The sequence below is a fragment of the Heteronotia binoei genome, chromosome 2 (genome assembly GCF_032191835.1).
Source record: "Heteronotia binoei isolate CCM8104 ecotype False Entrance Well chromosome 2, APGP_CSIRO_Hbin_v1, whole genome shotgun sequence".
Lineage (NCBI taxonomy): Eukaryota > Metazoa > Chordata > Lepidosauria > Squamata > Gekkonidae > Heteronotia > Heteronotia binoei.
The window spans coordinates 185,723,458-185,849,991 of NC_083224.1; the positions used below are offsets into that span (position 1 = coordinate 185,723,458).

The 126,534-nt window shown below is 46.1% G+C and overlaps 1 protein-coding gene across 2 annotated transcripts; it reads right to left on the reverse strand.

The window, feature by feature from the left end:
• Window positions 1-69,166: 69,166 nt before the first annotated feature.
• LOC132567049 (monoacylglycerol/Diacylglycerol O-acyltransferase-like) lies at window positions 69,167-120,846 on the reverse strand. 2 transcript variants are annotated; one of them, XM_060232643.1, is made up of 7 exons: window positions 120,635-120,846; window positions 119,520-119,850; window positions 89,017-89,181; window positions 88,388-88,581; window positions 74,518-74,578; window positions 73,406-73,545; window positions 69,167-70,516 (listed from the first exon to the last, which is right to left on the reverse strand). In XM_060232643.1, exons 2-7 carry the CDS (start codon window positions 119,845-119,847, stop codon window positions 70,412-70,414), a joined length of 993 nt encoding a protein of 330 aa, XP_060088626.1. In that variant the 5' UTR covers window positions 119,848-119,850; window positions 120,635-120,846; the 3' UTR covers window positions 69,167-70,411. The 2 variants fall into 2 exon arrangements, with proteins under 2 accessions (XP_060088626.1, XP_060088628.1); XM_060232645.1 differs by lacking the exon at window positions 120,635-120,846 and adding an exon at window positions 119,978-120,013.
• Between the last annotated feature and the right edge of the window lie 5,688 nt (window positions 120,847-126,534).

Genomic DNA, 126,534 nt, shown 5'->3' on the forward strand with positions numbered 1-126,534 from the left:
GCCACCTCTGAGCTAGAATAATACGCAGGAGGAAACTGATTATTAGTTTTTGAACTGTAAAAATCTAAAATTTAATATATAATATTTAAGCATAACATGTTGGTATTATTGTATGCTGACTTTATTTTATATTCAATGATTGGAAGCCACCCTGAACCTGGCTTGCGGGAAAAGGAGCTGGATGTAAGTCAGAGAAATAAGTTTGCCGTCAAAAGCAGATAATGAGACAGCTTTTACCAGGTACTAACATGTTAGCAACATCAGCACCAGGGTAATTTGTTTCAGAAGAGGGGGCAGTACCACCTCAGCATAGGCCTTATCTCTGGAAGTCTCCCACCTAATTTCTAACAGTAGGAGGTATCAAGACCTCCAGTGAAGATCTCCTCAGATGGGAGATCTGTAAGAAGAGCCCTGTAAGCTCTTGGAGGATTGGCTACACCAAGGGTGTGTGGTCTAATATGAAAAGGAGTTCCTGCTACAAAAAAAGCCCTGGACACAGTCCATGTATTTATTATGTGTGTACAGCCTTGGCATGTGTGAACACAAACTGTGGGGGGGAAACCCAGTAGTTGGTTCACAGCTGACGCTTGTACATGCATGGTAAATACAAACATTGTCCCCATTTACAAAACGTGATGACTGTACATATACAGGGGATGTTTAGTAGCACATACTCTTCTTACGAGTGGTTGGTGGGCTCCAAGAACACAAGACCGTAATATCAAGGAAAGGGCTTATATTTTTGGAGCATCCAAAGCACTTCATACAAAATATCCTTACCCTATGAGGTAGGCCACTGTCAATCATCATCCCCATATTTACAGATTAGAGGTGCTGAGGCCACAAAAAAAGCTGACGTCTCACTCTGTGCATTGATTTGAGCTGGAGTCAGGCTCTTGGCTGCCAGAGCACACTGGCTGTATCCAGGTCCTTTTTCGCTGGGATCAGAAATCCTTTTGGGGGATCCTCTGGGACCGTGAGCATCCCTCTCTGGATCCTATTCTAGAAACATTGCAATGTGTGTTTGCATCGCTTGTTTTTAATATTTGTGCACTCAGCATGGTTAACATTGCATGAAAACATGGAACAGACACCGGTCTTCGTGCAGGGACGGAGGAGGAAATTCACTTTACCCTTCATCTGCAATATTTTCCAGTGTCAGAAGGAACACTTGTTATGTGCAGCAGCACACTTCTGCCCAAAACTATGTGTTGTATCCATTTACTCTGCAAAACGTTTCCCCCTGCTGACTCCTTAGAGAATGTGTGCTACTTAGAGGACAAACTTTTTGAAAACTGCTGTGAATATTAAACCATTTACAGCAACGTTCCCTCTAAACTGCAGCCTTGTGAGTAAAAATTCTACTTCGTGAGCTACTGGCTTTAAAGTTGTGAGCTACTGCATAAATTATTGTGTTCTGGAGCCATTTTTCCTGAGCTAAGACAAAAAGGTGTGAGTTGGAGGCTAAAAAATCTGTGAGCTAGCTCACGCTAACTCAGCTTAGAGAGAACACTGATAGGGAGTGTAAATTGAAGCTCAATCCAGCGAAGAAAGAGGTCCTTTGCTTGAGTCGTGGCGGTCTGGGAAGGGAAATTCCCCTACCAGCATTTGACGGTGCGCCACTGGCAATGGCGCACAAGGTCAAGAGCTTGGGGGTGCTACTGGAGATAGCCGCCACTGCTAAATCCGCATTTTTCCATCTTAGGCGGGCAAGGCAGTTGGTCCCCTTCTTGGAGCACAGCAACCTGGCAACAGTGATCCATGCAACAGTCACCTCGAGACTGGACTACTGTAATGCCCTCTACATGGAGCTGCCCTTGTGCTGAACCTGGAAGCTGCAGAACACAGCTGCCCGGCTGTTATTGGGACTCCCCAGGTGGGAGCACATTCAGCCGGGACTGCGGGAACTGCACTGGCTGCCAATAGTATACCGGATTCGTTACAAGGTGCTGGTTATTACCTTTAAAGCCCTATATGGCCTAGGACCTGCCTACCTTAGGGACCGTCTCTCCTCACATGTTCCCCAGAGAGTACTTAGATCGGGATCACAAAATCTATTAGTAATCCCCGGGCCAAAGGAGGCCTGATTGAAATCAACTAGAGACAGGGCCTTCTCAATTGTAGCCCCCTGCTGGTGGAACCAACTGCCAGATGAAGCGAGGGCCTTGCGGAACCTTGTGCAGTTCCGCAGGGCCTGCAAGACTGTCCTCTTCCAGCTGGCATTCAATTGACTTGGCACCGGTATTTAAGAGAAGTGGAAGAAGGCTGTCGCCACCAGAATAGCACCAACTCAATATTCTGTTTTATTCTGTTTTAACTGTTTTAATCTATTTTATTATTGAATGTGCAATTTTAATACTCATTAATTGTTTGTGGGATTTTATGTTGTGAGCCGCCCTGAGCCTGCTTCGGCGGGGAGGGCGGGATAGAAATCAAATAAATAAATAAATTAGTAGCAAATTAATGTTTGTTTTAGGAGCCTATGTAATTTTATTTAAATTTAATTTTTTTTAAAAAAAAACGGAGATAAAATGGCTGGCATCCCGAAAACGTGATTTTTAAAAGAACTAGACCCTTCTGGTTCTGACTTGGATGGCTCAGACTAGTTGGGTCTCATCAGTTTTCAGAAGCTAAGCGGGGCTGACCCTGGTAAGTATTTGGATGGGAACCCAACAAGGGACACTGCGGCGCTACTGGATGTAAAAGAAAAAAGACCCTTATTGGACACTCTTGTCAAGAGAAGAATGATAGACAATTGAAAAGACACCCTTGTGGGGGCTACCAGCAGATAAGATTGCGTAGGACTGAATGAGTAAGGCAGGGTGGAAGAGGAGATGGGGAAGGAAATCTGGTCTGGTCCTCTTTAGTATCTCCTGTCCCTTCTTCACTGACAACTAGTGACTGACAGGACAAAGGCAAGGGAGGGACGGTGGCTCAGTGGTAGAGCATCTGCTTGGGAAGCAGAAGGTCCCAGGTTCAATCCCTGGCATCTCCAAAAAAGGGTCCAGGCAAATAGGTGTGAAAAACCTCAGCTTGAGACCCTGGAGAGCCGCTGCCAGTCTGAGAAGACAATACTGACTTTGATGGACCAAGGGTCTGATTCAGTATAAGGCAGCTTCATATGTTCATATGTACAGGTGCATTTAAAGGGGGAGGGACAGTGGCTCAGTGGTAGAGCATCTGCTTGGGAAGCAGAAGGTCCCAGGTTCAATCCCCGGCATTTCCAGCTAAAAAGGGTCCAGGCAAATAGGTGTGAAAAGCCTCAGCTTGAGACCCTGGAGAGCCGCTGCCAGTCTGAGAAGACAATACTGACTTTGATGGACCAAGGGTCTGATTCAGTATAAGGCAGCTTCATATGTTCATATGTTCAATATTTTAAGCACAATGAAACTAGTCTGTGTTTCCACACCTGGACCAAATCTCCAGGAATTTCCCAATGCGGTGTTGTCAAGTAGGGTTCAGGGAGGGCAGGGACTTTGATAGGGTATAAAGCAGCCATTTTCTCTAGGAGAAATAAAACAAATGTTTTAATTAGCGAGCAGAGCCAGCTCTGCCACTAGGCAGACTAGGCGATTACCTAGGGCGCCGGCCTTCTGGGGTCGCCAAATTAGGCATCCCCCCTATGTGACTCTGTGATGTGAGCAGTGCAAGGGGGGCACCAGAAATTAGCCTTGCCTAGGGTGCCAGACAGTCTAGGGCCGGCCTTGGCAGTGAGTTTCACACTTTAATGATGTGCCGTGTCAAGAAGCATGAGACGTCTGACTGTACGGGAAATGTGTAATCCTCAGAAATCTGTGGCAAAAGCAGAGGCTGCCACAATCCTGGATGCCCTTTCCGCATTTGGAAACAAGCCATCCAATACTATCTTTGGCCTCCTCCTCTGTTTCAGCGCCAGAAGAACAGGGCCAGGCGATTAGAGAAGCACTTGAGGGGTGTTTAATACAAGCATGATCAACTTCTCTGCCAGCAGGACTGACTTCTCCGCTCCCTCGTCTACAAGTCCCAGTCTCGTTGCTTTCTGTCCTCGCTGTGGCTTCAGACTTTCATCTGACACAGTCACTTGTGAGGGGTCGACAGAAAAATAGCATATGCCTTAAAACACAACACTCAGCACTGTGTAGTTGTGCGCACAGGGTCGGAGGGAGGGAGTACACAGCAGAGCATCTCAAGGTCTAGAAGATTTAGCAAAAAGGTTCAGTGTTGGCAAGTGATCCAGCGAAGAGGACTGAAAGGGACTTTTGTCCCAGTCTGGTTCCTGGGCTGCAACCCATGGGAATTTGATCTTGTTTAACCCCGTTGTCCTTTCAACAACAGCACTTCCTATTTTGCAAGTTGGGATAAAATTATTGATGGCAGACAGCAGAAGGTATTGACAGCAGAAGGCATTACGGGGAAGGAAGGGATCGTGCAGTTCCTTTTCACTCAAATGAACCCTGGCACTGGTTTTAAGTTCCTTCTCTTACAGCATCCTGTGCCAGAAATTTCCTCCTTTATTCCTTGACTTACTTTTTATACTCATTTATTAAACATTCGTACCCTGCCTTTTCCCACCCCAGCCCACTAAATATTTATCATATTCAGTGCTTTTTTTGAGGAGGAACGCAGTTCCAGCTGGCTTGGTATTGGGGCATGTGGCCTAATATGCAAATGAGTTCCTGCTGGGCTTTTTCTACAAAAAAAGCCCTGATCATATTTAGTCAAAAGGAAGATGACCATGAATGTAAGATGACCTCCCCCCCCCCTAAAATGTTGTATGCGCACACACACACAAACCATTACTAGACATAACTGTAATGTGTATGCCAATGTTCCCTCTAAGCTGTGGAGTCCTGTGAGCAAAAATTTTACTTCATGAGCTACTGGAGTAAAAGTTGTGAGCAAGCAATTTGACTACTGCTTAAATTAGTGTGCTCTGGGGCCATTTTTCCTGAGCTAAGACAAAAATGTGTGAGTCGGAGGCTAAAAAACTGAACTTGCTCACACAAACTCAGCTTAGAGAGAACACTGGTGTATGCAGATGTAAGGTGGCCCCCTCTTTTTTATAGCATATCTGGGAAGAAATCTAGTATTGCATTTGAATAATTAGCTCTTGGAAATCTAGTATTGCATTTGAATAATTTGAATAATTAGCTCTTGGAAGCTAATCAGGGTCAGCCCTGGCTAGTAATTGGATGGGAGACCTCTAAGAAATACCAGGGTCATGACACAGAGACAGCCAATAGCAAGCCAGCTCTGAATGTTTCTTGCCTTGAAAGCCACACCAGGGTCACCATAAGTCAGCTGTGACCTGATAGCACTTCCCACCTGCTAGATTCACTGGTATGTTACAGCCAGGAATCTCTATTAGGGAGCAGAGTGCAGGAGGCTTACACACAGCAGCACCTACTCGACACTGCACTAGCAGAAGTTGCACTGAGCCAATTGTCCATTTCAAACTAATGAGAGTTCTTAATTAGGGAACTCCATTCTAGATAATATCGACCAAGAGACAGAGATAGGATCTATCTAACTAGCTGGATGGATGCGGATGCAGATAATTGTGTCCTGCTTCCATGATGGTGCCGAAGATGGAAAGTGAGCTCCTTCTTGGTGGGTGGATGGGGAAGGAAGGGAGGGAGGGAGGGAGGGAGGGAGGAAGGAAGGAAGGAAGGAAGGAAGGAAGGAAGGAAGGAAGGAAGGAAGGAAGGAAGGAAGGAAGGAAGGAAGGAAGGAAGGAAGGAAGGAAGGAAGGAAGAGTTTTATTCCAAGAAGGAAGCCTTCAGAGGCAGTATCATAGATTTAAAGAAAATGACCGCTTTGGAGGGTGGACTCTAGGGGATTGTACCATCCTTCCCCCAAACTCACGCATCCCACAAAATATCCAAAAATTTCACTACCTGAACCTGGCAACTCTATTAAATTGTTAGAAAAATGGAGTATATCTCTTCAGTCCTGTTGGCTCAGTTTATCTTGCCTTCTTCCCCACCACACATTTTGTTTAATATACCATTATAGGGCATTATTATACCACTTTCAGTGCAGTGCTCTCTAATGTTGTGATCCAGTTCTACTTACTGTCGATTGTATGCTTTATAACAGTGGTCCCTCACACGGTATCTGAGGGTGTGATGGTGATCATCGACGCCTTTCCCAGCACCTGTTATGTTTTTAGACAGTGAATGGGGTCGGGAGCTCAGTTTCTAACTAGCCATTTGAAATTTCATTAGTTGTGCAGATTTTTTTTTTAACAAAACAAGAATAACAATTTAATAGAACACATATGGGGGTTAAAATCCATAACCTACAATATATAATACACAATTCCATACAATGTCCAATATGTAGTTTCAACAATATGGCCCACACTCGAAATTTAGTCGAAAGTCCATCGTCATTAATTCCATGAATGGTGATATATGACAAGACCGTTAACTTTCTCTTCCTGTTTCAATAACTTCCTCAGGCACGGGATTACTAGAACTGTGAACAAAACAGACATCACAGCTGATTACAGACCGGCAGTTTGAGGCAACTCAGAGACGCCTCAGAAACCGACTTGAAAATCCGTCCAAACAAGTACATCTGCCCCCCACCCCCATCCTGTACTCACCCCGTCCTCCGGCATCCTCAGAGCTGCTCAAAAAGCTACCACATTCAAAGTGGTAGCAAATTTCTGAGCCGCACGCCAGTTGCCTCTTCGGCGTCTGGAAGCAGAAGCACGCAAGTGAGGTGCCTTGGCGGTGTGAACCCACCAAGCTGCCCTGAGCCACGAGCTACAGGGGATGGTGCGCAACTGTTGTCTGATTGCGCCAAGTTGCCCTGCGGATGGGATGGGAATGGCTTGCGGGGGAGCATTTGGATGCTTTGGGATGTTTCTTTTTGAGCTGGCCTGATTACGGACGCCTCCCATCTGCTCCAAACTGGCCTTCTGTTATCAGTCCACAAATACCACATCCAGAACAAACACATTTTTTTTTACAGTTTACACACACATACACACAAGTTCACTTACAATTCAAAATGTCAGTGAAGACACAATTTTACTTTATTTTCTGTGGAGTTGTGCAGATTTTTAAAAACATTGCTGCCAGAACATAAGGATCTTCATTGTGTGACTGAAGGTAAGTGGGAGCAGCTATATTGTGGCTGGCTCCAGCCTCCGTGACAGCCATTTTGTGGCTGCCCCCACCACAGTGTGTCAGAATTTTCAAGGTGCCCACAGGCTTGAAATGATTGGGAACCTCTGCTTTATACTGTTCATAGAATCATAGAGTTGGAAGGGACCTCCAGGGTCATCTAGTCCAAACCCCTGCACAATTCAGGAAACCCACAAATACCTACCCCAAATTCACAGAATCTTCATCTCACAGTTCTCACAGAATTATTTATCAATCGGCCAGGATGGGGGGAGACTTACCTGGAGAAACAGAAAAGCCCTGGCCTCATTGATGGCATCACATTGGAAGTGATGTCATCACACCAGTGACACTCTGGTATTTGGTCAAAAACTCTATGGTAAAATTGGCTTCTACCATAGAGGTTTTGCCCAAATACCAGAGTGTCACTTGGATATTGCTGATGTGATTATATCCCTTCCTGTGCAACGCCAAGAACAAAGCCTGGGGCTTTCTGTTTCTCCAGGCAAGTCCCACTCCCACCTAGCTGACTGATTGCTGTGGGCAGGTCTGGCAACAGAGTCGCAGCCCACAAAGCAGACTGTAAGCAAAGCAGATAAATGAGAGCCAGATTGATGTGGTAGTTAAGTGCGCAGACTCTTATCTGGGAGAACTGGGTTTGATTCCTCACTCCTCCACTTGTAGCTGCTGGAATGGCCTTGGGTCAGCCATAGCTCTGGCAGAAGTTGTCCTTGAAAAGGCAGCTGCTGTGAGAGCCCTCTCCAGCCCCACCCACCTCACAGGGTGTCTGTTGTGGGGGAGGGAAGGTAAAGGAGATTGTGACCGCTCTGAGATTCAGGGTACAGAACGGGATATAAATCCAATATCATCACGGCTTTTTTTGAGCAGGAACGGACAGGAACACAGTTCCGGCTGGCTTGGTGTCAGGGGGTGTGGCCTAATATGCAAATGAGTTCCTTCTGGGATTTTTCTACAAAAAAGTCCTGTGTGAAACAATGGTGATGTCAGGGGGCATGGCCTAATATGCAAATGAGCTCCTGCTGGGCTTTTTCTACCAAAAAAGCCCTGATCATCATAAACACTTTTCTCTTTAGGGTTGTCAGGTTCTTCCTGGCAGCCAGCAAGGGGTTCCCAAGTCCTTTCCTGGATCTTCTAGCACATGCACAAAGTGCACATGGCACAATGACATCACTCAGAAGTGACATCATCATATCACCAACGTTGGGGGGGGGGGTGATGGTCCAGTTTTGGGGTGAAACTATGGGTTTTTTGCCTTCAAAACCATAGAATCTGCCCAAAAACTACTGTCATCCCCCCAATGTCAGTGATGCAATGACATCACTACCCGGTAATCTCATCGTGGTAGGGACAGCACACAGCAATGTCCCTGTTTGGAGATGGGGTTTCCCCCAGGGCTTTTTTTGTAGCAGGAACTCCTTTGCCTATTAGGCCACACACCCTATTGATATAGCCAATCCTCCTGGAGCTTACAGTAGGCCCTGTACTAAGAGCCCTATAAGCTCTTGGAGGATTGGCTACTTCAGGGGTGTGTGGCCTAATAGGCAAAAGAGCTACTGCTGCAAAAAAAGCCCTGGGTTTCCCCCACCAGCCAGCTAGCCAGCAGTGGATCGAAACCCTCAACAACAGGAGAACACCTGCTGGGACTTGGGGTCTGGGAACCCTATTTCTATTACAAGATCATAATTCAAATATCTTCTGTGTTGCTCTTTATTAATTGCATGGGACCTGGTTCTTATTTAAGCACTATGACAATAATTAAAGCACAATGTTAATTTTTTTCAACAGCAGAACAGGAAGAGAAAACGAAAATAAATGCTGTAAATAGAAATAATTTTTTTTGCAGAAACAAATCCAAAAGTCTCTTTTTTTATGGACCACCTTTCCTATCAGCTCTGCGGTGCGTGTCACACGGAGAGAGAACTGCTGATGTTATTAATAGTAGGCAGCGGTCTCATTTCCCTCCTTTCCAACTTTGGTTAAAGACTCAGAAAGTTGGCAACTTGCCTAAGGTTTTCTAGTCTCAGCCGGCTCAGCTATGCTCAGCCAAATTGTTGAAGGAGTCAGCGAAGAGAGTGTAACATCCCCATCCCTTGAGATGGCCACCCGGGAGATATGCAGAAGGTCTCAAGACCTCAGATAACCCTGGCTGTGAAAGCAAAGAAAGGCCAGTCTGATGAATGAGAAACACATGCCTCAGAAATCCATGGCAGCAGCTAGCGTGGGGCCTGGTAGGGCTGCCAGGTCTGACTCAGGAAATATCTGAGGACTTTGGGGGTGGAGCCAGGAGGCTTTGAGGGGGTGGAGCCAAGAGCTGGATTGTGACAAGCATGATTGAACTCCAAAGGGTGTTCTGGCCACCACATTTAAAGGGACCACGTTCCTTTTTAAATGCCTTCCTCCCATGGGAATAATGGAGGATGGGGGCACTCTATTTGGGGGGTCATAGAATTGGACCCTCTGGTCCAATCTTTTTGAAACTTGGGGAGTGTTTTGAGGAGAGGCACAAGAAAATTTGGTGGATCTACCTATGTGGAAAATTTGGTGCATCTACCTCAATAAACAGCCCCCCAGAGCCCCAGATACCCATGGATCAATTTTCCATTATACCCTATGGGAATCAGTCTCCATAGGGTATAATGGTGTGCCCAGAAGACATTTCCCTCCCCTCACTCCACTTTCTGAAGTGGGTGGAGGGCCTCCAAACCAGGAGTTTCCCTGCCTCACCTGGGAGTTGGCAACCCAGGAGCATGGAGATCTCCCAGAATTAATCCCAGCATTGCAACCCATCTCCAGATTACAGAGATCAATTCCCCTGGAGAAAATGGCTGCTTTGTGGGGTGAGCTGTACTATTATAAGAAGAAGATATTGGATTTATATCCCGTCCTCCACTCAGAGTCTCAGAGTGGTCACAATCTCCTTTACCTTCCTCCCAAAAGACACCCTGTGAGGTAGGTGAGGCTGAGAGAGCTCTTGCAGCAGCTGCTCTTTCAAGGACAACTCTGCGAGAGCTTTGGCTGACCCAAGGCCATTCCAGCAGCTGCAAGTGAAGGAATGGGGAATCAAACCCGGTTTTATTTTATTTAGTCCGCCCTCTTATTTTATTTATAGTCCGCCCTTTCCCATAAATGGGCTCAGGGCCGATGACAACATTCTAAAAACAGTACAAAACAGTTAAAAATCAAATCGACTAGTACAATGTAACAAATCATAAGGTATAAAAGGCAGCTCAATGGGGCACATATAATATATACTAAGAGTCTCCCAGATAAGAGTTTGCATACTTAACCACTACAGCAAACCAGCTCTCCCTAATAAGGTCCCTCCCCTCCCCAAACCCACCCTCTTCAGGTTCCACCGTCAAATCTCCAAGAATTTCCCAGGTCAGCGTTGGCAACACTGGGGCTGTGTGTTGATTTGGCCCATGATATCAGGCCAGTTCACACATACAAACTGAGGTATGTTGCCTCTGAAGGCAGAGGCTCTATTTTTTAACCACTAAAAACCACCATGCATTTATAACTGACCTATTCTTGGGTTGCAAGCCACAAATCTCCCTTAACTGGGACGTATTGTTCCAAAAATGCAAGTCCCATGCCATCTCCTGGGCAGGAGTGTATAAGCCATTTTATCACAAATCCAATATAACCCTTCAAAAGTCATCCATTGATCAGAGGAATCTGAAGCAGCATTGGAATATTTATTTACGCTGCTAACATTTTCCCATGGCTGAAAATCCTCTCTAACAGTGCCATCTGCCTCTACTCATTTCGGCTTCTCCTTCGTGGAGCTGACTAACAAAGTCCAGTAGCACAAAGAGTGCCCAACATGCTTTCCATTCACCCACAACACAGCCCGGGAAATGCACAGTTCTCCATTCACTACTGTCTGCAATTCCCACATCTTCCTCTCTTCTGACTTTGACTCCGATCTAGGTTTATTCCATCGGACCAAGTCTGAAGGCAAAACGTCCATGCCAACCCAAGGCCATCTTTCACTCATCAGCGGACCTCCGCACACCCAACAGTTTGAAATATTTAGGGAGGAGGCTATCTGTTCATCCAGGGCTATAAAAAGATTACTCCCAGGTTCTGGAATAACAAATTTTTCATCCTGAGCATCATTAAACACAGCCTTATACAGAATTTTCTTAGTCTCCTGGACAGGTGGCTTAGGCTTTGGCTTTTTCACCTTGTAAGACTTTAAATTAAGTGGCCAGCATACTCCCTGTAAAGTCGGGCAGCGGAAACTCCCTCTAAAAGTTATTGCCCTGCTTGATCAATTTTTCCCACGTTCTACACAAACTGAGAGCGTTTTCGCACTAGCGTTTACTCCGGCGTAGCACCCCATTTACCTCCGGATCTTTTCCTGGATTTCGCACCTGTTGCTCCGGCGCTGCGGTTTGCTCCGGCGCTTCAGGGGTTTCACGCCGGAGTATGTTTTTCAACATGCTTCCGGAGTTTTTGAAAACCTCCGGATCCACTCCGTGGAGTTTGCTGTGGGAAATCCATCCACGCCGGATCGACTGCTTTGTGGGCGTCACCCTCTCCCTTTCCGTCCTCCCACCCCATCCACCCCCTTGGCCAATCATCAGCCGTTCGCGGCGCTTCCCAAAAGTGCCCGCACGGCCATTTTTTTTTAAAAACTTCATATTTCTTGCGTAATAGCGATATTTCGAAATTAATAAATTTTCGCTGTTGCGTTATTTCGCAACTACGGAATTGCATTATACATTATACATTTATATACATTATACATTATACATTGTTGGGGGGGGGGAATCTAGTGCCGGCGCGGGCAAAAGCGTTCATGTGTGTGTGTTTTAAAAAGGCAATGCCTCCCTCAGCTGTGCCACCAGCATTTCTGGACCTGCACAAAATCGCCATGTATAAAATGGGAAGTTGGAGTCCTGCATTCTCCTCCCTGGCTACATTCAGCTCGGTTAGAAACTAGACGCGAGCTCGCTCTTCACACGCGCCACAGAAGGGGAAGGAGAGAATGGGGCGGGGGGGGGAGCTCTGGCAGCAGGAGTCGGTCAGGTCCCCGTTGCAGCTGCAAGCGCCAGCCGGGGAGGGGGAAGAGCGCGGAGGAAATCCCAGCTTCGCCACCCGGGAGGGAGCGAGGCTGGGAAAGGAAGAAGCTGCCACACGCACACACACAAACCCCTTGATTTCTCTCTCTTCGTTATTGCGATATTTCGCAACTCCGGAATTTGTGTTGGGGGGGGGGAATATAGTGCTGGGATTCTCCACTGTGAATGCTTCTGTTAATACATAAAGGGCTGTGGAGGATACTACAGCTGCAGCCAATCCATAAGCAGAAGCGGCACACGTGATGCGGTTTCTCCACGAAAAGAAGGGGGAAGAACAGCTGTGACTGTTACGTTGTTACGTAGTTACGCAACCAGACTTGCGCTTAAAAAAAAAAATGATTGACAGGGCATCGAACTCAAGTCGATGCCAGTGCGAAAACGATTTGAGCCGGGGCTTCATGGAAAGTGACTCCACTAAAGAGGCAATGTGCGAAAACGAGGAAAATGATCCGGACATAATTGCGCCGAGGAATAAGGGGAGCAAACGCTAAGTGCGAAAACGACCTGAGTGTTACACTCTATGCAGGCTCCATGCACTTCCCTAGATTGGACACGCAGCATGCGTTGTGAACTTTCTCCTTCCCAACATTTAATACATCTTACAGCTTGAGTACAACATATTGGCACACAGGCAAAGATACAGCAGAAAAGCGTGGCAATAAGAGCACTTGAAGCATGCATGATTTTTTTAGTCTTACAGCAGAAGCTTATAGCAAAATAGCACTTTTGCAATAATACGTTCAATACAGAAGAATAGTAATGGAAAAATCCAAAAAGTTCAGAAAACTAATACAAAGGAATATTTAACTCTGTGTGATTCCAGAAGGCTTCCTCAAAGCTTCGGCCGTGCGTAGACCAGCCAGCCTCCGGGTGTGGCTGGAGCAGGGCTGCTGATGAAGCTCGGGTACGCTGGACCTGCTTTCAAGCAAGTCCTGCCAGCTACAAGCTGTTGACTTTTAACAGTCTTTACTGGATGGCATAAGGCTGAACAGGGTCTTTACAAAATTTCAACGTCAATGGCTTCCATTGAACTGGCTGTGCTTTGCAGTGATCTGCAGCTCTCTTTAAATGAGACCAATGGATCCACGCTGCTACTCCTTGGACCCTGATGGCTGTAGGAGAACTTAAAAGGACAGTAAAGGGGCCCTTCCACTTAAGCTGTAAGGTCTTTGCCCTCCAGCTTTTAACCCACACACTGTCTCCAGGCTGGTAAGCATGGACAGGAGAATAAATTTGATATGGCGGAGTCTCAAACACATACTTATTCACATCTTTTACAGCTTTGTCCAACGCTTGCAATTCCTCACAAGTTATGAGGCTCCCCAACTGTGAGAGGTCACCCCTAACTCCTTGGACTACAGGGGGTGGTCTTTCATAAACAATTTCGAACGGTGACAGTTTAAAACGTTTGTGTGGCAGACAGTGCAACCGGAACAATGCAATTGGCAACATTGTAGTCCATGGCAAATGGGTTTCTTGACAGAGTTTAGACAGGGCGTTCTTCAAAGATCTGTTGGCCCTTTCAACTTTTGCTGAACTCTGCGGGCGATAGACAGCGTGCAATTTCCAAGTGATGCCAAGCAAAGTAGACACTCCTTGTACAGTTTTCTCAATGAACGATGCTCCATTATCACTTTCAATAGTTACAGGTAAACCGAATTTCGGGACAATGTCTTTTAATAAAGCTTTTATAACTTCATTGGTTTTCTCAGTGCGGGTTGGGTAAGCTTCAATCCATCCAGACATCGTAAAAACTAATACAAGCATGTAGCGGTAATGTCCAGCTTTGGGCATCTCAGTGAAATCCACAACTAGGGAGGAGAAAGGTGTTGCTCTCACTGGCTGACTTCCAGGAGGTTGCGTGGGGCCTGACCTTGGATTGTTCTTTGAACATGTAACATACTGCACAGAAGCTTGGGCTGTCAGTGAACTCACATGGTTGATGTATGCCCATTGACTCACAGAGCGTTCAAGAGCAGTCTTCCCATAGTGTGTTCCCTCGTGCAGGGTCTGAATTAATGCCGATGCTACAGCTTCTGGAATATAGATTCTGCCATCGGGAAGAACACACCAGCCATCTCTTCATTTGGTTACTGCCTCTTGAGTTTGAACCCACTGCTCCTCAGCTAGTGAATACCGGGGGCTCCATTTGGTTAAGGAAACTTGAAAAACAGGCAGAATTTCTGCGCTTCCCTGATAAGGCTTAAGGGCTGCTTCCTTTGCCATTAAATCTGCCATGTGATTTCCTCTTTCTACCAGATTTAGGGGCTTTTGATGGCCGTGGCAATGAATAACAGCTATATGCCGGGGGGGGGGGGGGGGAACAGTTTCTAACAGTTCCAGAATTTCTTTCCCATTTTTAATTCCTTCACCACTGGCAGTTATTAAGCCTCTTTCTTTATACAAGGCTCCATGGGCATGCAATGTCATGAAAGCATATTTGGAATCAGTGTATATATTGACTTTTTGTCCTTCTGCTAACCGAAGTGCTCTGATGAGGGCAATTAACTCTGCTTTCTGAGCTGAAGTGGAGACCAGCAGTGCATCAGCCTTGATCACTGCTTCTAGAGTAACGACCGCATATCCTGCTCTCCGCTTCCCATCCTGGACAAAGCTGCTCCCATCAGTAAAATACTCAATATCTGGATCTGAAAATGGGCATCTTTTAGATCGGGCTGGCTGGAATAACTTCTAGGCAGTCATGTTCTAATTCTACACCAGGAGTTGGCAACAGGGAGGCTGGGTTCAGAGTTGACACAGTCACTATTTTCACACGGGGATTTTCATGCATAAGAGCTTGGTATCTGACCATGCAGGCATTAGTGAACCAATAATTCCCTTTGTGTTCAAGAAGCATCTGCATGTAGTGGGGTACTTTTACTTCAAGTTGACTCCCGAAGGTAAACTTGTCTGCTTCCTTCACAAGTTCTGCTATGGCGGCTATTCAACACATACAGGGGGGCCACCCTTTAGCCACAGTATCTAACTGTTTAGACAGATATGCCACTGGTCAGGGCCAAGATCCCAGCAATTGAGTCAAAACATCTGCAGCTACTCCTCCTCGCTCATGTACATAAAGAGTAAAAAGCTTTTCAGCATTTGGTAATCCCAGGGCTGGAGCCTGCATGAGCTGACGCTTCAGGGTTTCAAAGGCATTTTGACATTGCTCTGTCCATTCAGAGGGTGCTTTTTCTCCCCCCTTTGTGGCTTTGTACAAGGGCTTAGCAAAATTGGGGACCGAAATTCCACAAAACCCTGCTGCTCCTAAGAACTTTCTCAGCTGGCGCCTGGTAGTGGGCACAGGAATAGCACACACAGTCTCTTTTCGCTCCCAGCCTAGCTGCTGTCTGCCCTGGGATATATGGAAGCCCAAAAATTTCACTGTCTCTTGGCATAGCTGAGCTTTCTTTCAAGACACTTTATACCCAGCCTCAGGAGCATTAGCAAAGTAGCTGTGGCTTCTTGGCAGGTCTGTAAGTCTTTGGCCCCTATTAGGAGATCCTCAATGTACTGAAGGTACGCAACTTCTCCTGGCACAGTTGGGGACCAGCTCAAGTCTTTGCTGAGGGCATTGCCAAAGAGGATGGGCGAATTTTTGAACCCCTGGGGTAAACGGGTCCATGTATATTGTAGCTTTCTACCAGTCTCTTTCTCTTACCACTGGAAGGCAAATAGTTCCAGGTGCCAGTCTTAGACAAAAGAACGCATCCTTGAGATCCACGACTGAGAAATAAGTGGCTGAGGCAGGTATAAGTCCCAATAAGACATATGGATTGGGGACCACAAGATGCAAAGTCTGTGTGCAAGAATTAATATTGCACAAATCCTGCACCGGTCTGTAATAATTCTGAACTAGCAAAAGGGGGCTATTCCATGGAGACTGACATTCAATAAGAATTCCATAACGGAGGAGCCTGTCTAGGTGTTTCTGGATGCCAGCCACTGCCTTCTTGGGGATTAGGTACTGGTGTTCTCGGACTGGAGCAGCGTTCTTTATTCTAGTCCAGGAAAGCTAAGAAAGCTGCTTTACTCAGACAATAAATACTTGGCAAAAGTTGACTGGGCAGTTAGGCAGACACTCCTCATCAAGCCAAATTGGAAAGGTTATTATTGCTTCTTAGGGAAAAGAAGAATAATTGAAAGGGTTATTATTAGGGAAAAGAAGAATAATTCCTGTCAGTGAATAGGGGTTACTCTGAGGTGAACCTGGGTCTGGAGTTGAGAAAATGCTTTGGACAACCTCAAGAGTTAGTAGAAATGTGTACTATCTGAAGGGAAAAAACAGATTTCTAAGGGGAGAAATCGAGGAACTATAAGCAAGAAGTGGTCTCCAAGAAAACATTATCAAGAACTGTATCACTCCTGAACTATACTAAAAAAAAAAGTACCTCTCAAAGAAAAGGACAGGGAACCTTGAAACTAAACTACACACACACACACTTTTGTTATGATCTAAGCTTTGAAATCTATATACCATATTTTTTGCACCATAAGGCGCTCTGGACGATAGGACGCACCTTCCTCCTGGGGGGGCGATCCGCTGCCTCCGATCCCGGCGCTTCCTCCGTGCCTTTCTGCCTGGCTTCAGCTCTGACTGTGCTTGTAGGCAATACTCCCTCTAAGCTTTGGAGTCTTGTGGGCAAAAATTCTACTTTGTGAGCCACTGGCATTAAAGTTGTGAGCTACTGCATACATTTGTTTGCTCCGGGGCCATTTTTCCTGAGCTAAGACAAAAATGTGTGAGCTTGCTCACACTAACTCAGCTTAGAGGGAACACTGCAAGTTGTAGGTGACTCACTGAAAGTGCATTTCCTACCAGTGGCCCAGCTCAGGAGGCTCACTCTGCCATTCTCTCACACAGCTGGGTGGTTTTTGTCATTTGGGAGGGCATGAGCTTAATGGTGCATCATGTCTCTTGCCAGCATCTGCCACATCACTGGGGAGGATGCATGCTCCTTCTCCTCCCTCACTTTCTCATTGAAGGTGAGAAAGACCACAAGGGGTAAATTTCTTGTGGCAATATTGATGTCTGTAGCTCATATCTCACGCATTTCTTGTGAAGAAATTCGTAATTAGTCCATCCAGATTTGGTAGAATTATTACAGTCCACAAAGAAAGATGCACATTGTAATCATATAAGCTTATCGGCCTTGGTATATGCAAATTGTTGCTCTCAATGAGTTTCTCAGAATGTTTGTTTTATAGTAAAACATGAGATATACAATATGGAAATAACAAATACTTCAACAATATACAGTCTAAAACAACTGGAAAACTACAGCATTCATAACAATAACTGTTGAAAACACACTGAACAACTTGAGCCATTTGCAAATTTTGAAGATGTATACTCTTTGCAAAAAAATAACACTGTAAAAACTAAACCAAAGGTATAACGCCATGGAAACATCATCCAAAGAGAGGGTGGATTCGTCCGTAAAAAAACAGAGGGAGGAGAGAGAAAAGAAGATATTGGATTTATATCTCACCCTATATTCTGAATCTCAGTGTCTCAGAGCAGTCACAATCTCCTTTACCTTCCCCCTCTCCCACAACAGACACCATGTGAGGTAGATGGGGCTGAGAGAGCTCTTAAAGCAGCTGCCCTTTCAAGGACAACTCCTACGAAAGCTGTGGCTGACCTAAGGCCATTCCAGAAGGTGCAGATGGAGGAGTGAGGAATCAAACCCCGTTCTCCCAGATAACCGCTACACTTAACCACTACAACAAACTGGCAATGATTAACATCCCCAAGAGATGATAGAGAGTGATAGCTGTATCTAGTTCAATTACAACTACTGACGGAACTTGGAAAGAAAACTTCTGGCAATTATCTACTTTGGTTATTTAACTCCAAAAAAAGTTAACCAAAGATATCGACTATAAAATATGTTTATTTGAAGTGTGCAACTAGAATCTTTTTAAATCTGCCATATAAAATCACAGATGGCATGACATTAAGCCTAGCTAAAGAAAAAGCTCTGCTTTGTCGCAGCTGCTCTCCCAACCCAATGAAGACACAGGATGCAGAGAGACAAGGGTTTGGGTGTCCATAGCTCCCTCCCTCTTGTTTTTGGAGGTCTAGTGGAGGCGATGTGTGTGTTTTCATTTCCCCTTGCTTCACTTTGCCTTGCCACATTAGCCCTTAGTTCTCCTTGGGCTCTCACATTTGGCACTAGTTCTGTTGGGCTTCTCATGCTTGCACGTGGTTGTATTTGACACTTTGCCCTGGATGAAGCGTGAAAAGCTGTCAATACCTTGGTACTTGGTCAGGGGTCCATAAAATCAGACCTGTTGTCTTCCATTTCCCTTGAAACTTGGGGATTGTTTGGTGGGCAGCCAATACGAAGGTTCCTAAAATTTGGACACCATCTGATTTTAAAAATGGCTAATCCAGCACCCCAAATCGATTCTACCAGAGGAAGTAATAGACCTGAAATTCCAAAACAACAAAAAGTGCCCAAATCCAAATCCTGAACCAGTCCTAAAAATCCAGGAGTCCAAAAAGAATGCCCTCCCCATCATCTGCATCTGATATCAGTATGGGTTTTCCCCCCCCAAGTGTACTGCCCTTGTCAGCTGCATGAGCCAGCCATGCTCCCCAGCCTCACCTCTGGTGGAAAGGAAGCCATCTCCCTTGAATCTTCTGGACTGATAATCATTGGTGTTCAAGAGGTCCACCTCTAAGGTGTTTAAACTGTCCATGATGAAACTCGTCAACTCTCTTGCTTGCTTCATAGAACTTCTTGGGGAGAAAGTACTGGGTGGAAAAATCTAAAGGTGGTTTTCTTCAGATTGAAATTCTGCCATGATGGAACTAAGAATGGTCTTTTTGGCATATTGGATGTAGACTGAAAAGTCTGTCTGAAAAATCCCCATCAGCATCATCAGGCTGCATGCTACCCTGGTTTGTTATGTATTGTAAAGAGGAGGGCAGGGCACGTTTAAAATAAGATGCAGCAAAAAAGAGAATTTGATTTTAAACGCTCTTCGTCAAGTCTTCCCCTAAAGAGGGGGGAGGGACTGGAGCTGAGAAGGGGCACACATGCTTTCCTGGAGGTCAGATTGTCTCTGGACACCAGATTTGTAGCAGCCAAGACATGGTGTCTATTATACTTGAAAGCACCCTATCAAGAACATGCCGCACTATCTCAGCAGTTGCATCATCTGACTGTAGGGAGATCCTGTCTCTGTCGTCCCAAAATAGGAGTGACCAGCATGGAATCCCCTTCACAATGCCCTCCATCTCTTCCTCTGTTCACTGAGTTATCTGACATCCACACTTCCAAATTTTGAAGAGTTCCACTCTTCGGAAAGCCAACCAAAAAGTCTTTCGAAGTTGCTTTTCTGGACCTCCTGTGTCGAATGTTGTTGATTAGATAAGGTCTTGAGAAGATGGCTCAGTTTCCTTAGTGGAGGTGCTTTCTTCAGAAGGACAGGTGTTTCACAAAGAGAATGTCTCTTTGCCCAGGTCTTTCTCAGAGAATTTCAGAAGATCACAGCTCAGAGTTTCCATAGCCAGCCTTAAATGCATTGGGGAGACTCGATTCACTGATTTTGCTCATTTACAGTAATTGCTTATGTAAACCTTTCTAATGCAGGGGGTTCAAATCAATAAATGGCAGCACCCTTATGGTAAACAAATGTAAAAGTGTCAATATGTTGTCGAAGGCTTTCACGACCGGAGTTCATTAGCTGTTGTATATTTTCCAGGCTGTATGGCCATGGTCTTGGCATTGTAGAACCTGACGTTTCGCCAGCAGCTGTGACTGCCATCCTCAGAGGTATAACACTGAAGGCTAGAGTTCTCTCTGTGTCAAAGTGAAAAGAAGATGGTAGGCAGGTAATTTATATCTACTCAAGAAGGTGGGGTAGGGCTGAGTCGTTATCTTGTAGGAGTTTCCCAGGCTGTGACATGCTAATGGAGGCACTTTCCTAAGGAGGTTCTTTTGCATATGGATCAGCTGTTGAAATTCTAATTTATCGGTAGTACTGTTGTAAGATGTAGAGCATTTTGTGTTTTTCAGGACTGGAAACCATGTCCTATTCATTTTCAAACTCTCTTCTTTCCTGTTGAAATTGTATTAATGTTTATGGATTTCAACGGCTCCCTGTGTAATCTGACAGGTAATCAGATGTGTTGTCCAGCATTACGGTGTCTTGGAATAAGATACTGTGTTCCGTTTGAATTAGGCTATGTTCGGCCACTGCTAATTTTTCAGGTTGGCCAAGTCTGCAGTGTCTTTCATGTTTTTTTTATTCTTCTCTGGATGTTACGTTGTGTGGTCCTGATGTAAACCTGTCCATAACTGCAGGGTATGCGATATAGTCCTGCAGAAGCAAGTGGGTCTCTTCTGTCTTTTGCTGATCATAGCATCTGTTGTATTCTCTTGGTGGGTCTGAATACTATTTGTAGGTTGTGTTTTTTCATAAGTTTTCCCTTCTGATCAGTGACTCCTTTGATATACGGCAAAACCACTTTTCCTGTGGGAGACTGTTTTTCCTCAGTTGTTTGCTTCACCTTTGGCTTAATTGCTCCTGATTTCATTCGTGGAGTATCCATTCGCTTGAAGTGCATGGTGAAAGTGCTTCAAAAGTACAGAAATCTGGCAAACAGATTTCAAACATCTAAGCCTGCGGCCTCACTTTGTCCTCTATCACTACTTTCACATGGTTGGTCTTCTTCACACAAGGGCGATAAGCTTTCTCCCTAAGGCAGTCCTTACATTTGGAACAACCCCTTTGAGGGGGATGTTGGCCAAGGTGTATTCTTGGCTCTTGGGGGAGTCGGTAGCTAAGCTAAAGTCTGAAGCAAATATTAATTACAACAGCTTATTTGGTTTTGTGGAATTCATTAGAGTGGGGACTTGTATCTATTTGCTGTTCTTGATGCCCTCTACTCCATAAAAGTCCATGTTCCTCACAGAACAACTCCCAATGTCATTTATCACTTGGGGGGGGGGAGGGGGTGTGCATTTGGCAGGGTAAGAGCTTAAACATAGCTCACTACACAAGCCAAGCCAGCTAAAAGGGGAGACACTGAGGGTGTTCTTTGAAATAATTTGTTGATTCCCAGAAAACAAGTCTTTAATATATATGCTGTTGCTATGACAGCATCATTGCAAGCCTTTCTCCAATCCCACACAATTTTTCACAAAATTTTGTGAATTCTTCCCGGTGTCATCCTCAAAAATGGTAGTGTGTCCTCAGAAAAAGAAGAATTTAGCTATTTGTGTACTAGGTCAGCATGTGCGACAGAGCAACCCACACTATTTGGGCAGGTGATGGGGGAACCACAGGTCCGAAAGCACCTCCCCTTTAACTCTAACAGCTCAGCATTTTTAATGTGCTCCAAATTCGCCTGGATTAAGATCTCCATCTTAGACCAAAGATGGGTTTTTCAGTGCATAGATTTGTCTTCAGGTAGAGTGTCCAGAGTGTGTTTTTCAAGAAATGCCAAATGATTTATGGTTAACAGTGCATGAAACACAAGAACTATTCAGATTTCAGAGATCCAGCTGCAACGTTATTGTGTCTAGCCATTAACCAGTAAGGAACTCAAGCAGTTCCTAGAGACATTTCTGAAGTAAGCATCTCTCCCTCCCTTGTATCTGATTTACAAGTTTGCTCCTTGAAACAGGCGGCCAAACTTACTTTAAGTTTTGGGAGAATATGGGAAGTGTCAACATTTGAAAGTGGGTTTTTATCCCAGTGTCCAACATGTGATGAACAGAATGGGAGTTTGGGATGCCAGCCTCCAGGCAGGACCTGGGTATCTCCTGGGATTACAGCTCATATTCAGACTGCAGAGATCAGTGTCCTGGAATGTGGACACTGTGGCCTTGTACCCCACTGAGGTCCCTGTGCTCCCCAGGCTGTACCCCACAAATCTCCAGGAGTTTCCCAGCCTGAATGTGGCCACCCCACCTCTCATCCCCTGCTGCTGGTGGTGGGGGACATCAGGCAACCCTACTTTATGGGACTGACATATGCCACTCCCCCCCCCCACACACACACACTTTTTTAAGGCAGTTTTTAGGAAGAAGGTATCCCTGTCTTTGAAAAGTCATCCTGCTCCGCCACCTAGTGGCTAAGAATATGCTTGTCATGGGGAAATTGCTATTTTAAACACTTTGAAGAATAGACACAAACTTGGAGGGAGGACTGAAATAATGTGGGAGAAGCACTGTTCTCTTCCCCCAGACGCTCAAATCAAGTGCAGGCAGGGGCATTATCAGCTCCTAAAGGTGTTTCAGTCCACATACTTTCTCCCTGGAAGGGGAAAAATAAATAAATAAAACACTGCCATTTGGTAGTGCCAGACTTGACTTTAAAGGCAGCTTTAGAAACAGCCTATGCCATGGAGTTTGCAAGCCTAAGGGGCACAAAAAACATGCAACTTGAAAGCCAAAGTTTGCCAGTCCTGAGAACACAGTCTTCAGCAGCCTGTCCAAACCCAGAAGCAGGGGGGCCATGCAGTCTGCCCCAACAATATCTGTGCAGAAGCGTTGTTGTCACCACTGCAGAGACACAGCCACAAGAGGTACAGCAAAAACTGATGAATATCCACTATTCGCAATGCAAAGGCCACCCTTTGATCCTATCACTGTTACCACGAAGAGGGGACTGGAAGCCGATCCAAGTGCTTCTGCCACTATTACAAGAGGGAATATTCCAGGAACTAGCCAAAGATAACTGAAGCATCCAGTTGGAGCATCCAACAGCAGTCCTTGGGACAGTCTGGTGGGAAGATTCCAGTTTTGGACTCTGTGAATGTCACCTATGGTATGCAAACCATCAGGCAAGTCCTGGCCAAATCTGGGCTTATGCAGTCATTTGCCAAACCAATCAGAGCCAACAGTAGAAAATAATGAGTCACCGCTGTGAAATAATGGTGTGTTTTTTCCCCTCACTTTGCAAACTTCACACCGCAATAAAGTGGAAAATAACAACTTTATTACTTTCCGGTGATGCTTGCTAAACTCCCACCAAGGTGCCAAGGGGCAAGTTGCCCATACCAATGACACACACACCCTCTCTCTTTTTTAACAGCAAATCAGAGGATGTAAAGGAGACCTTTTTTGAAATTTCCGCATGTCACACATACAACAAGAAAACGCTGCGTTGGGAAGGGTGACAGAAAAGTATGGGCTGTTGGTGTCCAATAGCCGTAGTCAATAGTATGATAATGGTGCCAAAGGCACCCTTCCTGTCAGGCACCCTAGGCAAGGCTAACCTCTGGGGCCCTCCCCCCACCCACCATTAATGTCACCAATACATGCCCAGTTTGGTGCCTCCAGAAGGCCAGCGCCCTAGGCAGTGGCCAAGTTTGCCTAGTGGCAGGGCCGGCCCTGGCCAAAGATATATATGCTATTGATCTAGGGAAAAAATTGCTAGGCATTCTTTGTACCCTGTTCTCCCCACCGCTGGAATCAAATCTGCAGCGGTCAATCAGAAGCCTTGCTGGGCAGAATCCCCACCCACTTTCCAATAACAGTTGATGGGCACCAGGAAAAGTGTTAGTGGACACCACTAGGCACCGTACTGGGGTCCCAGGCACCGTACTGGGGACCCCTGTTCCCAAGCATATGGACATGAGCATGACAAGCTTCCTCTCAGAGGAGCTGCCAGCCTTTAGCGTGGTTCCAAACTTCTGTTAGGAGGCCTACTGCATTTCCCAAATCAAGTCAATCCCATCCCTCCCTGAGTTTTCTGCCAATTAATAAAAGTCTGCGTCCCTTACAGAACCAAGCGCTGATGGACTGCGAAGTTTTTTAGCTAAGCAGCGAGGAATCAAGAGCGCTGCTAGGTCACGTGACTGAGAACCGTCACATCATGGTCAGACTGCTTTGTTTGCATGGCTTTTTTTTAAAAGGCAGATGAATCCACTAAAAGCTGAGTAAGCCAAATAAAATAATATTCAGCAAGGCATTTGCGCTGTCCGTAAGTGGGTCAAGTATGTATTTTGTGGGGGGGGGGGTTGTCAACATCCTTTAGCGGCGCCTGCCTGCTTCTGCCAGATTGTGTCCGCGGCTAGGCCTGAACAAGCGGCCGAGGGCTTTTCTCCGAAGCCGACTTGGAGGAATCCCTGAGGTGCCTTCAAGTGACGGCGGCTTCTCGGCAGTGGTGTGTCAAGAGTCATCTCCTCTGTATTCCTCCTGCCATGTTTTGGACTATAACCAGTTTGCTTATGTAATGTACTGGGGTCGGCGCAGTAAGAGACCAGAGTCGGAGAGTGATTTCAGCAAGCTTTACTTCAGGAACACACACACAGAGACACTGAGCTCTGTTCAAACTTCCCGCTCCTTTATACAATTCTTGCCCCCTTCTGATTGGTCCTTAACTATCTACACAGATTGGCTATTTACAGGGCCCTAAGGGCCTATCAGGGTACAGTATGAGCCTGGATGTTGATTGGCTGCTTATGTTTCAATCCTTCCCCTGATTGGGCACGCTTAGGCCTTCTCTGGAATCCTGGTGTGGAGTTCAAGCTCTGGTTTGTTCGGCTTCCCTCCAAAAGTAACAGTTCCCTCCAAAAGTAACAGTTCTCCCATTTGAGCCTAGGACACAACAGCTTAAGTGCATTCTTGCTTTGCTCATCCTTGCTGCGTGCTTATCTTGGGAACGTATTAAGTAAGCTGTTTCCACCGACTTCAAGGTCAGACGCTGGGGGAAGTGTAGATTAGACACCTGGACTCTAAACTAGGGGTAGACTCCAAAAGAGGGTGGGAGGGGGTCCCTCCAAAACCCTGGTTCCCGCTTTTTGCTTTGCCACGCTTGCAATTGAACTGTAACGGTTGGGGAGAGGGGTTAAAAGGAGACTCCCTGGGCGAAGACGTCAGCCTTAGCAAAGGTGCTGCACTGCCTTACGATGCTTATGGAATAAACTGCTGAGTTATTGGACTGTGTTATTCCTTGACTCGAGGTCCTGACATGGTGGACCTACCACCGCCGCAGCATCCTCCTCTGCTGCCTGCACGCTGGAGGTCCTCTTGGCCTGCAGGCCCATCTGGAGGCCGGCTCTGACAAGTTTCCCAGCAATAATCTTGGACAACCATCGTTATGCGGCATTGTCCTATGGGGAAGGTGCACTTGGGTCCCCTCCAGGGTCCCCTCCAGGCCTGTAGTCACAGGGGGGCCTGTGCATACACTGCCCCTGACTTCCAGGCAGGGCCCCCCAACTCCCAGGGGACCCTCCAGGGTACAGTCTGCTTTTTTTTCTTTTCGCCATGGCTGAGTCAATGAAGCATCATCAGTGGCAGCCAGAGCTGGGCAAGCACTGGAGGGGGGGAGAGGGAGGTGGAAGGAAACCCCACTGCTTGCATGCAAGGTGCATTCCCTTAATTCCAAAGTCTTAGGGTCGGCTGCCTCAACTTGGCCACTTTCAGAGCTTCCAGCTCTTGCCCCTACCCCAGAAAACTTCTGAGAAGCAGTGAGCCCTGCAGTGGATGGGAAAGGGTGCCCCTGACTTTATAAAAAGTCCCTCAACTTTTAAATTCCTGGCTACAGTCCTTGTCTCCTCAGTGGCCTCCTCTTTCTCCTTCTCCTCTGTCGTTAGTGTGCGGATGAGCCTCTACAGACTGTAGCTCATCAAGCTTTCTCTCCAGCTGCTTGGACTGCCCCAATGTCTGAGCAGTCCACACTCAGCGGCAGCTAGGGCGCCTGTCCATTGCTGAATTCGATGAGCCGGCCTTTATAGAGGGATGCTCTCTGTGCCACAGTGCCTGCCCTGGTGATGCCACCACACAGTGAGGGGGTGCAGGGGTGTTCGCCTATTGCTTGCAGCAAAAAGTAGAAATAGGTAGCTCCAGAGCATCACTGCCCCAGACAGAGAGTTCCATCCTATGTCCTTGTTCAGTGGGGATCTGCTGTCCTGATGAATTCTGATTCCTCTGCATCCTGACAACTTTTGACCTCCTACTACAGACTAACAAGGCAACCCCAGGAAAGTGTAATGCTTGTACACATATCAGGTTTGTGTTTAATAACAGCAAGAGTGAGGAGGGTTAGGCTTAGAGATGAAGACTGCCTCAAAGTCAGCCAGAGAGCTTCTTGATCAAGTTGGGGTTGAAGCTGGGTATCCCCATCCTGGTCTGACACTCTGAACAGTACATCACACTTGCTGTCTACTCGGAACACATACAGCCTTCTGAAATCTGTGGGGCATAAAAAGGTAAAGGTGCAAGCAATGGGTCATTACCGACCCATGGGGCAATGTCACATCAGGACGTTTTCTTGGCAGACTTTTACGGGGTAGTTTGCCATTGCCTTCCCCAGTCATCTACGCCTTACCCCCAGCAAGCTCGGTATTCATTTTACCAACCTCAGAAGGATGCGACATATGCATGCTAAGTACAGCTATACACTACAATCCTATATACAGCTATACACCTAAGCCAATTGACTGCAGTGGATTCAGAAGGGCATGGCAGTGAGTGAGCGCCTGTATGGTGTAGTGGTTAAAATGTCAGGCTAGGATTGGGAGACCTAAATCTGAAACCCCGCTCTGCCATGGAAGTTTACCGAGTGACTTTGGGCCAGTCATACACTCTCAGCCTAACCTGCCTCATAGGCAGTGGCGGACTGGCCAGGGTGTCAGCTTGCCCAATGGCAAGTGGGCCCTATTGGCCCTGATGACGTGGGCCCCCTAAAACATTAGACAAATATATTAAGAAGAAGCAGATTTATATCCTGCCCTTCTCCCTGAATCAGAGACTCAGAGCGGCTTACAATCTCCTATGTCTTCTCCCCTCACAACAGACATCCTGTGAGGTGGGTGGGGCTGGAGAGGGCTCTCACAGCAGCTGCCCTTTCAAGGACAGAGTGGCCTACAATCTCCTTTATCTTCCTCCCCCACAACAGACACCCTGTGAGGTGGGTGGGGCTGGAGAGGGCTCTCACAGCAGCTGCCCTTTCAAGGACAGAGTCTCAGAGCGGCTCACAATCTCCTTTCCCTTCCTCCCCCACAACAGACACCCTGTGAGGTGGGTGGGGCTGGAGAGGGCTCTCACAGCAGCTGCCCTTTCAAGGACAACTTCTGCCAGAGCTATGGCTGACCCAAGGCCATTCCAGCAGCTGCAAGTGGAGGAGTGGGGAATCAAACCTGGTTCTCCCAGATAAGAGTCCGCACACTTAACCACTACACCAAACCAAAATTAAAAATTTTAGTAACTTGAAAATATAACAGACATTCCAATATGATTACTGTAATGCCACTAAAATTTCCACTGTATTACTATTTCAATGAAAAAAAAATCAATAAAATAATTTTTTGAAGATACTTTATATTTAAGAATATAATAAATCACTCTGAAAAAATAATTATGATTTGGGTTATGTGAGGCCGATGCATACGTTATATAGGCTTGGGTCTTTACTATTGCGACTGCACAATGAAGCTTAATAAAATACCTTTCTGGTTATCCTTTATGAACTTTATAAAGTCATCTGCACACTATCAGTTACTCAAGTCCAATGTGAGAAGGCATTTTCAGAGCTAAAGATCATAAGGACAAGGCTAAGAAATTCACTGAGGAGAACTTGGAATCATACATGTTGCTATCCATTGAAAAGGAATTAGATGAATCGGATGCAGAAGCAATCATTGACAGATTCACACAATCATCTAGTGCAGGGGTCCTCAAACTTTTTAAATAGGGGGCCAGTTCACTGTCCCTCAGACTGTTGGAGGGCCGGACTGCCGTTACTGTACAAGGCCGCGGGCCGTCAGTTCTCCGTCTCCTGCATCTCTCTCCCTTCCCCACACCACACACCCCGGCCTGAGAATTCACCTCACCTCAGTATCACCTCACACTCTGTCTCCGCCGCCTCAGCCCAGTGCCGGAAGTGTGTGTTGCTAACGCGAGTTTAGGTTGAACGTCACTTCCGGTCTGATTTTGCCATAACCCGGCGGGCCGCATAAACGTCCTCAGCGGGCCACATCTGGCCCGCGGGCCGTAGTTTGAGGACCCCTGATCTAGTGAATTCAAACGATTGCTCTCAATATAATGGACTGCATGAAATGTGCTTTTGAAATACCTGTTAATGTGTAAAATGTTCAGTGCAAGCAAACTATTTTTAAAAAAACCCACCACTTACTTAATTTTTTTTTAAAAAGTTTAAAATTCAATTATAACAATCCGCATTTACATCTCGTATCTACTATATACTTCCAGTAACATGTACACTACAATTACAAATACATACATTTATTTTGCGGAAGTTTTAATTGTACCTTTTTTCACTTATGTATTTTTTGAAATTTTTATTTATTTCTTATAAAAACTAAACAATAGCCTTATAATTGTGGGTGGGCCCCCTTTGTCTCTTGGCAACCAATATTTTTAGACCCAGTCTGCCGCTGCTCATAGAGTTCCTGTGAGGATAAAACAGCGGAGAGGAGAACGATGTAAGCTACTTTGGGGGTTCCCATTGGGGAGAAAGAGGGGAGATAAATAAGGTAAATAAATAAATATCTGGGCTAGTGATTCATACAGAAATGTTTACACACCCTAAAAGAAAGCCCTAGGGATAAGGTCTCTGATTTTTGGTCAGAAAAACATATGGCTCAGCTAGCAGAATTATATATGTATCCTACCCCATCCCCTTTTAGCTTCAAAAAAAGCTGGATTCTGTGATTTGCACCGTCTTAGCCTAATTTTCCAAACTGAAAATACCTGGGAAATACCTGGAGCTTTGGGGGAGGAGGGATTAGGCACTTTGGGAGAGGAGCCTGGGGAGGGTGGGGTTTGTGGAGGGTGGAGACCTCAGTGGGGTACATTCCACCCACTAAAGCATCCTTTTTTTTTTTTTTCAGGGGAACTGATCTCTGAAGTCTGGAGATCAGCTGTAATAGTGGGAGATCTCCAGGTGCCACCTGCAGGTTGGCAGCCCTAGGAAGAGGGATGCTGAGGTAGCCCTACTCTCAGACCTCTGAAATGCCGGCCCAGCTCCCTGCCTTCTGGAAGTTCACCTGGAGTTGCCCTCAAGGCTTTGGAGGAAAATAAAGGAAGTCCACAGCAGAGAGCGCCAGAGTGCTTAGATCTGTGATCAAGGCCAGTTTCTGAACACACAAGGGAGATTGCAGAATGCAATGTGGTGGGGGGGGAGGGGAGGGCCTACTAGCATTGCACAAACTAGAACCGATACTATTAAACCAGGCTTTGATAGGACTGAAAACTGAATCCCACCAGTTGTCAACATGTGGAAGATAGGCAATTGCAGCAATATGCTCTGCTCAATTGAAGATCTGGTTATAATTGTCAGGGAATATAAGAACAAGATGGATTAATTAATGCATGTGTTCCCCCTTTTCGCAGACAAATAATATTTAAAGCCAGTTGCTTTTGTAGTGCCATTTGTGGAATCTTTTGTTGTTCTGATGTGAGATGTATTGTTGGCTAATATTTCAACTGTAGTCTCTGGAGCCTCCATTCAGCTTCACTCAGCCCTCAAAATAACCCAAAATGAGTTAAGGAGGAATAAATTTTGACATATTCTTGAGCTGGTTCTATAATTTGGATCATTCCTAATCCTGGGATTAGATAAAGTCTTTGTTAAATGGATTCCAGGAACAACTGCTGTTCTTGTGTCTGGAGTAAGTGAGCCAGGAGGGCTATGGAAGGAAAAATGGTTCTTGCAACTGGTCTTTGTCTTGGTCAGTCATCATTTGAGATAGAGTGGTCGCAGACTAGAGAGAGAGAGGTTTTAGAACTCTCTACCCCCAGGAAATCCAGCTGGTTCCTCCTCTATGCAAAATTAGAGGCTACATACTTTGCTAACTGTATTTGTATTAATTAACTACCTCTCATCTTCGGATATTTTGATCCATTAAATCATGTCTGAATACAAGAGCCAAAGAAGAGCCCTGCTATATCAGACCAGTGGTCCTTCTAGTCCAGCATCCTATCTCAAATAGTGGCCTCTGTTCCCCTGGAAACCTAACAACAGGGCATAGAGCCTGAGGTCTTTCTCCAATGTTACCTCCTGGCACTTGTATGTTGAGGTTTATTACTCCTAAACATGGAGGTTCCCTTTAGACACCATGGCCAGTAGCCACTGATAGACCTATCCTCAGGGCCAGTGCGTCCATTAGGCAGCCTTAGGCGGCTGCCTGGAGCACAATCTAGGGAGGACTGGAAGCTGGGAGGAGGAGCATCAGCAAAGCTGGGAGGCGGAGCCACACCATGCCACCGAGGAGGGAAGGTGCAGGCATCCTCCTGTCTAATCCTATTTCAAAACTGTCTATGCCTGCGACCCTCATTACATCTTCTGGCAGCAAATTCCGCATTTTAATTACTCACCGTGTAAAGGAGTATTTCCTTTTGTTTGTCTTAAATCTGCTGCCCCTCTGCCGAAGGGATCTTCAATCTTGCTGAGCCTGTGGGCACTTCTGGGATTTTGAGAAAGGACAGTGGGCAGGGCACCAGTATAAAATGTCTGCCATGGAGGGGAGTCACCAAGCATTTTCCTATTAAGGGGCGGTGCAGCTATTTCCAAGTGAGCACTCCTAGACCCAGTGGATTTTTCTGCATCACCTCCTGCTCCAGCAACTTGTAGTTCATCTGTAAGTAAAGTAAAGTAAATTTATTTTTATATCCCGCCCTCCCCTGCCAAGGCGGGCTCAGGGCGGCTCACAGACATGGAATGCCATGATTTAAATAAAATACGATCTAAACAGGCAACTTTAAAATACATTCAGTTACATAGGTTGGTTAAAATAAATAAAACAACTATTATGGAATTAAAATTAGTTAAGGTGCTATAGATCACAATCGTACATAAGATGGCTAGGTAGCTACAATTCAGTTTAGTCAGGTTCTGTCTTAAAAGCAAGCTGAAAGAGAGTGGTTTTGCAAGCCCTGCGGAATTGATTCAGGTCCCGCAGGCTCGTACCATCTCTGGAAGTTGATTCCACCATCGAGGGGCCATTACTGAAAAGGCTTGCTCCCTGGTCACTTTCTACTCTGTCACTTCTACTCTGTCACTTTCTACTCTGTCACTTCCTACTCTGATGATCTCCTTTGACATTTTTACTCTGACTCCTCTAGGTCTTTGAATTCTCGCAAATTTTGTTACGGATGTGTCCTTAGATAAATTCTTATGTTCTCGGAAGCATATTATATAAATTACCCAACACTCTGTGCAAAACAAGAAGTTAAACTTTACTGGAGAACTATTTTACAGAGTGATAACTAATGTACTGCATGGTACAGCATCAAACAGAAGCAGAGAAGCAGTTGGGTGCAAGAGAGAGGGAGAGAGAGAGAGTGTCATGAGGTCAACGCCATAGGGTTTTCAAGGCAAGAGACGAGCTGAGGTGACTTGCATCTGCTTAGCAATCCTGGACCTCTTTGGTGGTCTCCCAAACAAATACTAAGCAGGGCCGATGCTGCTTAGCTTCCAAGATCTGACAAGATCAGGCTAGCCTGGGCCATCTGGGTTAGGGCGACCATTATTGTGCTGAGCTTGCATAATCGGGGCCAGTTTGTATTAGGGTTGCCAGGTCGAATTCAAGAAAAATCTGGGGACTTTGAGGGCGGAGCCAGGAGACTTTGGGGGTGGAGCCAGGAGCAATGTTGTGACAAGCACGATTGAACTCCAAGGGACATTTAAAGGGACTGCATTTAAACGGAGAGCCAGTTTGGTGTAGTGGTTAAGTGTGCGGACTCTCATCTGGGAGAACCGGGTTTGATTCCCCACTCCTCCACTTGCACCTGCTAGCATGGCCTTGGGTCAGCCATAGCTCTGGCAGAGGTTGTCCTTGAAAGGGCAGCTGCTGGGAGAGCCCTCTCCAGCCCCACCCACCTCACAGGGGGTCTGTTGTGGGGGAGGAAGGTAAAGGAGATTGTGAGCCGCTCTGAGACTCTTCGGAGTGGAGGGCGGGATATAAATCCAATATCTTCTTCTTCTTCCCTCCATTGGAAATAACGGAGGATAGCGGCACCTCCTTTTGGGGCTCATATAATTGGACTCCCTACTCCAATCTTTTTGGAACTTGGAGAGTGTTTTGAGGAGAGGCACTTGATGCCATGCTGAAAATATGGTGCTTCTACCTCTACAAAACAGCTCCCCCCAGTGCCCCAGATACCCATGGATCAATTCTCCATTATACCCTATGGGGAACAGTCTCCATATAGAATAATGGAGTTCCCAGCAGACATCCCCCCCCCCGACTTTCTGATGACCCTGATGCGGGGGGGAGGGCCTCCAAACCGGGGGATCCCCTGCCCCCACCTGGGAATTTACAACACACAGAGAGTAACACGGCAAAAGGACAAAAAAATCAAAGGTACATAACCCACCATGAAAACCAGCTTCTATTATTAAATTATACAAGGTCAACAAAAATAAACACAAATTCCACCATCATACATTACAAAACGACCATAACTTTTAGTCCTTAATAGAAAAGGAAGCAATAGCACCAAGAGTCTTTCTTTTCATCCGATGGTAAAACTTCCCATCCCATTCCATGACATCCTGGTGTAGTACTCCAGATGTTTAATGTCTGTCCAAAGATGCAGCCAATAATCCAAGTTTCCAAGGACAAGGTCTGTAAATCAGGCTGCCCAGTTTGTGGGAACTTGACTACAGCACGCCTAGTAGGGTTCCAGCATAAACTTTTGAGGAGAAGGCTGCCAGCTCCAGGTTGGGAAATATCTGGAGATTTTGGTGGCGGAGCCTGACGAGGGCAGGGTTTGGGGAGGGGAGGGACTGCAGTGGGGTATGTTATAGAGTTCATCTTCCAAAACAGCTTTTTCTCCCGGTGAACTGATTTCTCTGGCCTGGAGATTAGTTATAATAGGGGAAGATCTCCAGCCACCACTTGGAGGTTGACAGCCCTATTTGTGAGCCACAGTCATCTTCCTTAGATGCCTCCAGTCCTTAAGGTACCTCGGGTTGCCAGCTGCAGGGGAAGTGGCTGGGAAGGGCAGAGTTTGGGAAGGGGAGGACCTCAGCAGGGTATAATGCCCATAGAGTCCATCCTCCAAAGCTGCCATTTTCTCCAATGGAACTCTGTAGTTCAGAGGTCAATTGCAATTCTGGGAGATCTCCAGGTCCCGTATGAAGGTTGGCCACTGTAAGCTGCTCAAAAAAACATCATCCGTTCTGGCTTATTCAAAGTCAGCTACTAGGCATTCTTTTCCTACCTATTTCCTCCAGTTCCTCATGGATAACAAACTTGATTTCTTCCATGATGCTTACGTAGAAAAATAACCAGTTCTCTCCTTTGACCAACATACGGTGATTAGTTGAAAAGATGGTGATGTGGAACCAGGGGTCGTTTTGTAGAAAAATAAGCGGTGGAGCTCATCCAGGGATCGTTACGCAGCTGCACCTACTGTTCAATGGGCAAGGTAGGAAGGAGGAGGGGGAACCCTCAGAAAGGTTCCGGAGCTGTGCTCCTGTGAGCTCCTACTGAATCCAAGGTCTGTGTCGAACCATCATATGCAAGTCAAGGAACCCTTAAATAGACTGGAGTGGCCAAACTGTGGCTCCTTCACACATATTGTGTGGCTCTCAAAGCCTCCACCTCCCTTTCAGCTGGCTTGGAGAAGGCCTTTCTCTCTTTAATCACTTTGCCAAGCCAACCAGCAGCTTGGAGAATATATTTAGAGTTAAAGTTGCTTTCTTTCCACCTCTCCCTCCCCGCTCTGTTTTCCTTCCTTCCATCTGGCTGTCTGCCTTGTGGCTCTCAAACATCTGACATTCATGTCTTGCAGCTCTCAAACATCTGACATTTATCCTATATGGTTCTTACATTAAGCAAGTTTGGCCACCCTGAAATAGACTATGAGGATTTCCCCAGCTTCTGGGGCTTATGTAAGAGGATCATTTGGTCCCTGTCCTTTCTGAAAAGTGGCATCCCTCACACTGTTTTGCAAATGGCAATCTGTATTTAAATATTAATCCCACTAAGGATGTTTCTTCACTTTTAAAATGAGGTTAAAACTCTAGTGGGTGTTTCTCAGAATGTGCTTTAGTAGGAAGAGATCATCATTACTAATCTGCTGTTATTATTCATTTTCTTTATTATTATTTCACAATTCAGCGAGGTATTGATCTCATTCACATGATTGTGTATGTCACATTCTGTTGTGCTGACCTAGTGAAGGCAATTTCTTGGTTGTATTCAGTGGGCTTCATGATCAAGAGCCAGGGTGGTGTAGTGGTTAAGAGCAGTGGACTGTAATGTGGAGAACTGGCTTTGATCCCCCACTCCTCTACTTGAAGCCTGCTGGGTGACCTTGGGTCAATCACAGTTCTCTCAAAGCTCTCTCGGCCCCACTTACCTCACAAAGTGCCTGTTGAGGGGAGAGGAAGGGGAAGTGATTGTAAGCCACTTTGAGACTCCTTAAAGTAGAGGAAAGCAGAGTATAAAACCAACCCGTCTTCATTTTGGTGTGGCTTTATTTTCAGTACACATAAATCTCCTTTGCAATAGCTACCGTAAGACCACAGTTTATTAAGTTTATTTCATTTGTTAAAACATTTATATCCCACTTTTCCTCTTGGTTAAAGGCAGCTTACAATAACAGTTAAACATACAAACAAAACCCAAAGATAAAATAGCAAGCCCCAAATTTCTCTCCCCTGCCCAGAATCATAGAGTTGGAAGGGACTTCTAGGGCCATCTAGTCCAACCCCCAGCACAATGCAGGAAATTCACAAATACCCTTCATATTCCCAGTAATCCCTGTTCCAAGCCCAGAAGATGACACCCTAAGGCCAGGGATGACCCAAGGGTGCATGGCGCCCCAGGCAGACTCACTGTCTGCCACCCCCGCCCATGCGGGCCCTAGGCGCATTCACATGCACACCCCAAGCCAGGCTGCCCCCTCCCTTCCCACCCCCGGCGCACTCAGAGGAATACTGCTAGAATTGCTCCTACCCTTTTAGATGCGGCTGAGGCATTTCCACTTGAGTGAGTGCTTCGCACCCCCTCACTTCCAGTGGTTTTAGAAGTGAGGGGGGGGGAGATGCCCGAGCCACGTCTAAAAGAGTAGGGGTGATTCTAGCGGTGCTCCTCCGAGCACGCTGGGGGTGCAGTGGAGCGCAGCACTGCAGAAGGGAAGGGGGGAGGGAGGAGGCGGTGGGGCGGCATGGGGGGGGAAGGCAAACTACGCATTTGTCTTGGGGGCAGGGACTGGGGAATTCAACACCCCCCTCCCAGCTCCCTAGGCAAATGTTTAGTTTGCCTAGTGGGCTAACTGGCCCTGCCTGAGACTGATAACAGTTAGGGGCGACTCAGAGATGCCTCAGGAACCAACTTGGAAAACCCATCCGAACGTGCACATCTGCCGCCCATCCTGTATTCACCCCATCCTCCACCGTCCTCAGAGCAGCTCAAAAAGCTAACGCTTTCGAAGTGGTCGTAAATTTCTTTGTAACCAAACTTTTTATTTTGCAATATATTGGAATAAATTCATCTACTCATCTCTCTCTCTCTCGGCTTGGCTTCGCGAACGAAGATTTAAGAAGGGTGCAATAGCCCACGTTTGCTGCAGGCTCGCTGGTGGCTGACAAGACCAATGTGGGACAGGCAGGTCCGGCCACAGCGGCTGCAGGGAAAAGTCTGATTTAGGGTTGGTGCTGTAGCAGTGCGATCTACTCATCTATTCAAATTCAAATATACTTCTCCAATACATTACATATTTCCCTCCCCCCCCCCCCACCACTCTTATTCATGACCTCCGCCGGTACTTAAAACAAATTAAGAGCATATTAAAGGTAAATTCACAATTATAAAATCTTTAGAAAGAAAAAAAAAATTATCATTCACTAACCTTTTCTCTGATGATCACTTAGCACTTATTAAACACAACGCTCATAATTATTAATTCAGTTCCAGAGTTCCCCCTATCTTAGTCTTATCTTAACTCTCATATATATATATATATATATATATATATATATATATATATATATATATATATATATATATATATATATATATATATATATATATATATATATTTATTTATTTATTTACCAAATAGCTATGTTCTACTAATACTTTTATCACAATATCATAATACCTCTTTAACATTAAAAGTTCAATTAATGTTGAACTACTAAATATCTTTTCACCGTTATAAATTTTTTACACAAAGAGTTATCTTTCAGTAGCCCTTTCTCTATAATTCACTTAGTATTTATTAAACACAAAGCTCAAAGTTATAAAGTCAACTCCGGAGTTCCAGCCGTCTTAATCATATCTTAACTCATATATGCATAATTACCATGTAACTATATTCTACTAACTCAATAATCACGATTGTTCATTATCATTTAAAGTTCAATTGATGTTGTCATAAACTACTAAATGACTCTTCACCCTCCATTGTATTTCCACGCAACTCTCTAATACAGTTCATCAGCTTTTTGCATTTTGGGTACTAGTACATCCGCCACGAAGTGGTCGTAAATTTCGGAGCTGCATGCCAGTCGCCTCTTCAGCGTCTGGATGTGGAAGTATGCAAGCGAAGCACTTTGGAATGCAAGCAAAGCACCTTGGCAGTGTGAACCCACCAATCCGCTCTAGGCCAGTTTGGTGTAGTGGTGAAGTGTGCAGACTCTTATCTGGGAGAACCGGCTTTGATTCCCCGCTTCTCCACTTGCACCTGCGGGAATGGCCTTGGGTGTTGCAGGACTTGTCCTTGACAGGGCAGCTGCCGCGAGAGCCCTCTCAGCCCCATCCACCTCAAAGGATGTCTGTTGTGGGGGGGAGAAGACATAGAAGATTGTAAGTTGCTCTGATTCAGGGAGAAGGGCGGGGTATAAATCTGCAATTCTTCTTCTAGGCACTCGTGTGTATTTTTAAAAAAAAAACTGCCCAGAGCACATGTGCTCATGAGCGCATGAACATGCATATGCGCATAACTACTAAAAATGTATGGGAAAAAGAAAAGCAAACCGTGCCAAAGGAATGGTGCACTACAGCCGAGAGAAGAAGAAGATGAAGAAGCTATTGGATTTATATCCTGCCCTCCACTCCGAAGAGTCTCAGAGCGGCTCACAATCTCCTTTACCTTCCTCCCCCACAACAGACACCCTGTGAGGTGGGTGGGTCTGGAGAGGGCTCTCACAGCAGCTGCCCTTTCAAGGACAACCTCTGCCAGAGCTATGGCTGACCCAAGGCCATTCCAACAGGTGCAAGTGGAGGAGTGGGGAATCAAACCTGGTTCTCCCAGATAAGGGTCCACACACTTAACCACTACACCAAACTGGCTCTCTGAGAGAGAGAGAGGGCAATATACTATCAGCAGTATTGCAAGTAGTTACATTGACCTTTGTTGCAGCAATGCAACTAAGGATGTGTCAACAAAAGGCCAAGCAAGTTTATTCCAGCAGCTGTAATGCTCATTGCCAATTTCAATTGCATAAATAAATAAATACATGTCTGCATGAACGCATGTCTACCAGTTACTTCTGTTTCCCTTTTAATGCTGGCAAGCGCAGCGCCCATTATGTTTCTGAATGCTTTACATAGCCGTTCCTTCTGATATTGTAATTGGTGTTCCTATTAAGTAAACATTGTTGACTGCATGCGTAATGTTAAGATCCAATAACGAGTACCAGAAAGAAGTACTTAAATTTTCGTAACGGGAAGTCCGAAATTGTCTGGAATGCATGTGAGTAATGGTTTCCAGATAATTAGAAATAAGTGAGAGGTTTTTCCCCCGGGGGCTGGGGTTGATGCTGAATATTTTCAGTATCATCCATAATTAGGGCAGCCAGGTCTCCCCTGGGGGCACGGCTGCCAAATCCTGGGGGGCGGGGTTGATGCAGGCCACCACAATAGAGTTTAGCAGTATTTATTTATTTGTTTGTTTGTTTGTTTACGCTTCCACCTTAGATCCATACCAGTCCGGCTTCCGTCCGGGCCACGGGACGGAGACAGTGCTGGTTGCCCTCCTGGTTGATCTCCGGCGACATCTGGATCGAGGCGGTTCGGTGGTATTGCTGTTGCTAGACCTATCGGCAGCTTTCGATATGGTCGATCGTCGGCTGCTGACCCGCCGCCTTGCTGACGCAGGGATTCGGGGGCTAGCCTTACAGTGGCTTTCCTCCTTCCTTGAGGGTCGGGAACGAAGGGTGGTGATTGGGGGAGAGCTGTCCCAGAGACCCCTACTTAACTGTGGGGTGCCTCAAGGGGCAGTTCTCTCCCCGATGTTATTTAACATCTTCATGCGCCCCCTTGCCCAGATTGCCCAGAGATATGGGCTGGGTTGCCACCAGTACGCTGATGATACCCAGCTCTATCTATTGATGGACGGCCAGACTGACAATGTCCCTATAAATCTGGACCAGGTGTTGCAAGCCGTGGCAGGCTGGCTTAAGTTGAGTGGGCTGAAACTGAATCCAGCGAAGACAGAGGTCCTTTGCTTAGGTCGCAGCGGGCTGGGAGAGGGGATCTCCCTACCAGCTTTTGACGGTGTGTCACTGATACCAGTGCGTAGGGTCAAGAGCTGGGGAGTGCTACTGGTGCCTTCCCTGACAATGGAGGCCCAGATAGCAGCCACTGCTAAATCCACCTTTTTCCATCTTAGGAGGGCAAGGCAGTTGGCCCCCTTCCTGGAGTGCGGCGACCTGGCAACAGTGATCCATGCAACGGTCACCTCGAGGTTGGACTACTGTAATGCCCTCTGCATGGGGCTGCCCCTGTACCGAACTCGGAAACGGCAGCTAGTGCAGAATGCAGCAGCCAGACTGTTGGTGGGACTACCTCGGTGGGAACATGTACAGCCTAGACAGCGGGAACTGCACTAGCTGCCAACTGTATACCGAGTTCGTTACAAGGTGCTGGTTATCACCTTTAAAGCCCTATATGGCCGAGGACCTGCCTACCTTAGGGACCGTCTCTCTCCATATGTTCCCCAGAGAGCACTGAGATCTAGTTCACAAAATCTTCTGAAAATCCCTGGGCCAAAGGAGGCCAAGCTAAAAACAAGGGAGCAGTCCTTTTCGATAATGGCACCCCAATGGTGGAATCAGCTGCCAGAGGAGGTGCGGGCCTTACGGGATCTTAATCAGTTCCGTAGGGCTTGTAAAACCGCCCTCTTCCAACTTGCCTTCTAAAGTGGAACCTTGGCAATGACATCAAGCCATCTTTATATATGTACTGAAATTGTAGCACCATTAATTTACACCGGTTTTAAATTATTTATTTAACTTAAATTTATGAATTTTATTTTAACTGTATTATTTTATTGTATTAACTATATTTATGTTATATCATGGTATATGTACCATGTCTTGTAAGCCGCCCTGAGCCTGCCTAGGCAGGGAGGGCGGGGTATAGGCTTCCCAAATCCCCCGCCTAAGCAGGGGCCCCCCGATTTGGAGCCTCCTCCCCCCAATTTGGAGCCTCCTCCCCCCGCTTGCCAAAAATCCAGAAAGCGGGGGGGGGGGGAATGGCGGCCCTTCCCACCCAGCCCCAATCCCAGCAGCTTCTCCTTGCCCTTCCCTTCCCACCCAGCCCCAATCGCAGCAGCCTTTCTTCCATTTTCCCAGGCTGCTTCCCGCCCCCAGACAGCTGGCTGGCGGGGGGGGGGGGAGGGGAAACCCCACCCAGCCTGCAAAGGACCATGTGCCTTTGAACCTCCAGAGGCTTGACTTGAAAGGCTTCAATGGTGTGTCTGTGTTGCTGTGAAGAAGCTGGCAGCAACTGGTGAGTAGAGAGGCCAATCCCCTGCTTCAGACTCGCCAGAAACAGGGGGTGGGGAGAGGGAAACGTCTTCATTATTCCCTATGTGGAGATCGATTCTCATAGGGTATAATGAGGAATTGTTCTGGAGGTTTCGGGGGCTCTGGAGGAGCTGTTTTTTGAGGTAGAGGCACCAAATTTTCAATATAGTATCTAGTGCCTCTCCCCAAAGTACCCCCCAAGTTTCAAAACGATTGGACCAGGGGGTCCAATTCTATGAGCCCCAAAAGAAGGTGCCCCTATCCTTCATTATTTCCTATGGAAGGATGACATTTTAAAAGGTGCTGCCCATTTAAATGTGATGGCCAGAACTCTCTTGGAGTTCAATTATGCTTGTCACACCCTTGTTCCTGGCTCCGCCCCCAATGTCTCCTGGCTCCGCCCCCAAAGTCTCCTGGCTCCACCCTCAAAGTCCCCAGATATTTCTTGAATTGGACTCGGCAACCCTAGCGGGGTATAAATAAAAATTTATTATTGTTATTACTTTAAATTTCAATCCTGCCCTCTCCACAAGCAGACTCAGGGCAGCTAACAATATTCATATTTACAAGTTAAAACTAATAAAACATAGTTACAATTTAAAACCATTTCGTGGTGCTGTACCACTGCAATATAAGCGAGTTCTTCTTTTCTGATGATGATCGCATAGAAACTCTATAATGATGTGGGGTGGCAGTTCTCTTCCGGCTAGATATTAAAGGCCTGTTGGAACAATTTGGTCTTACAGGCCCTGCGGAAAGTAGAAAGATCTCACAGGGCCCTTATGGCCTCTAGGAGAGCATTCCAGTACATTCCTGAGGTAAACCTAGAGATATCTGTCATGTCTAGATGGGCCCATGGTTTCGAAAACTTTCATATAAGATATACAGGAGAAAGAATAAGGATTTTTCCACATATTTTAGAGGTTTTTTTTCACGTATCATTTTTACTGCATTTTCTAAAGACTTTGTTTAAAAATTACAAATTGTGTTAATTCACATCAGGGGTCGTTTTGTAGAAAAATAGGTGGTGGAGCTCATCCAGGGATTGTTATGCAGCTGCACCTATTGTTCAATGGACAAGGTGGGGAGGAGGAGGGGGCATCCTCAGAAAGGTTCAGGAGCTGTGCTCCTGTGAGCTCCTGCTGAAACCGAGGCCTGATTCACATGATTATCTGAAAATTCATTCATTCATTCATTCTTCTTCTTCTTCTTGCTTTCTCAAGGGGCCACAGATGGTCTTACTCAGGTATTCAAATCTGCTGCATTGTGCTGAACTGAGGTGATGATGTGAGAAGTGGTTTGCTCTGTGAGCGTGGAGGGCATGGGCGAAAACACTGCCCTCTTTTTTCACAGACTTTGTGTGTAGTAGCGAGAGGACTGAACTTGGATCTAGGAGACCCAGCTTTGAATTTCCATTCGGCCGTGGAAACTTCCTGTGACCTTGGGCCAGTCACAAGGGGGGCCAACCTTCAGATGGCGGCTTCTATGGCATTATATCTCATTGAAGTGCCTCCCCTCCCCAAACCCCACCCTCCTCAGGCTCCACCCACAAAATCTTCAGGTTTCCTAACTCAGAGCTAGCAACCCTAGCAGTCACGCACTCTTAAGTCCACTCTAACCTATCTCACCGAAGCTTGTTATGGATGAAGATGGGTAGCCATGTTAGTCTGTCCGTAGCAGTAGAAAAGAGTAAGAGTCCAGTAGAACCTTAAAGACTAACAAAATATGTGGCAGGGTAGGAACTCTCATGAGTCACAGCTTCCTCCTTCAGATGCAGCTAGAATGTCAGTCCATCTGTCCTAATTATTGGAAAGTGGAGTGATTTCTGATGTCGAATGACATTAGCAGGCAAATGACGATCGGAGGTGAATGACAATAGCAGACATTATTGGATTAGGTGAGATATGCAGAGGAGTAGTAGGCATGGAGAAATCAGCATTGGTAATGAGACAGGAAACCTAGATTTTGATTCAGTCCAGGAGGATGTATCGTCTTGGGCTGAATTATCAGTTGCAATTCAGCAGTCCCTTTGAAATTTCTTTGTAAAAGAACAGCTACTTGTTATGAAGATACAATGGAGAAGAACTATGGAAGCTGCTTTGAGTCCCCATTGGGGAGACAGGCAGTGTATAAATAAAATAACACACTACCTAAGGAGTTCATTTTGAAAGTTAAGGTCATCTACTTTTTTGGCAGAACCTTTTTTTTAGGAGGTCATCTTACATTAAGGTTCTTTTGGGTAAATATGTTTCATAGGAACCTATCCATTTTGCCAGTATTTAAGGTGCACTGGACTCCTGTTATATTTTCCTGCTGCTGCCTAACACGATTATGCATCTGAGATTATAATTTAGATTTGTTCTTATGCAGATTTTGAGCATAAGTAGTGGGAGGTACCCTAAAATTTTCAAATGCTGGCATACGATTATGTATTATTCATACAATAACCACACACAGACTTGGCAAAGATCCAAATAAAGATATACAGTGCACTGTCTCCAATATGTGAATACATAAGGCGTGGTATGCGTGAAGAAGCATGTGTAAACTGCAACCAGCACACTGGCAACTCTCCACCAACATACTGAGGCAGCGCTTCTGTTTGTGGATGAGAGGGGTGGTGATTTCCGCCAAATTCCTCCCTCCTACTGCAGACCCATTTGCCCCTGAGCTCTTCCTGAGGAGGCTATGGGGAGGGATGGTGGTTCAGTGATAGAACATCTGCTTGGTTAGCAGAAGGTCCCAGGTTCAATCCCTGGCATCTCCAACTAAAAAGGGTCCAGGCAAGTCGGCGTGAAAATCCTCAGCTTGAGACCCTGGAGAGCCATTGCCACTCTGAGTAGACAATACTGACTTCGATGGACTGAGGGTCTGATTCAGTAGAAGACAGCTTCATATGTTCATTGGCCCCACCAGAAACATTTGGGGGGGGGGGGGCGGGACTCGTTGAGCTACAACATGAGGGGCAGACTGAGAGGGAAGACCCATTTGGTGAAGTCAGCAGATAACACAGCCCTGTGGGATGCAAAACATTGGGAACCAAAACCGTAACAAAAAAGAGTAGCTGGAAAATTTAAAATTCAGGTGCAGAGGTCATATATAAAAAGGAAATGTGTGATTTGTCAATGTTTTCTGTAACTGGATAAGGCTAAGGTCGCGAGGTCCTCTCTGGCCATGGGCAGAGTTGGAGGGTGGGGGATAGGGTTGCCAGATTCAGGCTGAGACTAGGGTTACCAAGTCCAATTCAAGAAATATCTGGGGACTTTGGGGGTGGAGCCAGGAGACCTTGGGGGTGGAGCCAAGATCAAGGATGTGACAAGCATAATTGAACTCCAAAGGGAATTCTGGCCATCACATTGAAAGGGACCTTTTCAATTCCTTCCTTCCATAGGAAATAATGAAGGATAGGGACACCTTCTTTTGGGGCTCATAGAATTGGACCCCCAATCTTTTTAAAACTTGGGGGGTATTTTTGGGAGAGGCACTAGATGCTATACTGAAAATTTGGTGCATCTATCCCAAAAAACAGCCCCCACAGAGTCCCAGATACCCGCAGATCGATTCTCCATTATTTTTATGGGAATAAATCTCCCTAGGGAATAATAGAATTCCCAGCAGACATTTCCCTCCCCCCCGCTTTCTGATGACCCTGAAGCGGGGGAAAGGCCTCCCAACTGGGGGATCCCCTGCCCCCACCTGGGGATTGGCAACCCTAGCTGAGAAGCTCCCGGAGATTTGGGAACGGAGCCCAAGAAAAAGCAGGGACCTCAGTGGGGTACAAAAGTCCACAGAGTCCACCTTCCAAAGGAGCCATTTTCTCCAGGGGAACTGATCTCTGTAATCTGAAGATCAGCTACAATTCCAGGGGATCCCCAGGTCTCACTTGGAGGCTGGCCTCCCCAGATCAAGCTAACAGGACATACATATTCATGTCGTAGTCCACCTTATCTGCCAATTAAAGACAGTTTAATCCTATGTTCTCAATTAAATCCCCAGGTGTTGATTTATTTTAGAATGAGAGATTTTATTTATATCCTGCCCTTCACTACCTGAAGGAGTCTCAGAGCGGCTTACAGTCTCCTCTCCCTCCCCTCCCCACAACAGACACCCTATGAGATAGGTGGAGCTAAGAAAGCTCTGACAGAAACTGCTCTTGTGCCGGACAGCTCTGTGAAAACTTGCAACTAACTCAAGGTCACATCAGCAGGTGCTAGGGTTGCCAATCCCCAGGTGGGGGCAGGGGATTCCCCGGTTTGGAGGCCCTCCCCTCGCTTCAGGGTCGTCAGAAAGCGGGGGGAGGGGAGGGAAAAGTCTGCTGGGAACTCTGTTATTCCCTGTGGAGATTCGTTCCTATAGAAAATCATGGAGAATTGATCTGCGGGTATCTGGGGCTCTGGGGGGGCTGTTTTTTGGGGTAGAGGCACCAAATTTTCAGTATAGTATCTATTGCCTCTTTCCAAAATACTCCCCAAGTTTCGAAAAGATTGGACTAGGGAGTCCAATTCTATGAGCCTCAAAAGAAGGTGCCCCTATCCTTCATTATTTCCTATGGAAGGAATTGAAAAGGTGTGCTGTCCCTTTCAATGTGATGGCCAGAACTCCCTTTGGAGTTCAATTATGTTTGTTACAGCCTTGATCTTGGCTCCACCCCCAATGTCTCCTAGCTCCACCCCCAAAGTCCCCAGATATTTCTTGAATTGGACTTGGTAACCCTAGCAAGTGCATGTGAAGGAGCGGGGAATCAAATTTGGTTCTCCCAGATAAGAGGCCACACACTTAACCACTAAACCAAACTGGCGGGAAGGGAAGGAAGAGAAGGCAGCATTGTATATCCCAAGCTCATCATCTCTCAAATGCTAAGCAGGCTCAGTACTTGGAAGGGAGATGGCTGAGGAAAACACTGCAGAGGAAGGCAATGGCAAACCACCTCTGTTTCTCACTGACCTTGAAAGCTCTTTGTTGAGGTCCCCACAAGTTGGTGGCAACTTGACAGCACTTTATACCAACAATTAATTTAAAACATTTGTATGCCACCTTTCCACCCACTCACAGTCCACAAGGCAGTGAGCATGAAAGCATTAGATCATTCGAGAAATTAAAAAACTTGTACAATAATTCTGTTAAAACACCTAAACAAACAGCACCAGAAGAAGGGCCATCACTGGGGCTATGCCAGATGAAACAAAAACAGTACCAGGTCCCCCCTGGCCAATGACAGGGGTAGGGGATAAGGTTGCTAGATCCAGATTAGAAAACTAGAGATTTGGGGATGGATCGGGCGGGGGGGGGGAGGGTGGCATGGACCTCAGTACAGTGCAATGCCACTCCACCCTCCAAGGCAGCCATTTTTTCCAGGAGAACTGATCTCTGTAGTCTAGAGATGGGCTGTAATTCCAGGGGATCCCCAGGTCCCACCTGGAAGCTGGCATCCCTAATCCCTGTGGAAGCAGTTCCAAAGTTCTGGTGCCACGACAGAGAAGGCCCTTGCTCAGATTGGCACCCAGCTAGTTTCAGACAGCAGGGGCAATGGAAGCGGGGGGCCTTTGGAGATGACTGGAGTGTACTGGTAGATTCATACGGGAGGAGCTTTACATTTTCTAATAGTCACTGTTTTAGGGTTGCCAAGTCCAATTCAAGAAATATCTGGGGACTTTGGGGGTGGAGCCAGGAGACTTTGGGGGTGGAGCCAGGAGACATTAGGGGTGGAGCCAAGATCAAGGCTGTGACGACCCTGAAGGGGGGGAGGGCCTCCAAACCGGGGGATCCCCTGCCCCCACCTGGGGATTGGCAACCCTACCGGCCAGCAGGGAAGGCGAGGAGGGCCTCTTCCTCCGGCTACCAGCGCAGCCCCCTCCCGCCTTCCGCCAGCCTTCCACATCACCCCCAGCCTTACCCAGTCCTTGGCTTGGAAGGCCAGCGCGCCTCCGCCACAGCCATGCCGCCTCCTCCTCCTGCCACGGCTCAGTTCAGCGCCGCCGCCACCTCCTTCTCCTCCGAGGCCGGCCCAGCATGCCCCTTGTCGCCCGCGCAGCCATAGGCCCAGCAGAGGGGCCGGGCGGAGAAGTGAAGCACGCCCCCCTTGCCCACACAGGCCGCCTTCGCCCCTGCAGGGAGTGGAGGGGCAGGGCGCAAGTCTGGCCTGCTCTCACTCCTCCAGCGTTGCTGCTCGGGATCCTAGAAGGACCCAAATTCGGGGCTCGCCACGCTTCTCCGTAGCTGCTCCTCCGAGATAGGCTCAGGCTGAGCCCATCTCGGAGGAGCAGCTACGGAGAAGAGGTGGCAGCAGCGCAGCCTCCCCCCGCTTCCAGTTTTTTGGGGAGCGGGGGAAGAGGCTGGAAAAACTGGGGTCCCCCGCCAGGGCGGGAGGGTTGGGAAGCCTACACTGTTTACTAATTGCATTCAATCTGCTCGTTCCGTAATGGGAGGGAAGTTCCTGTCCTTTCGATTTGATAATGCAGGCACTGCATCATGATTGCAAACTGGCACACTTATTGATATTTGGTATCATGTCCAGGCAGTCCTTTTTGGGTAATGTCTAATCTCATCCAATGACTTTTGTAACGATCAGTGACAAGGAAATAAATGTCTGAAATTCCTTCCTGACTACAAAAGTGAACAATTAGGGGGGTGGGTGGGAATTAGAGCTAGAATTCCCTTACTCCTTCTTGGATGGGGTTGTCAGGTTTCACTTGTCCACCAGTGGGGGATGGGGTAGAGTTGCCAGATCCAGGCTGAGAAATTCCTGGAGATTTGGGGATGGAACCTGGAGAAGGCAGGGATCTCAGTGGTGTACAGTGCCCACAGAGTCCACCCTCCAAAGCAGCCCTTTTCTCCAGGGAATTGATCTCTGGAGTTTGGAGATGAGCTCTAATTCTGGGGAATCCCCAGGCCCCACCTGGAGACTGGCATCCCTAGGGTTGCCACGTCTGACTCAAGAAATATCTGGTGACTTTGGGGGTGGAGCCAGGAGACTTTGGGGGTGGAGCCAAGAGCAAGGGTGGGACAATCCCCAGTTGGCGGCAGCGGATCTCCTGGTTTGGAGACCCTCAGGGTTATCAAAAAGGGTGGGGATCAGGGTTCCCTCTAAGCTGAATTAGCGTGAGCTAGCTCACAGATTTTAAGCTTCCAGCTCACACCTTTTTGACTTAGCTCAGGAAAAATGGCCCCAAAGCACACTAATTTATGCAGGAGCTCACAACTTTAATGCCAGTAGCTCACAACTTTAATACCAGTAGCTCACAAGGTAGAATTTTTGCTCACAAGACTCTGCAGCTTAGAGGGAACATTGGTGGGGGTGTCTGCTGGGCATTCCATTATGCCCTATGGAGATTGATTCCCATACGGTAAAATGGAGAAATGATCCATGGGTATCTGAGGTTCTCTGAGGGAGCTGTTTTTTTCAGGTAGAGCCACCAAATTTTTAACATAGCATCCAGTGCTTCTCAACACCCCCAAAACGGCAAAAAGACTGGACTGGGGAGTCCAATTCTATCAGCCCCCAAAGAAGGTGCCCCCATCCTTCATTATTCCCAAACGGAGGGAATGCATTTAAAAGGCGTGAGGTCCCTTTAAACGTGATTGCCAGAACTCCCTTTGGAGTTCAATCATGTTTGCCACACCCTTGCTCCGAGCTCCGCCCCCAAAGTCCCCAGATATCTCTTGAGTCGGACCTGGCAACCCTCGTTTACATGCAAACAGTCTGCATCTAGTTGGGCTGCCATTGTGACCTATCGGCAGAGCGTTTTTGTAGAAAAAGCCCACCCAGAGCTCATTTGCATATTAGGCCACACCCCAATGTCACCATTGATTCACACAGGGGTTTTTTTGGTAGAAAAAGCCCAGCAGGAACTTATTAGACCACACTCCCTGACACCAAGTCAGCTGGAACTGCGTTCCTGTGTGTTCCTGCTCAAAAAAAAGCGCCCTGCCTATCGAACAAACCCTGGACCACTGGACCACTTGTTTACAAGTCATTGTTTTACCATCTCATGGACAAGTAACGAGAAGGGCAGCTCAGCCAGTCACTGCCGCTTTCAGAGCACTGCTGGAACAGAGAGAGGTGGCAACCCCATCCATCTGACTTGTTCTCCAATAATGAATGTGGGGGTTGCTTTCCCAACCTTTTAATTGTTAGGAAAACAACACACAGTGGCATGGGCACTTTACGAAACAGACATGCCCATGTGCAACCGGAGACTTGCATGTACGGAACTGTAGGCGGGAATTAGCCCTAAAATGCCGATCAAACTTAAAAAAAAAAAACCAGACATTGATTAGCTTTGGAACCCATTGCTGTCCTCCATTTGAACAATTTAAAAAACAAGCCCTTTCACGTGGACCGTACTTCACTGTGTGGGTGATTACAGGACTAAGTTGTTCAGCCCAAGGACAATGTTCTGCCGTTGCTATGTGTCCATGACATTGTCTTGAAGCAACTGTGTAATTCAATGGATGACTTCTCTTTATTGCTCTGTAGGTTGTTTACCTGATTACCGCTTTGGTTTAATGAGCTTAGCCGGCACAGATGCAATATGGTGACTTTGAAATACTGGGCAGACTGGCAATTATTGCCTTTTAATTCTGGTTCTCCTCGTTCGTGTGAGTGCCTTCTGTCCTTCATGAGTATCGAGTCCAGGTCTTGCAGTTATCATGGCCACCATTGAAGGCTCAGTGAGCCGCTAGTGACCTAGAATGTCTTAGATTTAATGTCTTCAGGAACAACGCAAGTTATGGACAACCGTTCTGGTATGCAAGGCTTTCCATTTTGCATAGCATCCCAATGAGCTGTCTTGAGACTGTTCCCTAATCATCTTGTGAGTCTTTCACATTACTTCTGTTGATGGGCAGGCTTGTGTTGAATCCGGCTAAGCAAACTGAAGGACAAAAAGGAAGGTCTAGTAGTGGCTTTGAGCAGCTGGTCAAGTCTCAGCCGCCTTATGGTGACTCCATGGGGTTTCCGAGAGAAGAGATGAACGAAGGTGGTTTGCCATGGCCTGCCTTTGCATCACAACCCCGGGCTTCCTTGGTGGCCTTCCATAAATTCCATCTGATTATTAACTAGGGCCAATGCTGCTTAGCTTCCAAGATCAGACAATATTAGACTTGCCTGTCAGGGCTTTTGACGGTTACATCCCACCAAACACTCTTATCTTTTCTTTTTTTTTTTTCAAATTAAAAGTTTTATTGAGTTCCAGTTATAGGGAAGGGGAAAGGGAAGCTTTTACAAGGAAATATGGAAAAACAGTTGGAGGAAGAGGACAAGAACCTCTCTTAATTACATTTTCTTTCTCATTACATCTATATCTGATTCAATCATCGTTCCATCTATATATTGTTTACAATTAGTATTTTCTATTTTTTTCTCTTATAACATTTCTGCCTCTCTTATTTTGGCTTACAAATACACATTTCTTATAATTGCATCATCTTATTCAATATATTATACAGTACTCACTCCTTAGCCACCAAATACTGTTATCAAAGACCCTGGGTCCCACCATGATTAGGCTTACCAATCCCCAGGTCCCAGCGGGGGATCTCCTGGTTTTACAGGCTTCCCCCCTCCCCCAGCCAGCTGGCCAGCGGGGGAAGCTCCACCTCCACAGCCATTATGCACCTCCAGGAACGATTCCCATAGGGAATGATGGGGAATTGATCTGCGGGTGTCAGGGGCTCTGGGGGAGCTGTTTTTTGAGGTAGAGGTGCCAATTTTTCCATATAGCATCTAGTGCCTCTCCCCAAAATACCTCCCAAGTTTCAAAAGGATTGGACCAGGGGGTCCAATTCTATGAGCCCCCAAAGAAGGTGCCCCTATCCTTCATTATTTTCTATGGAAGGAAGGCATTCTAAAAGGTGTGCTGTCCCTTTAAATGTGATGGCCAGAACTCCCTTGGAGTTCAATTATGCTTGTCACACCCTTGCTCCTGGCTCTGCCCCCAATGTCTCCTGGCTCCACCCCCAAAGTCCCCAGATATTTCTTGAATTGGACTTGGCAACCCTAACCATGATAGAAACAAAAAGGTCATTCCCAAGGAGGTCATTTATATGTTTTACAGGCGTTCTGTTATTGGGCTGAATCCAGACTAACATTTCCACGTCCACAAGGATTTCCACTCATGGAACACAATTTTCCCACCTTCCCTCTCCTGCGGCAGCCAGAAATCCCCCCTGAAATCTTGTTTTTGTGTGTCCCTTTATATATTTATATTCAGGGCTTTTTTTGTGCATGAACACGCAGGAGTGCAGTTCCAGCTGGTTTGGTGTAAGGGGATGTGGCCTAACATGAAAATGAGTTCCTGCTGGGCTTTCTCTACAAAAAGCCCTGTGAAACAATGGTGATTTCAGGGGGGTGTGGCATAATATGCAAATGAGTTCCTGCTGGGCTTTTTTCTAACAAAAAGGCCCCGTTTATATTTAGATATATATTTATATCTAAATGTATTCATAGGAGCCCCTTGGCGCAGAGTGGTAAGCTGCAGTATTGCAGTCCAAGTTCTCACAACCTGAGTTTGATCCTGGCAGAATCTGGGTTCAGGTAGCTGGCTCAAGGTTGACTCAGCCTTCCATCTGAGGTTGGCAAAATGAGTACCCAGCTTGCTGGGGGGAAAGTGTAGATGACTGGGGAAGGCAATGGCAAACCACCCCGTAAAAAGTCTGCCATGAAAACTTTGTGATGCGACGTCACCCCAGAGTTGCTTCTCTAAGAACTGGATTGGGAGCAAGGGTTTGGGGCTGCTGCAGGAGAAAGGAGGTGGGAAAACCAGTCTGTGAGCTGAAATCCATGCCCCTGTGGAATTGTCTAGTTTGTATCAAAGCCATTATGCTTATTTATTAAGCATTAAGAACATAAAATGTTAAAAGAGCCCAATGGCTAATCCCTGGCAGGTATGGTTAACATGAAGTGGTGTAGCAAAGGCACTTGTTGGTGATTAGGAGAAATACTAAGTGTCCACGGTTTCTACTAGTATGTCCAAAGGTCACAGGCAGATAATCCATGGCTGGTAGGGTCAGCTGAGAGATATGTCACACTTGCAGGTGAACATGGAAACTGTGGGAGATTCTTAGCAATTCTTACTAAACTCCTGTGTCTCACCTAAATTACTCCTTTGTCCCACCAGTGGTATGCTCTACTCCAGGAGTGTCAAACGTCCGGTCCATGGGCCAAAACTGACCCGCCCAGGACTCTAATCAAGCCCACAGGGCTCCGTTCACCCCTTCCCTCCTCCTGTCCTCACCCTTTGAAGCTCCAAGGCTGCCAAACTTCCCTTCCCTTTCTGCCTGGCCTTTGCTGGCTGCAGCAGGAAGCAAAGCTACAAAGAAAATGTGGAATGGACTTTCCATTTGCCAATAAGGTCTCTTGGCACAACTTTTAAAATTGGAAAATCCATTCCATGTTTTCCATGCAACTTTGGCCGTGCTGCAATGTCTTTCAGTGGAGTGGAGCTCAGTTTAACTTCCCAGTGTCCCTATGGCCATCTGAAGCTTCCTGGACTTGTGTCTGCAAATAAAGGGCTGATGCTTTGAGCCAGCTTTGTCTCTGCTAAATGGACCTGAGAACTGGTGCCTGGTGAGTACTCAGACCTGGGAACTTATAGCCAAAACTGGTGCCTGGTGAGTACTCAGACCTGGGAACTTATAGCCAAAAGAGGATGTTACACTAGAGAGACATTGCCAATCTGAGTAGACTGGGGGAGGTAGGGGGAGAGAAGTTTGCAATGCCCAGCCATTTCATGTTTTGCCAGGATTTTTATTTTAAAAATCACATTGCCAAATCCTACTATTTCCCACCTTTCCATTTTAAACCGAGGATCAACTGCTGCTTGGAGATTGCCAGTGAGGGAGAGCTCACTTCCTTGAGTAGCTGATTCCACTGCTGAATAACTCTTACTATAAAAAAGTTTTACCTGATATCTAGATAGTACCTTCCCACCGTTAAATTAGGCCCATTATTGCAAGTCCTCTCCTCTGCTGCCAACAGGAACAGCTCCCTGCCCTCTAAGTGTCAGCTCTTCCAATATTTCAAGAGAGCAATTATATCCACCCTCAACCTCCTCTTTTACAGACTGAAGATTCCCAAGTTCCTCAGCCTCTCCTCAAAAGGCTTGGTCTCCAGGCTCCTGATCATCCTCATTGCTTTCCTCTGCATTCTATCTACCGGCTTTTTGAAGTGAGGCCTCCAGAACTGCACACAATACTCCAGATGCTGCCTGACCAATGCAGTGTACAGCAGGACTATGCCATCTGCAATTTGGATGTTATGCCTCTGTTGATACACCCCCAAGATCACTTTGGGGGGTTTTGTCGCTGCATCAAACTGGCTGCTTTTATTGGTAGAAAAAGCCCAGCAGGAACTAATTTGCATATTAGGCCACACTCCCTGATGTCACCATTGTTTTGAACTGGGCTTTTTTGTGGGAAAAGCCCAGTAACTCATTTGGATAGTAGCCACACCCCCTGATACCAAGCCAGTCGGAACTGCATTCCTGCGCGTTCCTGCTCAAAAAAAGCCCTGCCAGTACCCCAAAATCTTGTTCACATACACTGCTACCCAGAAGTGTATATCCCCTATTTAGTATGTGTGTGCCTCATTTTTATTACCCAAATGAAGAAGTCAGCAATTATGCTTGTTAAATTGCATCTTTTCACTTCCACCCACTTTTCCAGTGTGTTCAGATCACTATCTTCTGGTGTGTTCAGATCTCTATCTTCTGGTGTGTTTGCTGCTCCTCCTAATTTGGTGTCATCTGCAAATTTAATGATTTGCACACTCTCATCCAGATCATTGATAAAAATATTGAAAAGTACCAGGCCCAGAACCAAACCCTGTGGCACCCCACCAGACGCCTTCCTCCAATCAGACAGAGGTGGCCCATCCACTACCAGGGTTGTCAAACTTGCAGCCCTGGGGCTGAATCAGGCCCCTGGAGGGTTCCTATTCAGACCCCCAAGCAACTGGCTGTTATCTGCTTCCTTCTCCCTCTCTCTTGCTTCCTTCTGCATAACAGCTTGTTTCGCAAGGCTTGCTCACACAGAAGCAACAGAGCAACGCCTCTATTTTCTCAATTGGCTAAGGCTCCTCCCTTGGGGAGGAAGGGGGGAAGGCAGAGCTTATTTTCCAGGCTCTCTCAATCGCACAGCAGAGCTACTGAGCCAACTCTTTCTTCTATTAGCTGAGGCGCCTTCCCCCCACTCCCGTGGGGAAGGAAAGAGCCAGAGCTTCCTTTGCCTCATTCCCCGGATCCCATGGGAGAAATACAAAGAAAGCACCTTCAAGACCAATGAGTGCTAACGTTTTAAGCATGTTTTAAGTTTTTTAAAATATATATATTTAATTGTATTTGTTTGTGTCTTTTATAAAGTTATATCTCTGCTACCTAATCTTAAATAGGTATACACATGGTCTGGCCCGGCATGTAGGGTTGCCAAGTCCAATTCAAGAAATATCTGGGGACTTTGGGGGTGGAGCCAAAAGACTTTGGGGGTGGAGCCAAGAGACATTAGGGGTGGAGCCAAAATCAAGGCTGTGACAAGCATCATTGAACTCCAAAGGGAGTTCTGGCCATCACATTTAAAGGGACGGCACACCTTTTCAATTCCTTCCTTCCACAGGAAATAATGAAGGGTATGGGCACCTTCTTTTGGGGCTCATAGAATTGGACCCCCTGGTCCAATCTTTTTGAAACTTGGGGGGTATTTTGGGGAGAGCACTATACTGAAAATTCAGTGCCTCTACCCCAAAAAACAGCCCCCCCAGATCCCCAGATACCTGCGGATCAATTCTCCATAATTTTCTATGGGAATAAATCTCCATAGGAAATAACAGAGTTTCTAGTAGACATTTCCCTCCCCTCCCCCCGCTTTCTGACAACCCTGAAGCGGGGGGAGGGCCTCCAAACTGGGGGATCCCCTGCCCCCACCTGGGAATTGGCAACCCTACCAGCATGGCCTGGGCCAACCTGACTCGGTCCAGCCCAACAAAGTCTCATTTAAGTTTAGGGTTGCCAAGTCCAATCCCAAAAATATCTGGGGACTTTGGGGGTGGAGCCAGGAGACTTTGGGGGTGGAGCCAGGAGACACTGGGGTGGAGCTAGGGGGGAAACGGCACCGGGGAGCGTGGTGAGCTGCCCCGTCTCGGAGCGGGCGACGCCGCTGCGCAGCTGCTGCCTCTTCTCCGCTCGCCATGGCTGCTCCTCCGAGATGGGCTCAGGCTGAGCCCATCTCGGAGGAGCAGCTGCAGTGGGGCGGGGGGGGGGGGCGGCAGCGGCGCGGCGGCCTCGCCGGCTCTGCTCCGCCTCTGGAGTGGAATCGGAGGGGGGGTGGAGGCGGGCCGGGGGCGTGGCGAGCCGCGAGTCCTGGTCCTAGAAGGGCCCGGATTCGCGACTCGCCATGCTCCTGGCCTGCCTCTGCCCTCCCCTTCTCTGGTTTTGCCTGTGCTGCTGCCGCCTCTTGGCTGCTCCTCCGAGATGGGCTCAGCCTGGGCCCATCTCGGAGGAGCAGCTGCGGTGGGCGGGGAGGGGGTGGGGTAGTGGCTGGAGATCTCCCAGTATTGCAACTGATTTCTGAGGAAAAGAGATCAGTTTCCCTGGAGAAAATGGCCGCTTTGGAAGGCGGACTCTATGGTATTATGGTTTGCCATTGCCTTCCCCAGTCATCTACACTTTCCCCCCCAGCAAGCTGGGTACTCATTTTACTGACCTTGGAAGGATGGAAGGCTGAGTCAACCTTGAACCGGCTACCTGAACCCAGCTTCCACTGGGGATCGAACTCAGGTCATGAGCAGAGCTTAGGACTGCAGTACTGCAGCTTTAACACTCTGCTTTAACCATCTGGGAGACTTAGGTTCAAATTCCCACCCCGCCCTAGAAGCTTGCTTCATTGACTTGGGCCAGTCATATACTCTCTGGTAACCTACCACATGGTTTCTTTGTTGGGAGGATAAAATGGAGCAGCTGCTTTGGTTTCTCTTGGGGGAGAATGGTTGGGGGTCGATGAAGGAAATAATAAGACATGTATCCATGTGAATGTGGTCTTACTTTCCTCCCACGGAGTCCCCCAGTCACAAAACTATCCTCAGGTGCCCAATAGGGAAGAACTACCTCTCCGTAACCTTCTCACTCTACTTATGACTGTAGGGCCGATGGGTCTTGGATTTCTATACACCCTATAGCAAAACCTCCTGAAGAATAGTGCTCTTGCCTATGAACACCATTCTGGTGCCTACCAAGTGTTTTAAAAAGTGGGCATTGTCAGTTGGGCTTTTGCCCAGCAAAGCTTCTGATTGGCCACTGGAGATTCAATTGGCCATCCAGATTTTTGAAAATGTTGCTTTGGCAGCAAGTGTCACCACTGCACAACGCTCTTCACCGTGTGACTGAGAGTAAACTGTGGCAGTCATTTTGTGGCAGATTCTGCCTTTTGTGGCAGTCATGTTGTGTCTGTGCTCACTATGCTGTGTCAGAATTCCAAAGGTGCCTACCGGCTCAAAAGGGTTGGGGCCCCCTGAATTAGACCAATAGCCCAAATACTCTCAATAAAGGATATTTTGACTAAGTGCACTCAAAGGGCCTAAAAGAGGGGGTGGGGGTTAAAGGCGGGTGGACTCCAAAGAATCTCTTTTTCTTTTTGAGTGTGGGAACAAAGAGATATAGGTTAAGGCCAGGTTAAGGAGTTTCTGTCTGAGAGGGAGAGTTGGAAGCCAGAAGGGGGCAAAACCAGGCAAAACCTTCCTTCTGTGAAGGAAACTCTCTGAGGGAGATTTTGGCAGCACATCCAGGCAGTCTCCTGTGTACAAACTGAGATCACACAAAAACACAGAAGGGAGGTCTGGATTCTGGTGGTCAGCAGGGTTACCCAAGATTCAGACCAGAAAACTAGCTGGAGCTGAGACACACCAGGAGTGAGGGGCTGGTGTTAGACCTCAGAGGTGTGCGTCATGGAGTGTCGGTGAGGGAGAATTAATCTGGCACCAGCCAGGAGTTCTCTATGTGTGTGTGAAAAGAGTGACTGTCAGTTTGTTATTATTATTAGAATAGCCAAAGTCTAAGGCTATATCAACTGAACTGAAAACATTCCTAGTGCCCAGTAGGCGCTGCCTGCCCATCATAGAGATCAGTAGAATTCTGAAGTCAGCCAGTTTGGTATATTAAAAATCTTCTGCCAAATATATACTGAATATATATTTGATTTTAGCTCAGCCTAATAAATCTCTGGGTTTAGTATTTGATTATTTGCCAACTGTCTGCCTGCCAACTGATTCGTTGCTATTGATTAGTTCTAATCAATATTATTTGTATCCCTCTCCCCTGCCTTTTGTTATCCAATAAATATTTTCTTTGGTTTTTGAATTTAAAACCGTCTGGTGCCTATTTTTTTTTTTTAGAGGTCTGACAGGATTTGTGTGTGTTTCTAAGGGACCGAGGGAAGGTGACTGGGGAGAAATTTATTGCGGTCACCCTCCCAAGCTGACTCTGACTGGTTTCTGATATTTTAGCCTTAAGGAGCACTTTCTCACATATGAATCATCACTCCAGTCATTCTCAGAAATCCTGCTTCTGTTGCCCCCAGTATCTGAGGCTAGACAGGTGGTAGGGTTGCCAATCCCCAGGTGGGGGCAGGGGATCCCCCGGTTTAGAGGACCTCCCCCTGTTTCAGGGTTGTCAGAAAGCGAGGGAGGGAAATGTCTGCTGGGAACTCTATTATTCCCTATGGAAATTTATTCCTATAGAAAATCATGGAGAATTGATCGGTGGGTATCTGGGGCTTTGGGGGGGGCTGTGTTTTGGGGTAGAGGCACCACATTTTCAGTATAGCATCTAGTGCCTATCCACAAAATACCCCCCAAAAGAAGGTGCCCCTATCCTTCATTATTTCCTATGGAAGGAAGGAATTGAAAAGGTGTGCCGTCCCTTTAAATGTGATGGCCAGAACTCCCTTTGGAGTTCAATGATGCTTGTCACAGCCTTGATCTTGGCTCCACTCTAATGTCTCCTGGCTCCAGTCCCAAAGTCTCCTGGCTCCACCCGCAAAGTCCCCAGATATTTCTTAAATTGGACTTGGCAACCCTAACAGGTGGTGACCTAGATCATCTGTCTCCCTCTATCTGTGCCATTCACCAGCAAGTGAAGATGGAGTTACTAACTCTGGGTGGAGAAACACATGGAGATATTGAGATGGAGCTTGAGAAGGGTGCAGTTTGGGGAGGGGAGGGACTTCAGCAGGTTGCAGTGCAGTAGAGTCCACCTTCCAAAGCAGCTGTTTTTCCCAACGGGATTTTGGTCATCTGGAGAACAAATGCTATAGTAGGAGATCGCCAGGTCCCACCTAGAGGTTGGTATCTGAGATGAAGACCTTTTTGTTTTATCTGGCATACCTCCAATAATGGTTATTGGCAGGGCTTTTTTGAGCAGGAACACAGTTCTAGCTGGCTGGGTGTCAGGGGTGTGGCTTAATATGCAAATGAGTGCCTGCTGGGCCTTTTCTTTTAAAAAAGCCACGCGTGAAATAATGCTAATGTCAAGGGGTGTGGCCTAATATGCAAATAAGTTCCTGCTGGACTTTTCCTGCAAAAAAAAATCCCTGGTTATTGGCCCTCCTTCTACTGTTGTTTTGTGTGTTTTTAATTGAATTAAATAATTGTAACTCTATTTTTCATTGTTTAAATCAGGGGTGTCAAACTCATTTGTTATGAGGGCCGAATCTGACATAAATGAGACCTTGTTGGGCTGGGCCAGGCTATGTCAGGCCAGGCCATGTGTGTACCTACTTAATAATAATAATAATAATAACTTTTTATTTGTATCCCGCCCTCCCCGCAAGCAGGCTCAGGGCGGCTCACAATATGTAAATACAGTATACAATAAAACCATGTGCAATCAATTATAAATTCATATACAATTTCAATTATAAAATCATCCTTAAAATTATTAAAATTACATTAGACAAGATTATGGTGCTATAATTAAGATCTTTCATAAAATCCAGTGATTAAAACATAGAACATATCCAACAGGACTTTCTTGGCTCGGTTTTATGTAAAAGCTGTTTTAAAGAGGTGGGTCTTACAGGCCCTGCGGAATTGATCTAAGCATCGCAGGGCCCGTACCTCCTCCGGGAGTTGGTTCCATAGTAGGGGGGCCGCTACAGAGGAGGCCCGATCCCGGGTGGACTTCAATCTGGCCTCCTTTGGCCCAGGGATATTCAGCTGGTTCTTTCCAGCTGACCTCAGCGCTCTCTGGGGTTCATGCAGGAAGAGACGGTCCCTCAAGTAGACAGGTCCTCAGCCATATAGGGCTTTAAAGGTAATAACCAGCACCTTGTAACGAACTTGGTACGCCACCAGCAGCCAGTGCAGTCCGCGCAGCCCCGGCTGTATGTGCTCCCATCTTGGGAGCCCCAACAGCAGCCTAGCCGCTACGTTCTGCACCAGCTGCAGCCGCCGAGTTCGGCACAGGGGCAGCCCCATGTAGAGGGCGTTACAGTAGTCCAGTCTCGAGGTGACCGTAGCATGGATCACCGTTGCTAGGTCCTGGCGCCCAAGGAAGGGGGCCAGCTGCTTCGCCCATCGAAGATGAAAAAACGCGGACTTGGCAGTGGCCGCTATCTGTGCCTCCATTGACAATGAAGGCTCCAGAAGAACCCCCAAGCTCCTGACTCTATGGGCCGCTTTCAGCGGTACACCATCAAAAGCCGGAAGGGGGATTCCCCCCCCCCCAGGGCACCACGGCCCAAGCAAAGGACCTCTGTCTTCGTTGGATTCAACTTCAACCCACTCAGCCTGAGACAACCTGCCACGGCCTGCAATGCTAAGTCCAGGTTCTCCGGGATGCAGCCAGGGTGGCCGTCCATTAGCAGATAGAGCTGGGTGTCGTCTGCATATTGGTGACACCCGAACCCAAACCTCCGGGCAATCTGGGCAAGGGGGCGCATGTAGATGTTAAATAACATCGGGGAAAGAACTGCACCCTGTGGCACCCCACACACTAGTGGGTGCCTCTGGGACAGCTCTCCCCCAATTGCCACCCTTTGTCCCCTCCCATCAAGGAAGGAGGAAAGCCACTGTAAGGCCGACCCCCTAATCCCTGTGTCGGCAAGCCGGCAGGCCAGTAGCCGATGGTTGACCTTGTCGAACGCGGCCAACAGATCTAACAACATCAGCACCGCCACGCCGCCTCGATCCAGATGCCGCTGGAGGTCATCTACCAAAGCGACCAGCACTGTCTCCGTCCCGTAACCCGGACGAAAGCCGGACTGGTGGGAGTCTAAGGCGGAAGTGTCATCCAGAAATCTCTGTAACTGTGCCACCACTGCCCTCTCAATAACTTTACCTAAAAATGGTAAGTTCGAGACCGGTCGATAATTCTCCAATTCGGCCGGGTCTGCTGTACTTTTTTTCAAGAGAGGGTGGACCATGGCCTCTTTCAAAGATGTTGGAAATTGCCCTTCCAAGAGGGATCTATTTATGATATCCCGTACAGGATATCTTAGCTCCCTCTGACAAGATTTAATTAGCCAGGAGGGGCATGGGTCAAGATCACAAGTTGTAGGGTGCACAGTAGAGAGAATCCCGTCGACTTCCCCTAAGCTAAATGCGTCGAAGTGATCCAATCTAACATCAGAAGACAGGCACGGAGCCTCGGGTTCTAATACTGTATCCAACATGGCGGGAAGGTCTTGGTGGAGAGACGAGATTTTGTCTGCAAAAAATTTCGCAAAAGCCTCACAGCCTATTTCCAATTCTCTTGCATTTGGTCTGCCCTGAGGCAGAGTGGTCAAATTCTCAATTATCTTAAATAATTGTGCCGGGCGCAAATTTGCAGATGCAATCCTGGCCGCAAAGTATTCCTTCTTTGCGGTCTTGACTGCCATCTCATAAGACTTCATAAACGTTCTATAGGATGTTCTCGTTGCTTTGTCGTGAGTATGGCGCCACCGCCTCTCTAGTCGTCTAAGTCCCTGTTTCAGCTGCCGTAGCTCCAAGGTATACCATGGAGTCAGCCTGCTACGGGGGCGCAGAGGACGCCGGGGAGTGATCTCATTGATGGCCCTGGATAGCCTGTTGTGCCAAGCCTCTACCAGGTCATCAAGGGAATCTTTAGAGGGCCAGGGATCCCGCAGAGCCATTTGGAACCGTTCCGGGTCCATCAGACTCCGCGGGCGAGCCAAAATAGGCTCGCCACCCATACAGGGTTGGGGCGTCGCACCCACACGAGCCTTGAGGGCTAGGTGATCCAACCATGGCACCGCTTCTACAGTGATATCGTCCACCAAAATCCCCACCAAAATACTTAAGATTAGGTAGCAGAGATATAAACTTTTAAAAGGATACAAATATGACTATTTTTTTAAAAAAAAAAAACCCTTAAAATAAAACATGCTTAAAACATTAGCACTTGTTGGTCTTAAAGGTGCTTCCTTTATATTTCTCCCATGGGATCCAGGGAACTGGGCTAAGGAAGCTCTGACTCTTTCCCTCCCTCCCCAGGGGACCCAAAAGGGGAGGAACCTCAACCAATGGAGAAAATTGAGGTTTTGCTCTGTAGCTCCTGTGCGATTGAGCAAGCCTTGCAAAGCAAGCTGTGCTGCAGAAGGAAGCAAGAGAGAGGGAGAAGGAAGCAGACAAGAGCCAATTGCTCAGAGGCCTGATAGGAGCCCTCCAGGAGCCTGATTCAGCCCCTGGGCCGCATGTTTGACACCCCTGCTTTAAATATTTTAAATAACTATGTTCACTTGTAGACCCTTGATTGGATGGAAAGGTGGCATTAAAAATGTTTTAAATAAATAAATAGGAAACTGAGCTGCCCCAGTAATTGGTATTAGAAAGCCCACTGAATAGTTTCCAACTCTGGGTTGGGAAATTCCTGGAGGTTTGGGGTTGGGGGAGGGGCTTCAGTATAATGCTATGAAATCCATCCTCCAAAGTAGCCATTTTCTCTGGGGGAACTAATCTCTGTAGTCTGGAGATCAATTGTAATTCCAGGTCTCCAGGCCCTACCTGGGGATTGGCAACTCTAGAAGGCAGCCAGGCTGAATGGACACTGTAAGAAGGGAAGCAGAACGGAGGTTGCAGTTCCAAATATGGGCATAGGTGCCTGTATTAGGCAATGGGCACACCGATCGCAACAGAGACTGATGTGGCAAAAAGACTTCTTGATGAGATTAGAAGCCATGGATCTGAATATTGGTTTCTGGGAGTGGCAGCACCTTCCCAGGATCTGCCCAGAAGTCATTGATGAACTCAGCTAAGGATTACTGTGTCAGGCGTGCTCCAGTTTCCTCCCTCAGTGTCTGCCTTTTGTTTTGGGATAGCCAGAGACTTGTTTTCCTGGTTTCAGCACACAGCCTGGAGAAATGCTTCATGACTGAGATGGAGGCAACAAATGAAAGGCTTGCAGTTTTGCCACCACCAGCAGCAGTAGCAGAGTAGAGCCATCTTTACTGGCCTTAAACTAACCTGCAACCTTATCAGGGCTGGATTTATGTGAGGGCTACCAGGTGTGGCCTGGAGCTCTCTCAAAATTACAACTGATCTCCAGACAAGAGAGATCAGTTCCCCTGGAGAAAACGGCTACTTCAGACATGGTCCTCGCTATGACAATTGTACCCTGCTGAAGTCCCTCTCCTCCCCAGATTCCATGATCTAGGTCAAAGGTGGCCAAACTGTGGCTCAGGAGCCACATGTGGCTCATTCGTACATATTGCGTGGCTCTCAAAGCCCTCACTACCCTGTTGGCCAACTTGGAGAAGGCATTTGTTTCTAATCACTTCTCCAGCTGGCAGCTTGGAGAATGCATTTAAAATTAAAGTTGTTTTCTTACCACTTCCCTCTCCCTCACCCATCTGTTTGCCTGCCTACCTGCCTTGCAGCTCTCAAACACCTGACATCCATGTCTTGCAGCTCTCAAAATATGACATTTATTCTATGTGGCTCTTATGTTAAGTGAGTGGCTGGGCCACGGCACGCCGCACGTTCTTGCTTCGAGAATGCGCAGCTTGGCCCACCCCGCCCTGCCCCTCTCCCACTTCAAAGAGAGCCGGCAAGAGGTTGCATCCTTCTTTCTTCACAAAAAAGAATGCAGCCTTTTGCCGGCTCCCTTTGAAGCGGGAGAGGGCCAGGCTGAGTGCTTGCGCGAAGTGCACGCAGACTGATGACATCACTTCTGATTACATCATCGGGCTGCACACGCTTTGCATGTACAAGAAGAGTCCAGAAGGGGGTGGGGCACAGGGCTCGGCCTGGGGCACCAGAACCCCTAACGCTGGGCCTGGGAGGGACCTTAGTGGGGGTCTCATGCCATAGAATATATCCTCCAGAGCAGCCATTTTCTCCAGAGAAAAGAATTTCTGTAATTGTGATTCAGTTGTAATTCAGTAACTCCAGGCCTACCTGGACTCCAGGTTCTGGAGGTTGGCAACTCTACTCAATGGTGTGGAGAAACATGGCATATAAATATTTAAATAAACTCTTAATACTGGAGGGAAAGAAGACAGAAATAATTGTGATTAAGTGCATTCCAAGGGTGAGGTCAGATGTTCATAAAATCCCGCTATGAGCATGAGTGGAGTCCGGAAGCATGTCGGATTTTAAGCAGTTGTCCAAATGTCAGCATCTGCGAATGGTGGTTAGCTCATTCGAGTCCCGCGTTGAGACGACTGGGGCGCGGACTAATTTGATACTGCTTTAAATCAGGAACAAAATCCTTCTGACGGTTCCTGAGCGGAGTTTCTGTTTGAATGCTCCATCGTTGGCGACTCGTCGGAAGCGCACCACCGCTTCCCTCCCAAAGCCCCTGCAAGTGATATCACTGCGCCAGTGAATGAGCGAGCGAATGTTGGCTCGATAAATCATTTACCCGCTCTTATGTCCGGAAACAAAAATCACTTTTGAAAGTAGATGTGAACTAGATGTGAACTGATTTGAATTCCTGGGTTCTTTTCTGCATGCGTAGTGCTCATGCTGGAAAAGTAGTGCCAACGGACTAGCAAAACTTTAGTGATCTGACCCATTAAAAAGCAACGTGCTGCAGATAGCGGGCATCACTGCGCCTGCGCTATTGCAGATTGACGTCTCATGAAACGAGATCCGGTAGAGCAATCTGATCGACCAGCGACGGGACCCACATGGGATAGAACGGGAGCCTGGCTGTTGTCTGATCGGAAAATTGGTTTTGCGGATTATAATACAGGCGCGTTGCAGATGGATTTAATGGTGAGTGTGACCGCACCCCAAGTGTACTATTTCCCCAACCACCACCCAATACAGGCATAAATTATGTATTAGTTTTATATTTTTGTTTATTTTGTTTTTGGACTGAGAAACCATTGGAAAGGATTCATGAACAATTTATTGTGTAAACAGCAGGCACGAAGAAGAAATCGAAGTTATATCCCACCCTCCACTCCGAATCTCAGAGCAGTCACAATCTCCTTTACCGCCCCCTCCACAACAGACACGCTGTGAGGTGGGTGGGGCTGAGAGAGCTCTCCCAGAAGCTGCCCTTTCAAGGACAACCTCTGCCAGAGCTATGCCAGAGACATAAAAGGCATCTCAGATGACTGAGATTTTAGATTAGGGGTGGGGAACCTTTTTTCTGCCAAGGGCCATATGGATATTTATGACATCACTCGCGGACCATAAAAAATTATCAACTTAAAAAACAGTGCTCTGCCGAGGGAGAATGATTCAGGCCAACAAAATTAATGCAAATAATTGTTTTTCTATTTGAAGTCATGTGGGGAGAGCCTAATCTGGCACACGCACACACACACACACAGCCTGCTGCCCTAGGCAAATGCATAGGTCCAGGGCTTTTTTGTAGAAAAAGCCCACCAGGAACTCAGTAGCATATTAGACCACATTAGCATATTAAGTCACACCATCTGGGATAATCAAATGCAAACTGAACTGTGGCAGTAGCTTTTCCAGGCCCTGCAGCAATTCTGGCCGGCCAGCCAGGCCCCAGGGAGGCTGCCACATGGCTCGGTTCTGTCCAGCAATCCCCGAGAGCCACACCAAGTGACCTCAAGGGCTGCATACGGCCCTCGGGATGGAAGTTCCCCACCTCTGTTTTAGATATTCTAATCTTGTATTTGTTCAGAATACCGCTTTTGTGCTACAAGTTTTGTTGTTGTTATCGTCATTCAACACCTTAAGAGATTATTGTCCTGAACATTTGTTAAAGTGGGTTAACATTTATATGAGACTTCTTGTATGGGATGGGCACCTGCCCACAGCTTCTCTATTTGAAGACTCCCGAAAGCTTCTACAAACTCAGTTATCTAAGCTCTTCAAGAAGAAATAAAAGACATAACAGTAACAACAACACAGAAGATCTTTTTTTTAGTTGCCAGCTACCTTTTATTCTGTACAGTTTAAAAATCTAAACTGAACACCATACAAATATACAGAGAATAGACGGGAAATTTGCATAGATGAGAAATGTATTGAATAATCTCCAAAAAGAATAAGTTAAGATCCAGTTACTTCCTTCAACCAAATCTTCCACTGATGGAAGGTGGCGGGGGGGGGGGGGAATGGTGGGATCCACTGGATCCGCCCTGGCAGAAGGGAGCCGTTGATTCCTGCCCAAGGATAGTGCAACTTTTGTTTACATACTCTCCTGTCAATATTTTAAGAAGAAACACAAAGGAATAGGTGGTGATGATAGTATGCTTGGTTCCATCCCACAGGTATGCAGAAGCAAACTTTAACACATATTTATTATTCACTTATTTAAATAATTTATATACCGCCTTGTGGGCTCAAGGCAGCTAACTATTTCCAACATTAAAAGCAGACAAAATACAGTACAACCTTATTTATCCTCCTCTCCAAGAAAATCTTAAACCTCATAAAAGCCCTCAATAAAATGGCCTTACAGCGATACCCAAAAAACTGATAAAATGGCCTTACAGCGCTGATAAACCGATAAAATGGCCTTACAGCGCCACCCAAAAAAACTTCTGAACGTACTTCTCTTCATGCCTCCAATTGGTGAGCAGTTGCATTATTTTTTTAAAAAGATTATCATTAATATGATAGCTCATAAATCAACTAGAATCTACAGACTATGCTTCAATTTTTAAGGGGTATTTAAGAAGAACTGCAGATTTATACCCCGCCCTTCTCTCTGAATCAGAGACTCAGAGCGGCTTACAATCTCCTGTATCTTCTCCCCCCACAACAGACACCCTGTGATGTAGGTGGGGCTGAGAGGGCTCTCACAGCAGCTGCCCTTTTAAGGACAACCCCTGCGAGAGCTATGGCTAACCCAAGGCCATTCCAGCAGCTGCAGGAGTGGGGAATCAAACCCGGTTCTCCCAGATAAGAGTCCACGCACTTAACCACTACACCAAACTGGCTCTCAAATAGGCTTACTGCCAGTTTCAAGTAGACGAAACATACTTATACAGCATGATCCCATCACAACCACAAAACCCTGAAGGAAGGAAGGGAGAAAGATACTTTACTTTCAGGGACACTCCCTTAGACTAAGGGTTCCCTGAAAAGAACCTGGCAACATAGCATTATTACATACAACCCTCAGCACAGGCATATCTATACTGCAGTTCTTGACCTGTTTCATTTTGTTTTTTAAAAGAAAGATTGCTATTAACAGCAAAAATCACACTTCTGTAACAAACGAGCTTCACATAGCCAGGACTAACTCGCTCAGTACCACAAGAATACAGATTGGGCTCGTTTCGCGAAGTTTGTAACCCAGTCGAAGTGCCGTTTCAGGGGGAAAGGGAAAGCACCATTCAGTTATCGAATATATTCCAGATGGCAATTGGGGAAAAAAAGGAGGGGTGCTTTTTAAGCATTTGGGAGAGTTATTTCGACACACCTAATATTAACCGTGCCCTGACCCGGATTCCCCAGGCTAGCCCGAACTTGTCAGATCTTGGAAGCTAAGCAGTGTCGGCCTTGGCTACTATTTGGATGAGAGATGACCAAAGAATCCTGGGGTTGGGAGATGGAGGTAGGAGATGGCAAATCGCCTTTGAATGTCTCTTGCGGTATAGGATGGTATAGAACTCTGGCTACTTTAGCCAATATGTTTCCTGGGTTGAGCCCTAAGTGTTGGCACTGTAAGAAAGAGAAGGGATGGTACACCCACATGTGGTGGGAGTGCCCTGAGGCCAAGAAATTATGGGAAATGGTAGTGGGAATGATAAAGAAATTCTTTCAGGTAGAGCCGAGAATTAACTTTGAATTAATGCAGATGAGTATATTAGGGAATGAGACAATAGGGAAGAATAATCAAGATTTACTAAAAGCATTGATATCAGCGATCAGTAATAAGCTTCAGTCTCCAAAAGGAAACTTGGATGTTTTTATCTGGTTGCTTGTGGTGAGTAACCAGGCAATCAGTTGCAGATATGTGCTTCCTTTTTTGGTAAGCCAAACAGTCGTGTTGATATGAGATTGATAACTAAGAGAGGAGCGTATGGGCAGGTGGAAGGATAAAAGTAAATGGAAGGAAAGAACTTGGCATAACTATCTCTTTGATTTTATCCAGTCAGATATAGCTGCTATAATGTCGCAAGAAGAATCATGGGAGGAAAGAAGATCAAGAATTAAAGAAAAGTGGCGGACCTACCTGAAATGGGCGAAGGAAGAAAGGAGAGTGGACATTCAGTGGAAGCTTCAAGTCCTTTGTCCCTGGCTGGAAGAAGAGGATGTATAGACTAAGGGGGGTGGGTTGGGGGGGAAAATGTAAAATGGATACCAGAAAGCATGTAGAGAAATGGATAATGAATAATAATAATAATAATAAATATATATATATATATATAAAGAATGTCTCTTGAGGTATGTGATCCTGAGGAATAATCAAGGTGTGGGTATGGAATGGGGTGGGAGAAGGGGGATGGGATTCTGCATTGCTGGAGGTAAGACACCGCACAGGAATCTAGCTGGAAATAACTGAAGTGATATACCATCAGTGTTATAATACCATCTCCCTTTCTTGGAGGTTTTTAAACAGAGGCTAGATGGCCATCTGACAGCAATGAATTCACAGCAATCCTGTGAATTTAGGAAGAGGTATTTGTGAGTTTCCTGCATTATGCTGGGGGTTTGACTAGCTGACCCTGGAGGTCCCTTCCAACTCTATGATTCTGTGATTTCCCTGGGGGTGGCCAAACTATGGCTCGGGAGCTACATACGGCTCTTTCACACATATTGTGTGGCTCCTGGAGATCAAGGGAGAACTTAATGCAGGTTTACTCTCGAGTAATTGACCTCAGTCAGCCTCTGATAGCTGATCCATAGGTAGGTGACTATTTCCACCATGTGTGAAGTGGGGAAGCAGGGGGATATAGGCAGGCTTGAAAGCTCTTCTCCACCACCACTGAGGTTGCCTGGAGACCTAGAGCAGAGAAAGAGATTGCAAGAGCTGAGGGAGCCACTGGAAGAAGGGATGGAATTAAAGAGGGCAGTGCAGGGTTTCCCCTTACTTTCATAGCTCTTCTACGAACTTTATTTACTAACCTTGATGTCAAGGCAAAGAGAGATGCATAATAATACAAAAAGTGGTCAGTGATTTATATGGTACGTGTGTGTTTCCTTCTCTTACTGGTGCCAAAAACATCTAATCTTTCCTTATGCAGGTCTTAGGGGGTCTGTTATTCCCAGCTTTTTGAAAAAGTCCCCTTATAGCATGGTTGCCTTGTAAAGTGCATACATATGTATTTTATCTTTTCTGTGCAAAGAATGTATTAAGACTTTTAATTAAAACATATGTGTAATATTTGTGTTTTACAGCTCTCAAACCTGACATTTATTCTGTGTGGCTCTTATATTAAACAAGTTTGGCCACCCCTGCCTTAGACTGACACCTTAGCCTACAGGTCCTTCACTAAAATAACTTCAAATCATGCAGTATGCCATTTGTTTAGGAATCTGGCCAATACTGCAGGACACAAGATAAGCAAAATACGTAAATATGGAGCGTTAAGTGCAAATATACATGGTCGCTGTGTTCTGGAATGTTAAAGAAGAATGTAAATATAGAAAATCACTCCACATTTAGAGCAGTGTATGCATGCCTTCGTTGCACCTTCAACAACAATCAAAATAATTAAAGGTAGCTGTTGAGGGGAAAATCACAGTAGGGAAGCTTCCGTCTCTCAGTGGAGCAAACCTGCTCTTTTCTTGGCAGATAAGTCTCAAGGTTCAAAAAAAACCTCTAAAATTTACAACTATGAAGCAAAGATTGATTGTAGGGGAGCCTTGAATACAAACTCTAGGAAATACTAGTTGACCTGTCAACCAACACTCAAGGCTGCTTGATTGCACAAAAAATGCTTTGGGGCAGGCATAATTCTATGCAGAGAGTCGAATGTGCCATCGGTTGTCCACGTGGTCCTAGTGCACAGGGCACTGCCATATTAGTAACACCCATTTCCGGAAGCAGTCCAAGTTGACATGGAAACCCTCTCCTTGTTGTGGCTCATCCAAGATGGAAAAGAAAGGGAAATAAATGAAACGAACATCTAAAATGTTGAGCAAGATCTTTTTGGAGCTAGTGTACAGCCCAGTTTTCCAACCATGAAGCAGTGGCGATCCAGGAGACTGAGGAAGTTAGGAGCTGGTCACCACCTGGCCTCACTGGAGGAGAGGGAATATCCCCAGGAAAAGGATGCTTTCCTGTCTTCGTGGAAGAATTAGCCATTTCTGTACATGTGCGTGGGGGTGGGGAATGAGCCCCGTGGTGCAGAGTGGTAAAGCAGCAGTACTACAGTCCAAACTCTGCTCACAACCTGAGTTCAATCCCAGCGGAAGCTGGGTTCAGGTAGCAGGCTCAAGGTTGACTCAGCCTTCCATCCTTCTGAGGTCGGTAAAATGAGTACCCAGCTTGCTGGGGGTAAAGCGTAGATGACTGGGGAAGGCAATGGCAAACCACCCCGTAAAAGTCTGCCAAGAAAATGTCCTGATGCGATGTCACCCAGTGAGTTGGTAACGATCTGGTGCTTGCATAGGGAACTACCTTTAAGGGGGTGGGGGGAGAGCAGGGTCCAGACAGAGTAAAGGGAGGCATGCACCAAGAGAGCAAGGTAGAGGGAGGTGTACACACGTGATGGGAATTCATCAGGTTCCAATCACGTGCTTTTGAGGCACTGGCTTTCAAAACAACTGTAACGGAATCGATTTTCAGTTGTTTCCAGGGCAGATGACACAAGATCAATGGTAGGCATACTTAAAATCATTCCCTCAGATATGGTAAAAATCTAGTGTACAACAAGGCCTTTTTGAGGTATGCTTAGTTTAATAGTAGTACCTTAATTTCACATGTAACAAATAACTGGATCGGAGCATTCCTATAGCAGATAACACCAGAAAAGGGAAAATATTCACTTAAATAAAATAATTATGTATTTATTTAGTGCATTTCTATCCTATTTCTACCTTCTTCCGAGGAGCTCGGGGGGGGGCATACTTGATTCTCCCCATCTACTTTTTATCCTCACAACAAACCTGTGCGGTAGGTGTTAGCGATGCTAATCCCCAGTTGGGGGCAGGGGATCCCCTAGCTGGGCAGCCTTCCCCCTTCTTCAGGGTTATCAGAAAGTGGGGGTGGGGGAGGAAATGTTCACTGGGCATTATATCCTATGGGGACTGGTTTCCATAGGCTATAATGGAGAATTGATCCATGGGTACCTGGGGTTCTGGGGAGGGCTGTTTTTTGAGGTAGAATCACCAAATTTTCAGCATTGCATCGAGCACCTCTCCTCAAAAAACCATCCAAGTTTCAAAAAAATTGAACTAGGGGGCCCAATTCTATGAGCCCCAAAAGAAGATGCCCCCATCCTCCATTATTTCCAATGGATGGAAGGCATTTAAAAAGTGTGCGGTCCCTTTAAATGTAATGGCCAGAACTCCCTTTGAAGATCAATCATGCTTGCTATTGGCTCCACCCCCAAAGTCTCCTGGCTCCACCCCCAAAGTCTCCAGATATTTCTTGAGTCAGACCTGGCAACCCTAGAGAATAGAAGGTAGATTTATAAATAAAATCTTTATTTTCCTTTTTTTAAAAAAAAGATATTTTCCAAGAGAGTGCCTGGTCTGAGATCACCGTTTTGCTACAAGTGAAGATTTGAGCCTGGGTCTCCCCGATCCAAATGCAACTCTTTATCTCCTACGTCACAATGACTATCGTTAAATTTAATCCCCCAAATCATTTGCTTTGCAAGTGATAAAGTTAGGGTGGAAATGGTGCCTGTTCCACTCATTCTGACGAAGCCTTTACATAACTTACTACATGAAAAAACTGCACTTTAAGAAAAAATCTATCTGTAAAGCTTAAGCTCCAGATTTAACAGTGATCATCTGTGGAAGTAAGAAACGTCAGCTTCTCTGTAAAACTGTACAAACAGAAAACAAACAATACAGTAAGAAAGAACCTTCTCAAATATCACATTTGAGATGGGTGTTAAAAACATGATTTTAAAATACTTTACAACTATTTATCATTCCCAGATTCCCAGACCGCACTAGTCTTCTTTTTTCTGTATTGTAAACCGTTCCATTAGAGCTCTGAAAACATTCCCAGGCAATTTCTGATGTTTGTTTATTAAAGTCTGGATCCCACTCTTTGCCTGTAAGGATGAAAAAGAAGAGTGGGGGAAGAGAAATTAATATTTAAAGATTTAAAATTCATAGTTCATTGAAAAACATTATAACCACTTTTTTGTCATTTTTAATGTAACATAACTCCAAAGAAAACTAAAACATTAAAGGCTGGATTTCACTATTTCACCACTGCGACGTTACTGCAGATAACAACTATTTTAATTCTGAAGATTCAATGAAGATATTTTAAGACAAAAAGAGTCACTGGAAAAGACAATCATGCTAGGAAAAGTTGAAGGCAGCAGGGAAAGAGATTAATAGACTCGACATGAGATTAATAGACTCAAACGAAGCCACAGCCTTCTGTTTTGCAAGATCTGAGAAAGGCTCTTAACAATCAGTCGTTTGGGAGAACATTAATTTGTAAGGTCGCCATATAAGTTGGAAGCAACCTGACAGCATTTAATTCATAGGGTCGCCATAAGCTGGAAGCAACCTGATGGATGATAAATCGCTAAGAAACAATTTGTGTTTCGCTAAGAGAGCCAGTTTAATGTAATGGTTAAGTGTGCGGGGCTTTTATCTGGAAGAACCGGGTTTGATTCCCCACTCCTCCACTTGCAGCTGCTGGAATGGCCTTGAGTCAGTCATAGCTCTCATAGAGGTTGTCCTTGAAAGGGCAGCTGCTGTGAGACCCCACTCAGCCCCACCCACCTCACAGGGTGTCTGTTGTGGGGGGAGAAGATATAGGAGATTGTGAGCCGCTGTGGGTCTCTGATTCAGAGAGAAGTGCGGGATATAAATCTACAGTTTTCTTCTTCATCATCACATGCTTTTTACCTCATGATGAGGCCCTTTTCTCTCCTCAAACACTGCTGTCTCAACTAGGGGGCTTGGAATACGCATTTCTGGGAGAACATTTTCATGCCAAACATGAATCTAACTTTTGAAATCATGGAGAATGTTGAAACGTTATTTGGCCAATGAGACTGCATGGTATACTAGAGGCAAACAAATGAAACCCCCACAATACCTTTTAACCAATTTTATTTATTTTTTAAATGAAAATAGTATCTCTATTGACCAAAAACATGATGAATTTTGTCTGGTTGCATGTCATGTTTTATATGTAGTGGGATTGTTTTACTAGAAATCACTTATACCCAAATGGAAAATCTGGGTCACAGACTTACACCCCGGTTAACTTGATGCTAAATTTTACTCAGTTTGTCATGAAAAAGTGCCCTGTTTGAATGAAAGAGATTTGTGGGAAAAGGAAGAGAAAGAAGAAGAGGAGGAGGAGGAGTCTGGATTTATACCCTCTCAGAGTCTCCGAACAGCTTAGTCTCCTCCTCTTCCTCTCCCCACAACAGACACCATGTGAGGTAGGTGGGGCCGAGAGAGAACTGCTCTTGAGAGAACTGTGACTGACCCAAGGCTAAGGCAGCTGCATGTGGAGAAGTGAAGAATCAAATCTGGTTCTCCAGATTAGTCTGCCACTCTTAACCACTACACCAACTGTCTCTCAAGTTGTATCATTCATTTACAAGATGATAGCAACACATTTTAGAACTCGCATGGAAGCTTTTCTGAGGAAGGGAGGCGAGGAGATTTGGGTGTAAGTAAAGGATGCCATCAAAAACCATCAAAGGACAAAATACAGTCATTCCTATCGGGTTCAGATTTAGAAACACGGAGAATCACAGCTGAAATTGCATTGTACGAGGTCCAGAGCAACGAGGAATAGAAAAGAATAGAATGACTGTCCGCAGCTAAGGTTGCCAGGTCCTTCCTGCCAACCAGTGAGGGATGGCAGGGATTTATCAAGAGGAAGGCCCAAGCAGCATTGTCAGTGCTGCTTAGGCCTTCAATGTCAATGTTGCTTAGACCTTCCTCCTGATAAATCCCTGCCATGTGCCAACATGGTGACGCTCTGGTATTTGGGCAAAAACTCTCTGATGAAAATGACTTCTACCATAGAGTTTTTTGCCCAAATACCAGAGTGTTGCCTGGATGTCGCCCATGTGAAATGACGTCACTGAGCCTCCCTCTCTCTCCTGGTAAATCTACCCCCCAGTCCAATGATTGGTAGAGGGGGACCCCTGCCTACTCCAGGGGGCCTGGCAACCCTATCTGCAACTACACGATGAGGCCTCTAGTGGAAATCTATGAGGAGGAAATCTCCTTCATGTGGAGAGGAAGAGCATGAATGGGGATGAGGCCAAACTGAAGGCTCTGTTTGGCTGTTAGAATACGGTGTAACACAGGGGAGTGCCACCAATACACAGAGCTGACATTACGAGGGTTCTGCCCTTGGGGTTCGGGGAATATAGAATCAACTGAACATATATTATTACACTGTTAATATTATGAAGATACAGAAAAGACCATCTGTTCGATATTAAAGGTTTCAGGGGTTTTCAGACATGTAAGTAAGCCAGAAATTACTATTTGACCCTAATCCGCAGTTCATATTGAACTGTGCTAAATTTTTAACTCTAGCTCATAAAATTTGCAAAGTTAGTCGAGATGTCATTTAGAAGAAAGAGATTTCTTGAGGTTTAGGCTCCAAACAAGTGGTTTAAGGATTGTGCTTTTAATGTTCTTAATGGAAACACTGCAGATAAGTCAATCAAACTTTTTAAACCTTTGTACTAAGATGGTACCCACAATGCTATAACATAGAGATTGTGCTGGTTGCATACCAATAAACTTGACTGATTTGATTTTGACATTATGAGGAAAGCCAAATGGGGAACCAAGTAAATTCTCGCAAGATTAAGCCCAGCAAAAGCCTGAGAGTGTTCTTGCATTTCTACTGACAGACTTTGGCATGTCACCAAAAAGACAACGAACAAAGGTAGCAGCTGCCATCTTGACAGTACTCTTTAAAGATCAGGAAGATAAAAGCTTACCTGTTCTGCCAGTTCCTCAGCAGTTACTTTGGGCTGATATGGAATAGGTTCCCCAAGAAAGGTACGCAGTTTGACAGGAAAGTTCCCATAAAGCGGGACGAGGGGCAAACGGAGATATTCATACACCAACCTAAAGAATTCTTTGTTTAAAAAAAACAACAGAAAAACAAAAAGGGGAACATTAAGAGGAAAACAAATAGAACAACTTGTACAATGCTCTCTTCCGAGGCTAAGTATTGAAGCCACAAAAGATGTCATGGAAGGAGCACGTGGCTGCTTTCTAAATCGTAGCTTTAAGAAGCAGGAGGTTTTGAAACCAAAGATGGTATCATCAAGAATCAGAAATGGCTTTGTTGACTCTGACTCAGTAACATGTACTAAGCAAAAGATTGGTCAACAGAAGTAATGCCTCTTCTGCAGTGTAATTCTCTGCAGAGTGACTCAAGCAGATATCAGCGGGGTTAGATTGCTTGGAGCAGTGGCACCAGGGCACCACTGACACCTTTCCTGTTGCCCACTTAGTGTTTTTAGAAAGTGGATGGGGACAGGTGGGGCTTTTGCCCAACAAGGCTTCTGACTTGCTGTGAAGATTTTTAAAAGCACTAAAGTGTGTGACTGAAAGTAAGCTGCAGGAGCCCCTGTAGGGCTGGCTCCACCTTCTGTGGCAGCCACTGAGTAGCTACTTCTGCCTCCTGTGGCAGCCATTTTGTGACTGTGCCAAAATTCCAAAGATGCCTGCAGGCCCAACCAGACTGGGGCCTCCGGATTGGACTAGCTTTGCATAGGACTGCACTGTTAGGATTACAATCAGGGAGAAATTAACTACAGCACAGATGGTTTTTGAAATGTTGGGCTTTTAAAATGGTTGTTATTTTTAATGCTTTTTATGCTTTTGAAATAATTTTATCATATGTCCCGTTGTAAGCCAACCTCAAGCAAGTTTTTAGAGAGGTGGCATATAAATTTACTAAATGATTTTCTAATTTTTTCCTGAAAAATATCAAAATAAACAATACCATACCAAAGACTACACAAAAGCTCTCAGACAGAAGCACTAATGTAAAAAAAAAACAATAAAAAAACAATAATATGGAAAAAGTGAAGTTGCTTACTTATTCCACCAAGCGATCGGATTCCTTCCCGAACGTTTTGTGTGAACATTGGAATGATGGGCTGAAAGAGGGAGAACTTCCATTAGGGAAAAAAAATGGCCATTTGTTTAAGGTCAGGTATGAATATTTAAATAAACAGACAGACTTTGCTCAGCAGAGTGTTTGGACGAGTGGCAGGATCCACCCCGATATCTGCAAAACAAATTATATTTGCACATTTGATTTATATTTGTATTTTTAAAAGGAGGTCACAGCAGCTTTTGGTCTTTGCTTGCAAGAGAAGCTGTTGAATTAAGGTAGGTGTTTAACACTGTTCAGGCAGCAGGCAGTGGTGGACTGGCCAGGGTGTCAGCCTGCCCGATGGCAAGTGGGCCCCTTTAAACAGACAATATGTTAAAAATATTAATGACCTTTTAGTAGCTTGAAAATATAACAGAAGTTCCAGTATTATTACTGTAATGCAACTAAAATTTACGTTGTATTGACATCACCTTGTATTAGGGTTGCCAGCCTCCAGGTACGGCCTGGGGATCTCCCGCTTTTACAACTGATCTCCAGCTGGCAGAGATCAGCTCCCCTGGAGAAAATGCAGTCTGTATTGACATTTAGTATCTACTGTATAATGCCAGTAATATGTATGAAGAAGAAGATGATGATATTGGATTTATATCCCGCCCTCCACTCCGAAGAGTCTCAGAGCGGCTCACAATCTCCTTTACCTTCCTCCCCCACAACAGACACCCTGTGAGGTGGGTGGGGCTGGAGAGGGCTCTCACAGCAGCTGCCCTTTCAAGGACAACCTCTGCCAGAGCTATGGCTGACCCAAGGCCATGCTAGCAGGTGCAAGTGGAGAAGTGGGGAATCAAACCCGGTTCTCCCAGATAAGAGTCCGCACACTTAACCACTACACCAAACTGCTATATGTACACTGTAATTACTAAAATAGATACATTTATTTCGCAAAAGCATTAATTGTACCTTTTTTCCACTTATTTTTTTTTAAATTTATTTCTTACAAAAATTAAATGATAGCCTTATAGCTGTGGGTGGGCCCCCTATGTCTCCTGGCAACCAATATTTTTAGACCCAGTCCGCCACTGGCAGTAGGTTACTATCATCACCATCATGGTATTGGTGGTACATTTAACCTCCTTCAAGGATGTTACTTTGCTGCTTCACATTATATGACAAATGACATAATCTTAAGGGGGGGAAGTCAGCATGATCAGGCCCGGTGATCTGGGCCATTCTCATCCAGCACCTTCATATAACACATTTTGCAGCCAGATCAAGATAATTTGTCTGCAGCGGTAGAAAACAGCAAGAGTCCAGAAACACTTCACAGACTAACAAAACTTGTGGCAGGACATGAGTGCTCGTGAGTCACTGCTCACTATCTAAAGAAGGGAGCAGTGACTCACAAACATTTTACCCTGCCACAGGATTTGCTTACTGAAGATCTATCGCAATATTACGTTTTTGTGAAATAGGGCCCACTTCTTCAGATGCAAGAGGCGTATCCTATATTGGTAGCTATATATTTATGTGTGAGTAAACAGAAAATTACAAAATTACACAAATATACAGCAGCAGTTCCTAATCTTTTTGGGTGCGGTGAACCATAACTCCAAAATTACTCGGTGCAGTGGTGACCCAACCACAGCCAGCCCAAGGTTTTTCGACACCCAAGGTGAACTACGGCCATGGAACAGAATTCCATTTTCAACAGTGGCCAACCAGATTCTTTTAAGAAATCAATAAACACTGGACAAAAGACACAGCTGTCCCCACTATGAGTCCCAAGGAAGTGGCAGTTTGAAGTATACATGGAAGTTAACATCGCATCCTTTGGCCACCCTCTCCTCCATTACGCCTTCACCACCACCACCCCAAGACTGTAACAAACTCGTTCTAGTAACCATTAAGATATAGAGTTGCCATCCAGTTCCCAGCAGGGGAACCACAAGTTTTGGGGGCTTCTGTTCTCTGCTGGCCAGCCGGCAGGTGGGGAAACCCCCACCCCCAAACAGCAACGTTGCTGTGTGACATCATCATGTCAGGGACATGTGGTGATGCTCTGGTTTTCTGTGGTTGGATGCCAACTTTGCTATAGAGTTTCCCTCCAAAACCAGAGTATTTGCGATGGCATCACATTGGGGACGTCGCGCAGAGCCCTGCCCCATTCCGGAATACTCCTTTCCCATCCCCTACCAGTGCATCGTCGGCACCTGGCAACTCTGTTAGGCCATGTTTAAATTGGTTCTTAATCAAAATGCATATACGGTAAAGAAAAACTACCAATTACTGTATGGTGTGGAAGATACTGTTTCTAGGGTTGCATCGTGGGTTCCAAAACACAAACTGAAGTTTAACCCTTGCCTCAAACCATGCACTGGAATTAAGTTTTGTAGCAGCCACTTCACACACAGTGGTTTTCCTAGAGAGATAATATTCTGCCTTGGGAAATGTTTGGTGTAGTTGTTAAGTGCGCGGATGGGTTTTGATTCCCCACTCTTCCGCTTGCAGCTGCAGGCAAATCACATTAAAATGGCCAAGCTTTCAACCTCAGTAGAGCACAAAGGGGCTCGGGATGGCGCAAGCTGTGAAAGCCCCCCCTAGTTTCCAACTAAACTTAGAAGACAGACGTGGTTCTTTTAACGCTGGGAGGGTTAACCATGTGTGGGAGGGTAGAGCACAGCTGTTTGAGCAAAGCATGTTGCCAGTGATGGACCACTGGCCCATCAGGGTCCGTACTGTCTACTCAGACTGGCAGCAGCTCTCCAGGGTCTCAGCTAGAGGTGTTTCCTCTCACCTACTGCCAGATCTTGTAAACAGAGATGTTCGGAACTGAGCTTGGAGCCTTCTGCCAACTGAGCAGATGCTGTGCCACTGAGTGACAACCCCTCCCTGTTTGTTCCAAACTGCATAACGCTGAGCATTATACACTATTAACCACCTTCAGAGTGACTGATGTGTAGACGTTCGTATGCGTCTGCACTGTGATTGTCTAAAGCAGAGGTGTCAAACGTGCAGCTCAGGGGCCAAATTAGGCCCCCGGAGGCCTCCTATCAGGCCCCCAAGCAAATGGCTGTCATCTGCTTCCTTCTCCCTCTCTCTCTTGCTTCCTTCTGCATAACAGCTTGCTTTCCCAGACTTGCTCAATCACACAGGAGCTACAGAGGCAAGCCTCTATTTTCTCCATTGGCTGAGCTCTTCCCTTGGGGAGGACAGAGAGGAGGGGGAGCTTGCTTTTCCAGGCTCTCAATCGCACAACAGAGCTACTGAGCCAAGCCTTATTTTCCTTCTATTGGCTCCTCCCCTCCTCATTCCTTGGGGAGGCAGGGAAACAGCCAGAGTGTCCTTTGGCCAGTTCCCTCGATCACACAGGAGATATACAAACTCTTTAATTGCGTTGGTCTGTGTCCTTTATAAAGAACACTACCTGGCATTACAGTTTATGACACACATGGTCCTGCCTGACAAGGTCTCATTTATGTCAGATCTGGCCCTCATAACAAATGAGTTCGACACCCCTGGTCTAAAGGCCAAACTAGGGAATTCCATGCTCCTGACTTGCAGGGGATCTGGTGTCATTTTCGAGCACATTTTCCCACTCTTACCCTCACTGTGAGAGGGGGCCAATCCTGCCAAGCACAGGGAGCTGAGGGGTTCTCTCCCCCCCCCACACACTGTTTCCAAGAGGCCAGGCAGTTTCTTTTGCCTCATTATTGTCACAAACCGAGGTGAGGATATGAGAAGATGGTAAGAAGAAAGAGGAGAAGAGAAAAAAGCAATGCAAAGGGGCAGGAGCAGCCATGAGGCTGGGCGGGCTTGCAATCTGCCTTCAGAGTCTTTGTGACCTACTTTGGGGTCCTGACTCATAGGCTGGGCGACACTGCTATAGAGAAAAACTCTGAAAGCCACAGGCCAAGCAAATTGAGTATGAGGTGGACATTTTTGGTGAGAACAGCCTGCCCTTTGGTGTTCCTTTTTACACAATTACATTGGCTTCTACCATGGGCCTGCCTTTGATCAGTGCGCTGACAATATTCAACAGTAATTTGAATGCTGAACGAGCTGTCCTTCTTCCTGCCCAAAATAGCTGCAGCAGTAGTTGATGATCAAACAGAAGTAACAAGCATCTTTTTCTGGTGAACTGTAGACAACATTAGATTTATAACAAAAGTCACAGCACCCCTTCTTTCTCTTCAATGGGGACCCTAAACAGCTTCCAATATTCTCCTGACCTCCATTTTATCTTCACAATAACTCTGCTGAGGGTGTTCTAACTCCTTCATTATTATTTATTTATTTTGCCATCTTGAGGTCAGTGGCCGGTTTTCAAACACCTAGCATTAACTTCAGACAGGGCTTTCATGCAGAAAAAAGCCCAGCAGGAGCTCATTTGCGTATCAGGCCACACCCCTAAACGCCAAGCCAGCCGGAACTCTGTTCCCATGTGGTTCCAGGTGATGTCACTGCACCGCAGCAGAAGGTCCTGGAGAGAAGCTAGGATCCCCCTTGCCGACTCCCACGTAGGACCTGGCAACCCTAAATCAGGGTCATGGGGGGCAGACGGAATCATTGTCTGGGGGGGCCTACGGTGGCTCTTAGCAGCCCTGCCTCCCAGGCAATCTTGTCCCGCAGCATAAACAATCGAGTCTGCTCAGGGGAGCTAAGAGGAGGCCTCAGCCGTATCAAAGCACAGGGAAACTTCTCACGAATGAAACTGGTGGGGTTTTCTTTTTATAATGACTGGACATCTTTAGGCAAGCGTTGCCAAGTAATGGTGTGTGATAACCAATTAACTAGACTCCATTTAACCAATGAGACCATGATGACCCAATGGGACCACCAGTTCTAGAGACCCCCCCCCCCGGCAAAAAAACAAACAAACCAGAAAGCCTCTTCCAGAAGATGAGCCCTTTATTCCAAATATGATGGGTTAGTAGCTGCAGTTTGAGGAGGAGAAATTGTCAGGGGAGTGGAGATCCAGCTCAGCTAAGGCATAAAAATAAGAGTATTTATATCAAGAGAACTTTGCATGCCATCTCCGACAAGAGCCTGTAGGTCCCTCACTTCCACTTGGACAGAAGCAGCAGCTTTGGACCACTCACTAATTACACTGGTTTGAATCTCTGTCAGCTATCACAATACTTTTCATTAGTTTAATAATCTAGTATGAATGTTCCAATGGGTGAGCTGCCACCTTCATCCACCGCCTCCAATCTGCGATTAACAGTGTAGTTCTGTACAGAGTTACACCATTCTAAATCCATTGTAATTTGTGGGCTTAGAAGGATGTAACTCAGTTTTGGATTAACATTGTAAATTCATGAGGAAAGCACTGCCAATTAGCAAAGAAAGGGATTAGGTAGCCAGAAATGTTTGAGACCTTTGTACGCATACGCACATAGACACACTTATACTCAGGGGTCGTTTTGTAGAAAAACAAATGGCGGAGCTCATTAGCATATGCCGCTCCCCTCCCAGCCAAAAGCAACCTGATGCAAGAAAGGAGAGCCCCGGACGAGCGAGGCCTCCTTGGGCAGGCTAGAGATCCAGCCAGCCCAAGCAGGCCTCACTTGCCTAGGGCTCTCCTGGGCCACCGCCCCCCAGTCAAAAAGCCAGCAAGCCACCCATCGTCTAACATCACATAAGAAGTAGAGAAAGGGTGGCACAGGCTTCTCCAGGGGTTAATGAGGGCCACTGGGGGTGTGGCGAAGCTCCTGGTGGCTGGCTGGCTGGCTGCTCTCCTAATCCAGGGATTGTTATGCAGCTGCACCTGCTATTCAATGGACGAGGCAGGTGGAAAGGAAGAGGGGGAACCCTCAGAAAGGTTCAGGAGCTGTGCTCCTGTGAGCTCCTGCGGAATCAGAGACCTGCTTATACTTAATATTTCCAGGCTAGGAGTTATTCTTCTGGGCTAAAAAAAAAAAAATTCCAAAGTCCGCCAAAGGCACAACACTGACAACAATTAACAAGTTTTCCCAGCACCAATCAATGTGACCAGTCGACTCTCTGATCCATCTGGGCGTACATACAGCCTCATCTGGGAGCTTTTTGGGACTTTTCACCACCTTGGGAGTTATGGTATTGGACTTAAAATTTAGATTACTGCAATGTATTTTAATTAACTGTTTTTATTTGGTTGTAACCTTCCCTGAGCCTGCTTGTGGGAGAAAGCAGGCTAGAAATGTGATTAAATAAATAAATAATCGGGAAAGGGAGCATACGCTTATGCACTTGCCAAAAATCTTTCAAATGAGCCATACTGAATGCACATATGTTGGTCTATAATTTATTCATTTGATTTTATATACATTTGATTTTAGTATACACAGAGAGAGAGAGAGCTTTGGAATTAGAAAGATCAAAATCGTTGGAAGTTTCTACAAGAACCTCTGGACCAGGGGATGCCAAACTTGCTTAACATAACAGCCACAAAGATTAAATGTCAGATGTTTGAGAGCCACAAGGAAGGAAGGAAGATGGGAGAGGTGGAAAGAAAACAACTTTAAGTGCATTCTCCAAGCCACCAGCTGGCTTGGCTTGGAGAAGTGATTTGAAGAGAGGAATTCCTTCTCCAAGGCAGTGGGGACTTTGAGAGCTACACAATATGTGTGAAAGAGCCACAGTTTGGCCACCCCTGCTCTGGACTAACAGCAAGAATCCTTGCATATTTTCAGACCCACAACTGAACTGTGCTCATATGGGGGTGGCTGGGTTTTGGGGGAGTTTTTTGGTATTGCTCACCAACCTATCCAGAGCTATAATTTACAATCTCTGGAGAACCTCATGACAAGTGGATGAAGGCTGCGCTATGTTTGCCAGCAAGAGTTAGTAATAGTTGGAGCAATCAGGTGCAGAGATTTGACTCGGGCAACCAGTTCCACAGAAGATGGAATGTCAAATAAATTCCTGACATGCCTAACTGTTAACTTTCTCTTTCAGGAGCAGGAGAAGGAAGGAAAGAGAGCTCAGCTATCCTGATTCTATCTCTATCCGGTCAATGAGGTGGAACTAGTGGGAACTTGGAGGGAAGTGACTCCATAATGCTGAAACTCTTCATTCTTTATTGGAAAGCTAAAGGTGACCCTAGTCAAACACCTGAACTCCCCCCCCGCCTTTTAAAAACTTAAAGATTTGATAACTAGATATCAACCACAAGTGTCCAAGATGGGAGTTCCTAAAGGCATCATCGTCAACAGCACCAGTGACAAAAGAAGTCTAAATGGCCGGGGGGGGGGGGGGGTTGGTAGCAGGAACTTCTTTGCATATTAGGCCACACCCCCTGATGTAGCCAATCCTCTAACAGCTTACAGGGCTCTTAGTACAGGGCCTACTGGAAGCTCCAGGAGGATTGGCTACATCAGGGGTGTGTGGCCTAATATGCAAAGGAGGTCCTGCTAGAATTCCTTACAGGGCTCTTTGTACAGGGCCTACTGGAAGCTCCAGGAGGATTGGCTACATCAGGGGTGTGTGGCCTAATATGCAAAGGAGGTCCTGCTAGAATTCCTTACAGGGCTCTTAGCACAGGGCCTACTGTAAGCTCCAGGAGGACTGTCTACATCAGGGGTGTGTGGCCTAAGATGCAAAGGAGTTCCTACTACTACTACAAAAAAAAGCCCTGTAAATGGCCACATAAAAAAAGAAAATTAGTGATAAATTTAAAAGTCCAAAAGGACACACAGACATGGAATTATGGGAGAAGGGAACAGTTCAGGATTTTTCTGTACTATGATATTCTGCAACAGACTGAAAAATGGAAGTTTCAAGAAGCAACAATTGCATTCAGGAGCATTAAGATGCTGCCACAACATTTTGACTGATTAGCAAGAGAAGGGAACGGCAATTGTTGGGACACCATCTCAGCTTTGTATCGGTATCCTTCCTGCCAGTAAGGGCTGGGTGTGACCAGAGACACAAGCTCTTTGGCTCCTAGCCTGTGAGCTGCAGTTGGAAGAACTGGCTGTGAAATCCCAGCCAGCCCAAGATCTATTGTAGTTTTAAAGTCTGGTGTGTTTCTTTTGTTGTTGTCACCTGCTTTGGACATCCCTTTTTTTGAAATATTTAACCAAGTACGTCAGGAATGTGGATAAACCTAGAGAACATCCCCCACTCCTCCCCGGTTGGATAGCGCTCAGTCAGCTACTAGGGAAGAGCAGAGGACAACTATCCATGGTGCTATTCTTAACAATGCAACTGGATTAAAGACAACAGGTCACTCCATTGCTGATGTGAGTGAATTCACAACAAAAACTCAAAGCTGCTCAACTTACTAGGGTTGCCAATCCCCAGTTGGGGGCAGGGGATCTTTCAGTTTGGAGGCCCTTCCCTTGCTTCAGGGGTACCAGAAAGCAGGGAGGGAAATCTATCTGGAGCTCTGGGGGAGGCTCTTTTTTGAGCTAGTGGCACCAATTTTTCAGCACAGCATTTAGTGACTCTTCTCAAAGCACCCCCCAAGTTTCAAAAAGATTGGTCCAGAGGGTCCAATTCTATGAGGCCCCAAAGAAGGTGCCCCTATCCTTCATTATTTCCAAACGGAGGGAAGTCATTAAAAAGGCACATAGTACCTTTAAGTGTGATGGCCAGAACTCCCTTTGGAGTTCAATTGTGCTTGTCACACCCTTGCTCCTGGCTCCACCCCCAAAGCCCCCAGATATTTCTTGAGTCAGACCTGGGTTGCCAAGTTCAATTCAAGAACTATCTGGGGACTTTGGGGGTGGAAACAGGAGACATTAGGGGTGGAGCCAGGAACAATGGTGTGACAAGCATAATTGAACTCCAAGGGAGTTCTGGCCATCACATTTAAAGGGACAGCACACCTTTTTAAATGCCTTTCTTCCATAAGAAATAATGAAGGATAGGGGCACCATCTTTTGGGGCTCATAGAATTGGACCCCCTGGTCCAATCGTTTTGAAACTTGGGGGGTATTTTGGGAAGAGGCACTAGATGCTATACTTAAAGTTTGGTACCTCTACCTCAAAAAATAGCCCCCCAGAGCCCCCAATACCCACGGATCAATTCCCTATTATTCCCTATGGGAATCCTTCTCCATAGGGAACAATAGAGTGCCCAGTAGACATTTCCCTCCCCCCACGCTTTCTAAAGTGGGGGGAGGGCCTCCAAACCAGGGAATCCCCTGCCCCCTCCCTCTCTCACACACACAAATACTTACTGGGTCTTGTTCCTGCAGAACTTTACTTCCTCTGAAAACGAAAGCAAAACAAAGGGAGGGGCCCTTCTCCGACGAAACTGTTACTGACCTTTCCAATGAAGTCCTTCCTGTTTCCTGCTCAGCCTTAAAGGCACACGTTTTAAAAAGGGACCTGTTTGCAGGTTTCTAAACCTGCAGGAGCTCTAAAACTATATGATGACTGTGGGGGTGGGGGTTCCCCCCGCCAGCCAGCTGGCTGGGGGAGGGGGGAAGCCTGTAAAAACAGGGGATCCCCCACTGGGACCTGGGGATTGGGAAGCCTAGTCAGACCTGGCAATCCTTACAATAGGAACATGGAACCTGAGAAGTATGAATCAAGATATGCTCTAAATAGTAAACTGAGAAATTGTATTTATTTATTTATTTATTTTATATCCTGCCCTCCCCACCGAAGGCAGGCTCAGGGCGGCTCACAGGTTAGGAAATGGAACATTTCTGGGAGTAAGTGAAGTAACGTGGACTGGATGAGGATATTTTCAGTCAGAAAATTACAAAAGTGTTTTATGCAGGAAAGGACAAACATGGTAGAAACGAGGTCACTTTAATCGTGAGGCAGGATACAGCACAAGCAATTGGGCTACAATGCAAAGTCTGATTGAATAACGTCCATCAGATTTCACGGGAAACCTATCAATCTAACCATTATTCAAGTTTACCCCTTAACTGCAGATGCCAAAGAGAAAGAAATCGAAAGCTTTTATGCTAGCATCCGGGAAGAAACTGATCACACAACTTAAACAAGATGCAATGATAATCGTAGGTGACCGGAACACAAAAGTGGGGATCAAAGTAGAATCAAATATTGACAGAAAATTTGGGCTGGGGACACGAAATGAAGCAGAGGAGTGGCTCATAGCATTCTGTGAAGACCTCAAGTTATTCACTGCAAACACAGGTTTTCAGGCAACTGAACAGACAACTGCATACATAGACATCGCTAGAAGGCCAGTCAAGAAATCAAACAGATTACATAACTGGAAGCAGAAGATGGGGGGGCTCTATTCCAGGGGTCCCCAGAGTGGTGCCCATAGGCACCACAGAGCCCACCAACTCCTTTCCTGACGCCTGCCAAGTGCTGTTAGGAAATGGGTGGGCCCAGGTGGGGCTCTTGCCCAGTAAGGCTTCTGATTGGCTCTGCAGATTTTTTTTTTTAAAAAAATGTTATTTTGGCAGCAGCTGCCAGCCCAGCATAAGGATCTTCACTGTGGGACTGAAGGCTGACCACAGCAGCCATTTTGTGGCAAGCTTCACCTCCTGTGGCAGCCATTTTGTGGATGCACTCACCACACTATGTTAGAATTCCAAAGGTGCCCCCAAAGCTCAAAAAGATTGGGGAACCCTGCTCTATTCTCTCTGCTAAAACAAGACCAGGAGTCAATTTATGACGCAAACCACGGATTGTTAATAGCGAAAATTAGATTACAGATGAGGAAAAACACCAAAACATTCACAGTGCCAAAACACAATCCTGAACCGTTTAAAGACCATGTAAAGAAAAGATCTGCATTACTAAGCTGAAGTGAATAGGAATGGAAAGAACTATGGGCTGAAACCAGAGACATTAAAAGACTGCACAAAGACATGACCTGGATAGCCCAGGCAAACCCGATCGATCTGATCTCAGAAGCTCAGCAGGGTCAACTCTGGCAAATACTTCGATGGGAGACCTCCTTGGAATACCAGCAGTCAGGAGTACAGAGGCAGGCTTTATTCAGGCACCTCCCTGAATATCCTCTAGGCCCCAGTAGGAGTCAGTCACCAGAGGTCACCATGACTTCTAGGGGCACTCACACACAGACAGAGGAGGAAGGGAGGGAGGAAGAAAGAAAGAAAGAAAGAAAGAAAGAAAGAAAGAAAGAAAGAAAGAAAGAAAGAAAGAAAGAAAGAAAGAAAGAAAGAAAGAAAGAAAGAAAGAAAGAAAGAAAGAAAGAAAGAAAGAAAGAAAGAAAGAAAGAAAGAAAGAAAGAAAGAAAGAAAGAAAGAAAGAAAGAAAGAAAGAAAACTATTCCTGTAGCCAAAATAAATGAAAAGCCTCAATGAATGGCTCATGAAACTCTCAGAATTGCTAAAGATAAATGAGAAGCAAAAGTGAAAGGTGACAGAAATAGAATCAAAAGTCCAAATGCAGCATCCTAGCAACTTGCGCAAAGAAGCAAAGATAACTATCACCAGTATGAAGAATCAGAAGAGAACAAAAAACAACAACAAAAGCAAGAGCAAGAGACCTGTTCCACGAGATCCAAGAAATCAAAGGGAAATGTAAAGCAAGGTGAGGCATGCAGAATATCATGGAAACATACTACCTGAACAGGTCAAATAAAGAAAAGATGGGAACAACACACTGAACAACTATGCAGAAGAGATTGAAGGATGACAGATTCCTTCCAAGAAGAACCTTTGGAAGAAGGACTTACAGTTTTAGAAAGTGAAATGAAAGCTGCACCGAAAGGAATTGGAAGCAACAAGTCACCAGGGCTAGATGGGATATCAATAGAGCCATTTCAAGCCTCAGAAATGGAGTCCATCAAAACCTTAACAAGAATATGCCAACAAACATGGAAACAACAAACATTGTCTTCATTCAAATTCTGAAAAAAGAAGACGTCAAAAACTGCAGCTTTGGACCATCTCATTAATTTCTCATGGGAGTAAAACAATGCTCAAATCTTACAACAAAGACAGTTAAAATATGTAGAATGAGAAATTCCAGATGTTTGAACTGGACTCAGAAAGGGAAGACGACACTGGAGATCGTATTGCAAATTTATATCAGTTACTGAAGCATATGAGAGAATTTCAGAAGGAAATCCGAAGATGACAGCAAAACTGTCTGGATCATGAAATGTTATGGCTGATGGGTGTGTCACAACATCTAATTGTTTTGATAAGCAACCTGTATCCTGGGCAAGAGGTTACTGTTAGGACAGAATATGGAGAAAGACATGTTTCAGTTGACCAAGTGTCAGACAAGATTGTTATCTCCCTCTCGTCAATCTATATCCTGGTCCTGGATATATTATAAGGAAAACTGGATTAGACTTCAATGAAGGTGAAGTGAAAATTGGTGGAAAAGAACATTAAAAATTTACACAGATGACACCACATTAGAAAATGATGATGATATTGGATTTATACTCCACCCTTCACTCTGAATCTTAAGAGTCTCAGAGCAGCTTACAATCTCCTTTACCTTTCTCCCCCACAACAAACACCCTGTGAGGGTAGGTGGAGCTGAGAGAGCTCTCCCAGAAGCTGCCCTTTCTAGGACAGAGCCTCAGAGCAGTTCACAATTTCCTTTACCCTCCTCGCCCACAACAGACACCCTGTGAGGTAGGTGGGTCTGAGAGAGCTCTCCCAGAAACTGCCCTTTCAAGGACAGCTCTGCAAGAGCTATGGCTGACCCAAGGCCATTCCAGTAACTGCAAGGTGGAGGAGTGGGGAATCAAACCCGGTTCTCCCTGATAAGAGTCCATGAACTTAACCACTACACCAAACATGCTCTAGCAGATGACTTGAAACAACAACTGATGAAAGCTGAAGCAGAAACTGCCAAAGCACAATTACAACAGGCCATCAAAGAGTGATAACTACAGAGGAATTACACAAGTTTAAAGTTTAATGATTGAGCTGACACTATTGAACCTCAATCACTTTATAAGAAGACAGAATCATTGGAAAAGGCAATCATGCTACGAAAAGTGGAAGGCAGAATGAAAGGGGAAGACCCGATATGAGAAGGATTAACCCAGGTTACAATCACACACACTAAATAATGCACTTTCAATCCACTTTCAATGCACTTTCCAACTGGATTTTCTTATGTGAACTGGCAAAATCCAGTTGGAAAGTGCAATGAAAGTGGAAACTGCATTGAAAGTGCATGATTGCAGCCAATAGCAAGGAAGCCATGGCCCTCAGTTTGCATGATCTGAGCAAAGCCGTAAACAGGACTTTTTGGAGGTCACTAACTCATACGGGTATAGCCTGGAAGTGACTTGATGGCACTTAATACCCCACCCCCACGCACAGAGTTTGGTGTAGTGATTAGGGCACAAACTCTTATCTGGGATAACTGGGTTTGATTCCCCACTCCTCCATTTGCAGCTGCTGGAATGGCCTTGGGTCAGCAATAGACTCTGACAAAGCTGTCCTTGAAAGGGCAACTTCTGTGAGAGTGCTCTCAGCCCCACCTACCTCACAGAGTGTCTGTTGTGGGGGAGGAAGGTAAAGGAGACTGTAAACCGCTCTGAGACTCTGTCCTTGAAAGGGCAGCTTCTGTGGGAGCTCCCTCAGCCCCACCTACTTCACAGGGTGTCTGTTGTGGTGGAGGAAGGTAAAGGAGATTGTGAGCCACTCTTAGATTCAGAGTAAAGGGCAGGATACAAATCCAATATCCTCTCATCTTCTTCTCAAAACAGTATAAGATTCCCTGTTTGCTTCCAAAGAGGGTCTCCAGAAGAACCTTTAATGGCCTCCCTGCTAGTACATATGGAGAAGAGGAAGCAAAGCCAGACAGACCATCCACCTTCCTTGTCTCTCTCACACCTGGGAGGACCTCAGCCATTGCCTGTTGCCTGAAGGAAGTTCATACCATGACCCAAGCACATGACTCTCATGTTAGGATCCAATCACTCTCCAAGAATACTCACCACTTTGGCATCAATTGCCACCTGAGCAAATCCTTTGCGCTTTCCCCATATGATGGAGTAGTTTTCGTTACTGAAGAGGGCTTCCCGAACTCCTCCCGGAGCGATGGCCAGCAAGTCGCCGTTCCTTAGCGCTTTTACACACTCCTCCTGCGATCCATGCTGAACGCTGAACACATCGAGCAAGAGTTTAAAACCTGCAAGTGGTGAGAAACAGGGTCACATATATATGGCAGTAGGGCTTTTTTTGTAGCAGGAACTCCTTTGCATATTAGGCCACACAGCCCTGACGTAGCCAATCCTCCAAGTGCTTACATGGCTCTTCTTACAGAGGGATTTCTCCAGGAGGACTGGCTACATCAGGGCTGTGTGGCAGGTGGGGCTGAGAGAGCTCTCCGAGAACTGCTGTTGAGAGGACAGCTCCGAGAGAACTTTGGTTGACCCAAGGTCACCCGGCTGGCTGCATGTGGAGGAGGCGTGGGGAATCAAACCCAGTTCTCAAAATCAGAGTCCACCATTCTTAACCGCTACACCAAACTGGCTTGTCCAGAATACTAATTTTAAGAGGTACAAAAAAGGTCACTCCTAACCAATCAGTAGATATCATAAACCCCAGTGCAAATGAATTTTACCTGGAATTGAAAAGACAAAGTGGTCGGCCACAATGTGGCACATCCTTTTCTTCTTAATCAGGATGGTGGCCATGAAATAGAAGAAGTCAATCGGAGTCGCTCCATGGTAAAAGACAACAAGTGCTGGGCCATCTGGTATTTTTTCAAGGCCGTGCAGCTCATATCCTGTTGAGAGCAGGAGGTATTTAGAGGTTAACTACAACAGGGATCCAGAAGACAGCTGCGTCCGATGAAGAGATCTGTGTTTCTCAAAAGCTTACGCTACAATAAAATTTGTTAGTCTTAAAGGTGCTACTGGACTCTTTACTATGGTACAGGGAATTTACACAAAAGGAAAGAGATTGCTATAGTTGGCCATTACTGGGAGAGGGATGGCCTCCGCTGAAGAACACTGGAAGAGCTCTGCTGAATCAGACCAGTGATCCATTTGGTCTAGCATCCTGTCTCACACAGTAGCCAACCAGTTCCTCTAGAACAGGGGTGTCAAAAGTGGTCCAAAAGCCAAATCAGGCCCTTGGTGGGCTCCTATCAGGCCCCCAAGCAACTGGCTGTCATCTGCTTCCTTCTCTGTCTTGCTTCCTTCTGCATCACCGCTTGCTTTGCCAGGCTCACTCAATCACACAGGAGGTACAGAATGAAGCCTTATTGTCTCCATTTGCCAAGGCTCCTCCCTTGGAGAGAAGCGGGGGGGGGGGGAGAGCTTGCTTTGCAGGCTCTCTCAATCGCACAGCAGAGTTACTGAGCCAAGCCTCTCTTCCTTCTATTGGTTGAGGCTTCTCCCCCTCCTGATCCCATGGTGAAGGAAGGAAAAAGCCAGATCTTCCTTTGCCCAGTTCCCTGGATCCCACGGCAGTTATGAAGAAAACACCTTTAAGACCAATGAGAGCTAACATTTTAATCATGTTTTAAGTTAAAAAAAAATCATTGCGTTTGCCTGTGTCCTTTATAAAATGTATATCTCTGCGACCTGGCATTACATTTTATGACACACATGGCCCGGCCCGACAAGGTCTCATTTGTGTCAGTCCGGCCCTCGTAACAAATGAGCTCGACACGTCTGCTCTAGAACTTCCCTTTCATGAAGAGAAAGTAATCCAGTTGAGGGTATCATCATAACATCTTACGTAGAGGTTCTGCTCTGGGCTGGCTTCCAAATTGGAGTTATTGGTTTTTTAAAAGCATCCACACAACATCTTATCGTTCTGCTCCCCTGCTTTGATGTTATCTTTACAAAAATTGTTCCGATACAGCCTTTTTGGAAAGTTCATAATCACAGCGGGTTTGGCACAATGTGTGGATGTGAACAGCTATGTTTGGGAGCTCCCAATAGGATTTGGGAATTCTTGGAGATTTGAGGTTGCTGTAGCATTATAACAGCAAATTGCTGCAATCTAATAGGGCCCCTGAATTCCCAGCATTATTATTATTATTTTTAAAGAATACTTTAGCCCAGGGGTGGCCAAACTGTGGCTCAGGAGCCACATATGACTCACACATATTGTGTGGCTCTTGAGGCCCCCACTGCTCAATTGGCCAGCTTGGAGAAGGCATTTGTCTCTTTAAATCACTTCCCCAAGCTAAGCTAGCTGGTGGCTTGGAGAATACATTTAAAGTTAAAGTTGCTTTTTTTCCACCTCTCCCTTCCTCTCCAATCTATTAGCTTTTCCCCACCCTTTCCCCACCCTTCCTGTCTTGCGGATCTTGAACATCTGACATTTATATCTTGTGGCTCTCGAACATCCGACATTTATTCTGCCTGGCTCTTCCGTTAAGCAAGTCTGGCCACCCCTGCTCTAGCCATCTTTGTGGCTTTTAAATCTCCAGCCATGTGTGGCAACATAAGGTACATCTCTACAACAAAAAAGGCTGACTTCTTCATAAGTTAAAGCTGGGAATTCAGTGGCACTAACAGATCGCTGCAATAAATCCCTATAACGTTTTGGAGAATACAGCCTGTGTCCTGTCGTTTTGTTCTGCAAAATCTTAAGCTTTCCTTGGAGACCAAGGCATAAACATAAAATAAAAGTTGGTTTCTTTTTTTCAAATGCAGCTGAAATGCTTTTATCACTTATTTGACTATCCATGTACTTGGTATAGCAATGAACCTTGGCTATAAAACATATGCAAATACAAAACCTTCCCGGAGCTCCTGTGGCAGAACCCGTCCTTGAGTGACTATGTTAGGACTTGCTACAGCTAACTGCAGCTCTGGTTCTGTAGTCCCATAAGCCTTTGCTCTTTTGCTGGCAGCCTAGGAGTAAAAACAAAAGCCTTGCTCTGTCAAACTCAGGGGTGTCGAACTCATTTGCTACAAGAGCCGGATCTGGCATAAATGAGGCTTTGTAGGGCCAGGCCATGTTTGTTTGGGCCGAGCCATTTCGAGCCGGGCCACGTGTGTACCTATTTAAGATTAGGTAGCAGAGATACAAATTTTATAAAGGACACAGAGAAATGCAAACATATATTTTTTTAAAAACTTAAAACATGCTTAAAACGTTACCACTTGTTGGTCTTAAAGATGCTTTCTTTGTATATCTCCCATGGGATCCCGGGAACTGGGCAAAGGAAGCTCTGGCTCTTTCCTTCCTTCCCCAGGGGACTGGGAGGGGGGGCACTCAGCCAATAGAAGGGTTGGCTCAGTAGCTCTGCTGTGCAATTGAGAGAGCCCAGCAAAGTGAGCTATTCCTCCAACCTTCCTCCCCAAGAGAAAAGCCTCAGCCAATGGAGAAAATAGAGGTTTTGCTCTGTAGCTCCTGTGCAATTGAGCAAGCCTTGCAAAACAAACTATTATGAAGGAAGCAAGAGAGAAGGAGAAGGAAGCAGAGGACAGCAAGTTGCATAGATGTACCTTCCCCCCACCCTCCCGTAGATGTACCTTTGCCTGAATTTGTATTTGACATTCCCTGGCTTCCAAGCACCAGGCTCCAAAGCCTGCCTAAATCTTCTTGACTTCACAGTTAAAATATACCTGGGCAAAAGTTCATGCTAGCAAAAGTTCATCAACTTTAGATGGGATGGTATTGGGCAAGCCTGGTACATTTTTAATGGACTCCTCCCTTGATTCCTACTGGCTGAAAAGTGTATAAAACGGAGATTTTGGGCTCTGTTTGAGGCTGTTTAGCGAACACCTCATCTAGGCTTGAGAGAGGTCTCGGTCCACAGTCTGGGAATGTTCCTCATTCTTTCTGAAGCATACATGATATCAGGTATTGGGATTTTCTATATAATATGGCAGGGGTGTCAAACATGCAGCTCGAGGGCCGGATCAGGCCACCAGAAGGCTCCTATCAGGCCCATGAGCAAGTCTGCTTCCTTCTCTCTCGCTTCTTTCTGTGTCACAGATTGCTTTGCTAGGATTTCTCAATTGCTTCTTCCCCCACCCTGGCCCTTTTCTAACAATCATGTATCTAATTCCCAACTGTATGGAGCAAAAAAAAAAAAAATCTGCACAATGGGGTCATGCAAAGATAGGATAGATCAGGGCTCCTGTTTTTGAGCCTGTGGGCAGCAGGGCTGGATCTAGGGAGAGGCAGAGGGGGGTGACTGACCTGGGCGCCAACGGAAGGGGGGTGCCAAATTGGATATGGAGTCCATTCTATCCTATGAGCCCATAAAGTAGAATGGGCCCATAAGGGGGTGCCATTTTTTAATTTTGCCCCCCCCCGCCTCAAAAAAAACATGTAGATCCGGTCCTGCTGGGCAGCTTTGGAATTCTGACATAGGGTGGTAGGTTCAACCACAAAATGGCTGCCACAGGAGGCGGTAGGTTCAACCACAACATGTGGCTGCCACAGGAGGCAGTAGGTTCAACCACAAAATGTGAGGGCATGAGGTTATACAAAATTTTAATAGTAACTCTTCACAACAGAGTCGGAAGCAAGCCCCGTTCTGCCCTGGCCTCCTAGGGGTGGTTCCCAACTCCCTGGAGGCATTTTTCCTTTCACTCTCAAGTAGCTGCCATCACTACCTAAGAACATAAGAGAAGCCATGTTGGAACAGACCAATGGCCCATCCTGTCCGACACTCTGTCACACACAATGGCCAAAAAACCCAGGTGCCATCAGGAGGTCCATCAGTGGGGCCAGGACACTAGAAGTCATCACATATTTCTTACACACCTGGAAGAAACCTCCAAGGTTGCAGAAATATCTGGAAAGCAAAAGAAGAGAAAGAAATATCTCTGCTTTGCTTACCATAAGCCTTGAGGAGTTGAAAGTCAGCAGTTTTAAAACATCTACAATTTCATTCCAGGAATTAGCTGTCCACCTAAACTAGGACTGGCATTCCAGATGGGGAGAAATCCATTTCAGTGTGAAAACCCAAGAACGTCTAAAGAAAGTCAGCTGAGGTGAATGACAAAACAGCCTACAGCGTTTGCACAAACTGGGGTTGTCCCTACAACTTTATTATCTCCTTACTCCTGTTGTTGCTAGCCCCTCCCTGCTGCGAGTGAACAGTTGGAAGCAACTGCTTCCTTTTACTTTTGAGAGCCAGTTTGGAACAGTGGCTAAGTGTGCGGACTCTTATCTGGAAGAACTGGGTTTGATCCCCCACTCCCCTACTTGCAGCTGCTGGAATGACCTTGGGTTAGCCATAGCTATCGCAGAAGTTGTCCTTGAAATGGCAACTTCTGGGAGAGCTCTCTCAGCATGTCATGCACCTCAACTGACTTTCTTTAAACGTTTACAGTGGTTCACACTGAGGAAGATATAGGAGATTGTAAGCTGCTCTGAATCTCTGATTCAGAGAGAAAGGCGAGGTATAAATCTGCAGTTGTCTTCTTCTTCTTACCAAAATGTTTTCTCTCTCAGCTTAATATTAAAAAAAGTAAAGGTAAAGGTAGTCCCCTGTGCAAGCACCAGTCATTTCTGACTCTGGGGTGACGTCACATCACGTTTCATGGCAGACTTTTTACGGGGTGGTTTGCCATTGCCTTGCCCAGTCATCTACACTTTCCCCCCAGCAAGCTGGGTACTCCTTTTACCGACCTCAGAAGGATGGAAGGCTGAGTCAAGCTTGAGCCAGCTACCTGAAACCCAGCTTCCACTGGGATCGAACTCAGGTTATGAGCAGAGAGCTCGGACTGCAGCACTGCAGCTTTACCACTCTGCGCCACGGGCCTGCCTAGCTTAATATTGCTTCACTGTACATAGTTAATAAACAATGTTCATTGTTACTAAAGCAAATACGTACGCAGAATGATAATATTTTGCCCTGGACTGGTCTACAGACTCTGCTGCAGAAGAAGAGGAGGAATATCCTGCGCCTCGTGAGTGAAGGGATACTGCCCCATGAGGAGGATTAGATGGCACATTTAAAGATAAATATATATATACCTCCCTAACAGTCCGTACAACTAGCATTTACACAAACAACTGGGGTTGTCCCTACACCTAGCCCAGTGGCAAGTCAACACTGTCAGTGTTAATCTCTGCCTTTAGGAGAAAATAACACAGGATTGCATTACAAGGCTGCTGTCTGGACCAAGCTGAAGCACACAAACTTTACTGAAAACTTCAAAGGCATCCCTTCACTAAATGAGTACTAAAAAGTGCTTTAAAGTGGCTCATGTGTCTTCATCCTAAGCGACTGAACCACGAACTACAAAGTCCCTGCCATTTTGTGGTTGCGTCCACCACTCTGTGTCAGAATTCCCTGCCAATTTGTGGTTGTGTGTCAGAATTCCCACAGTGCCCACAGAACTCCCTGCACCCCCGCAATGCCTGCTTTGCTTGCTATTACAAGCCATTTTGTCCTTTGCCGGCCATCCAGCTGCACAATTAGGGAATTTATATGGGAGCAATCAGATACGGCATCACTGTTATAATTTTTATAATTGCATCAATTGTTATAATTGTTATTCATTGATGTTTTGTTCTTGTCAATGCTTGAAGTTTTAGAAGCTGGATTACATAACCCAACCTGAGCCTGCTTCACAGAGAGAGAGAGAGAGAGAGAGAGAGAGACTTCTAGCTCTGGGGTGGCCAAAATTGCTCAATGTAAGAGCCACAAAGAATAAACATCAGATGTTTGAGAGCTGCAAGACATGAATATCAGATGTTTGAGAGCCACAAGACAGAAAGGAAGGAAGGAAGATAGGTGGAAAGAAAGCAAATGGATGGAGGGAGGGGGGGAGGGAAGGAGATGTGGAAAGAAAGCAACCATAAACTTTAAATGCATTCACCAAGGCTCTGGCTGGCTTAGCTTGCAGAAGTGATTTAAAGAGACAAATACCTTCTCTAAGCAGGCCAAAGGGGTGTTGGGGACTTCAAGAGCCACACAATGTGTGTGAAAGAGTCCCATGTGGCTCCTGAGCCACAGTTTGGCCACCCCTGCTCTAGCCTCTGCCACAAACACATATGTGTGTATCAACACGTACTACTGACTGCAATCCATTTAGAGGTTGGCCTGTTTACAGCAATCATTAGGTTGAGAAATTCCTGGAGATTTGGGGGGTGGAACCTGGGGAGGGCAAAGTTTGGGAAGGGAAAGGACCTCAGCAGGGGATAACACCACAGCATCTGCTTTTTGACGCTGCCATATCCTCCAGGGGAACTGATCTCTGTAGCCTTAAGAACACCTGTAATTCCAGGAGATCTCCAGGCACCATCTGGAGGTTGACAACCTAGCCACCTTGCAGCTCAAAGGCACAGCAATTAGGGACTAAATCAATACCAGTTGGGTGCATCCACAGTTTAGAAGTCTTAAGAACAGAGAAAGCCCCTCTGGGCATATGCAGAACGCTTTCCCTCCCTGCGGAACAATTAGAATCTCCTCTTCTGCCTCGCCCTTAATTAAGCCACAGGATTTGCAGAGTTATGGTGCAACTTCCATGCAACTGAAACCCAGCAACTTCCATGCAACTGAAACTTCCCTCTTTATTCATACAGCCCTGATCCCACAGAACCAATGGGCTGAAATTAAATCGGAAGAGTTTCCAGCTCTACATTAGGAAGAACTTCTTGACAGTTCGAGCAGTTCCTCAGTGGAACAGGCTTCCTCGGGAGGTGGTGGGCTCTCCTTCCTTGGAGGTTTTTAAATGGAAGCTAGGTGGCCACCTGACAGCAATGCAGATCCTGTGAATTTGGGGGAAGGTATTTGTGAATTTCCTGCATTGTGCAGGGGGTTGGACTAGATGACCCTGGAGGTCCCTTTCGACTCTATGATCTGCTCATTTCCCCTGCACCATGATGAAGAAGTTTCTCCACAATCTGCACCCCCACATTGGTATAAAGCAAGCTCTCCCCACCCATCACGATCTTGTCAGGGCTTAGGCCAAGGTGCCTGTTTTAAAAAATCGTATTCGGGAGGGGGGGGGAGGGATGGGAACAAACATGTACTGAGAATGTGTTCAGTGTCTAGTCTCGGTTCTGTCCCAGGTGCACATGAGTGTAATATGGATTGGGACCATCGTGGGGGAGAGTAGCCTTCAGCCTCCCCACCCCCAAATGCCAATTTGCCCACCTGAAATTCAAGGGGCTTTCAAGGCAAGTGAGAAGCAGAGGTGGTTTGCCATTGCCTTCCTCTGCAGAGTCTTCCTCGGGAGACTCCCTTCCTCATACCAACCCTGCTTAGCTAGGGAGATCTGACAAAATCAGCCTGGACCATCATATGCATTTATTTATATTCACAGAAGAAAGGCGGCAAGAGGTGGGAGAGGGAACAGCTACAAAGAGAGGTCAGTTTTATAATAAGAGCCAGTCAAAAGAGTCATCACTTTGCTCAGAGTGGGTGGTGGCCCCGCCCGATTGTTATTAGGCAGTGTAGGATTAACATAAAACCTAGAGCAGGGGTGTCAAACATGCAGCCCAGGGGCCAAATCAAGCCCTCGGAGGGCTCCTATCAGGCCCCCAAGCAACTGGATGTCATCTGCTTCCTTCTCCCTCTTGCTTTCTTCTGCATCACAGCTTGCTTTGCAAGGCTTGCTCAGTTGCACAGGACTACAGAACAAAGTCTTTATGTTCTCCATTGGCTGAGGTTCCTACCTTGGGGAGGAAGGGGAGAGGGAGTCCTTTACCAGGCTCTCTCAATTGCGCAGCAGAGCTACTAAGCCAAGCCCCTCTTCTTTCTATTGGCTGAGGCTCCTCTCCCTCCTGGCCCCCTAGGAAAGTTAGGAAAGAGCCCTGCCGCCTAGGAAAAAGCTTCCTTTGCCCAGTTCCCTGGATCCCATGGGAGAAATACAAAGAGAGCACCTTTAAGTGCTAATGTTTTAAGCATGTTTTATTTTAAGATGTTTTTTTTAAAAAATCTTTGTGTTTGTCTGTGTCCTTCATAAAGTTTATGTCTCTGCTACCTAATCTTAAATAGGTACACACATGGCCCGGCCCAAGAAGGTCTCATTTATATCAGATCCAACCCTCATAACAAATGAGCTCAACACCCCTGATCTAGAGTAAGATTAAACAAGATAAACCAAAAAAAGACATGGCGGCAGCTGAAATAATTAACACCCACTAGAAAGTACAAAAATATTAGTATCTAAGGTGAGAAATCCTGGGGGGGGGGGAGGGGTGGTTAAACAAATTTTGTAATGGATTCTGATTAAGCGCTGGATTCTCTCTTCAAAGAGAGAATCTTTCTTATGAGAACTGTAACTTTTAGATTAGCAACAGAATGCACCTTGGAAAATTAAAGTATTCCCCAACCAGTTTCTGAATAGTGCTTTCAAACATCCGACAAGTATTTTGCACGCAGACTGATGCATTTGTCCAACACAGAGAGCAAAATGGCATTGTTGACACAGGATGACATTCAAAGTGCAACATGAGCAAGCATTTTTAAAACATTTATTTATGAAATTAGATTTAATATAACAGGGCTCTAGGCAGTGTACAACAGTAAAACAATTTCATATATTAATTCACATCTTTAAAAAAACAAAAACACCAAACTGGACTAATTAGATGACGCAGAAAACTTCCTATTGTGCCACTGCCGGCGGGGTGGGGGGGAGACAGGAAATAGGAGCGTCAGATAAATGGAAACTGTCGCTGTCCTCAACCAAGTGCCTGACAGAACATCTGTCTTGCAGGTCCTGCAGAACTGCATTAAGTCCCACAGGACAGGGATGTCATTCAGCTGAGAGTTCCACCAAGCCGAAGAACACCCTGGTTCTGGTCAAGGACTGCCAGATATCTCTCATGAGCATCTCCGGCAGGTTCTTATTGGCGCAATGCTCTTTTGGAGGTTGTCACGACTCAGGGGGTGTTACCAATTACTGCTACCACTTTGGGTTAAGGATTCCCCTTGAGAACGGGGAAGCCCTTCAGGCCTCCTGTAGCTTAGGCCAAATAATAGGCATGAGGACCAGGCAGAGTGAACAACAGGGAAAAAAAGGTTTATTTAAAAGATCAGCCAGTGCAATATAACAAACAAGGTGCATTGAACAGTAAAAGGGGCAAAGGGAAAAGAAACAAAATGCCCTAAAGCGTCTGGACTTACTGTCCCTGGACTGTCTCAGTCAGACCTAGGCCTACTCACCCTTCCACTAAGGGCAAGGGTCTCTTCCTTGCAGCAGCCTTCCTCAGCCCTGCCGCCTAGGAAAAGAACACACCCTGCCTGGACTTGGCCTTTTTATGTTCTCCTCCCAGGTCCTACCCCTCTCTGGGCCAGTTTCCCTCCAAAACCTTGCCACTGAATCAGAGGGACAGGAGGGATCCTGGGAAATGTAGGCTTTTCCCTGGGGCAAGTGATGCACTGTATTCTTGGTGCTGAGGGGGCACAGTGGGAGGACTTCTAGTGTCCTGGCCCCACTGATGGACCTCCTGATGGCACTTGGTTTTTTTGGCCACTGTGTGACAGAGTGTTGGACTGGATGGGCCATTGGCCTGATCCAACATGGTTTCTCTTATGTTATTAGGCGGAAACAGGGCTGAAGGGGGAATGTTCCCACCTTCTACCAAGGAACCATCCCTGGGCAGAGAGGGAAAGGGGCTATTCATAGTTAATGATTCAATCCTTAGGCGTGTAGGGACTTCCGGAGTTAAAGCTTGGTGAGCTGACCTGCTTCCCTGTGTGGAGCAGACCAGGATCTTTGTTTTTGGACAGAAAAGGCTTTATAAAGCCTACTGCCTACTTTTTCCAGTAAAGGAAATTGTCTACGGCATGCATGTTTATTTCGAGGGGGATTCACTTTGGCTGACGAATGGGTTTTTTTCGGCTTTGAAGATTCCCCCGATGAAGAATTGCATTCTATCGCCTACAAAGACTCCTTGGAGTCATTACATTGACATAAACTCACTAAGGCTTCAACTTCCTATGGACTATAACAACATCTGAGATAAAGTGGATGGTATAATGAGAGAGAATAGACGTCGTTAATAAGGTAAAGATCCTTATCTGCTACTCCGGGTTGAATTTAAGCTTGTTAAAAGGGAAGATCTGGGACCCAGAACTATTTTTCAAAGTGGAAAATCAAGGAGAAGTGGAAGGGGGTAGAAGTGATTTCTTTGGATTCAGAAGAAAGCAGAAAAGTGCAGAAAAATACTTGCTGTTATGAATTCCTGTGGCTTCGGGGAAAAAACCCAGTCATAACAAAGCTTCAGTCTCTCTCCTCAAAACAGGAAGTGACGTTTTCTGCAATCATTGTGAGACTTCAATGCTAGAGAGTCAGGAAGTAAGTGTGGAGTGAAGAGGAGCATCCAAGTATCCAGATACTTGCAAGAGTCAGCAACCATAGAGAAACATTGGAGGCTAATTACAGAAAGGCCAAAATATTTTCACTAAATAACTTGAAAGTGGACTATAAAAGGGTTCAAAATATATATAAACAATCCCCTAAGGGCTAAATAACATGGACTATGTGCTTGAAATTGGAAAACAAGCCCTAGAGGGTAAAAGGAAAACTTTTTGAAAAGAGAGGCTTGGAACTTTAAAAATTAATATCTTGAGATAGGAAGCTTTGAGGACGGCATTTTTAGGCTTGTTGAAAAGGGCATGCTCTGTTCTGTTAAATGCAACTATCAGATTGGGGATTGAAGATACAAATTAAAAACCCATTATTTGTAATGGGCAATCAGTAATATCTGAGTAGAAGTTGGCATCAAGAATTACAAGGTTAAGAGCTGCCTTAGTGAGAGACGGTAAAATGTCTAAACAAGTTCATGAACAACTATACACTATGGAAACAAGAATATTGAAGGCAATGAGTGATTTAATAACTGGTAGTGAGAAGAAATTAACTAAGGAAATAAAATCCAGTGCTGAAGAGGTAAAGAAAGATTTTAAGAAGGAAACTGAGGACCTAAGGAAAGAGTCTCAAGCAATAGCTAAAAAGACTGTTGACACAGAGGTGAAAATTAGAGATCAAGATGCCACCATTAAGAAAATGCAAGAAAAAGCAATACTACAAGACTGTAAATTGATGGAGAATATGATTCGGCTAAGGGGAGTGCCTGAGAATGAGCACGAGGATGTGAAGACTCATATTGTCACAATTACAGCTGAATTTTTGGAAGAAGATCCCAAGGAGATGGAGCGTTTATGTGATTATGCATACAGAGTCAATTCAGAGCTTGCCAGAAAGCGTAAACTACCCAGGGATGTAGTGAAACAATTTTGGAGAATGATTCAGCAGGAGATCTCGAAAATCTTGGGTTATAATATTAGAAGAGCACCAGATGTCTTTCTGGTGGGATTACAAATGGAAAGCTTTCTGAAGCAAGACAGAACATTGTTGTGGTATTTGCTTTCAGCTGCGAGAACACTGTATGCGCAAATGTGGAAGCAAGATAGAATACCTGAAAAATGGGACTGGGCCTTAAAGGTTCTTAACTGGAGTGAAATGGACAAACTTACTAGAATCTTAAATGACAATAATTTGGAGAAGTTTAAAGAAGACTGGAGTAAATTCCAAAGTTACGTGGAAATATAATGGAGGGTGAAGAGTCATTTAGTCATCTATGACAACATTAATTGAACTTTAAATGATAAAGAAGAATTGTGATTATTGAGTTAGCAGGATATAGTTACATGGTAATTATACATATATGAGTTAAGAATAAGATAGCTGGAATTCCGGAGTTGATTTTATAACTATGAGTTTTGTGCGTAAGGAATACCAAGCGAATTATAGAGAAAAGGTTATTGAAAAATTACTCTTTGTATAAAAAATTTATAATGGTGAAAAGATATTTAGGAGTGTTTGACAACATTAATTGAACTTTTAATGATAAAGAGGAATTGCGATATTGTGATAAAAGCATTAGTAGAGCATGGTTATTTGGTAAGTATATGTATATGAGAGTTAAGATAAGACTAAGATAGGGGGAACTCTGGAACTGAATTAATAATTATGAGCGTTGTGTTTAATAAGTGCTAAGTGATTATTAGAAAATAGGTTAGTGCATGATAATTTTTTTTTCTTTCTAAAGATTTTATAAGTGTGAATTTACCTTTAATATGCATTTAATTTGTTTTAAGTACCGGCGGAGGTCATGAATAAGAGTGGGGGGGGGAGGAAAATATGCAATGTATTGGAGAAATATATTTGAATTTGTAGAGATGAATTTATTTCAATATATTGCAAAATAAAAAAGTTTGGTCACAATCCTTAGGCGTGTAGACAGACGAACTGCAAATCAAAATACTGACAGCATGGTGACTTGCCTGCCTGGTGTGAAGGTAGCAGATATTACACATGATCTAAATAGGCTGGTAGACAGTGCAGGGAGGGGGCAGTGGTTGTGATATGTGTTGGGACTAACAATGTAGGGGAATGTAGTCGTGAGGTTCTGAGGAAAAAGTGAGCGACTCAAGGCCAGGACCTCCAAGGTAGCCTTCTCAGAAGAGCTGCCTGTTCCATGCACTGGGCCAGCTAGACAGGCACAAATCAGGAGTCTCAATGTGTGGATAAGATGACTGTGTAGGGAGGAAGGGTTTAAGATGCTAGGATGCTTTTTGGAACAAGCAGGACCTGTATAAAAGAGACGTCCTCCACTTGTCCCGAGAAGGAACCAGGCTGTTAGCATTTAAAATACAAAAAACTACTGAGGAAGAATCAGCATGAACTCTGTAAAGAAAGATCTTGCCTCACTAACCTTTTAGAGTTTTCTGAGAGGGTGAACAAACGTGTGGACAAGGGTGACCCGGTAGATGTTGTTGTGTTCCTAGACTTCTAGGAAGCTTTTGATAAAGTCCCTCATCAAAGGCTCCTAAGTAAACTCAGCAGTCATAGGATAAGAGGACACATCCTCTTTTGGAATAAAAACTAGTTAACAGGAAACAGAGAGAGAGAGTCTAAATGGGCAGTTTTCACAACGGAAGATGGTAAGCGGTGGGATACTGCAGGGCTCAGTACTGGGCCCGGTGCTTTTAAATTTCATTAGTGATTTAAAGTTGGGAGTAAGCAGTGAAGTGGCTATGTTTGCAAAAGGAAGGAAGGAAAGAAAGGTGGAAAGAAAGCAAATAGATGGGGGAGGGAGAGGTGGAAAGAAAGCAACCTTAACTTTAAATGCATTCTCCAAGTCACCTGCTGACTTGGCTTGGAGAAGTGATTTAAAGAGACAGATGACTTCTCCAAGCTGGCCAATGGGGGCAGTGGGGGCTTCAAGAGCCAAACAATGTGTGTGAAAGAGCCACATGTGGCTCCCGAGCCAAAGTCTGGCCACCCCTGCTATGTCCAGTTCTGGCTACCTCAATAAAAGATATTATAGCATTGGAAAAGGTGCAGAAAAGGGAAACTGAAATGATTAAGGGGATGGAGAAGAAAAAAGGTTCCTATGAAGAGAGGTCATAGGGGAGGGCGGCGGGGAGGTCGGGGTATAGTAAATAAAATTTATTATTATTATTATTATTATTATTAAAAGAGAAGGTTCAAGATGTTAAGGTTCCTTAGTTTGGAGAAATGACAACTAAGGGTTTCACAACAGAGACTTTACAAAATTATTCCTAGGATAGAAAAGGTAGAGAAAGAACTACTTTTCTCCCTTTCTCACAATACAAGAACACATGGGCATTCCGTGAAATTAATGTGCAATAGGCTTAGAACAGAGAAAAGGACGTACTTTCACCCAAAGAGTCATTAACAGATGGAATCTACTGCCACAAGAAGTGGTGGCATTTACAAACAGACAGCTTCAAGAGGGAACTGGATAAACATATGGAGCAGAGGTCCATGAGTGGCTATTAGCCACAAGGTATAGATGGAACACTCTGTCTGGGGCAGTGATGCTCTGTCTTCTTGGTGCTTGGGAGGCAAAAGTTTGAGGGCTTCTGGAGTTCTGGCCCTGCTGGTGGACCTCCTGATGGCACCTGTTTTTTTGGACACTGCGTGACACAGATCGTTGGCCGAACCCACCAAGGCTTCTCTTGTATTCTTACACTGAAAAGGAAAGGGCACAAGACAGAACCCACAGGGAAGTCCTCTAGCATGCCGTTCCTTTCACCTCCTGGACAACAATGAGCAAAAACAACCCAGAGGGGCACCTTTAGGAGCAACTGTCTGGTCACATAAAGGACCTATTGCAATCTTGTAACACTGAACTCTACTATTTTTTTCAAAACCGTCGATGGGAAACTGGGCTAAAAAGAGGCACCCCCTCTGTTGGCTTGACGGGCAACGGTCTGAGGCAGCTTCGTGGGTTCCCTGGGACCACTCCTCCACGTGCAGCCAGCTGGGTGACCTCGGGTCAATCACAGCTGTGTGGCTGAGGGTAAACAGGCAGACGCTTAATCTGTACAAGATGCAGGCAACGCTGGTCGGGAAGGCAGAGTGTTTAAGCTGGCATTGATCTACCTGACCTAGATGGGATTAACCTTTCTCCGGGGTTGGAAAGAGCCGTCAACTTGCAGCTAACAAAGCAAGCCTGTAGGTTTTCAAGGCAAGAGACATTCAGAGGTGGTTTGCCGTAGCCTGCCTCTACAGAGCAACTCTGGACTTCCAGGATGGTCACCCATTCAAATACTAACCACGGTTGACCCTGCTTTAACTAGCCTGGGGCTGTCTAGGTCACGGCAACCTTTCTCCAAAAGATCAAATTAAGAGCCTAGGGCAGAGGTGGCCAAACTGCGACTCAGGAACCACATGTGGCTCTTTCACACATATTGGGTGGCTCTCAAAGCCCACATCGCCTCATTGGCCAGCTTGGAGAAGTCAGTTCTCTCTTTGAATCACTCCTCCAAACCAAGCAAGCCGGCAGCTTGGAGAATGCTTTCAAAGTTGTTTTCTTTCCACCTCTCCCTCCCTCCCTCCCTTCTGCCATCTCTTTGCCTACCTTCTTGCCACTCTCAAACATCTGATGTTCATGTCTTGTGGCTCTCAAACATCTGACATTTACTCTATGTGGCTCTTCCATTAAGCAAATTTGGGCACCCCTGGCCTAGGGCTGTTCTTGGGACTCAGCTGTTGTTGATGGACAAGCAGGATGGTGCTGTCGCTAGGAGCACTTCCTTTCAATGAAATCTGGCTCATAAAATGGATGACCTTGTGTCACAAGCAGGAGACCAAGGAGGGCCTCTACAGGCTGCCACCACTCCAGTATGGGTCTGTCTGGGAGGACCCAGAACACACACATGACCCCTGTGTCTTCCTTTTCAGCAGGTACCTCTATCCATGACCAAAGAGATGTGAGCCTGCTTCGGTGGAGAGGGCGGGATATAAATAAAAAGTATTATTATTATTATTAAGGACCCAGGCAGTATAACAATAATAAGTTTATTGTCAGTGCTCAAAAGCAAACAAGTTGGTTGTAAAATTATTAGGGCAATAGTGAAAGGGAAAAACAGTAAATGTGGTATAAAGAAAATAAAAGCCCTGATGGGACTAACTACATGTTCCCGCCTTCTACTTCCAACTGACCCCATCCCTCTTTTGGATGAGGGTACTCTCTTGCTGCAGCCTCTCTCCAGCTCAGCCTTTCCAGAGAGAACACCCTTTCTCCTTTAGTTAGGCCTCTTATCCTTTCCTCCCAGGTCCCATCCCTCTGTTCTCCATTGGGCAAAGTTTTCCCTCCAAAACTGCTGCTCACTCAATCAGAGGGACAGAAGGGATCCTGGAAAATGTAGGCCTGGTTGCTATTCTAACACAGGCTTCCCTGGAGCCAGGATGCCGCAGTAGGCCTAGGATCGTGACACCTTGCCGCACTGACCCAGGCTACTGTGACCCCCCTGACTGGATTCCTGTAACATGCTCTGCACAGGGCTGCCTTTGAAGACATCTCAGAGGCTTCAGTTGGTACAAAACATGGCAGCGGGCCACCTGTCTGGGATCAGCCGCTTAGCACATGTAACTCCAGTGCACCAAATGCAGTAGCTAACTTTTTGCTTCTGGGCCTAATTTAAAGGGCCAGTTATCTGTAAGGGCTTTTATGACCTAGTCTTATTTAACCACACCTTGAAAACGCCTACGTGCCCATTGTGTTCTTCAGGCAGTCTGCTCCTTATCGTATCCTCCCTAAGGACTGCTTGTCCAGCTCCTGCCAGGACACCAGTAGCTGTGTCCTGTGTAGCACCTGGTCTGTTGGAATGGCCTACCAGAGTGGGTGTGGCAAGCACCTCCCCTCACTACATTTCAGAAGGCACGCAACACCGTTTCCAGAGAGCCAGTCTGGTGTAGAGCTTAAGAGCGGCAGGGTTTTATCTGGGAGAACCGGGTTTGATCCCCCGCTCCTACATAGGCAGCTGCTGGTGTGACTGTGGGCCTGTCAAAAGTTCACTCAAGCTGTTCTCTGAGAGATCTCTCAGCCCCACATGCCTCATAGGGCAGGGGTGACAAACATGTGGCCTGAGGGCCAGATCAAGCTGCCGGAGGGCTCCCATCAGGTTCGCAAACAACTCACTGTCACCTGCTTCCCTCTCTCTCTCTTGCTTCCTTCTGCATCACAGTTTGCTTTGCCAGGCTTGCTCAACTGCACAGGAGCTACAGAGCAAAGCTTTTATTTTCTTCATTGGCTGACCAGCACATGAAGCAACTTATGTACAAAAGCTTGCAATGTCCAGCCTTTTCATGTTTTCCCCTGGGTTTTAGGCTCAAAGCATTGACCATGAGATTTCTGTAATGAATGTCAATAAATCAACAATAAATTTGCAACTTAAAGACACACACCTGAACAGCATACTCAAGATTGCTTCAGCACAGGCATTTTCTCCAGATTTTGATGCAATAATTCAGAGCAAGCAGTGTTAGTTATCAGAGAGCCAGTTTGGTGTAATGGTTAAGTGTGCGGATTCTTATCTGGGAGAACCGGGTTTGATTCCCCACTCCTCTACTTGCAGCTGCTGGGTCAGCCACAGATCTCACAGAGTTGTCCTTGAAAGGGCAGCTGCTGTGAGCACTCTCTCAGCCCCACCCCCCTCACAGGGTGTCTATTGTGGGGGGAGAAGATATAAGAGATTGTAAGCCATTCTGAGTCTCTGATTCAGAGACAAGGTCGGGGTATAAATCTGCAGTCTTCTTCTAATCTTTTAAGCATGTTTTAAGTTTTTTTTTAAAAAAAATAGCTAATTGTGTTTGTCTATGTCCTTTATAAAGTTTACATTTCTGCTGGCATTACATTTTATGGCACACATGGCCCAGCCCAACAAGGTCTCATTTATGTCAGGTCCAGCCCTCATAACAGATGAGTCTGACACCCCTGTCATAGGGTGTCTGTTGTGGGGAGGAGAAGGGAAGGAGATTGTAAACTGCTCTGAGACTCTGAGTGAAGGGTGGGGTATAAATCCAAACCTCCTCCTTCCCTGAGAGATTATTTGATAGAGGATAAACTCCGGTCACATTCTTTTCAATTCTAAGTTGGGTTTAAAAAAATAATCAGTAATCTGCACGTTTATAAAAAACTTGTGAATCAGACTGTTCTCATCCCGTCACTCCACTGTTAGCTGCCATGTCTGAAAAGATAAGATGGGTAAACTTCCCACCCACCCCGCCTTGCTGGGGGACCCCTGAATTACCAGCCTAATCCCCCACTCCCTAAAAATCTGATAGCGGGGGTGGGGGCGTGGAACGGTGTCGTGTCTCTTTCCCTGCCTGGCTTCAGGCTTCTCCCTTCCTCCGAGTCACAAAGACCCGCCCACCACCGGCCTGCTATTCACTCCAGTCTGGCCTCCCTTTGCGAGGTGCATGCTGGGACTTGTAGTCCTTGCATCCTCTCACGTCTGCTGAGCATTATTCTCTATGTGGAGATTGATTCTCATAGGGTATAATGGGGAATTGATCTGGAGGTTTCAGGGGCTCTGGGGAAGCTGTTTTTTGAGGTAGAGGCACCAAATTTTCAGTATAGTATCTAGTGACTCTTCCCAAAGTATCTCCCAAGTTTCAAAACGATTGGACCAGGGGTCCCATTCTATGAGCCCCAAAAGAAGGTGCCCCTATCCTTCATTATTTCCTATGGAAGGAAGACATTTAAAAAGGTGTGCGGTTCCTTTAAATGTGATGCCCAGAACTCCCTTGGAGTTCAATTATGCTTGTCACACCCTTGTTCCTGGCTCCACCCCCAAAGTCTCCTGGCTCCACCCCCAAAGTCCCCAGATATTTCTTGAATTGGACTTGGCAACCCTAAAGATGGGACACACACACACACATGTATATATAAATGGCAGCCACTCAGAGCCAGTTGGAACTGAACAACTTTAAATCCAGTCCTCAGCTGACCAAAGTCAACTTCCTGTCTGTGATGCCTTATGGGGTGTATTTGACAAGAACCATAAAACCAGCTTGCCTTTGAGAAGATGCATGTTCATCTAGTCACTCTGTTGCCCGTGCCACCGGCGCTTCCAGTCTTAAACCACTACCGTAGTCCTTTGCGTGTCAGATGGAATACTGGGTGGTTATCCTGGCAGCCATTGCCTTGCCTTTGCTTCCCACATGTCCAGGAGCCAAACAATACGCAACGTGATTAACAAACAGAGCCTTCGGGTGTAGTCCAGAAAAGTTGTTGTGAGCTAGAGAGCTCAGGTCATCCAATGCATGAAACCTACGTACATAACAAATCTATTTATACCTGAAGGTGCCTTTCTGTTGCTTGTAGCTTTAAGTATGACTGCATCTGCAGTGGATATACAACTTCAAGCAGATGTTGAAGTGAGTTCTGAAAGCTTATGCTGGAATGAATGTGAAGGTGCCAACGGACTCCTGTTTTAGTGTGCAGCTACAGACCAATTTTTTTTTTAATTGGATTTTATTCGATTTCTAGCCTGCCCTTCCCGTAGGACAGGCTCAGGGCGGGTTACATCATAAAAATAATCAACAGTAAAAACAATCAAAGACCAATTTAAAATATATAAAATCTAAAACTACAGAGTGACAACAGAGACTAAAGTGGCAGGTTCTGCCTCACAGACATGGCCTCTTGCCCAGGTCCTGCAGAGCTTATAGCACTGGGATGGAATGAAGGTAACAAGTGACGTCCACTGCCTCAGCTGAAAGCCTGGCGAAAGAGCTCTGTTTTACAGGCCCTGCGGAATTGGAACAGATCCTGCAGGGCCCAGATCTCCAGGAAGAGCTCATTCCACCAGGCAGGGGCCAGGGCTGAAAAGGCCCTGGCCCTCGTCGAGGTCAGATGGATGTCTCTGGGGCCAGGTATTACCAAAAGTTATTGGGTCGTTGATCATAAAGACCTCTGGGGCTCATACAAGGAGAGGCGGTCCCAAAGGTATACTGGCCCCTGGCTGTATAGGGCTTTAAAGGTAAGTACCAACACCTTGAACTGGATCCGGTACTCAATAGGTAGCCGGTGCAGTTCAGTCCGTGCCCGTACAGGTGATGGGGCTACCCATCAAGGAACGGTGTCTCCAAAAGTGAGCTGAAAACAGGATCCAGTGGACGCAAGGAGATTTAAAGACAACTCAACAGGGGACACTAGAGGTACTTCTGCCCCCAAAACAGCATCATTCGCTTCTTATGAAGGGTTCGGTTACCAGTTTCACACAGAACAGTAATTGCAGATGACGAGCAGGATTTTGTAGGCCATCTGACAGTACGGGGTAAGCCTTTCCTCCCTTGGCCAGCAATGACGATTGGCCAGACTAACATCCTGAATAGGCCGGACTAACCCAAGCTTGCATGGAAGTTAACAGGAGACGGGAGACCAACAACGAAGACCAGGGTTGTTATGTAGAGGAAGGCAATGGCAAACCAACTCTGCCCTTCCTTGGCCTTGAAAACCCCTTAAAGGGTTGTCATAAACCAACTGTGATGACCACACTTAATTAAGTCTAGTCAAATAAAACCAACATGGCAGCCATGGAAGTGATGGTTGAGCCAGGACTTGGTGTAGGGTTGCCAATCCCCAGGTGGGGGCAGGGGATCCCCCGAGGCCCTCCCCCCGCTTCAGGGTCATCAGAAAGCGGGGGGGAGGGGAGGGAAATGTCTGCTGGGAACTCTTTTATTCCCTAGGGAGATTTATTCCCATAGAAAATAATGGAGAATTGATCCACAGGTATCTGGGGCTTTGGGGGGGCTGTTTTTTGGGATAGAGGCACCAAATTTTCAGTATAGCATCTAGTGCCTTTCCCCAAAATGCCCCCCAAGTTTCAAAAAGATTGGACCAGGGGGTCCAATTCTATGAGCCCCAAAAGAAGGTGCCTTTATCCTTCGTTATTTCCTATGGAAGGATGGAATTGAAAAGGTGTGCCGTCCCTTTAAATGTGATGGCCGGAACTCCCTTTGGAGTTCAATTATGCTTGTCACAGCCTTGATCTTGGCTCCACCCCTAATGTCTCCTGGCTCCACCCCCAAAGTCCCCAGATATTTCTTGAATTGGACTTGGCAACCCTAACATGGTGAGATAGGCAGGTCAAGTTCCGCCTTTCCCAGAGGAAGCCAATAGGAGCTGACAAAATATTGGGGGTGGGGGGGGAGGCTGGAAGTCGAAAAGGTTGGGGACTGAGCGAGAAAGACAGAAAGCAGTTAGTCTGGAAACAAAAGATTCTGAGTCTCTGAAGGAAGCAGCCTGTGTTATAGCTGACTCTTGAAAACATACTCTGTAATTAGGGATGGCTGGAGTGATTTGTACCATAAGTACAAATATTAGGAGCAACGTATTGCTGTGTCCGAGTCATCCCATGTTTTTGAAGTTGTAAATAAAAGTAACTTCTTTTTCTACTCTGTTTAAACCCTGTTGTCTGGGTGCCTGGTGTTTCAGGGAAAATACTACACACCCTGACTTCGATGGCCGTGGCCAGCGAATTTAATTAACTGCCATGAACAAGGGGAAGTAGAATCAGGCTCCCCACTCCCAATAGCCTTGTGGATAATAAAGGTGGATAAAGGAACTGGGCTGCTCCGTCTGGAGACATCTCTGGGAAAGAGGAGCAAGGGGACTCAAAGTTTGGAAAGGGGCCAGGACCATGTACCTATTAAAGGGAAACCAGATGCGACTGCCCTGGCCTGCCAGTGTACCTAAACCTATGTGAAGAATGGTTAATGGTGGGAGGCAGAGTGGGTTTGGGTGGAGGTCCACGTGGAAACAGCAGACAACAGACTGGGAGACCATCAGGAGCAGGGAGCCCGGGAGGAAGAACAGAAGGCAGCCGACCTCCTGTTGTCTCAACTATCTCTCGGATGAAAACAGAACCAACTCCTGCCGGTAAATATTTGTGTGAGGCCAAGAGAATCAATAAAGAAGCAATGCCGAGGCAGAAAAAAGATCCAAGGAGAGTGAAAGGCAGAGAGAGACCTAGGAGAGAGAAACGGGCTGGACCAGTATAACGGGTGCCTGCCATCCGTCCACCTCCCCCCACACTTAGGTAAGCCGGAGAAACTGCCTGAGACATTCTACTTTACACGTGATGAAGAAACAAGAACATTAATACACAAATAGAGCTTTTGAGCAGAGAGAAAGATACTGACTGGATGAATTGGCAGATAGTAATCCACATTCCGCTTGCCCTTGCAGAGAGCCACCTGGCCCTGGAGGATTTACTTGCCCAGGTTTTTTTTAAAAAAATCCTTGCATAAGAACATAAGAGAAGTCATATTGGATCAGGTCAATGGCCCATCCAGTCCAACACTACGTGTCACACAGTGGCCAAAACCCCAGGTGCCATCAGGAGGTCCACCAGTGGAGCCAGGACACTAGAAGCCCTCCCACTGTGCCCCCCAAGCACCAAGAATACAGAGCACCGCTGCCCCAGACAGAGAGTTCCAACAATAAGCTGTGGCATCTGTCATGGAAGCACATATTTTTGTGGGAAACTGTCCATATTTCAGCTGCATGTTGAAGTCCGCAAAGGGATCCCACCTGCCCATACGCCCCTCTCTTAGTTATCAATCTCATATCAACACGACTGTTTGGCTTACCAAAAAAAGAAACACATATCTGCAACTGATTGCCTGGTTACTCACCACAAGCGACCAGATAAAAATGTATTTCACATCCAAGTTTCCTTTTGGAGACTGAAGCTTATTACTGATCAATATACTTTTCTAAAGTATATTGGCAGGTTTCAGTTTTTGCAACTTACATGAATCCACCTTAGTGAAGATAACCCTCAGGGAGTCAAAGGACAGCCGAGTGAGGCCAGATTTTGCCAACAACAATAATGCCCTTGCCAAAATCTTGTTTCTTCTTTACTGCTCTTTCAGTAAAGAAGGAGGATTCTATTTCTAATCCTTTTACATCATGCACAAGTTAGACTGGAAGCAACACTGGGAAAGCATTTGCCAGTTCCCCGCTCCCCACTACAACATAAGGCCTGTTTCTGTTTAAGCAGAGGGAACAATTTGCATTGAATTCCATAGCACTGTTTTTTTCTTTGAGTCTCTGAAACATCCAATATCCATTTGCTTGACATATCTTAGGATCATAGAGTTGGAAGGTACCTCCAGGGTCATCTAGTCCAACCCCCTTCACAATGCAGGAACGTCACAAATGTCTCCCATCTTATAGGACACATTCACCTGTTCTCCACATAAACAATATGTTGTTGTTGTTCAGTCGCACAGTCGAGTCCGACTCTTTGCGACCCCATGGACAAAGTCACGCCAGGCCCTCCTGTCTTCCACCATCCTCCGAAGTCTGCTCAAATTCATGTTTGTTACATCAGTAACACTGTCCAGCCATCTCATCTTTTGCTGTCTCCTTTTTCTTTTGCCTTCTGTCTTTCCCAGCATCAGGATCTTCTCAAGGGAGTGCTCCCTTCTCATTTGGTGGCCAAAGTATTTGGGCTTCAGCTTCAGCATCTGACTTTCCAGGGAACAGTCTGGGTTGACTTCCCTTAGGACTGACTGACTGGATCTTCTTGCAGTCCAAGGGACTTTCAAGTTTCTTCTCCAGCACCACAGCGCAAAAGCATCTGTTCTTCTGTGCTCGGCTTTCCTTATGGTACAGCTCTCACAACCATCGCTTTGACTATACGGACTTTTGTTGGCAGGGTGATGTCTCTGCTTTTTATTACACTGCCCAGGTTCACCATAGCTGTCCTCCCAAGGAGAAAACGTCTTTTAATTTCATGGCTACAGTCACCATCTGCAGTGATCCCGGAACCCAGAAATGTGAAGTCTGTCCCTACTTCCATGTCTTCTCCTTCTATTTGCCAAGGTATGATGGGGCCGGGATGCCATGATCTTAGCTTTTTTGACGTTGAATTTCAAGTCTACTTTTGTGCTAGTGCTCCTTTTATCCCTTACTGTGCTCTTATGAGGCGTTCACAATTAAGGTTTTTCTCCTCCTTTGCTTAGGAAATGGAGCACTTCAGGTGTGGGGAGGCAGACTCTACCTGACACTGTGCTCTAATTGACCTTTTTGGAGATTTTTCGCTTCCTGAGCATGGCCCTTCTCGAACCTGCCTCACTCCGATTATTAAGGAAAGAGCGCAGTGCAAACATGTTAGACCCAGCGGGCGGGATGATGGGCATTTTCCTGCCCTGCAAAGGCATTGCTCCTATCAACACCATTCCCCTGCTGCTGACTCCTCAAAGCTATTTTCCCCTATTTTCCACAGAGGGTTTGGGGGGGGGGGGTATTTATATGTGCAGCTGGAAGTCATGTTACCTTCTGGTGACTGACGCCAACTGGGGGCCTGGAGGATGTTCAGAGAGGTGGCTGAATAAAGCCTGCCCCTGCCCTCCTGACTGCTGGTATTCCAAGAAGGTTTCCCATCCAAGCATTTACCAGAGTTGACCCTGCTTAGCTTCCAAAATCGGATGAGATCAGGCTTGCCTGGCCTATCCAGGTCAGGGCAGCCCACAGATGGCTTTTAAAACAAACAAGTGGCTGCTATAGCGCTATACCAGTTGCCATCTTTTAAAGGCCTCCAAAAGCTCTCAAGTGGTGCGGGAGGGGTGGAAAAGGCAGAGACAGTGGGAGCTACAAGAAGCTGACAGAGGAAAGAGCCCAGAAAACTCCCGTGCAGAAGGTGGGCAGAAAAAGGCATGACTCTGGAAGGAAAGCAACATGGAGCATCCTTGCCATGTAGAAGCAGAAGAGCCTAACCTTCCCATCTTAGGAGGGATTCTCTTTCTTGCCTTAGGCTTCAACAACACAGGCACTCTCTCATTCAACCTGACCTACCTCGCAGGATTGTTGTAAAGATAAGATGGAGAGCAGGCCATGTACACTGGCCTAAGCTCCTTGGAGCACTGAAGGGCGTAAAAATGAAAAGAAATCTAACAAATAAACATTCCCAAGGAAGTCTGCAGAGCAGTGTAACTGTTGGATTCTATGTTAACATGAGCAAATGTGACCCGGACACATTTGATTTCATTTGTAAATTCCTCCCTGTAACATATAATCTCAGAAGTAAAATTGCCTTTATTCCTCACGAAGATTACTCACGCAAGAGATGACTGTCCTGCTACATTTCCCCACCCCTCCTACAAACATGACTGGGATATGGAGAAGAAAGGCAGTCTATCATGTATGAATGAACGTAAGAACATAAGAGAAGCCATGTTGGATCAGGCCAACGGCCCATTCAGTCCAACACTCTGTATCACACAGTGGCTAATAATTTATATATATATATACACACACACACACACTGTGGCTAATAGCCACTGAAGAACCTCTGCTCCATATTTTTATCTAACCCCTGAGGCCCCTGAACAACTGGCTGTCACCTGCTTCCTTCCCCCTCTCTCTTGCTTCCTTCTTCATCACAGCTTGCTTTGCCAGGATTGCTCAATCACACAGGAGCTACAGAACAAAACCTCTGTTTTCTCCATTGGTTAAGGCTCCTCCCCCTCCTGGTCCCCTGGGGAGGAAGGGAAAGAGCCAGAGCTTCCATTGCCCAGTTCCCTGGATCCCACAGGAGAAATACAAAGAAAGTACCTTTAAGACCAATGAGTGTTAACTTTTAAGTATGTTTTATTTTAAGATTTAAAAAAAACTTTAGTTGTGTTTGTCTGTGTCCTTTAAAAAGTTTATATCTCTGCTACCTAATCTTAAATAGGAACATACATGGTCTGGCTCAACCACGTCTCATTCAGGTCAGATCCGGCCTTCATAACAAATTAGTTTGACACCCCTGATCTAGGGGAAGCTCGTTTTGCAGCATCCAAGTGGCTTGATCCATCTCCTTATACCATGGAACCGGGGGGGGGGGGGAGCAAACTTGCTTAACGTAAGAGCCACACAGAATAAATGTGAGGTGTTTGAGAGCCTCAAGACATGAATGTCAGAGGGAGGGAGGAAGGAAAATAGATGGGGGAGGGAGAGGTGGAATGAAAGCAACTTTAAATGCAATCTCCTAGTTGCTGGCTGGCTTGGTTTGGAAAAGCAATTTAAAGATAGAAATGCCTTTTCCAAGTCCGCCAATGGGGCAATCAGGGCTTTGAGAGCCACAAAATATGTGTGAAAGAGCCACATGTGGCTCCCGAGCCACAGTTTGGCTACCTCTGCCATGGACATTCAAATAGAACATGTGTTGCAACTTCAACATGAATTGCATCTGGACCATGGCTTACGCTTTCAAGATGGTCTTCTATCGGGAGATGGTTTGCACCTTAGGGTGGTAGGGAAAAAGGTGTTTGGTAACAGCCTTGCTAACCTAATAAGGAGGGCTTTAAACGAAATTGTATGGGGGAGCGAGACAATAATTCAAAGCCTCGTATGATGCCAGAAACTGGGGATATGAACATTAAAGATTGCAGAGAGTGGCACATACACTACGTAATGTTAACTTGCAGGCTTGTACGGAAACCAAACCCTTGGGATGCATAAAATGTGGATTCCGATGTCTCTACACTAATGCACAGAGTATGGGAAACAAACAGAAGGAACTGGGAATCCTAATAAAGGAAGGGGACTATGACATAATAGGCCTTACTGAAATGTGGTGGGATGACACTCACAACTGGAATATTAGGATTCAGGGGTACAACTTATTTAAAAGGGACAGGCAAATGAGAAAGGGTGGAGGCATAGCAGTATATGTGAAGGAGGTATATACTTGTGAGGAAATATGTGAATCTGAGAATGGCAGCTCAGTTGAGAGTCTCTGGGTAAAAATAAAAGGAGTAAGAAATAACAGTGATATTATTGTGGGGGTCTGCTATAGACCACCAAGTCAGTCAGAGGACTTGGATGACATACTTCTACAGCAGATTGCAAAGTTCTCTAAGAGAAGGGATACAGTGATCATGGGAGATTTCAATTACCCAGACATCTGTTGGAAGTCCAACTCTGCTAAAAATGAAAAGTCAAATAGATTCCTGACTTGTCTTGCTGACAACTTCCTTTTTCAGAAAGTGAAGAAGGAAACAAGGGGATCTGCTATCTTGGATTTGATTCTCACCAACAAGGAAGAATTGACTGACGTGGAAATAGTGGGCACCCTGGGCAGTAGTGACCGTGTGATTTTGGAATTTACAGTCTTAGGGAAGGGAAAAGCTATACATAGTCAGACTTTAGGAAAGCTAAAGCTCAGTATGAGCTTAGGCTGGTCAAAGATGCTAAAAACAACAAAAAAGGGTTCTTTTCTTATGTTCAGAGTAAGAAAAAGAGCAAGGATATGGTAGGCCCATTGCGAGGGCAAGAAAGTGAAATTGTAGCAGGTAATGAAGAGAGGGCAGAACTGCTCAATTCCTCCTTTTCCTCAGTCTTCTTATATGTTTTGTTTTTGCTCAACATGGCAAAAACAAAACATATAAGGAGGACATGAAGTTCCAACCTAGGATCAGCGTAGTCCTCAGGGCCAGATGAATTGCATCCAAGGGTTCTAAAAGAGCTTGTGGATGTAATTTCTGAGCCTCTGACTATTATTTTTGAGAATTCTTGGAGAACAGGAAGATTGGAGGAGGGCGAATGCTGTCCGCATCTTCAAGAAGGGGGGAAAAAGATGATCCAGGTAACTACTGACCTGTCAGCTTGACGTCTATACCTGGAAAAGTTTTAGAACAAATCATCAAACAGTCGGTCCTGGAACATTTAGAAAGAATGGATGTGATTACTAAGAGCCAGCATGGGTTTCTCAAGAACAAGTCATGTCAGACTAACCATCTCTTTTTTTGAGAAAGTGACTACCTTGCTGGATCGGGGGAATGCTGTAGACATCGTTTATCTTGATTTCATTAAGGCTTTTGATAAGGTTCCACATACTATCCTTGTTGACAAGTTGGTAAAATGTGGTTTGGATCCTGTTACCATTAGGTGGATCTGTAACTGGTTGACAGATCGTACCCAAAGAGTGCTTATGAATGGTTCCTCATCCTCTTGGAGAGGAGTGACAAGTGGAGTGCCTCAGGGATCTGTCCTGGGACCTGTTTTGTTCAACATCTTTATCAACGATTTGGACAAAGGAATAGAGGGAATGCTTATTAAATTTGCAGATGGTACTAAACTGGAAGGGGTTGCAAACACAGAAGAAGACAAACAGGATACAGGATGACCGTGACAGGCTGGAAAACTGGGCTAAAACTAATAAAATGAATTTTAACAGAGATAAATGTAAAGTTCTACATTTAGGTAGGAAAAATCCAATGCATGGTTATAGAATGGAGGAGACTTGTTTTAGCAGTAGTATGTGCAAAAAGGATTTAGGGGTCTTAGTGGATCATACGCTGGACATGAGTCAAAAGTGTGATGCGGTGGCTACAAAGGCAAATTCAATTTTGGGCTGTATCAACAGAAGTATAGTGTCCAGATCACGTGATGTGATGGTATCGCTTTACTCTGCTCTGGTAAGACCTCATCTGGAATACTGTGTTCAGTTTTGGGCACCACATTTTAAGAAGAATACAGACAAGCTGGAACGGGTCCAGAGGAGGGCGACAAAGATGGTGAAGGGTCTGGAGAGCAAGTCCTATGAGGAAAGGTTGAGGGAGCTGGGGATGTTTAGCCTGGAGAGGAGGCGGCTGAGAGGTGATATGATCACCATCTTCAAGTACCTGAAGGGCTGTCATATAGAGGAGGGTGTGGAATTGTTTTCTGTGGCCCCAGAAGGTAGGACCAGAACCAATGGGTTGAAATTAAATCAAAAGAGTTTCCAGCTCAACATTAGGAAGAACTTCCTGACCATTAGAGCGACTCCTCAGTGGAACAGGCTTTCTCGGAAGGTGGTGGGCTCTCCTTCCTTGGAGGTTTTTAAACAGAGGCTAGATGGCCTTATGACAGCAATGAAGATCCTGTGAATTTAGGGGGAGGTGTTTGTGAATTTCCTGCATTGTGCAGGGGGTTGGACTTGATGACCGTGGAGGTCCCTTCCAACTCTATGATTCTATGATCTCTGAACCACAACCATAATATCTACCACAATAACCACAATAAGCAGAAACAATCACACAGACAAGTTCAAAGCCTTCTTGGATTCAAAGTCACCAGGGTCCATTCACATGTTACAAAGTCTTTGTGAACCTCTTGGAGCCTGTGGCTCTGTGTTTGGAATATAACCTCAAGACACACGCAAGCCCAATTTTGGTCAGGAAAGCGGCACTTGGAGGGTTCAGTTTTCCCTCCCACTTTGTTTTCTTGTCCCAGGAAGTCATGCCTTGCCTCTTTAGGGAAACTTACACGTATGAATGCCTGCCCATAAGATTTCCTAATGGGGCAAAGAGTAGCTACTTGGGGCAGTTTCTTATTTAAGCCCCTTCTCTTCACATGCTGTGTTCTCAGTCAAAATCTCCCTCTCTATGTGCCAGAGGATAAAGTTCCAAACAGAGAACTCCCAGAGCTGCTCTGTTGACAGGACCGACAGCAGGCACTGACGGGCTCACGAGAACTTTGTACGGTGCAAGTTAGCCCTTAACATCTGTACATTACAAGAAAGTAAAGAAAGAGACGTGTGACCTACCAGACTGGAAAAGGGACAGTCTGAAGTAGAAGGGAAGCAGACAGAGTTGATTATGTGAGGCTACTGTTTTCCTGGAAACTTCATAGGAACACCTGGGTTGCTGGCAGCTGGGAATAAGGAAGGAAACCGCTGATGCATACCCAACACTGTGCATTGCGTGCACCTCCTCTAGTAAGAAGCTCTCTGAAGAAGACAGTACAATCTCTAAAGAGTCAAATGCCTTGCCAATCTCAGAAGGACTGAGAAAATTCAAAAGCAACCCTCTTAAAAGAGAACCTCTCTCATCTAAGGGATCAAAAATAGGAATATAGTTTCCTGTAGGAAAAAATACCAAAGCACTTTGTTTGCCCATTCCCAATCTACACATAACTTGGTAGTAGATGAAGCAAAACCAGAGTGAAAACTTGTGGAAATGCTGCCCCACTCCCCTGCCGTCTTTTCTGTCATTCTTCTGAATTCCACAGGACATCACACACCCAAAAAGTTAGGGCAACACATGGGGTGGCTACTATGGAACAAACAACTTGGAAAGGTCTCCTTTAACACAGGCCCTCATGGAGTCTGGTTGTATCAACCACACACACAGTACCCAGGGAGATAAGCCACATTCCAGACTGGAAAAGAGCAATGCTAAAAGGAATGACAGAGAATGACTATTGGGACTCATTTTTCCAAACGATGCTTCGGTATTTCAGAACCTTTGGAAAGCATCAAAGCGAGGGAGGTGGGGTAGCTTGCAAGCTAATTGACAGGAACTACCCTCAAACGGCAGAATTTGAGATAAATGCAATACATGCAACATACAACACAAACGCAATTTGAGGGCAGAATGCAAATTCTAAGTAGAGCTATTCCTTTCTAAGTCCATTGGAGCCAGCAAGGCTTAGAAGGGCGTGACTCTGGTAAAGATTGTATCAACAGGCCCTTTTCATTTGCTGAATTGCCTATCTCAAAACGAGCTTCACATTTGGTAATGAAAGGATCTTGCAGAAGTGAACACAACAACAATGACAAAGGGCAGCACAGACAGACAACATTCAATGTATGTACAGCAGACTTGTAGCATCTCCCCCCCAAAAATCTTTCTATATTCCTATGTGAGTTTTGTTTGTTGTGAGTTTTACAATGTATATACAATGTTAAAAATGGAAACAAAAGACTCACCCTCCGTGCCCCACAAAATATCAAAAGACAGTACAATTGGAGAAAACAGAGAGGGTGGAATTCTGGAAATAAGTGTACATATGTCATGCAAAAGGTTTATAAACCTGAACTCATTTTAATCAGAAAAGCTAGATAACCCACATGTATAAAAAAGAAGAGCTGTAGAGGGGACTTACCATTCCATATCCTGGCATGCCCATACCATAGAGTTGCCAACACTTGCCTTGCACCATCCCAGAAATCATTGGAATAAGCCTCTTTTAAGTCAGTCCGTCTCTTATAAATATGAAGGATAATAATATTAATGTAGAGGAGGAGTAGGATAAGTCCAGGAAGTATAAAAGACACAACAAGAGGTGCAAACAGCCACAAAAGATATGCAATATAATTCAGATAATCTTCCAAGTACTGCACACCAGTCCATTCTTCCAATACATACACCAGGCAAGTGAAGTAAGACATCTGTATGTGATCTGAGCTGCAGGATTCATTCCGGCCTATCATACTCTGTTGGAAAAAAAAGAAGCTGCAGTCAGAGTCTGTAACAAATTTAAGGACAGCATTTAACAAGGATTCCCACCCCCACCCCTTTTTTTGATCAATCCAAACATCTAACAAGAACCAAAATAATCACCTCTCCTGGGCGACTCTTTCCAAAAAGGCATGTTGCACAGAAATTTCACAGTGCCGAAGTGTCAATAAGTGTGTGTTGCTCTGAAACTCAGGAGTCAGAAACTCCGGCTCTTGGGAAAGCTCCCCAGGAAAGCGCATATGGTCCCGTCATACCAGTTTATCCGGTGTTTCTTAATAATTTTTCCGTTGAAACAACAAGACACGCCAGCATCCACCACCCCCGGCTTCCCTTTGCCCCGCTGAAATTTATGGACGGGGATGTTCATCCAAACCCAACAACTTTGGGCCAAGGACGGCACTTCCTCAGGCTCCAGAACAAACAGGTTGCTTGAACCAGTCCAGGATGGAAGTCAGGCAATAAAGCTGGAAGGAGTGCTGGAAGGAAAGGAAGTCCTTGGCCCAGAGGAGACCCCAGAAAGCCAGGTCAGGGAGCATTGGCTGTCTCAACATAGCCTGAGAACTGAGGGGCAGAGCACTCCCCCTACCCTGGGGGTGAAAGGAACTTAAATTTCTTGCTGAAATCCTGTCTTGCTTGGGAAGGGGGGGGGGAGGGGGCTGGAAGCAACCGAGATAGGGAGGGGTCCCAACTCCAGCCACTTTCTTTCTTTCTCCTCGCTGCTACCAGCTGACTGCTTTGACCCTCAGCCTGCTAGCTCACCTCGCCGTTCCGGACGGTGGGAGCCTCTGCTGCTGCTGCAACTCCTCCGCCGCCGCAGGCACAGCCCGGCCTTTTACGAGTCCCTGCCGCCTCCAGAAGGGCGGAGTTGAAGGCGAGCGCCGCCGGACTCAGGGGCGCGGAGGGCACCAATCGATGCCACTCTGGTCCCGAAGCCGCCACCAGCGGCGGCAGGCAGAGGGGGGAACCAATCGCCGCCGGCACCCCAGAGGCTGGAGCAGCCGCGGCTCCCGGCCGGACCTATTGGGCCAACGGACATGGGTGCGCACGCGCTTTCTTTCCGGAGTGGCGGCCGGTCTCGCTCTCTCTCGCGCGCGCGCGCGCTTTTGGTCCCTAGAGGGCACTACTGAGCACGCGAGGCTGATGTACTCTGGTTGAGACCCGTCCGGGAGGAAGAAGGAAGGGGACCCCCCTCCCCGGGGTATCGGCGGGGGAGGTGGGAGAGAGAGACTAGGGCTAGTGTCCTGGCCCCACTGATGGACATCCTGATGGCACCTGGGTTTTTGGGCCACTTTGTGACACAGAATGTTGGACTGGATGCACCATTGTCCTGATCCAACATAGCTTTCCTTATGTTTTTATGGAAGCCAAGAGTCCAGCCTTTCTTAGCCAAACCTCAGAAACCGACAGAAAATGTTTTCAAGGCGCTGATGCAACAAGCTCCAAGAGGACCTCCACAAACTTGGAAGAGTGGGCAACAAAGTGACAGATGAAGTTCAGTTGGTAAAGTGACAGAGAATGCACATGGGGGGGATCCCAGTTTTGCCCTAACCCTGCATAGCCCAGGCAAGCTGGATCTTGTGAGATCTTGGAAGCTAAGTAGGGTCAACTCTGGCAAGTACTTGGATAGGAGATCCCCTTGGAATACCAGCAGTCGGGAGGCAGGGGCAGGCTTTATTCAACCAAAAATACTGCTTAGCTTCCAAGATCTGATGACATCAAGCTTATCCAGGTCAGGGCCCCTCTTTATCTTCTTCACAAACTTTACTCTCATCCCTCCAAACTGCCCATTCTAAAATATGTGCCATCTTTCTTCCGTATGGTTTCAGTCATCAAATGAGGCGGAAAAAACCATGTCAGAATGGTATTTTGGCATATTTTCACATAGTACTGGTGTAAATTGAAAAGTGGACTATATTCAGTCATTCCCAAGGTGGCGCTCTTGAAAAGTCTGCAGCATCTTTGAATCCAGTGGCACCTGTAAAACCAACAGAGTTTTATTTGGGGTATAAGCTTTTGTGCACATGAACACTTCTTCGGGTAAATGGAAAGAGAAGTCACCAACCATTACATATAGGTAGAGGGTGAGGATGTGTTGCCAGGAAAGGTCAATTAGAGTCAAGAAGATACTAAGTAACTGAGCAATAAATATAGCTAAGACCGGATGAAGGTGATTGGCAAGACTTGTGAATAGCGGCAAATTAGCATACAGCTTAATAAAGGAGTTTACAACATATGCAAGAACTGAACGACATTGTGAGAGAAGATACTGATATCTTTATTAAGCCCTGCAGGTCCCATTGTCCTGAGTGTTGTAATAATTGGTATCGCAGCAATCTCCCATTCTGGTCCGTTTTTTACGTTCCTTTGCAATCAAACATCTACTTTGAGGTCCCCCCTGTTGAATGTCCTGGAAGGTTGAAGTGTTCTCCTACAGGTTTCCAAGTTTTGTGGTTCTTGATGTCAGATTTGTGTCATTTTATCCTTAGGCACAGAGTTGGATCTGTTTGCCCTATGTAGAGAACTGAAGGGTATTGTTGGCATTTAATGGCACATACAATGTTAGGACCCAATGGCGCAGGGTGGTAAAGCTGCGGTACTGCAGTCCGAGCTCTCTGCTCATGATCTGATTTTGATCCCAGCAGAAGCTGGGTTCAGGTAGCTGCCTCAAGGTTGACTCCGCCTTCCATCCTTCCGAGGTTGGTAAAATGAGTACCCAACTTGACGGAGGGGGGGAAAGTGTAGATGACTGGGGAACCACCCCGTAAAAAGTCTTCTGTGAAAACATCATGATGCTGTGAAAACATCAGAAGTGACTAGTGCTTGCACAGGGGACTAGCTTTACCTTTACAATGTTAGAAGATGAGTAAGTGAATGAGCCTGAGATGGTGTAGTTGATTTTGTTTGGTCCATGGATTGGGTTGTCTGGGTGGTATGTAGCTACATACAACATACAACACATTATGCCAACTTCACCATCTCAGGCTCTGGCCATTTTTGGCAACACCCTCCTCACCCTCTACTTATAAGTAATGGTTGATCACTTCTGTTTCAAGCGCCACCTTGGGAATGTCTAACTATAATCTGCTTTTCGATGTACGCCAGCACTATGTGGAAATATGCTGAAATACCGGACATTATGGCATGGTTTCTTTGCCTCATTTGATGACTGAAACCATACAGAAGATAGCACTTTTATTTTGGAATTGGCAGTTGGAGGGATGAGAGTAGAGCTTGTCAAGATCAAGAAGGAACTTACAGGTAGACAAACACTTGCTCTGAAGAGATCGTGCATGCGTGTCAAATGCCATCATATTGCTTCCCTGAAGAAGTGTGCATCCACACAAAAGCTTATACTCAGAATAAAACTTTGTTGGTCTTAAAGATACCACTGGACTCAGAATAAAACTTTGTTGGTCTTAAAGATACCACTGGACTCAAATTTTGCTCTGCAGCTTACGATCAACACAGCTTGCTCACCTGGATCTTTTTGTGATTTCCATTTTTAAAAGCATCCACCAGAGGGCAAACTGCCAAAGATTCCTATGTCTCCAGCAAATGAGTCCATTTCAGACATTATTTCCAGGTTGCCAACCATATTTGTATAAAATTGCTGCTTTGGCTATACCGACAAACTAAACTGATGGCTCTGTAATCTTAAAAGAAGCCTAACTTCCAATCATTTAACCAATTTAGCAACAACAAAAAATTGTTCACATGGACCAGAATTGATTTAACTTAAGGTTTAACTTAAGAGAGCCAGTTTGGTGTAGTGGTTATGTGTGCGGACTCTTTTCTGGGAGAGCCAGGTTTGATTCCCCACTCCTCCACTTGCACCTGCTGGCATGGCCTTGGGTCAGCCGTAGCTCTGGCAGAGGTTGTCCTTGAAAGGGCAGCTGCTGTGAGAGTCCCCACAGGGTGTCTGTTGTGGGGGAGGGAGATAAAGGAGATTGTGATCCGCTCTGAGACTCTTGAGTGGAGGGCGGAATATAAATCCAATGTCTTCTTCTTCTTCATTATATTCGCATAACAGTTTAGAGCAGTCCTACAGAATCAAACTGTGGTGGCCGGGATGTCAACCAGTGTTCCCTCTAAGCTGTTAGTGTGAGCTAGCTCACAGTTTTTTAGCCTCTGGCTCACACATTTTTGTCTCAGCTCAGGGGAAAATGATCCCAGAGCAATTTATGCAGTAGCTCACAACTGTATTCCAGTAGCTCACAAAGTAAAATTTTTGCTCACAAGACTCCACAGCTTACAGGAAACACTGATCTCAACTGAGCTGGGAGATTCCAGGAGGTTTGAGTGGTGGAGCCTGGGAGCGGAGGAAATCCAGGGGGGAGGGGACACTGTTATAGAGGCCACCCTCCAAACCAGCTGTTTTCTCCAGGGGATCTGATATCTGCAGTCTGGAGATCAACTGTCATTCCAAGAGGTCACCAGGATCCACCTGGAGGTTGGCAACCCTGCACAGTGAGCCCGATATAGTCCAGCATTGTCTGTCATGGCCAGCCAGAAGGCTTACAAGCAGGGGCACAAACATTACCAGCCTCCCCTCCTGTTGTTGCTGACCGACAACTAGCTTTCAGAGGTAGATTCCCTCTCAACGCGAAGGCTCCATTTAGTCACTGGAGCGAGGAGCTGCTGTGAAGACAACTCCTGCTCCCTGTATTTCTCCCGCCCCCTTTTAAAGCCATCTTGACTTCATGGCCATCTCTACATTGTGGCAGGGGGCTTCACAGATCAGTGACAGTGCATGAAAGCAGTTCTTTTGATTGTCCTGAACCCTTCAATAAGAACATAAGAGAAGCCATGTTGGATCAGGCCAATGGCTCATCCAGTCCAACACTCTGTGTCACACAGTGGCCAAAACAACCAGGTGCAATCAGGAGGTCCATCAGTGGGGCCAGGACACTAGAAGCCCTCCCACTGTGTCCCCCCAAGCACCAAGAATACAGAGCATCACTGCCCCAGACAGAGAGTCCCAACAATATGCTGTGGCTAACACACTGATGGACCTCTGCTCCAGATGCTTATCCATTCCCCTCTTGAAGCTTTCCATGCTTGCAGCCGCCACCACCTCCTGTGGCAGTGAATTCCACGTGTTAATCACCCTTTGGGTGAAGAAGTGGTGGCTGGAGATCTCCTGAGATTACAGCTGATCTCCAAGCAACAGAGATCAATTCCCCTGGAGAAGATGGCTGTTGTCTAAGGCTTTATGCCCTATTGGAGTCTTTCCCCCAGATCCTGCTCCCCTGACTCCACCCCCAGAATCTCCAGGAATTTCCCAAGCTGGAGTTGGCAACCCTACTCCCAGAGCAGCCCTACAGTAAAGTGGCAGTTCAGTTCAAAGGGATGGGATGTTATTTCTGGAAAAGAAAACGGGTTCTTCCATCACATTTTGAAAACATCCAGTCTTTTATTTATTGTTCTTAAAAACACCCATCAGACCATCACTGTTTTGCTCCACTACTTTTTTCTTTATGTGCAGCCATCAGATCAAAAGCTGGGACGAAGAAGAAAAATCAGAGGCCTTTGATTCCGCGGCACCTTCCTTTCGCCAACAGCTCTCGCCTGCTCCTTTTGCATAAGGAGTCGCTGGGAGTTCCCAGGCCCTCCTATTTACTCCGTGGTCCAAAACAGTTGCCTGAAAAGCCAGTCTGGTTCTTGAGGACCTTTTTGCAGCTGCTCCACATTGCCTGTCCAACGCAGCCAGAAAGGACGTGTGTAAATAATAGCAGCAGGGGAAAAGCTCCTGCTTCTGACTCCTGTGGGCACAATGGCTCCCCCACGGAACAGCCTGCCTCAAGCTCCAGTGCTCCAGAAATGTCTGAGCAAGGTTTCCAAAGTGTTCTTCTGCCCCCCTGCCCCCACGTGATGCCCTCTGGGGGCAAGAGCATAAGAGAAGCCATGTTGGATCAGGCCAATGGCCCATCCTGTCCAACACTCTGTGTCACACAGTGGCCAAAAACCCCAAGTGCCATCAGGAGGTCCATCAGTGGGGCCAGGACACTAGAAGCCCTCCCACTGTGCCCCGCTCCCCCGAAGCACCAAAAATACAGAGCATCACTTGCCCCAGACAGAGAGTTCCAACAATACACTGTGGCTAATAGCCACTGATGGACCTCTGCTCCATATGCTTATCCAATCCCCTCTTGAAGCCGTGCTGCAGCCACCACCTCCCGCAGCAGTGAATTCCACGTGTTGATCACCCTTTGGATGAAGAAGCATTTCCTTTTATCCGTTCTAACACGACTGCTTAGCAATTTCATTGAATGTCCGCAAGTTCTCGTATTGTGAGAAAGGGAGAAAAGTACTTCTTTCTCTACCTTTTCTATTCCATGCAGAGTCTTGTAAAGGGGACATCATACCTGGGCTCCAGGGGCCTTGAAGGCACCAGACTAGTCCCTGCTAACTTGCACAGGTGTGTTATTTATTCCCAGCTGACTGCTCCAGGGACCTGAAGGCCCGGCTGCCTTCACTGACCTCAGGGTTGCAATATGTTACAAAGGAGGAGGAGAGCCACGACACTGCAGCCTGTTTGCCTAAGCACTTCCCCAAGACGACAATCTCTATCTTCGTGACTCAGCTTTCCTTTCTGTTCCTGCGCCTTCTCCCTCCAGCCAGCTCCCCTCCCTCCCACTTGCCTTTCCTCCTAGGGTTGC

What these genes read in the sequence shown, in the direction of transcription:
- LOC132567049 (XM_060232643.1), bottom strand. Translation starts at nt 119,847, where the DNA reads ATGATAGGCCGGAATGAATCCTGCAGCTCAGATCACATACAGATGTCT. An exon ending in GCATGCCAGGATATGGAATG is followed by an intron (nt 89,182 to 119,519) that starts GTAAGTCCCCTC and finishes TGCTCTCAACAG; the next exon opens with GATATGAGCTGCACGGCCTT. An exon ending in TGGCAATTGATGCCAAAGTG is followed by an intron (nt 74,579 to 88,387) that starts GTGAGTATTCTT and finishes TCCCTCTTTCAG; the next exon opens with CCCATCATTCCAATGTTCAC.